The sequence below is a fragment of the Carica papaya genome, chromosome 8 (genome assembly GCF_054855325.1).
Source record: "Carica papaya isolate Zhongbai chromosome 8, ASM5485532v1, whole genome shotgun sequence".
Taxonomy (NCBI): domain Eukaryota; kingdom Viridiplantae; phylum Streptophyta; class Magnoliopsida; order Brassicales; family Caricaceae; genus Carica; species Carica papaya.
The window spans coordinates 33,833,073-33,952,488 of record NC_142316.1 but is presented as its reverse complement, the minus strand read 5'-3'; the positions used below and the strand labels follow the sequence as shown (position 1 = coordinate 33,952,488).

Genomic DNA, 119,416 nt, shown 5'->3' with positions numbered 1-119,416 from the left:
ATTATATAAACTGAATTTATCAGGTATTGAAAGTTTTGGGAAGGACGAGACACTGATAGTTGGACACACGTATATGCAGAGATATATATAGATGTGTGTGTGTGCACGTACATATATATATATATATAAATATGTATATATATTACTGGGTCAATTATCTTACCGGATAAGATCAACAAAAATATATATATATATGTAAAAATTACACACAAAATATATAATAAAATATATTTAGTTAAGTAATTAATTGAAAAAATGGTTGAAATTCGCACGTGCACAAATTAATACCAATATTCTAACATATGTTGTCCTTTTAAATCACAGTATATATTACCGTCATATTATAGAAATTTCTCAAGCATATCTGTCTTATTACACAAGGGTATAATTGTAATTATAACCTTAATTTAAACTCAATTTTTTTTTAATTTAATCCCCCCCAAAAATCCCTGTTTCCAATTTTGGGCTTTTCAAAAAATGGGCTTTTCAAAAATGGGCTTTTCTACAATTTTGGGCTTACCCAAGTTATAACGCTGGTCAACAAAACTTTTTAAAATATATATATATATATATACACATAAATATGTCATTTTATATTTAATTATATTTAAGAGATTTTCTAATCTTATGTTTAATTAAAATTTTAATTTAATCCCCCCAAAAATCCCTGTTTCCAATTTTGGGCTTTTCAAAAAAGGGGCTTTTCTACAATTTTGGGCTTACCCGGTCAACAAAACTTTTTTAAAATATATATATGTATATATGTATACATAAATATGTCATTTTATATTTAATTATATTTAAGAGATCTTCTAAAGATTATAATCAAATCTTATGTTTAATTTCTAATTATAAAATTTATTCGAATATTCATCAGTTTAGTGTACGAAAAGATTTTTAATTTCCTGTAAAAAAAAATTTAATTGTGGTTCAAAATTTATTTTAAAAAATCAATTTAAATATATTAACAAGTTGTTATTTGTAAATATTTTTTTAATTAATCCCATAATTTTTTGTCTAATAATTAAGACGTCGGGACATTAATTGCATTAACTATATTTGGATAGTGTACAGGTAAGCTCAGAGTAAGCAACATGTTAAACTGTCTTTATCTCTGGCCTTGACTTAATAGCCTGATTAGTTTCCTAATCTTTTCTTATATACGATAATCTAACAATTAGTTGAGTTGTAATTTCCGGTAATTTTCAATTAACCAACTAATCATCAACTTCCGATTAATCATCAGCCGTCCGTTTCTTGTGCTTCATCTAAAATTTCCCTGTGACACGTAACACACACAAGTTTTTCCCTGTCTGCTAAAAATAACTCGTTTATTTGATTTGATTTTTTCTCTCTCTGGGGCACGAAAATCGAGAAAACCATGGAGCAATGAATGAGAAACAGACCCGAATAAACAAACAAACTAAACTACTAAAAAAGAAAAAATTAGGGTTTCGAAAATCCCTCTCCCCGAGTCCCCTCTCTCTATCTCCTCTGCCTGGTGGATTTTCCTTCCCTCCAAACGCCATTTCTTGTTTTTTTTCTTTTCCTTTTTCTTTTTTTTTTCCTTCTTATTTCCGGTTTTCCGGGAAAGTGAGGGAAAATCTTAATCTTATATTTTTCCCGGAGGTTGGTGATATTAGAGAAAAGAAAGGAGAAAAAGGAATTGTTTGATGAGAAGTGAATTTTCTCGGGAAAATTCAGGTCGGTTTGTAGCTCTCGTTTTGGTTTCTCTACTCTACTTCTGGTTCATCCGAAGGTAAGAAGTTAATCAATTTTCGGCGACTTTGTTTTGTTTAGACTGGAATTTTTATTTCTTTCTTCCTATGAAATTTTAAGGGAGGTGTTTTAGTAGTTTAATTTTTATTGACAATTACAATATCTTGCAGCTCGCGGGAGAGTTACTGTCTCTCTTGTGAGTTGTCTGTGCAATTTTTTCCCGGGAAAAAATTTCCAAAATTTTGTTGAAGCAAACAAAGAATCCTTGTTTTCGGATCCGTTAGGCTGCTTATCTTTTTTTTTTTTTCTCTTTTATTCTTCCTACAGATGTTTTTGTATGGTTGATCTTTGAGGAATAGAAGCAGGCTGTTGGTGTTAAATGGAGGAGGGAATTGTCATTCTTAATATCTAATTTTCCGGAGGGAGGATTAAGGGGATAAAATATAAGAATTTTTCTTGTAAGATTCTTTTTGGATTGATCTGGAATTATTTGAGATTGGATGAAACCTGGTTTATGGAGTCCGAAACATTTGCTCCAGCCAGAGATTTGGTGAAGTGTTGTAATTGTGGGTGTGATTGTTCTTTAGTTACTGGTTCCTCTGGTTCTTGGATTCGATCTGTAAAACGAAAATATGAGGAATTTGAGGAGGGCAATAAATTCTTCATACCGGGTTTTGACTTGTTCTCAAACGCCAGAGTCCAGGTTGAGAATGAGTGTCTTGCATTGCGGGAGACTGTTAGTAGCCAACAGCAAGCTATACAGGATTTGCATGCTGAACTGGAGGAAGAGAGAAATGCCTCATCATCAGCAGCAAATGAAGCCATGTCTATGATATTGAGGTTACAGAGGGAGAAGGCTGAAATCCAAATGGAGGCTCGACAATTTAAGCGGTTTGCAGAAGAGAAAATGGCACATGACCAGCAGGAGCTTGGTGCTTTGGAAGATTTGCTGTATAAAAGAGAGCAGGCCATCCAGTCTCTTACCTGTGAGGTGCAGGCTTACAAGCACAGGATGCTGAGTTATGGACTCACAGAGGCAGAGGCTGATGGTGAGAAAGGTTGCTTTAGCAGGAACACGAGCATGGTTGACATTGATGCACAATTTGATCTACCTGCATTTGATTACCCCCCCTTAAGATGCAATTTGAATGAGAATCCAGGTACTTTAGAAGGTGATATTGTTGTGGCTGACATCGAGAAGTATGAAGCCGGTGAGCCCCCTCATTGCCGGGAGTTGAAGAACTTGGAGCACAGGATCAGCCAGATGGAAAGGAATCCCAGTTACAATCAATTGGATGGGGATTTTTCTGGGGGGAAGAATGTTTTGGAAAAGGTAATAGTTGGTCATTCTCCTAGATGGCCTAGACACTATAGGAAGCTTTCGACTGATAGTTCAGGTTCATTCATGGGAATGGCCAAAGAATCAAATCCAGAGTTTACTGTTGAGTCCCCCAAGTTTAATGGTAGCTCCAGGAGGATGGAACATGTATCACAAACAGAAGACACTTCCCATTTGAAGAGGATGGATAATGCATCTGAAATTGGAGATGACACAAGTGATAGGGTTTATACCATCGATTCCGTATATAATGGAGTATCATATAATGGGGTTACAGAAGGTAAATCTGGAGTTGGTGTTGGTGATGATTATGTGGTCACTCCTAGAGATTCTTTAACTCGGCCTGATTTTGATGATCCTGCTATTAAGAAGTTGTATATGAGGCTTCAAGCACTTGAGGCTGATCGGGAATCAATGAGGCAGGCTATTATTTCAATGCGGACTGACAAAGCACAGTTGGTTTTACTAAAAGAAATAGCTCAGCATTTGTCTAAGGAAATGACGCCAGAGAGGCGGATGCCAATGCAAAAAACATCTCTTCTTGGAGGCTTTTCCTTTCTTTCAATAGTCAAGGTATGTTTCAATGCAGAAAATCTTTTCTTACTGTTGCATGTGCGGGCACCTCCTTCCTCTTTGCAACCAAAATTTTTCAAAAAGATGTTCTCATTTCTTTCCATCATTGGGCTAATATTGCTGTGTCGCTTATATATTATTCTGTGTATAAAATTTTTCCTTCCATACATACATTAATGAATCTTATTTGGTGCAAAATCATTCCTATAATTTTTAACATCATATTATATATGTATATCTTTTACATATACGATATTATGTATGTACATATATGTTTGCTGAATTGGACAATGAAAGAATGTTGGCACATGTTGAGAGTCTCTACTATTTTAATGGAACTAGAGTAGTTGAAATCTTGAAAGCTTTTTGACAGGCTTAAAATCTCGTGAAATGTTTTCGGCTTCTTGCCAAACTTAATTATTCTGAAATAAACAGAAAATATGAGCTTGTTGAATTTATGTCCATGGAGTCTTAGAGAACAAGAGAACTGATAATCAAAACCATTTCTTTCATGTGACTTCAAGACTATATATTTTATTTTCTGGTTCGAATTTCAGATTTGAACTCATAAAACAATTGCTTTAACACTGTTGGAAGCATCATAGATAAACATGCACGCTCAGTGTTATCTTACCATTTTTCTCCGTCCCGTGATCCTGCTACATGTTATTGTTTCTTAGAACTTAAAAGTTGAGTATATTACCTCCTCAAGAAATATTTATTATATTTGATTTTTCTTGTGTTCAGTGGGTTGTCTCCTTTGTTTTCTGGAGGAAGAAAGCTCATCGAAGCAAGTAAGTAGACTATCCTCTGTGTGTTTTTCATAGTTGATGAGCTTATTTTCACTGTTGACAGAGATTTGTGGATTCATTAGTGTGCGCGTGCTGTATTCACATTGCTTTTACAAATGAACTGTGTAAAAATAGTTAAATCCCAGCTATTTGACGTTGTGTCCCACCCCCAATTGATGCGAATAAATGTCATACACAACTAGTGTTTGTGTAGACGTGCAAACTTTATGTCATGACCTGCAGAACTTTAGCAGTTTGTTTTGAAATGTAGTCTTGAAATTAATGGACACCTTAATACAGAGACCTTCGATCACTGTGATATGCGGTATTTGATGTTTGGATTAACTGCTGATGTCTAGTCTCTTTGCTTCCCATATCTTTGGTAAAAGCAGGTACACGTACGGGCTGTCAATGAACAATATGGGCTTGTTGATGCTTTTAGACAAGGGCCCTCGCAGGCAGTGGAGATGTCTCACAAGTACACAAGTGTGAAGCCATTTATAGAAAATATCCACGCTCATAGATCCGAATGCCTGGAAGATTGTGCTTGTGCAATTTCCTTTTAGGGTTTGCCTTCTTTTCCTGGATTCCTTGTTGCTGCAAGATTGGGTGTTTTATACGGTGCTTTTGATTTTTCTTTTGGATTGAATAGAAATGCCGATGGATCACTTAAAACCCGGATGTGATACTGATACGCTGTGCACAACTCGTGTTAGCTTGTTGAAATTCACAGGCGTGTACCTACTACCTATTGTGGCAGCCCTCTCTTGTATATTTCAGATTCTTTGTATCATTTCCCTATAAATACCTAGTGCCTATTCTTTGAATTGCATACGTTCTACCCTGTTGGTTAGTGGCTTAAGAACATGGTTGCTTCGTGAGCATGCCTTGCTCATCTTAGGTTGTCGGAATTCAGCTCAATCAAATGATATTTCATATCTCTTGTATGGGTTTGCCTCCAAATACAAATTCTTATCTCATTCAATTTTGACCCAATTGCCAGTTGGAGATTTTGTGTTCTGATTTGTTGATGCAACTTAATTTATTAGATAAGAATCAAAGTATATCAAGGTGCTGCTGCTTCTAGTCTTTATTGAGCCTTTGACACAGACTTGGTACTTTTTAGTCGAGTTGTTTTGAACAGGACATTTTCAACGGTGAAAGAATGCAACAGGCAAGGCTTTAACAGGATAGCACGTAGCTTCTTCTTGTTGGTTATTTTTAATAAAAAGCTCAGCTTTGCCTTCGCTACAGTATCTAAACTTTGCAACTTTTATGCTTGGATCCAATTAATCTCAGTACCTTTGTATTATATAGATATAGTCCATCAACTATTTTCATGGGTAAGCTTGGATTATAACATGTGGCTAATGGGATTTTTTTCAGTATTGCATAGATATATGTGTATATATATATATATATATATATATTTTAGCACTAACATGATTCTGTACATTGGTTTTATAGAACTATAATTGAAAAGTAGTATTACTTTTCTTGAATGAGAATCAGATTCTACGTTTTTAATGTCTTTTTTCTGGGTAAGAGAGGCAGGAAGCTTCTTCTTCTGGGCCATCTTCCTGTACGAATAGCCATATCCCAATCATGGTGAGCTTCAGGCTGAGCAACCTAGATGTACTCATCAAAACTTGATACACAAGGCTCATGATGGTAGAGTGACTTGCTAATTTTCCACTGCATCAACGATCATGATTAAAGAATCAAGAAAAACGTGATTTAAAAGAAAATAAAAATAAAAATAAAATATATTATACTCTGAATGAATAGATTTATTTTTTAAAATTTATTTAAAAATTTACAAATGGATGACCCGGCCCATTATTATCTTTAGGCCCAATTTTAAAATTTAGACCCGACCCGTTATCATTATGGGCTGTCCGTTTTGGTATCCAATATTAATGTTGACCCAACATTGTTCAGGTTTCATGAACAGACTTTACGACGTCGTTTTCTTTTTTCTTTTCTTTTTTTTTTTTTTTTTTTGGTTTGAAATCCCTCCTACGACTTCTCTCCATTGTCAGCATTGCAACGGCGCCACAAAACCTCTGCCATGTTGAGTTGCAGAAGCTTGCTGTTGCAGAACATGAAAGGAAGAAAAAAGCTAAAAGCTAAAAGAAACAGCAAATGCAAAAGCGTAAAATCTTCTTCCAAAAAGCGGAAACATGTTAATACCAAGGAAGAGTCGCTTCTCGCAGAAGAAGATGACAGGGGAAATGAAGAAGGGTTCAAACTCAAGGATTCAGCTCCATCACTCATGCATAGTGTTCAGCCGCTAGGAAATCTGTACCTCAATCCTGGAACAATCAACTCGAGGAACACAGGTCTAGGTACTCTCCAGACCTTAACCGATGAGTTGGTTATTGATATTCTAGGGCTTTTGGATGGAACTCATTTGGGGATTTTGGCTACCGTTAGCAAGTCCTTCTATGTTTTCATTAACCACGAACCTCTTTGGAGGAATTTTGTATTGGATAAGTTAAATGGTGGATTTTCGTTTAGAGGTTCATGGAAAACGACTTACGTTGCTTCTTGTTTTCCATCATTTGATGTTTCCGTTATCGATGCTTCGGGTCTGAGGGTTAGAGACTTTTACTCGGACTATCTGTTTCAGAGTTGGTTATGTGCTAGTCTCGAAATGAGACCGGAATGGCTTGAGAGAGATAATATAATTCGAAAGAAAGGGATTTCTGTTGAAGAATTTATGTTGAATTTTGAGGAACCAAATAAGCCAGTATTATTGGAAGGCTGTATGGATAATTGGGCTGCACTGGAAAAATGGAACAAAGATTATTTGGTAGAGGTGTGTGGTGATGTAAGGTTTTCAGTTGGGCCAGTAGAAATGAAGCTTGAGGATTACTTTGACTACTCCGATCGAGTTAGGGAAGAGAGACCATTGTATTTATTTGATCCAAAATTTGCAGAGAAAGTTCCAATTTTGGGTTTGGAGTATGATGTTCCAGTTTACTTCAGGGAAGATTTGTTTAATGTTTTGGGGGATGAAAGACCTGATTATAGGTGGATAATAATTGGTCCAGCCGGGTCTGGATCATCTTTCCACATTGATCCTAATTCAACATCAGCTTGGAATGCAGTTATCAGAGGGTCTAAGAAATGGATTTTGTTCCCACCAGATGTAGTTCCTCCAGGTGTGCACCCTAGCCCGGATGGGGCTGAGGTGGCATGTCCTGTTTCAATAATAGAGTGGTTCATGAACTTCTATGGTGCTACAAAGAACTGGAAAAAGAGACCTATTGAGTGTATTTGTAGGGCTGGAGAGGTGATATTTGTTCCAAATGGATGGTGGCATCTTGTCATCAACTTGGAGGACTCAATTGCCATCACACAGAATTATGTCAGCAGGTATGCTCCTTCTGAAGATATCCTTAGCTCAGTTAAGTTAAAATGTTACAGTAGTCACCTTACTTGAGAAGAAAAGGGACACCTAAAATGTTCAATTATTTTTGCATCATTGGTTGAATGGAATAGGTGACTAATGTCTCCTGGCCTTTGCATCTAATTGAATTTTGTCTCTTCAACAGAGCAGTAATTACATCATTCTCTTGTGAATAAAAGTTAAGAGTAACTCTGTGCATGAATTTTTTTTCCCTTGTAAAAAATATGAACCCTCTTTGAACCCATAGAGTCAAGCAAATTTTACGCAGTTCTCTCCCTTTGGCCCTTTCCGGCCCCTCCTCCAAATGATTTGTACTAATTGTGGAATTGAATGATGGAAAGAGGTATCAAGTACCTTGCCTAGTGCCCCTCCAAAATCATAAGTACGTTACCTATTGGCTGACATGGATGACTAGCATAGTGTAGCAGATTAGAATTTTCCATTAAGCAAACAGTATTTTTATAGTTTGTTCCTATGGAAGTTCCTAAATCATGTAACTGGTAAGAACTGAAACTATTATTGATTTGAACCTCTGTGCTTTTGGTTAGAGACTAAGAGGTTTTGGAGCATTCTGAAGTGTTAGTTTTTTTTTTTAACTTTAAAAGGAGAAAGGAGGGGATCGGTTGTCAGAGGGTGGAGTGTGAAGTGATAGGCTGCATTTGGCTACCTTCATAAAGATAACTTATAAAATGGAATTGAAGTGAGTGCAGCAAATGTCGGAGGAGAGGTCTTTATAAAAAATACACACTGGTGCTTTTACACTGTGTTTACTGCTATGCCTCTTGTCTCTATTTAATGTTGTCTTCTTTTTAAGTAGAGAAATGGTTCCAACTACATTTCATATTTAACACATTGATGTGATACTCATACCATCATGAATAAGATACTGAAACAACATGTACATGGTCAAAACCTACGTTACCGAAACAATATGTACAGCTTACACATTATCGAAAAATTTTGTAATATCTCTAGCTCATAAGCTCACACATTAACTATGTGAAACAACCTCTCGAAATGATGGTATAGCCTCTCCATGTCAAATACAAGCTTGTATCCTTCTGTAACATCCTTGTTTTGGTCTTAAAGGCTCTAATAGATTGTTTTTCTCTCTGTAACTCAGGAGAAATTTGGTGAATGTGTTGAATTTTCTGAAGAGGCCAAATGCCAGCACCCTTGTATCTGGAACAAGAGATAGAGTGAATTTGCACGATAAGTTTAAGAATGCCTTCGAGGCAGCTTTCCCCGGGACCATCAACCAATTGTTGCAGGTAGCGGAGGAGAAGAAGGCTCAACAACAGAAAGTTTCCTTCTGGGATTCAGCACAAGATTCCAAGGCTGGTGCTTTCAAGTTCTCCTTCTAAATGAATACCCAAGAACACACCACTTCTAGATTTGAAACAGTTTTGACATTGATTACTTCCTCATTCTCTTACCTTTTGTTATCCTCTTTTGAGAAAGAAGGAAATTGCCAAGAGTTGAATTTTCGAATGTTAAGTGACATATATAGAAGGACATTGTCTAGTTTTTTTGTTTCACGGTATAAATTTACACATTTCATTAATTAGACGATATATATCTACGAATTATAGCACAATCTTTCAATATTAATATAAAAAAATATATAATCTAACTTAGATTTATAATTTCTTATAGAAATGAAGTATCAATAGTTCAACCGTTAAATAATTAGTAAGATATTATAAAGTTTAAATTAAGTTTGATATTTAATTTTATTTTTTATTTTAATTTTTACACATGTTTATAGAATTTATTTTCAAAGATAAAAAATTTGTAAAATTAATAGGAAAATGAATTTTGGGAGTTTAAATAGGTTTAATTTTTATTTCTAAAATTGCAAGATAAATTTTTAGAAAAATGTTTTTAATTAAATAAATAAAAAGATGAAATTATTAACTGTAATTTAATTTTTATTCTTAATTAGATTTATTTAATCTTAAATATTCATATGTTTGTATTTTAAAATTCAGATAACTGTATTTGATGGTTCATTAATGTTGGATATGGTATGGTATGTGCAACTTTTATTAATGTTTAAATTTGATCATATTTAAATAATGATCTATTAATATTTAATAGTGATTTTTTTTGTTTGCATTAATAGTATGGTATGCTTGTATATTTAAGTAAATTGAGTATTTTATTCATATTTTATTATATATAATAATAAAATATATATATATATATACAATAAAATTAATATAATGAAATATATTATATAAATGTATATATAATTAAAAATATAAATATATAAATTTAATTGAATATATATATATTTATATAATAAAAAATATACAATTAAATATATATATATACAATAAAATAAGAAGAAGAAGAGATGTGCGGTTGGCTCTTTTTGAATGATTTAAAATGATTTTAAATAAAAATAATTTTATAAATAAAAATAATAATAAAAATAAAAAAAAATTATTAAATCATCTTAAATTTAGTGGTAGTCTAAAAAAATAAAAAATAAATTATAATTTTAAAAATCATGATACAACCAGCAAAAAAAACATATTATATATTTAAAAATTCAAACAAATAAAAAAAAATCATTAAAAAAACATACTCATCGCTGAATCAACGTACAAACAAGCTCTAAAGGTAAGCATTCACTTGCAGACAACATCGGAAACCACTTCAAGATTCCTTAAAAATCATGTTGGTTTCAGACAATGAACGGAACTGGGAACTCAATAATCAAGACACTTTCGCTAAAGAATCCGAAACTCGTACTTCTCGAATCATGTCCCCCTTTCTCCCACGTCAAGATCATCCATGGTTTCATGATAAGAACTCACATAATCTTCGACATCTTCTCATCCAGCCGGCTAATCGCTTCCTGCGTAGACAACCCTGCATTAAACACCACCCTTCTCGATTACGCTTTTCGGGTTTTTACCCAGATCCGAAACCCGAATCTATTCATATTCAACGCTATGATCCGTGGATTCTCAGGAAGCGAAAACCCACACCAGGCCTTCCATTTCTACACCCAGTTACTTCGCTTTGACTTGCTTCCCGATAACCTAACGCTTCCTTTCTTGATCAGAGCGTCTGCTCAACTGGGCGCTGCGGATATGGGAGTTCAAGGCCATGGTCAGATCATCAGGCGAGGATTCGAACAAGATGTGTATGTGCAGAACTCGCTTGTTCATATGTACTCTACTTGTGGAGATATAAACGCTGCGAGCAGGATTTTTGAGACGATGAATTGTTTAAACGTGGTTTCTTGGACTTCGATGATTGCAGGCTATAGCAAATGCGGGGACGTAGAGTCTGCGCGTAAGGTGTTCGATGAAATGCCGGAGAGAAACTTGGTTACTTGGAGTATAATGATTAGTGGGTATGCTCGAAATGGCCACTTTGATAAAGCTATGGAGCTCTTTCATCTTCTTGAGGAAGAAGGAGTGATGGCTAATGAAACAGTAATGGTGAGTGTGATATCTTCTTGTGCCCATTTAGGCGCATTGGAGCTCGGAGAAAGAGCTCATGATTATGTGTTGAAGAATGATTTAGCCATGAATGTGATCCTTGGAACTGCCATTGTTGATATGTATGCAAAATGTGGGAGCATTGAGAAAGCTATTCGGGTTTTTGAGGAACTGAGAGAGAGGGATAGTTTAAGCTGGACGGCTTTAATTGCTGGACTAGCCATGCATGGGTTTGCAGAGAAGGCGGTGTTCTACTTTTTGGAAATGATCAAGTCAGGATTAACTCCAAGAGATATTACCTTTACAGCTGTGTTATCAGCTTGCAGCCATGGCGGTCTAGTGGAAAGAGGTTTGGAGATATTTGAGAGCATGAAAAGGGATTATGGCGTTGAGCCAAGGCTGGAGCATTATGGTTGTATGGTTGATCTGTTAGGCCGTGCAGGGAAGTTGGCAGAAGCTGAAAAATTTGCCCTTGAAATGCCCACGAAGCCAAATGCCCCAATTTGGGGAGCATTGCTTGGCGCTTGCCGGATTCATAAGAATGCAGAAATTGCTGAGAGAGTAGGAAAGTTACTGATTGAATTGCTGCCAGAACATAGTGGCTATTATGTTCTGCTCTCGAATATTTATGCTCGAGCAAACAAGTGGGAAAATGTTGAGAATATGAGACAGTTGATGAAGGATAAACGAGTCAAGAAGCCGCCTGGTTTCAGCTTGATTGAGATAGACAAAAAGATTCATAAATTTACCATGGGAGATTTTACACACCCTGAAATGAAGAAGATTGAGAGAATGTGGGAAGAGATTCTCAGGAAGATAAGATTGGCAGGGTACACCGGGAATACAGCTGATGCATTTTTTGACATAGACGAGGAGGAGAAAGAGAGTGCTCTTCACAGGCATAGCGAGAAGCTTGCCATCGCATTTGGGATTATGAAAACAAATGCTGGGACAACGATTAGGATAGTGAAGAATTTGAGGGTGTGTGAGGATTGTCACACGGCTACAAAACTGATTTCGAAAGTTTATGGGCGGGAGCTTATAGTGAGAGACAGAAATAGGTTCCATCATTTTAGGGAGGGTGCCTGTTCTTGTACGGATTACTGGTAATTGATTTTTTCCTGGGTGCTTCACAAATTTTAAATCAAACAGTATCAAATACATTTTGCAAATTGTTTTGCTTTATATTTTTTGTCATAATCAAATATGAGACAAACTCAAGTCAAACTGTTTGAATGTGATCATAGTAAGTTTGGGAAAAACTCGAGCCAGAAACTGTTAAACTAAATAAGTAGAACCTAAAGGCAGAAATATTTGATTTGGAACCCAAATCTGGAATTCGAATTCTAAATTTCTTAAATGAGTCAAGCTCAAACTTAAACTGAAATTCAAAATAAACTGAAAACCAATTTCAAAAATCTTACAGCGATGGAAAAATACAATTGTGATGTCCAAGAATTCAACTCCTTTGATGCGTTGCTAGCCTACTGGCAATGTGTACTACTGTATGCTGCCATGCTTTTCAATCTGGTGAGGGGTTGATTTCCCGGATTAGAACCGAAGCCTGGTAGAAATTACATGGTTTATGGAATATAAGTCATCTGAATTGGGAAAATCTTTTCTTAAACACATTATTTCACATGAAATTAAGTTCTGAATTCAAATCTTGAATACAGAAGTTACAGTATATCTGTTCTCAGAAATGGTAGCAGTCTTTCATATACCATAAGCGGTATTCAATTACATTCACCAAAGTGGCATTATACAAAATCCAAAATATATAAGATTGAAAGCAGAGGGATGAAGCACTATATAAATCAAAACACATCTCCCTCTGAAACTTCACTGCTGAATTTATCATGCAGCAGAAAGAGAAACCGTATAAGAATCCTGACAGTACTTCAAGCCTTTCAATTGACCTGAACACAAATAAGGTGTAACTATGGATTCTGGAATACCAAAAGTTTCTGTTATTTCTCGCAATCCTTCATCAACCAAAGCTTCAGTTTCAGGCTTCTCACAAACTGCACGAAGAGCAACGTTCAAGCCGATTGATGTCCGCTCTGTTGTAAAGCTGGAATACCCAAATAGACAAAACAGCAGGTGAATTTCGAAACCAAAATTATAACTGTGTACAAATTAGCTCTAAACTTTTTTTCCTACAACTTACAAGCAGCTCTCAGATCATCAGTCATTGTTTAGTTCTAAACAAGGGAATAACTAATTACAAGAGTTGAAACGAATATTAGCTTATGCTATGTTTGGACCATACAATTCATTTGAAAATTATACCTTTTTAACTAACAAATAATAGAGATACTTTACAAAATGATAAATTTTTAGTGGAATTGATGTAATACATTTCAAATGTGAAAAATTCTTGTGGAATTTTGAAATGTATTGTCACAATTCCACTATAACTAATATGTGGAGATTTTTATCATTTTATCAGGGATTTTTACCCTTTTCTAAATAAAAAAGCATGAATCTCTAAATGAATTCCAAATATGAAGGTTACTTGTTGCAGTACAGCCTTCAGGATTTAACTGTGGCAAAAACAGAATCACTTGGAACTAAGTTGTACTAAGGGTTATAGTTTTAGGACTGAAGTAATAATTAGACAAGACTTCATAAAGAATTAAGGGGATAATATATCTAGTTACTAATTATTTAACTACCTCGTTACATTATGCTACGTCAGTAGCATAGTCAAGTGCATCAAAACTTACTAGAGACCAGCATAAAATTAAAATAAATATAATGACTAAATTACCTGACTTCAAAGCTTCTCTCTTCAGCCCCCATGATAGCACATACTCTGTTGATGATCCAAGGTGGAAGATATGCATCCTTAATTTCAATAATATGGCAAAGACCAGAGGAATCTTGCACCATTTCATCCTTACTTGGAAATCCTATAGATGGAGCAGGAACATTTTCTGTCCCTTTCATCTGAATACATTTGACCTGGAAATCAATATTGACAAAGGAATACAATGACTCCAGTTCGAATATGAAGAAATACTCATTAAATACTATGACAATAACAAACATCACTTTTATTGGATGAAACAAAGGAAAAAAAAACTAGGTGATAATTGTAGCCTCCTTTTGTAAAGTACCAATAGACTTACACATCCGTTTAAGCAAAACAAAAGCATCTTTTCAGGGCATTCTCTTTCGTAATTTTAACAAGATCAAGTGAGATCTGCTAGTCTAACAAATTGAACCACACATCATATATTTCTAACACCAACCTTTGGAGAAGAAACAGCTGCATTCTGGAATGGCACTGGCGAATATAATACAGGAACATCCCCGGTAGTCATAAAGCTCAAGGATGACCTGACAAAAACCATGAGAAAATAAGAACTGGGGAAAAAGATATTAAGGAATTATTAAAATTGAACGACAACCTGTGCAATTAGAGTTCCAATGAAAATAAAACCCTAGTTACTGAAAGAATCATCTCCAACCTTCGCAACAAAAAGGGACATCCTCTTACCTATAATTTAATAAAAAATCAAACAAACTGTGTACATTTGCATTTCCACTGAGCGCAAGCAAAGATTCTGGAGTATTATCTATGTCAGAAAAGGAACTCAGGCGACGAGTCTGCATTAATTTAAAAAAGAAAACAATCAGTATTTACAAGCAACAGGGATTCTCAATATTTGCAAGCAGAAGGAAACTTTATTGACTTAAAAGACGTATAGAAAACATTTCCGGTGCACTGAAACATGTCAAGCAAAACTCAGTGACACATCTGATCTAGGGTGGTGAAAATCCACGATTACCATGTCACCCAAAAATATACTTGCTAGAAGTTGAAGTCATAGGCACCTAATGGTGTTAGATGTCAATGCTACGTGAAAGCATTTTTTTAATTTTTATCTTCTAAATTTATATGTTTAAGGACAAAAAGAAAATTCAGGTTTAATCCTTAAGAATAAAAGAACATTTTGAAAAAGGATAGCAAAGATATGATACAAGTTTGAAAACTTGTTATACTTCCAACTGGTGACATACTTCCACTATCATTTTCCAAATTTACTTTCATTTTCAACAACTACACATGTCATTTACAAAATTATAAGTGATATAAATTTAGAAAATGAAAAAAGAAAAAGAAAAACACATTAGGCATAAGCATTTTAAGTTGAACATTTTATTAGATAAAAGAGACCTCTAAAGATCCCTGGAGAATGCCTCAGATTTTTCATATAGGAATGTTTAACAAGCCAACAGTTCAACCCCTCAACAAAGATGTCTTTGCCCACAGAAATAGCACCAATTATTTCAACCTGAATATCTAACAGCAAGCAAAATATGCAGTCCTGCTCAGGGCAGAATTCAGAAAAGACACGAAAAGACTGCTAAAGACAAAACACAGGCTCAAACCTGGCCCAAATTATGCTTTTCAATCTCTGAGAGCTCCACCAGATCTTCGGTAGTGGCTTGCTCCACTTTAGCATTGCAAAGTGGCATGGAGAAACAAACATCCTATACACCATCATTCGCGAAAAGCAAATATTACAAAATGGTAAATGGAACTTTCTTTAGAGTAACATATTAATGATGCTGTATGTTTGAATATAAAACAGGAATCATATTTTTCATTTAGCAGATCATACTTGATTCTCTACTCCTGAAAAGAATAAATGAAGGCCAAAACAGTCATAATTAATCACATAACTGTTGCCTGCTTGTTTGAACTGCTAAAATCTACAACTAAATCAGATTTAATATAAAAATCTCTGAAGCAATAATTTGAAGTAAATGATTATCTAGTGATAGAATTGAATTCCTCGTAGAGATTTCACCAGTGTGGCTTGCCTCATTTTTCAATTCAAATTTTAGCAGTTTAAGTTAGGTTAATCTAACCAGAATCACAACATTTACCAAGTTAGGATTATAGATCAGCATGTATGTTCCAAAATCATCACCCTGGAATTACGAATCGCCACTAAGGAGCTCTTAAAGAAAGCATATAATTTACGACCATTGCAAGGAAAAAAAAGCCTTGAATCAAAATTATAAATGGCTGTAACAACTTTCCAGAGAGTACAAACACTATATAAAAGCTTACTGTACGTCTGTATCATACATGCTCTTTCAGTAATGATCTCAGACTTCTAGTTGACTGGGAGATGTAGGCATTGCATGTGCGTTTGATTCTCCCTGAGCCACAGCCAGCAGTGAACATCACCACAAAGTGTGAAGTGCACACTGCACAATTTTGAATAAAATATGTATCAATTTACAGATTGCAATTAAAAGAAACAACACAATTTTGAGATGGGAGAGAGCAAAAGACTTATGAGATGAAGCCTTTGTAGATAGTTCATATTGATTGCAAAGAACACAATCAGTGGAACTGATCCACATTAATACAAGTTTCATGAAGAGAAAAGTGATCTTATTAACACTCTTTTGCAAATGAAAGAAAGAAATATCTTCTAAATTTAAAACGAGCATAAAATTGGAATGGAACCAGAGAGAGATGCTATGGCGACAAAGTAATGCAGAAAACCTAAAGTGCCATATAGTTCTCAAGTTCTCACGCACCCCAGAGAATTAGGGAAGCAACAGTATTCTGCATATCATGTGCTTAAAAATTACAGCTCACAATTTCACATAGCAAGTATGTATTTATCATTATTGTTTGGGCAAACTGAAAAGGGCATTGGAGAAAAGGGAAAGGATATACTATCTTCTCTTTTGTCAGGGGATTGATTCTTTGCACACCTTGTGCACGAGCACCTGCAGGTGGGGCAACACATGTGTCAGCAGGGGAGCATAAGTGGAACTTCCATCATATGTCCCCAGTCCATCCCACTACTGCCATTGTTAAGCTTGCTTTTCCGTTTTAAAAGCTACTTAAGGTCTCATTCAAAAACATATGGCCCTAGAACCACTGCCTGTAAGTTAAACTTAAGTACCTTTATGTATTGAAGATATAAATTAATAGGAACAAAACCTCATGCAAAACAAAAGCTGATAAGGCAAGCCGCATCAACTGGCATGAGACAAATTTATTGCTTTAGTATAATTTATGGTGAATGAAAAACTAGTTTTTTCCAAAGCAAATAAAAAAAAGAGCACAGCTGTCCCTTGAGCACAAAACATCAATTATATTTGAAGAGTTCGAAAGATCAATTTTATTTGGAAATAAATGCTAAAAACTTACTTCTAGAATGAAGGAAACAAACAAAAATTTCATAGATAAAGGTTACCATAGAAGATATTGCAAAAATTCTTCCGAAGCATGTAGTAAAGATTCCGAAATGAGTCCTCCCAGGCAAGTTGCCGTTCTCTCAAGAAATCCATTTCAACTGAATGAAGATAAAAAATGCCCGTAACAGAACTTTGGACAGGATGTTAAAAGAACAGAAGAAAAGGTTAATGAGCAGGTCAGAAATTCATTGAACAAACCTCCTGCTGTTGATGATGTCAAAAATGAAATAAGAGAAGGTGGTAATACAGACTGGGGATAGACCCACGAATTCAGTGCCTTGGAATTTAACACTTGGGAAGTCGATAATTGCTGGGAGTTGTTTCTAACATCTTGATCCTCTGAACAACCAGATTTGGATGTAAACTCTAGCATACCATTATAGGTACTGGACATGATTGACTTATGAAACCTAAAAGTTGAAAGCAATATAGTCAATCAAATAATAATATCAGCCTAAAGAAACGAAGTAATGACCTAGCAAAATGAAAAATGTACTATGCGCAGACCATACAATATAATCAAATAAAATAACACTTTTGTGAGAGAAATGCACGAATGCCATTAAATATTTAGCTTCCTTACAGGTTTACCCTACATATAAGCATACATGGATATGGTTTAACAAAAAATGGTTGTCTAGTCCATCTAATAATAAATAAACCATGCATCCTGAAGTGTAAACATTCCCAAACTTCAAAGAACTCAGCATATACAATTGCGACTATCAAATTAACCAAGAAATATGCATAATGAGATATCAAACCCCAAGTCACTGAACTAACAGAACAGATTATCTTAACTCCTAGCAGTGCATAGATGTAAAGGAGACATCAATAGAAGTACCAGGAAACTCACCAGTTCACTGAAGAAGAGAACACCAAGCGCATGTAAGTTTTCAAAGTGAAATCCAGAGGAGCCTTTTTGCCAGGCAGATGGAATTCAGAGCAGAAATTTCCACTTGATGAAGGATCACCAGATTTTTCAGATAAATCAGCAGGAATACCAGATGTCATTTCAAGAGCAACTAGTCCTTTTAATGCTTTATCCTGTCAAAGTAGATGATGATCCAACTAAAACAGATATACAATTAAGTAACCAAAAAGGAGAAATATCAATAAAGCAGACCATATCAACAGTTGCCAAGCAAGATCCTTCACCACCTAAAGAAAGCTCAGCAACACTACGAAATTTATTTTGACTGCATTTCTCATTTGTTGGACGAGCCGGCAACACACCATCTTGAGAAATATCAGCAGAAGCAACAGAATTTTCCAGACTGCAAAGAGATAATGACAAGTTTTACCAAGTTGTAGTTTGCCATGGTAAGTGGTACAAGTGTAAGAACATGATGTCATTTATTTGGTCCATGATGCTGAGGTTACACTTCTATGATTAATTATTCTAGGTAGAGGCTTTAGCCATTTTTTAGGGACCATTTATAGGGTGTCCATTTTTTAGAAGCATTTACAGGGTTCTTATATCATACATGTTACATGTGTTTACTTATGCAAACATATATATTTTTTAAATAAGTTTACATATGCAAATATATATTTAAAAAAACAAGGATAGCACGAAATCACACAATAATTACAAATCTGAAATTAGTAGTTAGAACATAAAATCCAAATATCCAAGATATCTAGATTCTATATACGCACAAAAGTTAAATTATGAGACAAAAATCTCCATCATTGTAGGATCTAAGCATTCTATTTCTCGACACACTTCATTTCTCCTCACTAACTTCTAGTGCAGAGCTGGAAAACAAAGAGAGAAATCTTAATCATTCATTTTTTTGTTTTTATTCGGTTCACCACTTTTATGTGATTATGGATGACTGAAGAACCAGAAGTTGGATCAGATATCCAGATCATGTTTCTGAAAGGTGTTCTGATCCATTATTGACAGTGAGAAAGATTCAATAACTATCAGAAGACATATGGACTAACCTCATCGCAGGATAAAGATTCTCTCTTTAAATGCATACCTTGAGATTTGTTTTCTTTTCTTGGCAGCCAAATCTGAAAGCGCGGAGAGATGCTGCAGGCTGTCTGGTTTTTCTGTCAAACTACTATCCTGCAAGTACACAAAATAATATTGACTAAATTTGATAAACCAATAATGAACAATATAAACTCCAATCAGACAATTCAGGTAAATGTATAAGGCATAAAAGAAAAACTGGAAGACAACTTATATGGAAAACCAATAACCTTAGAACTTTCTTTTCCATATTCCATCCTAAACCTGGATTTTCTGACGGGATAAACTTCATTCATCCTTTTGTCAGTGTATCTTGGATTCCTTGGCAGTTCTTGCTTCTTGGACCCATTATCTGCATCGCTAGTAGTGCTGATAGAAACCAAGGAAGCATCAGTTATCATTTATGAACTACGCAAACTTTAGATTTGTCACGGGCATTACCTTTTACAACCAACCAATATGGATGAAGATTCATCAACCATTTCTACAAGATTCTTCCGCTTTAATTGCTCTCCCTGTCAAGTAAATACAGATTATTAATCTACAAAAATTCTTTTAACATCATAGTTTGCCCGTATATGTCGGAAATCTTCAAGATAGTTAGTATGAAGTAAATAAAGAAACATACTCTAAGCTCTGACGGTGTCTTCCTCTTAACCATTGGGCCAACTTTGAAAACGCCCCCACCAATTTGAAGAGAATTTGAAGGTAAAGTACTAGGTGCAGCAACTTTAGCCATACTGTGGTTTCAAAGACTATATCTGCAGCTTGTTTACCAATCAATTTGCCACCTATAATGAATTAAATGAATCACACAAGAAGCAGCAGCAGCCCTAGTTTTCATGATTAACAGAAACAATTTTCCATTGAGAAAATGAACATAATCCATTGACATTCATAGACATAATTGGTGGAATTTTAGTGGGACCTCTTTTAAGAGACTGCAAGTTACTTGACTTGGAACGCATAAGAGAAATAGACAGAAACATAAGATTTGCGGTACCCATCTGAGTATTTATGCTCTATCCATCTATCTACAATATATTTGAAAACATCAAACAGAATATTTACTTTGATATTCAAGTTCTGCAAACTGCAACCCATACAACGAAACCCCCATGCACCCAGAACAAAAGAAAAAACCCTATCTTCAATCACTAACAAGATAAACATCATAAAAAATTTACGAAAACAAACCCCAATAAATGTAACCCATAACTAACTGACTTTGCTACATTGCTACACGATATAGACTGAAAATTGAAAATGAAAAAAACTAGGGATTCATTTCCACATGTCAAATCCAAATCATACGACCGCTATGACCAGAACTTTTAGCAGATCTCCTACCTCCGCATGAACCTTTTTCCGAAGAGAAGCATCGATGGATAAGCCGAGAAAATCCTCAGTCTGCCATAATCGAATAACCAGAATCGTATGGTTTCGAATCGATATGCGGCTTTTTGGCGGGTGGGCGGGGCGGGCGAGAGAAAGAGGAAAGGAAGGGGAAGAGAGGGGAGTGAGGAAGTGGGAAATAAAGTGGGAATGTGGAACTTTCGAGTTTCATTTGAACATTTTGGTTTCCCTCCTGCCACTGACGGCGTTAGTCTGGGCCGTGTACCAATATTAAATATTTGCTTTATTAAAAAAAAAAAAAAAATTTGCTTTTTAATTGTGCAAATATAGTTGTCGAATGGGCTGTGTAGTGAGCGAGCCGACACGTGTCTCGGACTTTTAGATTTAAATAAAATTACAATTTAAAATTTAGTAATTAATTATCATATAATAAATTACGATTAATTTATAATTTATAATTTAATATTATTAATAATTTAATTTATTGATATATTAATAGAATAATACTGATTAATTTGAATTAAGTCTTAATAAATTTATTATATTTTTAAATAAAATAAAAAATTTATAATAATTAATTTTATTAATTATATTAAATATAACAAATTAAAAATCTTAACTTCTTTTTTGCACTAAAAAAATAGCATGTGGTCCAAATTGTGAATTCTCATACTCAAGCAAGTAAGTTGAGGCATTAACCATCCCAACAATTTTGTAGGTCCATTTTGATTAATTCCAAATTAATACACGACCCATATACATGTACATATATTCTTTATATAATATAGAGTTATTTTTTAATTTTTTATAAATTTATAAATATCGAATTAGATATCAGTGAAATTATATTGAGTATTTTAAATATTTAATTTGGATAAGTTCATTTATAAAATTTACTTTTATTCGTTTATAGTTTGATCAAATATGATATCAAATATAAATAATTATATTGAATTTAATTGATTAAAACCCGACTATTTTAGTCATTTATTGTCAAAACTTACTTAGATGGTATTCGATAAAATAGATAGAATGTGTTTGTATGTGTTGTAATAACCAGACCCAAGAGAGAAGAGAGAGCCCAGGGCCAAGGTTGAAAAAAAAAAAAAAAAAATCCTTAATAGAAAAAGGGGACATGGGCGGTGAAGGAGGAGAAGAAAGAGAAAAAACAGAGCATGGTGTGCGGCACACGCAGCTAGTAAAAAGGGCGCGCGGAGCGCACTGCCGAATAAGAATAAGGAGGAAGGAAGCATCACACGCTGCCGAAAAAGCAAAGTGCGCGCGATGCTGAGCACGCTGTGCGCGGGGCCAGATATGCAATGCGCGGCGCGCGTTGTTGAAGAAGAAGAACAAAACACGTGTTGGGTGGACCTGATCCGCGTGAGGCAGATCGCGACTTGGTGTTCCGAATACGTTCAAAGATCTATGCGAGGCTAAAAATCAAGGAACCGGAGAGAGAGAGAGACTGAAATCGCACTCTTTTGAGTAGAAAGCCCGAATTCAACACTGATTTTGGTAAATTTTCTTCCACGTTATATTTGGTTATTACCTTAAATTAAATCTTTAATCATGTGTATGAAATTTTTAGAAAAATTGGGAACAGAAATCTGAAAAATGAGCCTGACTGTATAGAACTAAAGTTGTCCGAAAGCTTTCTGATTTTTTCTTTTGTTGGAGATTCTGGTAAGAATTAAGTTAATTTTCATTTGAATATTTCATATTTTCATAAAATAATTTATTAACTTCAAAATAATTAATTTAAAAGTTTGATGGATGATTTAAGTTTTGTTCGAGAATGTGTTTTGCAAAGTTTCATATATATTTGAGTGAATAATGTAATGAGCTCCGATGTTGTATAGGGTATATGCATAATAACATATATACATATATGTTGTGCGTGAATTAATAGGTAAATATGTAGTTATACATAGGCTGCTGTTTGTTTAATGTATAAGATTTCATATATAAAAATTAGATGGATTATAAGGTGTTCCTATATATGTAGCTATATATATATATATGATTATGTAATATGTGTTTACATGTATATATACTAATAGAAACGAAGTTGTACGAAAATGTAAATAAATATATATATATATGTATGTATGTTAGTATAAGCGTAAATAGTCATACGCATTGAATCTGTATGTGTGCAAGTGTAAAATAATGTTGGTAGTTATGTAGGTGTAGAAACTGCTTATATGCAGATTTAAAGTAGGAATATAGACGTATGTATTTTGTATAGGTATAAGTGATTTATGTATGTTAAATCATAATTAGATAAAATATGTATATTGTAAGAAAATATATATAGATATATATATATATATTTAGAATAGGTTTATGGTTAAATATAATGGTACCAAGATAAATTTAAGTAAGTAATGTGTGCAGATATGGATTGCGATGGCTTGTTGCTTACGTAGTATGTTGGGTATATGTTTAATATGATTTAAACTATATATGTTAGACATACATGTATGCATGTGATTGTTTACTCAAATGGTTTTGTGTGTGTTTGATATACACATAAATTTATTGTTATGTATACTCGTTATGGGTGTAATGAGTGCACATCTCAGTTGTATAAATAGATATGTGTAAGTAATGAAATTGGTTGTTGGCAGTGTGTGTGAGAATATAAATTAATACTATTGTTGAATGTGAATTTTTCTTCAAAAATATAAATATAATATTTAGTTAGAAAAAGAATAAAGTATAAAACATGTTTGAGTTTATGAAATTGGGATATGAATTATAATAATCTTTGAATAAAAAAAAGGTTATCGGGTATCATGAGAGAAAGTGTACAGACTTGATACATAGGGTGAACCCTACCGCAGATATGTCATTGGTCATACAGGACTAGAAAGTCTCATATCGGACGGGATTGAGAATTGGTTTGATCATGCTCATACCAGACGGGGTATTGAGACGGTCTATAATTGTGACACCGATTACCAAATAAGGTATTGGGACAGGCGATGAATTATAAAAGAAATATTATACACCCGTGTGTAATGGGAATCCCTATAGGGCCCCAGTGATACCGGTAAGAGAAATGATAGTATGCGATGGAAATGGAAATGATAAGCAACCCTGGTTTCGGTGAAATAGTAGGGAACCCAAAGGTTGTATTTATTGAGATGTATGTTGATTGTACTTTTCACGGTGTTTCTAATGATTTCTTAATATTATATATATGAATGATTGCTTGTAAGAGAAAGGAATAGATATCTTTTTCAGTAAAAGGAAATGGAACAATGATATGAATGTTGTTTACTTTTGATTTTACTCAATAAAATTTACATTGATTTTATTAAACCTGTATGAATGTGTGTTTGCATACCTCTACTTTGAACACTACTTTATTCTTACTAAATTCGTGAAGCTCACACCAATTCAAACCCCCCAGTGCAAATTAGTTCAGTTTAGGAGGGAGTTCAATATCAAAAGAAGACTTTGAAGAATATTTTAGCTACTTTAGACATTTATTATAAAGTAAATATGAATGTATTTTTGTGATGTGATTCCGATCGTTGTAATCTAATAAATTGTGACTCTATACAAGGGATGTATTTTTAATTTATAAAGATTAGTATGATGTTGCGTAAAAATTTATCAAGTTTATATGTGAGTTGAGGCCCTTTCCGCTTTAGAGAAAGCGGGTGGTTATAATTGGTATTAGAGCCACATTCCTCGGAACCATTTCTTATATCATGAGATGTAGGGTTATTATGAGGTTTAAAGTCAAAAAAAATTAGGTGACATACACCTTAAAAAAAAAAATTGAAACTTCCTCCGAAAACATGGGAAAGTAGAATTATAAGTTTAAAATTTTGGGGAGATGGGAGTTGCATGAGTTGGAATGTGATAAATCTAGCAAATAAGAGGTTTGGGTTCCACTCCAAAGCCAATTGGGAGAGGTGAATATGTAAAACTGTTGGAGCTTACACTTCCATCGAAAAGTTGATCCAATAAAAGCAAATAATAAAATAAAATTTTGGGAGGGAATTAAATTTCCCTTCGAGTTTGGAAAAGGGATCTTTAAAGGGGGGAGACACCCCTAAAGCAAGAGAAAATTTTATAAGAAGAAATAAATTCCCCAAACAAAAAAAAAAAGGGCAAAAGAGTTTATTATTGTTGATTGTGTCATGACCTACATTAAGAACATTAAATAATAAAGAACTTTGAAGTTTGGACCATTCTTTTGTCTTAGAAAGCCCCAATATAATCTCAATTACTTAATTACTTGTCTTGTGGATATTATTGGGTTTTCATAATAGATGGTATTTTAACAAAGCGAGACAACCTTTAGCCTCCTATTTCCTTTATAATATATGGTATTTTAACAAGGCGAGACAACCTTTAGCCTCCTATTTCCTTTATCAGTACTTTTGCAAACACTTAGGTTATTGATGCTCTAATACCACTATCTCTAGCAATAGATATTATTATTTGGTTAATAGATAATTTACATTCAATCCATTCCTTACAAGTAGACTCATAAGCAATATTTTGAAAGACCAAATAAGTGTTCGATATTTGAATGCCTTTTATAACTCCCCATGAAATTTCCTTTAGGAATAATGAATATCTTGCTTGTTCCGAATTCCCATCGAAGTTCTCAATGCAACCCATATACCTCATGGATGAAAGCATATTGGGAGATGAAATAAATCATGTGCTTAGTAAAAATATATATATAAATGAGACAAAGTACACCTTATTAGTATTCTTATTCTTGAAAGTCCATATTCTTCCTAAATTAAGTTTTAAGGAAGAAGATGATGTCATAGGGACACGATGACCCTAAATCATTGATAATATAAGAATAAATCTAGAATATAATTCTTTTATGCTAGTAGGGAACACAAAAATAGATGCAACATACCAAGATAAACCCTTAAAGCCAACACTATCAGAGTGGGCATAGTGGAAGTGTGTTGTAGACCCATGAACCATAACGCATGAAAGCTTTCTTTTGAATGGACAAAGAGAAATTATTGATGGGATAAACATAAGATTTATGCCCTAAGACTATACTTATGAATGATCACACAAAAACTGTGAAAACCAAAAGGGTATAATACCTTACCTCGAAAGAATAAAAAAATAAACTTTTCTCATTAGTAGCAAGACTATTAAATGACCTCTCGTATAAGAAACTCATAATGACTGTCAATAATGACTATAGATTCTATAAATCACCAAGTACACTCAAAAAGGCTTTAGGAAAAATTAATCGAGTTTTGAAGCAAAAAAAGGGGGTGACAATCGTAGATTCAATACCCTATAAGATTGACATCTGATTAGGACATACAATAAAAAGAGAACCCTACCGAAAGTAAAATTTTTAAACATAGTACGATTATTAGTAAAACCCATATGACTTGAATTAAGAATTAACTCAACCAAACCTTTGTTTGCTAGTAGCCATAACAACTTGTTCTCAATACATAATTAAACATTTTAACAAAAAGGTACATTTGACTGGAAACTCTTACTAAATAACATTGTCCCTCCTAAATTAAATTCTGAAAGAGAGAGTATCTCTGGCAATATGTTCTAACAATAAAATTCTTAGTGCGAATAGATCGTATATTGTCTCCTCATTCTGAAATTGGAACGTGAAATTTGTACATTATACAAATACATCAAATAGACCCTTAAGATAGGCACTCCTAAATTAAAATTTAAACACATGAAATAATGTTTTTTTTTTAAATCAACAAATAACAAATGAGAATATGACAAACCCATGAATCATACCTCAGGGTCATGCCTAAGAGTAATCACTTACAACTTTTGGAAGCAAGGGTGTAGTACATAACCCTAGGAAGATTGGAATAGGTAGATAATGTAATCAATCTTAGCTAACCCATTATGTGATCCTTCTATCAAATACTCCTAATGATTTTATATAAGAAATATAAATTCTATAATTGCTTACATAAAAAAAAAAAAGGAAGCTTCGATACTATAATATTTTCAAAATCTCCAAGGGTAATTTTCGAATGTCATAAAACAAATGATTTTCACTTAAGGATAAAAACCTTGAGAGAATGTAAACATACTATAGTGTTGGGATTATTTAGATAATTAAGAACTCATTCTTGTGAGGAATAAAGAATGCATGATTTATTAAGAGACTCTTTAGAATAATGACCAAACATGTCACGATACTCCCAATGCTAAATAGTAATGACAATCACTCGAGTTGTTATTGGGAGACATTAGACAATTATGAAATTGAGAAACCCAACATAAACTAGAATGATATTCCTTCATACATATAAAATATGATCACACTCCCATTCTATTGAATAAGCTATTGGGAAGTTAGAACGCTTAATAATTCACAAACCTTTGGTAAGATCAAATTTGGAGGACCAAATTTTTCTAATGAGGAGAGATTGTAATAACTAGGCCCAAGGGAGATAAGGGAGCCTAGCTAGATCGGAAAAAAAAAACCCTAGCAAAACGGGGGACAGGGGCGATGAAGAAGAAAAAGAAGAAGAAGAAGGAGAATAATGCGAAAGAAAGAAGCATGGCACGTAGCACATGCAGTCGAAAAAGAGGACGTCAGGCACGCGGTGTTGGGCACGCAGTGCGCACTGCTAAAGAATAATAATAATAATAATAATAATAATAATAATAATGAGGAGGAAGAGGATGAGGAAGGAAGCATCGCATGCGGTTGGAAAGGCAGAGTGCGTGCGGTGTCGGACGTGTGGCGCGCAGTGCTGGGTGCATGGCGTACGGCATGCTGGGTCGAGTGTGCAATGCGCTGTGCTGGGCACACATTGTGTGGTCCATGTTGCTGAAGTAGAAAAAGAAAAACACGTGTTGGGTGGACCTGATCCATGTGAGGCAAACCACGACGCAGCATTCTGGATTTGTTCAAAGATCCATGCGAGGCCAAAAATTAAGGAACTAGAGAGAGAGACCGAAACTGCACTCTTTTCGGTAGAAAGCTCGAACTCGACACCGATTTTGGTAAATTCTCTTCTACCTTACATTCGGTTATTACCTTAAATTAAATTCTTAACCATGTGTATGAAATTTTTAGGAAAATTGAGAATAAAAAACTGAAAAGGGAGTCGACTGTATGGAACCAAATTTGTCCGAAAGCTTTCTAATTTTTTATTTCGTTGAAGATTCTGGTAAGAATTAAGTTAGTTTTCATTCAAAAATTTTATGTTTCCATAAAATGATTTATTGATTTTTAAATGATTAATTTAAAAGTTTGATGGATGATTTAAGTTTTATTTGGGAATGTGTTTTGCAAAGTTTCATATACATGTGAGTGAATGCATATTGAGTTCCAATGTTGTATAGGGTATATGTACAATAACATGGATACAGACATATTGTGCCGGAATGAATAGGTAAAGATGTAGTTATACATAGGCTGCTATTGTTTAACGTATAGAATTCTATGTATAAAAATTAGATGGATTATAGGGTGTGCCTACATATGTAGCTATATATATATGGTTATGTAATATGTGTTTACATGTATATATACTGATCTATACGAAGTTGTACGAAAATGTAAATAATATATAGATGTACATTGGTATGAGCGTAAATAGTCCTACACATAGAATTCGTATGTGTACAGGTGTAAAATAATGTAGGTAGTTATGTAGGTGTAAAACTACTTATATGTCGATTTAAAATAGAAATATAGATGCATGTATTTTATATGGGTATAAGTGGTTTATGTATGTTAAATCATAATTAGAAGAAATATGTATATTGTAAGAAAGTATATATATATATACACAATTAGAATAGGTTTATAGTTAAATATAATAGTAAAAAGATAAATTTAAGTAAGCAATGTGTGCAGATATGGATTGCGGTGGCTTGTTGCTTATGCAGTATGTTGAGTATATGTTTAATACGATATAAACTGTATATGTTGGACATACATATATGCATGTGACTATTTGCTCAAATAATTTTGTGCGTGTGTGTTTGATATACACATAAATTCGTTGTTATATACACTCGTTATGGGTAGAATGAGTGTGCATCTCAATTATGTAGATAGGTGTATGAAAGTGATGAAATTGGTTGTTGACAGTGCGTGTGAGAATATAAATTAATACCATTGTTGAATATGAATTTTTTTTCAAATATATAAATCTAATATTTGGGTAGAAAAAGAATAAAATATAAAAAAAATTGAGTTTCTGAAATTGAGATATGAAATAGAAATAATCTTTAAAGAAAAAAAAAAGCTTATTGAGTATCATGAGAGAGAATGTACGGACTTGATACATTGAGTAAATCATATTGCGGATGTGTCCTCAGTTGTACAGGACTAGAAAGTCCCATACTGGACGGGGTTGGAAATTAGTTTGATTACGCTCATATCGGATGGGGTATTGATACAGTCTGTAATTGTAGCGCCCATTATCAGATGGGGTATAGGGACAGTCAATGAACTGTAAGAGAAATATTGTACATCCGCGTATAGTGGGAATTCCTATGGGCTCTCAATGATATTGGTAAGGAAAATGATAATATGTGATAGAAATGGAAATGATAAGCAACCTTGGTTTCGGTGAAATGACAATATATGATGAAAATGGAAATGATAAGCAACCTTGATTTTGGTGAAATGGTAAGAAACCCAAAAGTTGCATTTATTGATATGCATGTTGACTGTACTTTTCACGGTGTTTCTAACGATTTATTAATGTTATGCATGTAGATGATTGCTAGTAAAAGAAATGAATAGAGATATTTTTCAGTAAAAGGAAAATGGACGATGGTATGAGTGTTGTTCAACTTTGGATTTTACTTGATAAAATTTGTATTGGTTTTATTAAACCTATATAAATGTATGTTTGCATATCTTTATTGTGAACACAACTTTATTCTTACTGTGTCCGTGAAGCTCACCCCAATTTACACCCCCCGATGAAAATTAGTTCAGATCAGGAGGGATTTCAATATTAAAGAAAAATTTCGAAGAATCTTTTAGCTACTTTGAACATTTATTGTAAAATATATCTAAATGTATTCTTGTGATGTGATTTCGAAAAATTCTTGTGAGCCTCATGAATTGTGACTCCGTACAAGAGATCTATTGTTGATTTATATAAATTAACATGATATTGCGCAAAAATTTATCAGGTTTGTGTGTGAAGTAACGCACCTTTTTCTCTAGAGAAAGCGGGTCATTACATATGTCTATATATATATGTGTATGTATAAGTATCCATACATTTATTTATTATTTTATATTGCATATGTAGTAGTTGTTTGTCTCTTTTAATTGAATTTCTCATTCTGAAAATTTTGTAAAAATTAATACTTCGATATGTCTCTTCAAGAAGTATAAAATAAGTTTGGTTGGATATATCTTTTAATAAAAATAATAAATACGATCAATGTGATATATATTTTAAAATGTAACTACATATTAATACAAATAAAAAATAAAATAATATACTTGTAATATAAAAAAAAAAATCGATCATTTTATATCAAATATAATTATCACTAAATAACTTCAAATTTATTATATTCTAAGTACAAGTTTATTTCAAACAATAATAATAAAGAAAATAAACACTCTTCTAAAACTTGTGCCACGTGCGAGCATAAATGTCTTCGCATAAGCCATGATATTGATTAGGCAACGAACTAGTTAGATTTGGATCGCCATGGTTGACTCTAACATCATTACCATCATCATTTGATTCCATATCAAGTGCTCCACTTAATTTCGATAGAGAAGAAGAAGATTCATCTGATATTTTTTTACCTGTTAGTTGTTGCACAAGTTCTCTAAATTTTGTTGGCGAGACGTGAATAATCTTTGGTGATCTCAGGTGTATGATCACTGGAGAACGATTTTGTTTAGGAAGAAAACTCTTCAATTTTGAGGATCGATCGATCTCCAAAGAGGTAGGTCTTGGACCTTTTAGTGCTTGCCTTTTTACGGAAACCTCCATCTTATTTTGTAAAGTATAATAACTAAACAAAATAGAAATAAAAATAAACAACTAAATTAATAACACTAATGTTCGACAACAATCGAACATAAACTTATTCAAAAATATCGAGAGTAAATACACATAAAAACTTTTTTTTTTTTTTATAGATTTTCCAAATCGAAAAAATCACTTAGTTTCAGTATAGAATGCTGATACAAAAATGAATTTGATTGAGAGATTCTTTGAATTTCAAAGCTGGGAAGCTCCTGCAATCATATATATTTGTGGGTGTATGTATAGTGTAAGGAGAGACAGTCTATAGCATATTTATCAATTGGAGTTGGTAGGAAATGTCCATAAAAAAAAAAACTTGGTCTGCTTTTGAATTAGTCTTTCTATTTTGTTGATGTGTTTGGTTCAAAAATGGCATGAATTGCCGGCTGCTTGTGTAAATTAATGGGTTTTTTTTTTTTGTTTTTTAATAATTAAGTGAATTAATCAAACAAAAGTATTAGGACGAATTTCTCCGTCAAGGTCAAAGTCAACTGTAATCGTCGTGAATTTTATGAGAATATCCAATAATGCCTTGAAAAAATTTTCTGATCATGTCAACTTATGTCTGTTCTCTTGTATAGAAGATTTAGTATGTTTATATTATTTAATTTGATTAATCTTGCCGAATCAACATTAAATTTAATTATGAAAACAACGTTATATGAAAGTTTGATATAATTTAATTGACTCATATGTTATCATCATTTTTGTACTAACATTTTATATTAAGAGTTACGCGTGACACAATTTTTTTTTATTATATTTTAAAAATATATTTATAATAAAAAATAAAATGTGAAATATTATTTGAAACAATAAAAAAAAAATAAATATGATTTTTATAGGTTTGAAATAAAAAAAAATAACTTTTACAAACTAATTTTTAAAAATTTATAAATTCAAAAAATTTATATTTTTTTAACGATAATATTCTATATAAATATTTTTATTAAAATAGTAAATAATTTTAGAGTAAATGCATTTTTAATCAGTAATTATTTTAATGATATTTTTAAAATTTATAATACAAGTTATAACTAGTTTAAATACTAATTAAATACGAGTGAACCTCATTTTAATGTAATGCCCCTAGGTGCTTCATATGCACACATTATACTCGAACTCCCTACTCATGAATTCGTCAAAAACTAACCATTCTCTACGCAGTATAATCATCAAGTCTATATAACGAAATCTTTACAACTCGTTTTACAATTCAACCATATCAATGTAGCAAATGAAAAAGAACCAAAAAAAATTTATATTTACTACAAAGACATAAAATGAATGAATATTTCGTATAATTTAACATACATCCAGCTTCCTGTTAATTCACTTCTCCTAAGTATGGTTCCACTGGCTGGGGTTTTGATTATGTCTTATGTCCTACTGCATATATAAATGACATACAATGAGCATACTCTAACCCAGTAAAATAAATTCAAGACTCAAATAAAGTATGGAAATACATTTAAACTTCTAGCCCAGTGCTAAGTCTACACCTACATCCTAATGTCTCTCTCGTCATTTTCTCTTTTTGTAACCCTATTTTATCACTCATTGGTTTACTCTACAACCAACCCGAGCCCTTGTCAATATTACTACCACTTGCCAACCCACTCATCCATACACTTACTGGACACCTATTGCACTTACCACCAACTCCTTCATCATTCCACACACTAAGAAAACCCTTAATATCTCATTTTACCTAAAAATCTCACACCACAAAGAGCATTCCTATAATGGCATAGTCAAAATAGAAACATAATATCTTTGTTGCACACATAAGGACCTTTATTTGGCCATATATACACCTACTCTAGTCCTAGCCATTTTCAACCCTATGCCACCCACCCATATATACCTCAAATAACAATACTGCCCCCAACTATCACACGCTCCTTTAGCACTACGGGCCTTAACTTTGTCACACACTCACCAACCTTAATCCAGCCACACACATAACCCGACCTTAACCAACCACACACACACACTCATCGGCCTTAATCAGCCACATACACACCCTCGTCAGCCTTAATTTCTACCACACACACTCACCGACTTCAATCAGCCACACACACACCAGCAGTATACATACACTACCCAACTCCAACAAAACATCACCATAAAATACACAATACACACACATCTACCATCCTCAGCTCGGCCACATACACAATCAGCCAATAACATTAGTATCGGCGCCACAACCTCCTATCTGTCATCACCAATATCAGCACACCAACATTCACCTCCACCGGTACCAATATCGGCACCTCAGAGTGTCCAACCAGTAAAATTGCCCAAATTCCGCTATACAACTCAACCTAAATCCATTTCGGTCGATTCCCTTCCTTCTCTCTCACTTCCACTCGGTTCACTCACCATTCCTCATATCTCTACTTCCTAACAACTTGAAATCCTCCATTAAGCAACCTGAACAGAAATTCAAACCATGTCACCATAACAATGTTGGAGCATTCGAATTTATTTACCTCTAGCCTCCATCTTCTCCTAGTTCGATAAGATCTATTCCACTCGTACACTTCTTTAACCTCTGCTCTCAATCTCTCCTTCAATTTTTTCACTCTCCCTCCTTCCCTGTCGATCAACCTCTCTATCTTTTCCCCCCTTTTCTGTTTTTTTTTTCTTTTTTCTTTTATTTTTCTTTCCTCAGCCCACCCCTATTTATATATCTCATTTCCCATCCAATTTTAGCCCTTCATCCTACCATTCCAATCCTCACCGTTCACCTAATTGACTCCTAAACCTACCAAGACCTTATAACACCCCCCCCCCCCCCCCACCCCTGCTATGTTACATGTGAAAAAAGTGAGGTTGGCCTATAGGCTTGGGTCTTTTGGATTGGGTTGAAGAAAACATTGGGCTAACTAGGTGTTACATTTGATGTGTTTGATTATGATTAAATCAAGTTCAATTTAATTATTTGGGTATATTTCTTAAAATCAAATTCATATTAAAAATAATATTTTTAAGTTTAAAAATGTAATACTCGGCCTGAAATTTGGTCTGGGATTAATTTAAACATTCTAAAATGTATAAAAAATCTATTTTTAAAATTAATAAATTTTAATTTAATATGGAATTATAAAAAAAAAATAGGTTATGGATGAAATTAAAAATAATTTTGAAAAAAAAAAGTAAAAATTTGGGTTCGGAGAGTGTTTTCGAAAGAAAAATTAGAAATTGAGAGTCAGAATGTAAATAAAAAAAATTTGACCACGTAGGACCGTCCAGTCAGCAGTCTCGACAAATCGAAGCGCGCCGCATGACAAGGCACACTGACTCAGTGCCACGCGGGAGGCCACAATGGCGATCCGCGTGCCCCGCGATTAGACGACCTAGAAGCAATCCCACGAGCATGGACGGTTCAGATCTGTTCTCCCCTTAGACGCGATCGGACGTCAAGATCAAATGCGATGAACGGTTCAGATTCATTTCCTTCTTAAGCGTGATTGAATAGTCGAGATCAAACAAGATGACCAGAGTAACGCGAGATGAGTATAAATATTTTACATCACACTGAACCCCAACCCTAGCCACCAGCCTCCCGTCGAAGAAAAAGAACCAGTCATCGGAGAAGGGAGTCGACCACCGCAACACTAGAGCCACCTCAGACTGCCAAAAAAGGTAAAAATTCTCTTACCCGTTCGGAATTCGATTTTGAGCACCCATGTGACCATGTCAGAGCAAAACAAACTGTGGGTGAGCTGAAAACTGCGGGCAAAGATTGATGGTGCCGCAGGCAAAACCCGCAACCTCCTCCGATGAACCCTTTTTCATTTTTCGTTTCGTGCGATTTTTTCACTATTGTGTTTACCGTTCTATTTTATATAGGTTGACCGAAGAAAAAACTTCCAACCGCGAAGGTGAGCTGGCAGAGCCACCGTACCCGAAAAACTCCACCACTAGTAGGTTTTCAGTTTTTGATTTTTTCAACTAATCGAATTCTCCTAATGTATTTTTTCGCAGGGACATGTATAAAGGCACCCAAAAATGGCTAGGCTGATGTAAACCACCACCGCGGGTGATGGTGTCATTGCTGGAGCACAACGATGTCGCCGTGCTGGAACCCCAAAATTGGCCGGAAATAATTTTTAACATCGATTTTGGGTTTTTGGGGTATTTTTATGTACGTGAATCATGTTTTAATATCCACAAAAAAATTCAAGAAATCTAGGGACCGCCAGTAGGCGCAGTAGAAAGTTCAATATTTTGGATACCGATTCGGGTAAGAATTCCTCACCATTTTTTTTGTTATGACAAATTAAGGCTTAATAATTAATAATTGTGTGTTTTTATGAAAAATTTGAGAATCTTAAAAATAATTATAGGTCACTAGTGGAGACAGAACTGGTTAGTTTACAATCGTTTTAATTTTTTATTTATTTTTCTATATTGCTTATATTTGTTTACTATTATACTGTGCGTAACTCAATTGATAGTTTTAGGGTTTTTTTCGTTATTTTGTTATTTATTTTTCTTGTATTACGTGTCGGTATTCTGGTCATTAGTTATTTGGCTGTGTTAAACTATATTGTTGTTTAAGTGAACAGTGAGTATAAAATAAGATATAGTTATTGCATGGTTGATTGTTATATTGATAGAAATCTGTACGTGAAATACTTACTAGGTATCCGAAAAAGGGCGGATGAGCCCAATATATAGGGAACCTTACCGTGAATGTTAGCTCAGTCATATGGAGCTGTAAAGTCCCGTACCAGTAAGGTTTAAGAGATATGCTTCACCTTCACACCGAACGAAGTATCAAAGTAATGGCATGTTTGGCGCCCATACCGGACGAGGTATGAGGACGGTCGGTTAACTGTTTAATTGGATAATGAGTTCACGAGTATGAAGATATCCCTATGGACCTCCAGAAGTACCGGTAAGCGGGTAAAAATGTAAAATTATAATTTCTTGTTATCTTCTATGTGATAAGTAATAGTGCATGAAAATGAATTTTCATAAGTTATTGTTGGAAAATACTTGTTACACAAATATGGAATAAATGACTTTTTTATAGTAAATGAATTTACATTAAATTAAGGGTTCTGTTGGTTGTTTTTCTGATTTTTACCAATTTTTAATTTTTAATATATGTGATTAGTGTAATATTCTTACTGGGCTAATGTACCTCACCCCTCCATTAACTATTTCAGATAAAGAGGCACAAGATCCAGATCCCGATCAATAAGGGAGTTGTGAATAGTTGACCACTCAAACTCTCTTCAAAAACTAGTGAAGATTATTATATGATTGTCTAGTTATTTACTTTTCATTTATTTCTTTGATTTTCATTTGTTCTTTTAGAAGGGACATTCCCGTAACCCTATTGGGTATTCTAAAGTATTGTGTAAAGAATGCAAATCTTAACTCTATTATTTTGCTTTCACATTTAATTTATGACTTTATTTCTATTTAAGTTCCGGACCTTTACAATTGATATCAGAGCCATATTCATCGGAACCATTCCTTACACAAAAACCTAAGAAAAAGCCAAAAAAATAAATTATTGCTCAACCATTCCTTGTGAAATGTCGGTATAGATAGATGAGGAGAGGAAGATCTCCATTAAACCGACCAGCTCGAGAGGGTTCGCTTCGAGAGGATGTTGACCGACTATTAGAAATACTGGAGAAACTCATTGCTGCCTAGCAGTCCCGGGAGGAAATGAGGGAGCTACCTGACCCTCTTATGCTGCCACAATCTGAGCCACCCCTATAGTAGGAGGATCCTGAGCCACCCCGGTATAACCCTACTCCTCTACAGTACCATCCGGCAGCACCACAATATAGTTTGGTGCCTTCAGCACATCACTTGTCACCACCACAATACAATTTGGTACCTTCACCGTATCATCTAGTACCACCACATGGTCATCTGGTCCATCCCCAGCATAATCTAGTCCCTCTTCCAGGGGACCCAGTTCTATCTATGATAGACCTATGCTACATTGAGAGGTAGAAAAAACTAAATCCATCTACTTTTACAAGGCATCCTTCTTTAAAGAGGCTGAGTACTTATTAGCTAAGATAGAGAAGGCTTTTACGACTCTTGAGGTGGTTCCCAAATAAAGAGTTATACTTGCCACCTATATGCTGGTGGGAGATGCAGGTCGCTGGTGGCAGCTAAAAGCAGGCCACCCTGCCCGTTCCAGTATGCCTGAAAGTTTATAGAGTTGGGCCGGTATTCCCTTGAGAGCATGATGGATGAAGGCAGAAAGGCAATGAAGTTCGAGTGAGGCCTCTATCTTGAGATTAGATAACAGTTGTATGTATTTGAGTTCAGTACTTACTCAACTATTCTGGATAAGGCACAGCTAGTGGAAAAGAACTTTTGCATTTTTCCTCCGGCAGTAGGGAACCTCAGGCCCCCAATTTCACACGACAAACCAGCACCCACTACACCTGTTCAACAGAACAAAGGACCTAGGGCAGTGACTTAAGCTCCTCCTTAGATTCCGGTAACAGGATATAGTATGACTTGCCTGCATTATGGTAAGGATCATGGGGATCGACTCTGTTATCGCCTCAACAATACTTGTCGTATATGTGGGAGTGCCCAGCACTACGCGCGAGAGTGCCTGAGGAATCAGAACCAGGCCAGATCTCTTATTCAAAGCAGAGCTTACAACCTCACTTAACAAGATGCAGAAGCCAACCCATATGTGATACATGGTACGTACACTATCTGTAATCATTTTGTACATGTTTTGATTGATACTAGTATCTCACATTCATTTGTCTCATATATTTTTACACCAAACTTGAATGTATTACCTGAAAGATTTGATTCTATATTTTTTGTGTCTACTATTGGGAGTATGACACTACTAAGGGAGGTTATATATAGAACTTGTATCATAGATATAACAGATAGAAAATTGAGTGTGGACCTAATAGAGATTAACACGGAGAACTTTGATATAATCCTATAAATGAACTGGCTAGCGGCGTATCATACCACCGTAGATTATTTTCATAAGAAACTTGTATTTAACTCTCCTAATGAAGAGTTATTTATAAATTAATAAAATTTTTAAACATTATTTCCTCATGATAATTTTTCTATTATAAAATGTTTTAACTCGGCTGTTTTCTCTAACTAGGCAAACCTAAGAAAGAAATTTATATTCGAGAGATTTTGGTAGTCTAATACTTCCTCGATGTATTTTTTCATGAACTACCCGAACTGCCAGTGAACAGATAAGTTAAATTCACCATAGATCTTCAGTAAAACACCTAGTCTATCTTGGTTGCCCCTTACTGCATGAGTCGTATTGAGATGGAATAGCTGAAGAAATAGATCAATGAATTGTAGGATAGTGGGTTCATCCGACATAGTATGTCCTTTTAGGGTGCTGGAGTCACATTTATAAGGAAGAAGGATGAGATGTTAAGGTTATGTATTGACTACAGGTGACTGAATAGGGTCACAATCAATAACAAGTACCCCATCCCCCATAATCGATGACCTTTTTGATCAGTTGTAAAGTGTTAAAGTTTTCTCTAAAATAGATATGCGTTGAGGTTAACTAGGTAAAGATTAAGGTAGAAGACATTCCCAAAACAGTTTTTCGAACTAGGTACAGACACTATGAGTTCCTAGTCATACTATTTTGACCAAGCAATGCACTAGTCATCTTTATAGTTTTGATGAATAAGATTTTCAGACAATTTCTGGATCAGTTCATCGTTGTATTTATCGATGATATCCTGTTATATTCAAAAAGTAAAGAGGAACATGTTCACCATTTGACTTAGATTTTGCAGGTATTTAGAGAAAAAAAGTTGTATGCAAAGTTGAGTAAGTGTGAGTTCTACCTTGAGCAGACTACCTTCTTAAGGCACATCTTATTAAGGGATGAAGTGTCAGTGAAACCTGAAAAAGTTGAGACAGTGCTTAGTTGAGAGAAATTGACCTCGGTTAAGGAGATTCGTAACTTTCTAGGAATGACAGATTATTACCGCAAATTTGTAGAAGGATTTTCACCTAGCTGCTCATTTGACTCAACTCATAAAGAAGAACGTTAAGTTTAAGTGGAACAAGAACTGTGAAATGAGATTTTCAGAACTAAAGAAGTAATTGAATACTGCATCTGTGTTGGCCTTACCGAGTAGGACAAGTGGATATACAGTTTATAGTAATGTCTCATACCGGAGGTTGGATTGTGTTCTGGTGCAATATGAGAATATCATAGTCTATGGGTCCAGGCAGTTGAAGAATCATGAGAAAAACTACCCTACCCACGACTTAGAACTTGTTGCGATTATCCACGCCTTGAAGACTTGGCGTCATTACTTGTATGGGGAGACTTTTCATATTTATATCGACTATAAAAGCTTGAAACACATATTCACTCAAAATGATCTCAACATGCATCAGAGATGATGGATAAAACTCCTTAATAACTATAATTACAACATTTTGTATCACCCGGGTAAGGGTAATGTAGTAGTCGACGCACTCAATAAAAAAAATACAGGTATATTAGCTCACATAATGGTTTCAGAATGCAGGATAATAGGAGCTGCACAACATATACGACTTCAGGACTTGAAGAGAGTTACACGTTTGATCCACCTAACTGTTCAATCTGAGTTGGTATAGAGAATAAAAGAAGACCAATCCGTCGATTCCACCTTATGAGCTCTCAGAAAAGATGCAGAATATGAAGTAAATTTAGAATTTTGAGTCTCTACCAATGGGTTGCTCAGATTTCATGATAGAGTGTGTATTCCATGTAACAGTGAACTGAAAATGGATATCATAATAGACATTCATATCTCAAAGTTTGTCATGCATCTTAGAAGTACTAAAATGTATCAAAGTATGCGACCCCAATTTTGTAAAACGGGATGAAAAGAGAGGTAATCGACTTAATTTCTAAGTGTCTAGTGCGTCAGCAGGTCAAGTTAGAGCATCAGCACCCAGACAACCTACTTATTCAACCATTACCGATTTTGGAGTGGAAGTGAAAATACATCATAATGAATTTCGTGATAGGATTGCTTAAGGCATACTCGGGACATGATGCTATTTAGGTAATTATTGACCGGCTCACAAAGTTTTCTCACTTATTGCCATCAAGATGACCGACCCATTGAACAAGCTAGTAAGAATGTATATCAAGGAGATAATCAAATTATTTGGAGTGCCGATGATAATAATATCCGATAGGGACCCCAGGTTCACTTCTCAGTTCTGGTCTAATTTTCAACAAGTCATGCGAACAAAACTCTCTTAGTACCGCATTCCACCCTCAAATCGATGGATTATTAGAAAGGGCGATCTGTACACTGGGGAATATGTTTTGAGATTGTGTTCTTAACTTCGGGGGCTATTGGGATAATCATTTACCCTTAATAGAGTTCGGCTATAATAACAGCTACTAAACAAGTATCAGCACGGTTTCGTATGAGGCGTTATATGGTCGCCAATGCAAGTTGTTGATCTGTTAGAAAGATGTGGGTGATAGAAAATTATTCGACCTAGATCTTTTGGAGGAGACTACAGTCAAAATAGTTAAAATCAAGAAGAACATCTAGATGACTCATAGCAGATAGAAGAGTTATGCAGACACCCGGATGAGGGATTTGGAATTTGAGAAAGGTAATCGAGTGTTCCTCAAGGTCACTCATTTTAAAAAAATCAGTAGGTTTGACAAGATGGAGAAACTAAATCCCCAGTTTATTGGGCCATTTGAGATCTTAGACATAATTGGTACCGCCATCTACATACTAGCACTAACTCCAGAACTAATCAGAGTCCATAATATGTTTTATATGTTTATGCTACACAAGTGTAACTCATACCCCTCTTACATCTTAGCCCATGAGTCCCTTTCACTCCAGGAGGATCTCTCCTATGAGAAGGTACCAGTGGGCATTGTAGACCGAAAGAGCATAGTACTCCGCAATCGAAAAATTCTCTTCGTTAAGGTCCTATGACAGAATCACACACAGAGAGATGCCACATGGGAGCTAGAATTAGATTTCAGAGCCCAATATCCTCAATTGTTTGATTGAGTGAGAGGGAGATAAATTTAAGGGATCAAATTTATTTTAAGACGAGAAGAGTTGTAATACCTAGGCTTGAAATTTGGCTCATGATTAGTTTTAACATTCTAAAATATATAAAAACTCTAATTTTGAAATTAATAAATTTTAATTTAATGTAGAATTATGAAAAAAAATATGTTATGGATGAAATTGAAAATAATTTTTGGAAAAAGAAGTGAAAATTTGGGGTCGAATGATGTTTTTGAAAGAAAAATTAGAAATTGGAGGTCAAAATATAAATAAGAATGGCCACGTAGGACCAACCAGTTAGCAGTTCGACGAATTGGAGCCCGCCGCATGGCAGGGCATGTTGACTCGGTGTCACGCCGGAGGCCATGCTGGTGATCCGCGTACTCTGCGATCGAACGACCCAGAAGCGATCCCGCATGTGTGGACAGTCTGGATCCGTTCTCGCCTTAAGCGTGATTGGACGATCGAGATCAAACGTGATGAATGATCCATATTTGTTTCCTCTTTAAATGCAATTTAACGATCGAGATCAAACACGATGAACAGAGCAGATTAACGCGAAATGTGTATAAATATTTCACATCACACTGAACCTGAACCCTAGTCGCCAGCCTCCCGCCGAAGAAGAAGAACCAATCGCCAGAAAAGGGAGCCGACTGCTGACCGCCGCCACACTAGAGCCATCTCCGACCACCAAAAAAGATAAAAATTATCCTACCTATTTGAAATTCGATTTCAAGCACCCATGTGGCCATATCGGAGCAAAACGAATGACATATAAACTGAAAACCGCAAGCAAAGCCAGCGGCGCCACTGCAGGCAAAATCCGCAACCTCCTCCGATGAGCCCCTAATCTCCGCAAGAAAATTCAGGATACTCGGAGACCGCCAATAGGCGCAGTAGAAAGTTTGGTATTTCGGACACCGATTTGGATAATGATTCCTCACCATTTTCTCCGTTATGATAAATTGAGGCTTAATAATTAATAATTGTGTATTTTTATGAAAAATTAGATAATCTTACAAATAATTACAGGTCATTAGTGGAGACGGAACCGATTAGTTCATAGTCATTTCAATTTTCTGTTTATTTTCCTGTATTACCTATATTTATTTACTATTATATTTTACGTAACTCAATTGATAGTTTTAAAGATCTTTTGGGTTATTTTGTTATTTGTTTTCCCTGCATTGCGTGCCGGTATTCCAATAATTAGTTATTTGGTTGTGTTAAACTATATTATTATTTAAGTAAACGGTGAGTAAAAAATGAGATATGATTATTGTATTGTTGATTGTTATGCTGATGAAAATTTGTATGTGAAAGACTTACTACGTACCTAGGAAATGGCGGACAGACCTGGTATATAGGGAACCCCACTATAAACGTTAACTCAGTAGGATGGGGCTGTGAAGTCCCTTACTAATAAGGTTTGGGAGATATGATTCACTCTCATACCAGATGGGATATCGAGGTGGTGGCATATTTGACGCCCATACCGGACAGGGTATGAGGACGACCAGTTAACTATTTAATTGGATATTAGGTTCATGAGTATGAGGACATCCCTATAGACCCTCAAGGATACCAGTAAACGGGTGAAATGTAAAATGATCGTTTCTTGTTATATTCTATATGATAAATAATAGTGCATGAATATGAATTTTTATAAGTTATTATTAGAAAAGACTTGTTACACAAATATTGAATAAATTACTTTTTTTTATAATAAATGAATTTACATTAAATTAAAGGTTCTATTAGTCGTTTTTCTTATTTTTACCAATTTTTAACTTTCTGTATATGTAATTAGTATGATATTCTTATTGGGTTATAGTAGCTCACTCATTAATTAATTATTTCAGATTAAAAGGACCAAAATGCAGATCCCGATTAATAAGAGGGTTATGAATAGTTTACCACCCGAATTCCATTTAAAAACTAGTGAAAGTCGTTATAGGATTGCTTAGTTATTTGTTTTTCTTTTATCTATTTGATTTTTATTTGTTATTTTAGAATTAACATTCTCATAACCCTATTGAACATTCTAAAGTTTGTGTAAAAAATGTAAATTTTAACTCTATTATTTTATTTTCGCATTTAATTTATAATTTTATTTTCAAATAAGTTAAGGGTCTTTACAAAAAAAAATGTATATATCCAACAAATCAATTATGTATTAAAAATAATATATTTGGTAGTAAATAATATAATTAAATAATAAAAACGATATTTTTTAAAGCAAAAAAAAAAAAAAATATATGGTCGTAAAAACAAGTATGTTAAAATAAATAGTTTTTAATGATATTCTTTTAACAAAAAGGAAAACAAAAGTTCATGCGAAAGAAAATGCATCTAATTATCGGAAGATAATCAGGTAGGAGTTTTGTAAACCTTTGTATGATTGATCAACGAGCGGGTTGAAGAAGATTTGGTAATTAGGGCAGCGAGATTAGGTTTTTTAAATTCATGGCATTTTGGAGCAAGAGAGCAAGACGTAGGATTATTTTCAAATGTGATTTGATTACAGAGCTGAAAACCTAAAACAATCAATTCGATTGGCTTCATGTAAAATGCTTTAACGGTAAATGGGATTCAAAAGGATCAGTTTGGATGTTAGGGATTCAAGAGAAAGAGGGCTGCTAATAATAAGGACGTGAGCGATCTTTGGATGGGGAATTCATGTGTTGGGCCAAATCTGAATGCTAATGGATTCTTACAATCTGTTAGTGCCGCCGTGTGGCGAACCCGTCCGCCGGAGGACCGGCTGCCTCCGTCGAAGGACGAAAACAGCGGAAAGAGCACGAAGACGGAGGAATCCAAACAGTCTGATCGGTCTAAAGGCGACGTTTCTGCAATGCCAGTACAGAGGACCCCTCCCGAGCCGGTGAAAATCGGGACAGAGTTGCCGAAACCAAGCGAGGAAGAGAAACCTAGTAGGCCGGAGGAGGGGCAGAAGGGAACAGACGGTGGAAAGCCTAAGAAACCGAGTCACATGAAGAGGATGTCGAGTGCGGGGCTGCAAACAGAATCGGTATTGGGGAGGAAGACTGAGAACTTGAAGGAGATTTACACTCTTGGAAGGAAGCTCGGGCAAGGGCAATTCGGGACGACGTTTCTCTGCCTGGAGAAAGGGACGCAGACGGAGTTCGCTTGCAAATCGATTGCGAAGAGGAAGCTGACGACTCAGGAGGATGTGGAGGATGTGAGGAGGGAGATTCAGATAATGCACCACTTGGCGGGTCATCCGAACGTGATTCAAATTGTGGGTGCTTATGAGGATGCTGTTTCTGTTCATGTTGTCATGGAGCTCTGTGCCGGCGGGGAGCTGTTTGATAGGATTATCCAAAGGGGGCATTATACAGAGAGGAAGGCTGCTGAGCTTGCCAGATTAATAGTTGGTGTTGTGGAGGCTTGCCATTCTCTGGGTGTCATGCACCGGGACCTAAAGCCTGAGAATTTTCTTTTCATCAATCAAGAAGAGGAGTCCCCCCTCAAAACCATAGATTTTGGGCTCTCTGTATTCTTTAGACCAGGTACCCATCCTAAGGGATTGCTCTTGTTCTTGATGATAGCCTTAATCTTAAAGCCGTTGCATTTACTGAACATATGGTCATCTTACTGAAACTCTTGAAGGGCTGTGGATTGACACACAAATTGCTTGCCCAAAAACATGCATTGAGTTTTATCTGTTGGTTTTATAGTGTATTTATCTATTGCATCTTTAATGTGAAAAATAGCTAGTTGAACGAAAGACAGAAAAATGAACTTTGCAGTTTCATATTGCTTAGTGAAAAAAATTATGGTTAGACAAGACACCTACAGAAGCCCAAGAGGAGATTTAATTGTATAAAATGAAAAGATGGAATATATTGGAAAGGCCTGATGGTCAAAGTCACTTAGTTCATTATTGTTGATTTCCTTTTCTTTCTAAAAGGAAACTAGCAGAATGTCTAACACCAATTAGCTCTTATCCTTTTGCTTTCTATTTTTTATTGGGTTATTTAACCAAACTACCATCAAATTTTACTCCCACAATAGTGAGCTTGATATTGTGGGGTATATTAAATATCTAAATTGCTGCCAGAGTAGATTGAAAGGGAGAACACTGGGGATAATGATCCATTCTTGATCTTAGAGAAATGCGCTATATTAGAATATAGCTTTTTTTCCTGATAACCCTTGAAGGGTTGTAGTAAAGCTCAAACTTAGCATTTCAAAACATCATAAAAGGTACAGGTACCACTCGGCCAACAGGCCTTTGTTTATAGTTAATGCATCAACTGCCATATGGATTTTTACCCAAAAAGAAAGGGGGAATTCAAACAAGGCAGTTACAGAACGAAATGATTTATTAGGATCTATTTTTAAAGACTTAAAGACAAGAATCTACAAAATATTCCGATATTATTTGAAAACACAACTATGTTCATGCATCCTACCGTAGAACTCTAGAAAATAAATCACATTCTGGCAGCAATTCAGGCTTGATTCCACTTATCAGATATTTAGGTAACATCAATTATATTGTTCATGGTACCTCCGTAGAATTGTGCATTTTCCCTGATATAATCGCTAATTGTGGGAATCAACAATAATGAAATGATTGCAACCATCCAAGGAGAGCATGAAAAGTCAAGACTAGATAATAAAAAGATTCTGGTCTCTTCGACCTTAAAATTTATTTGGGAGCAACGAGAGCGGATACACTAACTCAAGCAAAGGAGAGAGCGAGAGCATTAAGTTCGCAATTGAGGGGAGATAAAAAGAATATACCTGGAGATTGGGGGAGATAGAAAGATATCCTCGGAAGCTGCACCACAGACTTATAAAACTATTGTTTTTATACATTTTAGTAAAGCTGTGTAAACTATAATAACATTGACTAGGGCATTTAGTCGCCACTTAGCCAAAACTCTTCGCTTTTTAATGGAGGATATTACAATATTCTCATAAACTCCAAATATTTTGATTGATTTAAAAAATAAGGAAAATAAGTGAGAGCAATGATTTTTATAAAAGAAATTTCCTTTCACATGGCTCAAAGGGGCTAATCTTTGTGTATAAAAAACTTGACATAAAAAAAAGAGCGCATGAAAACAGCTATAGTGTTTCCTAAATCCTCCTCACAAGGGAGATGCTCCCCCAAGATTGCCCTACCTTCTTGGTTTTATTGACCTTGAATGGTGTCTTTGTTAGCACATTTTTTTCCTCACAAGAGCAAGAAATCAAGAGATTTCCAACAAAAATTTTCAGACATCTGTCAATTGAGTCTCTTCATTCTTCAACACTTGAAAACTCGAGGATAAAGTTTCTTTAAGTGGGGGAGAATGTTGTAGAAAAGAATCACAGAAATGCTATTACTATTATCATTTATAGTATTGATATTTATCTTAGATTTATGTTCCTAAACCAGTCAGAAATTTGATATTGTTCTCATTATCTTCCTAATTAGTTGCTATGTATTCTATATTAGTTATGATTTTTTTTCCTATTTAATTAAGAATTGTGCTAATCACTATAGCATAGATTCTGGTTTTTTTGGTGATGATCATTTTTCAGGATTAGTTTAAGGACACTATCAAATATGTAAGCTCTATGGATTATAAAATAGAAACTCAATTCTTCGTAAATTCTATAATTCTTCAACAGATCTTTTCTTCGTGGTAGATTCCGTTACATAGTTGTCCATTACTTGCCAAATGTTTAATAAATCATTTTCTGTTTTCTGAGGGACACTTTTTCCCTGACCTAAAGTTATGTGTTGCATATGCTTACCTCATATTAGGCGACATGATGTTTTCTCCCCTCTCTATATTACACAAGTGATTTCAACATCTGATTTTAATAATATCCCACTGTTTCAGGTGAAACATTCACTGATGTTGTTGGGAGTCCATATTATGTGGCCCCAGAAGTGTTGAGGAAGCATTATGGTCCAGAATGTGATGTTTGGAGTGCCGGGGTGATCATCTATATTCTGCTCAGCGGGGTCCCTCCCTTCTGGGATGGTAAAGATATTATAAATAATTGCTAATATATATCATCATTTTATTTGATGAGGCTATATATGTATTAATTTTACCTAATATTTTGGTTCTGTGTTTTATGGTTTGGATCAGAAACAGAACAAGGGATATTTGAACAGGTCTTGAAAGGCGAACTCGACTTCTTATCCGAACCATGGCCAAGTATATCAGAAAGTGCAAAAGATTTGGTCCGAAGAATGCTTGTCAGGGATCCAAAAAAACGGATGACGGCTCATGAAGTCCTCTGTATGTATGCTCAGCTTTTTTCTAAAAAAATATTGGAACATAAAATGGTACTAATTTTGATAGAGATGCCTCCAAGCCGAATATTGTTGACTAAAATTGCAGTTATTCTGGGGTATGTTGGGTATTCTTTCCAAAACTAACTTGGACAGGTTATGATCTTATTTTCTGTTGCCATAGGCATGTTTTGTAATTAATTTGACCATTTTTTAAATAATAGTTGTTTTTCTTTCTTCTTGAAGACTACATTCTTTTTCTTTTAAAAAATTACTAAATCTCTTTGTGTAAAAATTAACTAGAAGATGAAATGGGAAAAAACAGGAAGCAAAGAAAAAACATAAATCATTCACCACTCGCACAGGTTTATTTCCCTGAATTTCTTTTTGAGGCTAAGTTCTCTGGTTTTTTCCTTCTTCAGGTCATCCTTGGGTTCAAGTAGATGGCGTTGCTCCAGATAAACCTCTTGATTCTGCTGTCCTGAGCCGTTTGAAGCAGTTTTCAGCAATGAATAAACTCAAGAAAATAGCCATCAGAGTGAGTATTTCGAATTTTTGAACTGCAAAAATTTTCAGGCAATTACTTGCTGGTCAAGCCAATTTTGGATATGTTTCATTTGAAATGCTTTTTTCATCTCAATGTGTGATAGTGTGCATCTTGCATGAACTCTGTGTTATGGACATTAGATGGCTCTGCTCAAGGTTTTCTTTCATTTCTTTTTACTTTTTTAATTCTTGGAGCATCTGACTGAATTGATTTTACTGTTATTGAATACTATAAAAATAAAAAGTAACAAGATTCGTCAAATTAGTTACTAATTCGAAGCTTTCTTACTAATTCGAATCTTCAGAAAAAGCTTCTATGTTATGGTTGATCTACATTATAATTTCAATTCTTAATGGAAATATGTATTATGTTCCTTATTCTCTCAAATTTATTTTCATTTGTCAGGTTATTGCTGAGAGCCTGTCTGAGGATGAAATTGCAGGAATGAAAGAAATGTTCAAGATGATAGACACTGATAATAGTGGACAGATCACTCTTGAGGAACTGAAGAATGGTTTGGAAAGAGTAGGTGCTAATCTCAAGGATTCCGAAATTACTAGGCTAATGCAAGCGGTGAGTTTATATTGGAAACACACTTTGGGACTTTTGCGGGTCTACTAAGTGATAAATGATTTAGTGTTTGACAAGACATGCAAAAGTGTTCTTAAGAATGCAGAAATCAATAAATATAAATCATATAATAAATGTTATAAAATTTTCAAAATCCAATTAATTACTAGAGAGAGAGTTTTAAATTGTGAACTTTATTTGAAGATCACCTACTCCTGATACCATTCAGAGGACAAGAGAGGCAGAGGGAGGAAGGAAAATCCCTTAATTTCTGGCAAGATTCAATTAGTGGCTACTAATTTCTCTAGTACAACCCCAATATTTATCTTTTTCTTTTTTTGCTAATCATAGTCTTTATTGGTTTTGAAAAAAGAAATAATCATAACCAATGAGCAAACTCATCTTCTAAACTTTCATTTCATTGTTTTTCCTTTTGTTTTTTTGTTTTTCTTTTCTGATGAAAAAAGAAGTATCCTGAAAGAGATAAGAGAAAAAGTACAAGTGAAGAAGATAAACATCCTCTAAGATCTGCAAGAAGAAGAGAGGAGAAAATAAACAAAACTGAATACAAAATAAAACAGTACATTGTCCTTCCTTTCGTCTCATTTGGTTTTAGCATAAATATTTTTTCCTTCGTTACCATTCAACATTTCGCTTATCTGCAAAACTAAAGGTTCATTACTTTCATTTAAGCAAGATATGATCCTTCTTGAGAAATTTTTCATACAACTTCTGATTCACTCACTGGAGGTTGTGTTGGTCCCCGGTAGAAACCTTAGATTTATCCCAGTAGAATAGGTGCATATGGAAGCCCATGCAAGTGCCATTCTTGAACTGATTAAATTGATAGTTGATGTAATAAAGTATCGTCCTTACCTGATTATCTCTCTGGCATTTTGAAAAATTCAGGCAGATGTTGACAACAGTGGTACCATAGACTATGGTGAATTTATTGCAGCCATGCTTCATCTTAATAAGATCCAGAAGGAGGACCACTTGTTTGCAGCCTTCTCATACTTTGACAAAGATGGGAGTGGGTACATCACAAGGGATGAGCTCCAACAGGCCTGCGAACAGTTTGGCTTAGCTGATGCTCATTTAGATGATATGATACGGGAAGCCGACCAGGATAATGTAAATGACTTCTAAGCGGTCATCAGTTTTCATTACCCTGCGATTCTTATGGATGAAGAAATAGCCATCAATAATTCTTACCGAAATTTCTTGTGTTATTTTCAGGATGGGCACATTGATTACAGTGAGTTTGTGGCTATGATGCAAGACACTGATTTTGGAAAAATTGGCTTGAAAGTAAATTAGGTGTCAGACTCAGATGTTTTTCAAGCTTTAATACCTATTTCTGGTACGTGGAAAAACAACAGAATCAAATAGTTTATATGTATCTTGTAACTAACAACTGTTCATTAAGAACTGAATAGGGGTGCATATTGTTGTAAAGATCAACCAGGCTTCAGAGAGGGAAAGGGTCTTTTTCAATTTAGTGTTTCTTGTGTTGGCCTTTTGGTTTTCTGTTGGGTATATTCAGTTTGAATAGATCTCAATTTTTCTTTTGGGAAGGGGAAATACTGTTAATAGTACCACTTAGTTTTATTTTTTGGGTAGCTGTTATGTTTTATTGATTTCTCCACTTTCGGAGTATTTATATTTGAACTTTTTGAAAGAGCAATGAATATGCTGCTTAATGCTTTAAGGAGGTTAATTAGAGATACAAGGAACCTATTACTTCATAAAAGAAAGCTCAGAGTACAGAATTGTTATTTCCTTAAGAAGTCAACTTTTTCCCAGTAGCACGGCGAACAGATTTTTTGGAGATCTCATTCTCTTGGAATCATGTTTCCTTTCGTTCATCTGTAACTGCTTATACTTTTTCTTTGTCTGGATGTGTTACTTACCTGCATGATTTATTTTCATGAACATGGTATTTGATAGCCTCAGTTCTAGGTTGCATAATTCCTAGTAAATCAACTCCAACTGAACAAAGAAGCAAAAGAATTTAGAGACATCTATGGTAATTAAAATGGATTGCTTAGAGTTTCTGCTTGTCTTGGTGGATGTTATTTTGTCATCATATATGTTTGTTTGCATTGGAAACCATATGAGTATATTTCTGCAGGAATACTATTCCATACTTTTCTCAGAGACAACGAGTAAGGCACAGTTAGTCCACAATGCCAGTTTGACAAATTGTTGTTGTGTGTTGGATTTGAGACTTCTTGTCTTCATTTATTTCATTGACGGACCTACCAATTGATAATTGTCTTTTCTTTGTAATTCTCTTTATCAGGCACATTCATGATCAGAATTAATTGGTAATTTCCTTATCTGTAAAAGTTGTCTCTTAATCTATGAACTGTTTGTTCCGCAACCTGTAGCTTGATCCACAAATAGGTAAAAATTTATGACCACATAAACTTCTTTGTCAATCATGTCTAACAACTACGTGATTCCAGATGTATTTTACATCACTACAGTTATGGATTTGTTTTTGTTTTTTCAGTATTCTGTGTATTATTATTGAACTTCTCTGCTATTCTACATCATAAAAGGACCACCATAATTGAAATGTCTGAATATATTTTTGAAAATGCATGCATCTGGTTCGTTATAAAATTCTTTGATGTTAACAGTACTTGGGTTTTCCTGGTTGGTTCATTGCCTTTAGATTATAAATGCAGTACTAGGTTAAAGCTCTACAACAGCTCATATAATATTGGATGTGCAAATTCTAAATGTGGACTGCCGTGACCAACACGAGTTCTTTGATGTCTTATATCGTGTACTAGCATGTATGTGTAATATTGTATTAGCTCAAGTTGATGCTCCATTTTTATGGTCTTTGTACAAGTTGGCTCTGTAAACATTTACTCGGGGCTTTTTGTGTTGTATCAGGAAAACTGTACCTGCAAAGGGTTTTGTTTTCTTCTGTAAAATGGTTTCATGAATTGCATGTGCTTTTGCTGGTGGGTTGCTTTTTTCAGGGATGGCAGCTCCGGAAAAGCCACCCTACTTGTCCTGGTTAGAGACTCTCTCCCTGGTGAGATACTCCATCAGAATACCCCAAAAAAGAAAGTAAATTTTCAGTTCATACAATTTGATCTTATTGCCATTTCAACTAGTATAATTTATACTGATGGTTGAATACCATCAGAAAGTTTAACAGTGAAATGACAAAATTTCAAAGTGAAATAAAATCAAAGCAAAAAAAAAAAAAGTGAAATTATAGTTCTCCAAGCTTGTACCTTTCTTGTCATCTTGAGCTTAATTTAATGGTAAGCAAAAATGGAGTTATAGAAATATATGTGTATATATATGTATGTATGTATACAATATTTAATTAACCCAAAGACCAAGAAAACACATGAAAGCAGCAGCTTAGGAAACCCATCTTTTTCATTACCATATATACCTTAAAACCCTTCCTTTATTCACGCCTTTTTGGAAGGGTTAAGTGAAGAAGGAAAGCTCCTGTCTCAGTCCCCACCACCTAAACTCTCTTTCATGTCTCTTTCTACCTCCCTCTATTTAATTGCGGAATATGACACCATACATTTTATTTATTTATTTATTTTTTTTTTTTACTTTCAGTGAAAACTAATTAATCTTTTAAAAATTAAGATAATAAATTACATTTTAAATCTATTTTATTCAGACAAAAGGGTAATTAAAATTAAATTATATTTTGAATTATTAATATATATATTTATTATTACTTTCTTCTGTGCCCTCCTTGTCTGAATATCAAATCAAGAGACACACAGTGTTGTCGCCCACATTTGATTTTTCCTATTTTATTGTCGTCAGCCCAAGTCAATGAGTACCCCCTTGGGGACTGGAGTCCTCACTTTGACAAATATACCCCCGTATTATTACCCTCCTTTTAATTTCAAAATTAATAATTCAATTTAATTATTAAAAATATATAAAAATTATTACTAAAATTAAAATTAAAACAAAAAAAATAACAAGGAAACGCCAATTAATTAGTGTCCAATCACGTACGCCACCTCGAACTCCACGTGGCGGCCTCCGCCTACTCGCACCACAAACTGACGATCACGTGTCAGGTCAACTGCCTTCCGTTACCAACCGTCGCTGACTTGTATGCCGAGGTGTCCCTTCCTTAATTCTGACCCTACACGTGGCACATCCTCTTTTTTTTTTTTGTAAATTATATTAATAATGTGTAAGATAATTACGAAAAGAAATTCTTTATAAAACTAAAAATTTAAAGTGTCAAGGGGACCTTTACGTGAATGAGTGCGCGTGTGTGTCACCCCACCACGGTCACGTCCTTGTCACGTGGCTTACCCTCCGTGTGGCGGCACCGCCCTCCTACGAATATTATAATGTTTTTCTTATTTATAATTCATTTTATTTCATTAAAATATTCGAAAATATCATATTACATTAAATTTATGGCGAGGAAATATACTATAATTTCAATTTTATGTTATTTTTGCATTATATTATACCATACATATATATTAAATTATATATAGAGAGAGAGATATATATATATAATATTCTTGTTTTGTGAAATTTATGCTTTCAAATCAAACATGATTTAACATCTAAGTGGAATTTTATTAGTGAGATTATGATGAATAATTATAATTGGAAATACACGAGGATCCCATTATTTTGTTGAGTCCACTAAAGAATTCGTGTAGGGATTAATTGAATTTTTATTATTTTTATATAAATAAGAAGCAAATGTAAATGGGTAAGTGTTTAATTTAAATTTGTTGAAATTAAAATAATAATAAATTTAAAGGATATAAATTAATTAATTTTTTTTAAATAAATTTTTAGTCAATTACTAATTTTAAATAAATTAACTCAAGAATCATATAAATTAGATTATATTTATCCTCGTATTATATAATAGGTAAAAATTTAATAATTATTGTCTTCTTATTATTTTAATATTTATCAATTATTTATATAATAAATAATTTAAATTAACTAAAAAAGTTTATAAAAAATTAGACCCGTTAAAAATATGCAAATTTATTTAACAAAATATACAAAACCTAATTTGAAAATACCACATAATATTTGAATACTACTTTGATTTAAAATATAAAATTATTAAATATTTATTTAACAACATACCACATTATTGTCTTGTAGATCAAATAAGATATATATTTTTTTAATAAAAAACATTTTTTAAACTAAATAAATAAAGTAAGAAATATGAGAAGATGACACGTGGCAAGTAGAAGTGAGAGATGGGAAAAAGCAACAGTAGGAAACAGACAGAACCTTATCGGCAACTACCAAAACTGTCCTTTTGGGGGTGGGGGGGGGCCACTTATTGACCACACCCTTTCCTCTCCGCCTCTCGGCCACTCACCCTCCTATTGATTTTACCATTCTACCCTTCCCCCATCCCACAAATTACCATCCCCGTTTTATTTATAAAAGAAGAGACAAAAGTCAAATAAATTAAGAAGTCGTGATGCATTTTATTTTATATTTAATAAATACTAATTTTTAAGTATCTCAATTTAATAGTTAAAATTTTTTTTAAACTTTTAACCCTACCAATTAATGGGTATGTAGCTAGGCGATATAAATATAAATATATATATATATATGTGTGTGTTTGTGTGTATATATCTATCATAAATCACTTCGATAGCCCACAATAATTAAGAAAATTCCTATTTAATACTCAAAATAGGAAAGTAAAGTACTTTTATGATGATATAGAGTACCCCAATTGAGATTTCTCATTAATTATTAAAAACATATGCGACATGTTTTATGTGTTTTCCTTTTCCAATCTTTTTGGTGTCTATATGTGTGTATATATATATATATATCTTCAAATATATGTACTTGTATTCAAATTTATATCATTATTTATGCACAAATGCATGCAAGTTGCATAAATGATATATATATATATATATATACACACGCACATATATATACTCGCACGTAATATTAATTGTTATGTATGTATATGAATGTGTGATCAACATTTACTTGATAATTTGATTTCCAAATTTATTTTTATTCTATCTACAAAAATTACCAAATGTTATACTTCAAGCATGTAAAATTTAATATATATATATATATATATGTTAAAATTGCACGATAATGGATATAATATAATTTAATTTTGTAGGAAAATTCATTAATTGTTCGTATACATACATATATATATATATATATATATATATATAGAAAAAGGTGATGTATGTCTTTGAGGTTGGAGACAAGTAATTAAGCATGCATGACAAATGCATAATGACAATATAATGGTCGGTTTCTGGCTGAGTTTGCCACGTTACCTTCTTCATTAATTTTACCTCCCAATGACATTTTGGACACACATATATAATACCATATATGTTCACATATATATTTCATAAATATAATATATTTATTGAAATTCAACACCAATTTGATTATTATAATGTTCAAAATATTTATTTTATAAAAAAATATAATAAATTTATTAAGATTAAATAAAATATTTGTGTGTTGTAATTTTAGTTAAATTTTCCATTCTATTTAATTTTATATTTTGAATTAAATTTAAATTTATTATTTTTAATTAAAATATAAAAAATTTAATCACTAATTATTATATTATTAATTATATGAAATTATATTTGTATTTATATAAGTACGTACGTACATTTTATGGCACTTAGTGTAGCATTAATTAGTTGTGTGTACATTTATTTCTTAACTTAAAAATAAATTTAAATTAATGTTTTGGATTCCCTCGCCCGTACGATTTTCTAAAAAAGGAAAATTAAGAAGAATACAAAATGAAATATGTATTATTACGTGAACTATAAGATTTAAATTTCTTGATATATATATATCTAGTGAATGCGTGTATGTATATATCTCTAAGACATACACATTGCTAAATAATAAGTCTTTTAAAGGGTCTAATTTATTATTTATATTGGTTCCAACTAATTTAATTAAGATTTAATTTGTTATTTATGTTAATAATATTTCACAGATATCTACACTCTACACCTATATATTTACAACTATATATATATATATATATATATATATATATACACACACATATATACAGCTGGGTTTTTAATTTTACATAAATACGTGAAATTTAAAGATATATAAAATCAAAATTAGACTAAATACCCAATAAATAATTTTATGTAAATGATAAAAAAAATAAACCATGTTATCAAACTTTCATAAAATATTATGAAACTTTGGTTATGGAAGTATAGCTTACACGCCCACATTTACATATATGTGTGTGTGTATATATATATATATATATGTATACACAACGTACACAATGCAAAAACGAGTGCACATATATTTGATGTACTGAATAATTTCCAGACGAAATAAAAATAAAAATTGGATACGATTCCTACAAAACTCCAAAAGGAAAAGAAGAACACATAATTAATGCACCATGCCCTGCTCATGAGGTAACATGAAATTGAACCTACACCGCCTCTTCATACACTCTCTGATAATCACTGCTCGCCACCCCCGCATAAGGTTAAAACTCCACATTTAATGCCAAAAGGTTTCCTAAACTAGCCAATACATACGTACATACATACATATATATATATATATACACGTATACGTACACCCGCACAAATATGTATACATATGTTCATCCTAATTTAATCACACCCATAATTTAATTTATTAAAAGAAAAAAAAAACTGTTTAATTTAATTATTTCTGACAGGAGGAAAAAAGGAAAGGAAACGTCCGGAAGAAAATCTATCGCTGTCCGGACACGTGTACGACAAGGATGATAGAGTGCAGAGATCGTGATTAGTACGATGGGCGTACCAGATTCACTGTAACGTACTCATCATACGGCTTTGATTTTTTATGCACTGTTAAGTAATTATCATAACAATTATGGGGTCCCGGGGTATTTATGGAAATTCATCAATTTGTGGAGGGTATTAGTGTAATTTCATGGTTTTCCCCCCTTCTTAATTGCTCCTTGTATAAATAGTGCGAAGCTGGTGCGTTATACAGTTGAGACTCATTACACCTCCTCCATAAACAATTACAGTCATCTCTCTCTCTATCTCTGGTACTCTCTCTTCTCTCTACTTGAAGCGTTTTTCTTCTCCAGCCACACAAGATAATAACTATATATAGAGATAATGTAAACTATATATAATACATACACGTATATATACATGTATACTCGATAGTTTTTATATGAACCTTCCGGTTTCATATCCTTAATTAACTGTATAGATATATATATGTATATTCGTTAGTTTTTATATGAATGTTCTGGTTTCATATCCTTAATTAACTATATGTATAGATGTATGTATGTATATGAATCTTTCTCTCTTATATCTCATTTAAATTTTCTTCTTCCTTCTAATTTTGTGTGTGTGTATATATGTAATATATATATATATATATGTAGATACATGTATACTTAGAGATGAAAACGGTTATTGGCAGGCAAGATGCATCAAGTATATGTTATGCGTATATGCGATGTAATGATTGTATAATTTTATATTATTTTTAATTTTTTTATTGATTTATTTAAAAAATATTTAATTTGAAAAATGTGTAAGTAATTTCAGGTATTAATCCAGAGCTCGCAGACTAGTCATGGAGAAGCCGAATTCATCGACGACCAGCTTGGTTAGGACAAAGTCGGACCAGCTACTGGAGATTGCAACGGCTGCGTTGAAGTCACCCCCGAATGCGACCGACGGCGACGGGATAAAATCAGAAGGCGGCGGGACTCTCTCGAGGAAGTCGAGCCGGAGGCTTATGATTCCGGCTTCGCCGGGACGCGGCGGCGGCAATAGCAAAAACACGCACATTAGGAAGTCGAGGAGCGCTCAGCTGAATAAGTTGGAGTTGGACGAAGTTAGCAGCGGCGCGGCTCTCAGCCGAGCGTCCAGCGCTTCTCTTGGCCTGTCGTTCTCTTTCACCGGCTTCACCATGCCTCCCGACGAGATCGCCGACTCCAAGCCGTTTAGCGATGATGATACACGTAAGTATAGCTCTATATTATTACAATGTGGCCGCTAATTTTGATGCAATATTAATTACTCTTTTTATTTTCTTTTAATTATTTATTGTCGGCACAACTCCAAATGAAAAATACACATGAGTTTATGCATTAATGGGTTGGTTTCAAATTCGCACGGTGCATATCTCTTGGCAAATAATATATGGGGTGTGATTTGGCATTTCATTTTAATTACTCTTTAAAATAAATCTCTACTTTTTTTTAATAACATTATTTCTTTTTTATTTTAACCTATTAGTAATATAATATATATATACATATATAACAGCCATTAGAATTAAAAAATAAAGATAAATGGGTATTAGCTTTTTCTTTTTTGGTAAGAAATATATATTATTTTCTTGTGAGAAAAAAAAAAAAGTGGGAAAATGGGTATTGTTTGATAGATATGGATATGATTTTGGCCTATCATAAAAGACAATAAGGCGCATTGCCCATTAAAAATAAAATAAAAAATTTCAGAAAAAGGGACATAAATTTATACATTATAATATTAATTTTGTGGTTGTTAATAAAGAAGAAAAAAAAAAAATTCATAACTTAAAATTATATTGTGCGATTGGATTTAGTTGTTCTGGTCTGGTCTTGATTTCAATTTTTTTTTTAAATAAAATAAATTATGTTGTGTGAAATTGCGTTATTAAATGACAAGAAACCAAAACTGTCAGCTTTTTAGGAAGAAAGATTTTAGACTTCTCAGTACTCTCTTAGGCTGTGTGTTTGGTACTCTTTTGTCACCTACCGTGTAGATCAGATCATATTTGATATTTAACAAGAGCCGATTATGTATTAATTTTTTCTTATTAGATTAATTTTATTTTCAAGTATTGTATACGTTAAATTATTTTAAATCACCCAGGTTTGATTATGTTTAAACTACGGTAAATTATCATAGAATTCATATAATTTTAAAGTGAATTTACGAAAATAGTTCATTTTATTTCAAACAATACCCTTAAATCACAAGAATTAATTGATGTTTTGACATAAAACTCACACACACACACATATATATATATATAGATACATATAGATATATCGTTATCCATACAACTGCATTGCCTGACAAACTGTGTTGCTGAAGAGAAAATTAGTCTACCAGGTGTCCCAATTTGTCAGAAATTCCAAAAGATAGGGTTTGGCAATTTTCGGAATATGATTCAGTCTGGACATACATTTAGTAAAATTTTAATTTATGCAGATGCATATGATTTGACACAATAAATATTTTTAATTAAATAAAAAAATATTCACAAATTCTCTTGCAAATAGTACAAATTAAAGTGTAAAAAGGGTTTAAGCAATTAGGGAATTGTAAGTAGAACTAGACAAAATTTAATTAATTAAAATTAGTAAGAATTTTATTCAATTTTTTAAAGATACAAATACTTTATTTTTAATAAATTATATAATATGCAGAATAACTAATTAAATTATTAATTTTTGTAAAAAACTTAAAAGTTATTATTAAAAAGATATATGATAAGACATCAATAATAAATGGTATTATTTTATGGACCATAGATTGTGATGTGTTTACACATACAAGCACAACTCACAATCATTTATTTGCATGACTGTGCAAAATGGGTGCTAGCTGGGTCAAGGTACCCTAAAAAGAAGGTGCTGTCAAATTCATGTTGGAAAAAAAAAAAAGAAAGAGGAAATGTATTTCAGATTAATAATTGATCCTTCCTAGCACCCATAAACGTCTCAATCTTAACATAGAACTACCTTAAGTCGATGGTGTTATATATATATACACACACACACACACGCATTGTAACTTATATGAAAATAAAATTGAAAACCCATCTTTGTTAACTAGTATACTTTCTGTCAAAATCATCTGGAAAATTATGAGCAGAATCGTCAGCAAGAATGGTGAGGTTGAGTTTTTCATCTTCTTCTTCTTCTTCTTTGTAATTGAATGCATACACACACACACACACACACACACACACAAAAGATACAAGTTTTTATTAATTGAATGCACAAAAGAAAAATGAAGAGCTTCTCCTCCTTTTACAAGAAAAACATCAAAATAGAATTCCAAAAGAGAAAAGCTTCACCACCCTTAATTAGAAGAGATCAAGCTCAGGTAGAACAAGGCACTGCATTTTCAAACATATTTCAACTTCAAATGCACAAAAAGTCTTGAAAATTTCTGTTGTTGCAGCTGATGATCTTGAAGCGGGCACCAAGAAGCCGAAGTTTCAAACAGAACCAACCTTGCCAATTTATCTGAAGGTAAGTCACTACTAGTCTTTCCCATGGCAGAGCTTTCCACATTTTTCCATCGCTTATTAACTGCATCTTCAAGCACTGCGACATGATCTGGCACTTGTTTGGTTGACAATGGAGCCTGGATTGATTTCTATTTTCGACACTTATGTATTTGGACAGGAAAGGATGGAGAGTTATCTAAAGATCAACTGCGTTTCATAGAACATGGCTTGCAGGGTCAGGTTCAGTCTTGTACAGAAGTCTCACCTTATATGACATTTATGTACAAGACAAGACAGTCAAAACTGTGAAACATTCGGTTAATTTTAACCTCCAAAGAAACACACTTAACCAATCCAACTGTCCCTTAAAGAGAAACATGTCTGAAGATTAAAAAAAAAAAAACAGCATTTGATACTAAAAAGTTTCATTTTATATCACTTTGATACTGGGTCTAGAGAATGCTCTGAGTCCTGCATTTGGTGTTCTAACATCTTTCTTGCTACGCTAGGCTATATCTATATCGATATGTTAACTGCAAGAAAATTCTGTCAGTTTATTTAAATGAAGGCTTGTTTCCAACTGTAATTTGCAGTTCAAAGATGTGTCATACAAAGTGATTATAAAAGGGATGACATCGACTGAAGAGAAGGATATCTTGAATGGGATTACTGGCTCAGTAAATCCTGGGGAGGTTTTGGCACTTATGGGACCTTCTGGTAGTGGGAAAACAACACTGCTCAATCTGCTTGGTGGCAGGATAAATCAGCCAAATATTGGTGGTCTGATTACTTACAACGACAGACCTTACTCCAAGTTTTTAAAGAGCAGGTAAGAATCTTAAACTTTTTTCAAGCCAACTATTTGCCAACTGTTTGAATTCAGCTTGTCTAGCTAATCAAGTATTTTTTTCAGTTAGCAAGTTTAATTTTGACTAAAACTGAGCCGACATTAAACAGTTTGCAAATGTATTGGCTTGTTCTCAGCACTGATAAGCACAAACTAACGGTACATTAACATGGTAATAAATGACAGGATAGGATTCGTGACTCAAGACGATGTTCTGTTTCCTCACCTTACAGTGAAAGAAACACTGACCTATGCAGCACTACTAAGACTGCCAAAGACTTTGACAAAACAGCAAAAGGAAAAACGAGCAATGGATGTGATATATGAACTAGGTTTGGAGAGGTAGAAACTCTATTACTTGATTTGGATTATAGCAATTATTAGTTACCTTCAGTCTGCAGATAGCAAGGAGTGTAATAATAAGCATCTAGTACTAACTTTGCTTCTCAGTTTGAGGCTGATGAATAGGAGAACCATACATGTGCAGGTGCCAAGACACAATGATTGGTGGCTCCTTTGTCCGGGGAGTGTCAGGTGGAGAGAGGAAAAGAGTTTGTATAGGCAATGAGATCATAATCAACCCTTCCCTCCTGTTTCTCGATGAGCCGACCTCTGGCTTGGACTCTACAACTGCTTTAAGAATTGTTCAGATGTTACAAGACATAGCAGAGGTTTCACATTTCTAATAAAAACCTTCTTGTCTTCTTAAATAAAGACTTTTCCTACCTGTCTTATCCAGTTTCTCAAGCCGCTTTCCATAATGCACAATGAGTTGAAACCAAAGTATGCTTTATGTGCCAAGCAGGCTGCAAGATATCTACATATATATATATATATAAATAACCTGGAGTTAGTACGCGACTAACCCACCCTGACTCTTGTTATACAGGCTGGGAAAACTGTAGTTACAACAATTCACCAGCCGTCAGGTAGACTCTTCCACAGATTTGACAAGCTGATTCTTCTAGGGAAAGGAAGCTTGCTTTATTTTGGAAAAGCGTCAGAAGCTATGGTTTACTTCTCGTCTATAGGATGCTCACCTCTAATTGCTATGAACCCAGCAGAGTTCTTGCTAGACCTTGCGAATGGCAACATAAATGATGTATCAGTACCATCAGAACTAGAGGACAAAGTGCAGATTGGAAACTCAGGGAGAGAGATGAGGAATGGGAAGCCAACCCCAGCAGTTGTCCATGAGGTAACTTTTCACTAATATTACTTGAAAGAAAAACGATATTCTCTGCAAATTATGAATTGGATAAAATGATGCACTGACATTCATAATAGGAAAACTGAAAATTGGACCGGAGATCCAGATATGAAGACAATGATTATTTTCCATTAGACATCTCTAATTTCAAGTTTGTATCCTCAGCATGCAGCCAATAGCTGCTCCACTCCTCAAAATTCCTCCAAGAAACATATTATTGCTGGTATATAGATCAGATGACTGAACAGTTTATATGGATCATTTTCCCTTTTTTTTGAAATAATCTGTGGATCATTTTCTTGAGAGAAAATATCCTCAAGTTGGAACATTAAAATATGGTAGGTGTCTCATTTAGGTTGCACATTCCTTTCCTTGATTAGATATTACCACATGTGAACTTTTAGGCTGCTTAGATTCGCTCATTAACAAGTAGACAGCAGAATAGCTTACAGTTAATAGTTCTTGACTTATAGAATTTTCATTACTGCTCCAATATCAAAAACTACTATGCTCTCCTTCTCAAAAAAAAATAATAATAATAAAGAAAAGAAAAAGAACTACCACTTTCCTAACAGTCTTCTCCCATTAAAAGCAGTACCTCGTGGAGGCATATGAGACACGAGTAGCAGAAAAAGAGAAAAAGAAACTTACAGTTCCTATTCCACTTGATGATGAAGTTAAATCAAAAGTTGCGTCCCAAAAGCGACAATGGGGGACAAGCTGGTGGGAGCAATATTGCATACTATTCTGGAGAGGAATTAAAGAACGACGACATGATTATTTCAGCTGGTTGAGAATCACTCAAGTTTTGTCTACTGCAGTCATTCTAGGACTACTATGGTGGCAGTCAGATGGTAATAGCCCCAACAGCTTGCAAGATCAGGTAAATTATCATCTTTATCCAGCTTAGAAGTTTTACTAAATCGCTAATTTTCCAAGATATTTTCAAGTTCCCCCCAAAAGAATCTGTTATGGTCACTTTGAAAAAGATGAAGGGTTTACTGACTCAGAAAAAGAATTAGAAGAGCACATAACTAAAACCATAGACCGCTACAAAAATGAGCCTCTCATAAAATGCTACAGATTACTCAGTTTATACCCGTTTGGACACCTAAATTCCCTTAGGTTTTTTATTCTTCATCTAATTTCTTAATTTATCTGATCAGCTACCATCACCTTAAAAATGGTCAGTCAGTAACAAGGTTTCAGACACAGAGCGAGATAAAAATTATAAAGTAAGAACAGAGTTTAATAGCCGATGAATTATAAGGAAAGGGAAATATATAATGCAGAGGCATTTCTTTCTAATTTAATTTTTAGGTAGACAGAACTTACCTCTTTAAAGTTGAAGCTGAAATTTGATTCATAAGGTATTAGTTAAAATTGAATTTTTCCTTGCAGACAGAATTTATGAAACCTAGAAACTTAAGCTTCCTGTATTGCAGGCAGGGCTTCTTTTCTTCATTGCTGTTTTCTGGGGATTCTTTCCGGTCTTCACTGCAATCTTCACATTTCCTCAAGAACGAGCCGTGCTGAGCAAGGAAAGAGCAGCTGACATGTATAGACTAAGTGCATACTTTGTGGCTAGGACTACAAGTGACCTCCCACTTGACCTATTACTACCAGTACTCTTCCTTCTTGTTGTGTACTTCATGGCAGGCTTGAGACTAAGTGCCGGTCCCTTTTTCCTAAGCATGCTTACAGTCTTTCTCTGCATTGTTGCAGCCCAGGTAAACCTGTTTGAAATTACTCATCAAGAGAAAACTGAAAAAACTCATACCTGATATCATTTGCTAAAGACTGGTTTCTGCATCAGGGACTTGGACTAGCTATTGGGGCTACATTGATGGACTTAAAGCGGGCCACAACTTTAGCATCAGTAACTGTCATGACCTTCATGCTGGCTGGAGGGTACTTTGTCAAGGTAAGAAAGAAATTTCTTGAAGAATAAAATCAATTTTCTGAACATTTTTATTTACAAGAAGAGGAAAATGCTTCGGCCTTACAAGTTTCAACAACAGAAATTCCAAAGATAATTGCAATAAAAACCGCTTCTGTACTTATCAAAGAAGTCCATTTTTGCATTCAGTTATCTAGAACACATTGGGTTGAAATGACAAGGGATTTTTCTTCATCACTGCAGAAAGTTCCAGTATTCATATCTTGGATCCGCTACATGTCTTTCAACTACCACACTTACAAGCTTCTTCTCAAGGTTCAATATGAATGCATCATGCCGACAGTTAATGGCATGAGAATAGACAGTGGTCTAATGGAAGTAAGTGCCCTGGTAGCAATGGTTTTTGGCTACCGTCTCTTGGCATACCTTTCATTGCGGAGGATGAAGCTCCATTCTGGCGCTTAGATGATCCACAAATTTGGAAGAATGTATACCTCGACAACTTAACAAGATGACTATCACTATCCAGTATCCACATGTCCAAGAGCTATCTTTCAAAGGCTTGGGTTTGAGGGATCGTGAAAAGAAAATCCACAAAGGATATTCAATCCTGATTTTTTTGGATTTTCAACCTCTAAGAATTTTGTCAATGCATCCCATGTAGCAACCAATGAAGGTTGCATCGTAGGCAAATGTGTGGAATTTATGAAGATAATTTAAAAAGATTTTGGTTAATTACAAACTCGGATTTACAGGCTAGCTATTACAGGCTAGCTATTATATCAAAGACAATCCATCTACTGTAACTAACCTAGACTATGCCTTTCCGACTGAAACTGGGAATAAATTCTGAAAGTAGTTCCAAATGGAAATTTTGTCTAGCCAAGCCAAGTTAATAATTTGATTGTATTTTCGTGAACTGTTATTGCAAAGCTAAGCCCAGTGACAACAATATTACACATCAAATAAGAACATTATTTAAAGCAAATCTTTGTAGTGCTAGAAGCAGCACATTAGTGAATTCAGTTACCAAACTTATTCGGAACCAGGGATGATATGATATATCTCTGAAGTGACTGATTGCCAGTGATATGAACCTCACTTGAGGTCGATGGAGGATTAAAACCGCAAAGCTAATGAGAGAAACTTTCTATACTTCAACCTGCTGGATCATAGCTTTGCAGTAGTAGTTTCCATCATCCAACCTGCTGTAGATCACACCTTTACAGTAGCTCCTCCAACCAAGGTATCATGATATGTCATCTTTCCATATGATGTCTTATGCCAATGTCCTTAACCAACCAAGTAATGGGAGAAGGGCGGCATCTAATACAGAGGACTTCTTCTCTAGCCCTGTAGAGAAAACAAAATATAAGGCAATAAAATTTGCAGCGATCGTGGGCTCTGTTTGGAGCTTTCATTTTACAGACATAAGCTAATGCTGCTGATCAATTTGAATGACTAGAGACTCATACCCAATGAACATCATTATTCCCTCTCGACTACTTTGCTTCGGAAAAGATTATGCAAAATTATTCAGTCATATTGGCCATTTAACCAACTATTTGATGTTTCTACTTCTGTTATGGTATCACTAGGGCTTCAACCATACAGAATTAATTTTAATCTAGTCCTGATCAAATTGCAAACAAGGGGTTAAAAAGAAAGAATTAGAAAAAAAAAAAGAAAATGCTCAGGTCCAGGCACTGCACTGCCTCAAGGAAGAGTATACTGATGCCATATAAGGTGCACAAGTTATATCTCGATTTAAGTACACTTTTCGGGTGGCTTGCAGCTAATGAGCATTATATACTCCTCATATCCTCTTAACTAACTTAATTAGGAAAATGAGAAAGAAGTTCAGCCATCTGAGTCACTGAACCAACCAATTAAGATGATCATTTAAAACACTGAAACAGATGGATCAGAAAACAACTGCAGAAGTTAACATAGGGGCCAAAATCTCCTACAGCAGGTGCAAGTTTGAATGAATCTTTTCACCACTGGTATTTACCTAATCAAGCTTTCAAAAATGATGATAAGACCATTCCATGGGGAGAGAGGAATTCTTACCAATGTCAGCAGCTACTCGATGAGCACACATAACTCCTGAGAAAGCAACAGCTATTACACCTTGTCCAGGAAAACAGGAATCTCCAACACAATAAAGGCCTTTTATAGACTGCAGATTTTAGTTATTGGATTAACCTGTCTATTTAGAAAGCAGAAATTTACTAAAAGCTACTTATTAAAAAGCATCCACCAGGTGGTGCCTGTCCTGACCTAGTGGTCAGTGCCTTTCTTCCACAAGGTAGACAGGTACAGCTTAAGTCATGCCAATTATTCATCACTCAAAAAAAGAAAAATTAAAGCACCCACTTATTATGACTTACTGTGGTATTAAATGGCATTCCCAGTAAGCCCTTAGGATTTCCACGTGGCATTGGTCCATAAGTTCCCTCGTCACGGGCCAGGAATCGTCTATGCGTCTTTGGTGTCCCCACCTGCCATAATTGCAGACACTTTTATGCTAAACAGAGAGCCATAGACAACAAGAAGAGCTTGTACAAGGAAAACCTTGTTACAAAATGCACCAGTAAGCCATAATTTTAATGTACTTCAAGAGAATGGAACTCAATTTCCCCTTTACCCCTATTCAGCTAACCACATGAACCCATTTCAACCATCCCATTAACCATGTTCACGAGGACTGATCACAACTATCTATAAGCCTCTTTACACTTTAATAGCATGATGGCATGGCCCATACCTCCTTAAGAACAATAGACGATTTGAGCCCTGGAAACAATTTTTTCTCCAGCCTGTTAATGATTTCATCTGCCACAATCTCCTTTTTTGCTTCATAATGTTTTCGAGGGAGACCCTAAAAAAGGTTAAAAAAAGCCTCTCAATTCTTAAAATTCAACATATTCAACATTTATTAACATCACTGCTAACATTTTACGAAGGGTCAGGAAGGAACACAAAGATACTAAGAGGAGACGAGTTTTTTACGTTCACATAACATCAATATCAACAGCAATTTATAATTAATGATTGCTTTGATTGTACCTCCCAGTCTTCTATTGAAGAAGTTGTAAATATGTGAAGAATATGGTGACCACTGGGAGCCAACGATGAATCAAGAACCGTAGGAATGCTTAAAAAGATACTTCCGTAAGGCTCCTCCAGTCTAGTCCAGTTATCCTGAATAATCCATGCAATCTGTATCAGGTGCCACAGAAGCCACAGGAGCTGTGGGAAAAATGAAATACCTCAAGCACAAAATGGTGGCAATCTGTGTCAGGTGGCAGAACCCCAGCTTTAACACCCATGTGAATGGAAAGAAAGGATGGAGCCTTAACATAAGCTTTCTGGAAATTTTCTTCCTCAACTGGAAGCGTTTCTGCTTTTAGTAGCTTCCCTACACCAAAGCAAGTATGAGTTTGCTATTTTATGAAGAAACCAGTAAAAGAGTGGGGACAAAACATGGCCAGATCAATTAATAAAGTGCATATAACTCCTTTGCAGAACATACCAAATGTATCCCATCTAGTAGCATTTGATATTATGGTTTTGGCAAAAAATTCCCTTCCATCTGACAGCCTTACGCCAACCTAAAATAACATCAAACTAAAATCAAGAACAAAAACAATAATTTCACAATACAACCATGAAGTTTAATGATTCTGGAAGCAGTTATGCATATATTATGGTTGCTGGGAAGTGTATTATATGAGAAGTAGGGTATGGGTATAATGATAATATATCCCTTGTAATCTTTGTAATTAATTCGGGTTCCTTGTATGATTGCTAGGGACTTGTATATATAGGTCTCTAGTATTTAATAAAATACACAACAATTTATTCTTCTACAAGGGTGAAACTTACCGCCTTCCCATGCTCAAGTATAATGCCAGTGACATTTGCCTTGTAAAGTATTTCACTTCCATGATCAACCAGTCCTTTTGCTAAGGACTTTGCAATTCCACCAACACCACCAACGGGGTAGTTAATTCCTCCAAAATGTCTGTCACATAGAACCTGGTGCAAACTGGATCAGAGGAACAAGATTAAGAATAGAAAGAAGGGAGATCCAGAGGTGATTAAAAAGCTTACCATGCTTGCATTGATCATTGGTGTTTGCAAAGCCTTAACTGTGCTTACTATGAAACACTGCAGAAAAGCAACAAGGCATTTTCAGCCTTCACTGGATAACGGAAGCTCTAAAACAAAAAAACATCCAGCATGGTGATCAAAGGAATGATTCTGTCACACCTCTGCATCTATAAAAGACAATAATTGTGGATCCTTGATATACTTTCGAGCTATGTCTCCAGCATTTTGAGGCAGATAATAGGCTGAACAAAATAAAAACAGGTCATCCCCATTAAAGAAAAGGAATTTTTAATGGACTCTGTCTTCAAAAGCCTCCATTGTGCACAAGGGTTTTTCAGAAAATATAGAAATATGAAGTCTTCAATAATCAAGATGTTCTAGCAGAAAAACCTTAACAAAAATGAATCACATGAAGGAGACTGGAGAAAAGTACGAAAAGCAAATCCCCACTGAGAGTCCAACCTAGACAAAAGGGAACCATATAAGGACTGCAGGGTCTACCACTACACACAAATCAGGGTCCATCATTACGTGCAAGTTACTGTGTCTTATCAGCCACTATTATGATGTGATATCATGTAAATGCAGCAGAACTTTTTCTTCAGTGAAATTTGGAGTGACCCAAATCAACATGACAATCTTTGTGAAAGGAAAACTGCAGCAAAATGTGTGGCCATAATGACTTCTTTACTTTCCAATTCCCATTTTGAAGCATAACAGCCCTAGCAATATCCTTTTAATCAATAGACATCAAAATAACAACATTCATGTACTTTAGTGCTTGCAGTTTAAGAAAAATACCAACAATGAGTTCACACTTGGAAAGTATATATATACCAACCATGGATGGATCAACAAGATATGTACAGATACACATACCAAAGTAGATTTTTGCCATAAAATCAATGCCTTGAGATAGGCACCAAACCAGAAAACATATGCTCATCTATTAACTCTACCATTATGACTACCATTTCACATTTGACAAAGTAGTTCAGACAGAAGGGGAAAAGGAGTAAAAGATTATTACCAAGGGTCAAGCATTCGAGAGGTTTCTGAAAGAACTGTCCAAATAGGTAGATCGGCTCTTCAAGTGACTTTAGTTCCAAGGAGTTCAACGAATTGAAGATCTAACCATTATATACAACTTTTAAAGGTAAGTCATGGGTCACAAGAAAAGATCAAACTGCTACATGAAGTTGCAGTCCTGTGATTCAGAGCAGACCTTCCAACAGTCACCATAGAATTGCTGGGTTCCTTCCTTTTCATGTGGAAATTTACTGGTAAGTTCTGCAATGAAATCACTGTATTCTCTATGTACTCGGACAGAAAGGTCATTTGGTAGATGGAAATGAACAGTAGTAGGATCAGGTATGACCTGCATCTCACAACCAACTGCTGCCAATGCTTGAGTTATCAAATTTAAATTGCCCTGTCCAGATTTGAGGCAAGCACTGATTTTGAAGGCAAAAGCAGATATAAAGAAAAGCATTGACAATGAAAAGAAAAGATGTTGTTAACCTGAAATTTCAACATTCCAAATACGTAACAAACGAAAGCAATTCAACAGTAAGAAACATACATCTCCTTACAATCGAAGTGAAATATGATATAGAAAAGCAGCCACAATATGCAGGCTTTAGGTGTCTTTCCATGAGCTTTACTCACATAACATAAGTTTCCACATACAATATATTTTAACTCCTCTCCATTTCTTGTTTCTTTTTGCTTCAAAATATCCAATTGATACCCCACAGTTGAAAGGTATTTGACTCCAAAAAAAAAGAACAAAAAGGAAAAGCATCTGACATCAAAATTCTTTTTCCCTAAGCTAGGCTTCAGCTATTAGGTGGTGGGCTTATATTCCTGTCTTCTTTGTATAGAAAGTTAATCAAGATATAAGATCCATTCACCTGTAACTATATATATATACTAATGTGCATGATTTGATTCACTGATTAGAAAAATGAGCAGATTAGGAACTTTAGCTATAAAAAGTTGGAATGCACAAGTAAATGATATGGAAAAAAATTGACGAGTAGTATCTATATATACCATACAGAAATACTGATTCACAGTCCTGTCTAATCACTGGATGGCACCTTCAACAGCCACTTTGTAATATCAGACCATTCTTCTGTATTGTCGTGTTCACTGAGAATTGGAAAAACACCCCTGACAACCTTTATGACAATGAGAAATAGGAGTCCTAGTTCAAAATTTTGATGTGCTTTCTTTTACAAACATGATCCGGCCTTGACAACCACTGCACTGAAGTGATGAGGTGAAAGGTCTAAAACCTTTGTATGACGGTACTAAAGATCTAGTTTTAAATGCTTAGACTCCCAAAAAAAGGCAGATTAAGCTACTAAAAGTAGTCTAACCTCTTAGAGTTTTAGAGAGTTATTTCAGAGCACTTTCTTCTCGAGGTGTGTAAGACTTGCATATCATAAAAGGCAACTAACATCAACGTAATTATACTTCATACTTTTCTATATCTTATCTGATTAAATTTTTGGAATTATCGATCCAAATCAACTATTCATTCAACTTATCATACTCCCATTTCAAAATTGGTCAAACCATCATAATCTTTCTAATACCAAAAGCAAACGGCAATCAACACCTTTAACAAATATGAAAAAATTAATAGTTAATGAACAACAAGAACTGACCTTATCACTGAACCCAAACATGACAGAAGACCCTACATCAAAAGTGTACCCATCTCTCTCATAATACCCAGAGCTCCCACCTGGAATCACATATTTCTCCAATACCAAAACCCTAGCTCCCTTAACTGCAAGTTGTGTAGCTGCAACCAACCCTCCAATCCCTGACCCAATAACAATTGCATCATAGTAATCTTCCCTACCAGACCCTTCACTTTTCTCTGTCTCTGCACTCAAGACGGAACCTGACCTCATAACATATTCCGAATACCCTAATTTGACATTCACACCACCGAGCTTATAACCATCCGAAACTGAGGTTTTCAGTGGATCACAAAAACGAAAACTCCTTTCCACATTTCTGGGTACGAAATTTCTCGGCTGTTTCTGACTGTAGCCCCCCAAATTCAACCGGTGATCATCGAAAACAAAAGGTTTAACATGTTCAATAGAGTGAGTTCTGAGTTTTTGACTTCCACGTATTGAATTGCCCAACTGACTACCACCGCAACCAAATAACTGAGAACTGTCAAACCCTACTGCCATTCCACTGAGCTGAGCAGACAGAAATCTTCCTTTTTCATTCCAGGGTATTCGATAACTGAGCTGGGTGGTTATTGGGGTATTCCCGACTTTTGCCGGGAGAAAAGATAAACCCAATTCCACCATGGAAAGTGAGAACCACCACTGTCAATTTTTGCTATCGAGGATAGAAACAAGGTTGCTAATTTGGTTTTGAACGCGGAATTGCTATTGTCTAAGTGAGTGTATAATGATTCCAAGCCATGATTCTAGCTTCAGAAGGTGAAACAAGACAAAATGTGGCAATATGTTATTTTACTATTTCCTTCCAAAGCCATTTTTCATTTGGGATAAATTTCAACCAGTTGGCCGTTGGTTTTGGTGGAGGGAGTTCGAGAGAGAAAGTATTGCGTTACCTTGCGGTGATGGATAGATCTCACGGCCGAATCTTATTAGTGGGCCTTGTAAGACACGGTCCATTCATTAGGGTTTCTGGACTTTTAATAAGAATATTATCCTTGTTTTTGGTTAATTTATTTACTAATTTTTCTTTGGGTAAACATGAGACAAATTAACTATTTATTAATCAAAAAAATTTCCCTTGTAACAAAAACATTCAAATTTTCCCTACCATTAAATATAATAATAATATATTTGAAATTTTTTTATATTTAATTTTTTATAAATTAAATAACCAAAATACGTATTTATTTTATTGGGTACTATAAATAAAATATTCAGAATAAATAAAATTATTAAAAACAATCTAAACCCTCTATACTTATTCCTACCAAACTATAAAATAAAGTATGACTCGTATGATTAAATTTTATTAAATTAATCTATTTATTGAAATTATATCATACAAACATTAAAAATTAATTGAAAATTTTATTTGAAAATTTAAATTATTGAAGCTCTAGCTTAAGTGTCTCCCATTCAATGATTATATTACAACTATTCTACATGGTCATTTGTAATTCATAATTTTTTATTTAAAAAAAAATATTGTTACCATAATTTAGTAATGATTCCATTGGGAATATTAATGGAGTAGGGAATATCCTATCGTAATAAAGTTTTATTTCATATTTATTTATTGATTTTGTCTATAATTTTATAAAAAAAATAGAATAATTTTTTTAAAATAATTTTTATTTTCTAAATATAAATTAAATTAAGCTATAAACAAAACTAATTTTCTCAATATAACTCAATAAGATTATTTTTAAAAAATAAATATACGAAATGTTTAATATAATACAGATAATAATATATAAAAATATTTTTTAAAAAACTATTTTATTTATATAAACAAAATAATTAGACAGAAGATAAGATGACGACCATTTTTTCATATTTATTGTATGTTTAATCAAATCGTAAAATTATTGACCTTATAATTTAAAGTTAAATTAAATATTGATTTTATTATTACAAAAAATTTTGTTGGATCTATGTGCAATTATAGATGAAATTATCATTCCATATATGATTAATTTCTATAATCAAGATTTATTTGAAGAATACACATTACTATGCGAAAATTTCAAATAGAACTTTATGGTTTACTCACAACAATATTTTTTCAAAGTGTAATTAATAATAAATTAATCATTAAATTATGGATTTCATTATTAAAATCATAATTATCGTTGAATAATTCAATTCTAGATATGCCAAAATTAACCAATAGAAATTCTTAGATTGCATTTTAACAAACTTAAAATTTGTATAAATTTTATTTACAAATCAATATTTAGTTTAATGTAAATTTCTATATGAAATAATAAAATGCAATGATATAAAAAATCATAATTTTATCAATTTAAAATTCTTTTTTTTTTTAAATTAAGAGATAATTTATTACATCATTGTTGTACTAATAAACAAATTTTACTATATTTTCAAATTTATTTAAGTATATTATTGATAAATTACTCCATATTTAGGTTTAATTCAAATTCAAATTTAAATTCAATAAAATTAGAATGAGAAACAAAATAATTTGAATGTCAATAAATTTATTCCCCGAATAATTTTATTTTGGCGACGAACATCCAAAAGAATATGCCGGATTTCTTTTTTCCGTCACTAAAAATTATTCCGTCCGTCTCCACTACTTTTGTTCCTCCCGTCAATCAAACGGACCGGACTATCTCAACATTCTCAGATGCCGGGCTCCACGTCTCCGCTTAAGTGGGTCCCACTTAAATACGTGGACCAATAATATTTCGACAACTCAGGAGTGTGCACTACTCCAGTTTCAGTCTTTTTGTGCTCCAATGGCTATTATACGCCTTCTCCTTCTCTCTCCCGCTGATGCCCTTTTCATTTCACAAAAGAAGCGCCAACGAATTTGGATCCAATTGCTTTATGAATTTACTAAATTTTAAATAAGTATTTTTGTTTTTCTATTTAATTTTTAAATATTATCGGATCGAATATCTTCATCTTCTTCATAAATTCTGAAGCACAAAAAATATTGAACGGCCACGAGTTGCCTTTTCCATTATCCTGTCGCTGTTTAGTTCGGTATTTCCACTTTTCTTTTTGTTATAATCTTGCGTTGGTTTCACTTTAATCGTAATCACTGTAATTCATTTTGGTTGCTCTACTTCCCCAACTTGATTAAGGTTTTCTCACATTTGGTGATTCTTCTTCTTCTTATTCCTTTTTTTCTTCGGAATTTCAGGTCTGATTTCATAGAGGCCAAGTATTTTGAGTTATTCAGGTAATATATTAAACTTTCTTTTTCTTTCAAATCGACTTTGGTTGTTATTATTTTCATACTCGTTTTACCTGTTTAGTTGTCGAGAAAATGTCGGAAATGGAAGCCAGGATTGACACTATTTTAGGGGTGCGGGGTCGGGGTGGTGAAATTGACTCTTGTTTGTTTGAATTTTGGAAAATTTTCTGTTTGATCGTCTGTCAAGCTATCGAACTTCTTCCCTCAACTGGGCTTTTTTGTTTATTTTGTAATTTTGAGATTCCGGGATGATTGATCAATTAACCTTTGCATTGTTGTTTTGTTGGACGTTAGAGAATTTGGTTTTGTCTTGGAATACCAGAATAACTTAGTTATGTGCTTAGCTTGGAAAAGTTAGTGTGAAGTCTGAACCATCTGATCTCAAGGGTGATTAAAACAAACCCACAACCAAGTCTTTCTCATACATCTTTTACTAATTAATACTGGGGATCTTTTCCATTTACTAATCACCTATCTTACTTTGTTTAAGATAATATCATCTGAAATAGGTATCCCTATTCTTTGTGTTAATCATTCCTATAATTATTCATATTTGCAATATAAAGGATTCGCGTGGTGATAGAGTGATCATGGATCGACTCGGTGCCTCTCCACGTCTCATGATAGTTTCTGATCTTGATCATACAATGGTAGGTTACTGAATATTTCTTTTCATTTTCTTTTCCATTTTTGCTCATGTTTGTGTTTCAAAGTGGACGTGTACTCTCCTTGCAGGTTGATCATCATGATCATGAGAACCTCTCTTTGCTTAGGTTCAATGCCTTGTGGGAGGATGCTTATCGTCATGATTCTCTTCTCGTCTTCTCCACTGGAAGGTCGCCTACACTTTACAAGCAATTGAGGAAAGAGAAACCCATGTTAACCCCTGATATTACCATAATGTCCGTGGGAACTGAGATAACGTATGGTAACTCCATGGTTCCAGATGATGGTTGGGTTGAGGTTTTGAATCAGAAATGGGACAGGAACATAGTCAAAGAAGAAACTAACAAGTTTCCTGAACTTACTCTTCAGGTATAATTTAAGACAAGTTGCATTAGAAAATGGATATTTAGTTTAACAGACTGAATGTTATCTTTGAGCCCAGCTTAACAGTAACTGACACATAATGAAAGTTAAATCTTCTAATAATTGAAACCTATGGGCTATGGCAGTCAGAAACAGAACAAAGGCCGCACAAGGTTAGCTTTTTCGTTGATAAGAATAAAGCGCAGATAGTGACCAAAGAACTTTCAGAGCGTTTAGAAAAACGTGGGGTAAGTTTCAAAATTTTTATAGCATTATATCTTATTATCTTCAAAAGATGCATAAATGTGCTATTGATGAACTGTTTAGTCTTTCCTGTTCTCCCGCTTGTTATGCTAATCATGCTTTGCTGTTGGCCAGCTGGATGTTAAAATCATATATAGTGGAGGCATGGATCTTGATATCTTACCACAAGGTGCTGGCAAAGGACAAGCTCTTGCATATCTACTCAAGAAGCTTAAGAACACAGGAAAACTACCTATAAATACTCTTGCTTGTGGTGACTCTGGAAATGATGCCGAACTATTCACCATTCCTGAAGTATATGGAGTCATGGTAGTCATCTAACTTTCCTATACTTAATTAGAAAAGTCGAGTCTTCCTTTGTTATAGTTCTTATTAATCCATTAAGCATAGTATACTGCCTTCCCCTTATTTTCCTGTGACAATGTTTTCCAGGTTAGCAATGCACAAGAAGAACTGCTGCAGTGGCATGCTGCTAATGCTAAAGGTAACCCAAAAATATTCCATGCAACAGAGAGGTGTGCCTCCGGAATCATACAAGCTATTGGCCATTTCAAGCTAGGTCCTAACCTTTCTCCAAGAGATGTTCCTAACTTTATGAAGTCCAAGCTAGAGAATGTTAATCCGGGTCATGAGGTGGTGAAATTTTACTTATTTTATGAGAGGTGGAGGCGAGGAGAAGTTGAGAATTGTGAGACATTTTTGGCAAGTCTGAAGGCTTCTTGTGTATGTCAAATATCCTCTTCTCCTTTTTATATTGTGGTTTTAGCAACTTTTTCCATACTACTCTTCTGGGGGAACATCTCCATTCATTCCACCTGCTTAGTTAGCAAATAGGTAGATCTATGACTTGATCTATCGGCCAATTTTGTAGTCACTTGATGAGGATTCTTTTTTTACTCAAGCTTTTCGTAGTATTGGAAAGAAAAATTTTCAGATACAGAGCTGATGTTATTTGAATTTGCGATGACTCGATGCTCACTTATCTACATCAGTAAATAGCTTTCAAAAGCAAGTGGATTAAGAGTTGCATCTCTTTTGTCCCAGTTTACCCTATATCTTCTGATTTTTTGCTAATAATCCAAAAATCAACCTTTGGTATCTCTCCCCAACCCTTTCTTAGAGCCAATGCCCTTGGCAAATTTATTTGATAGCTGAAGCACTATTTGATCAACTTGTAACAGTAATTTCTCTGATTTTTTTCTTAAATTCCGAATTTAGTGCTTCAAGTGAGAGGATTATGTTTGTAACACCCCGTTTTTTTTTTCTTAACGGTGTACGATAAAGCACCCATACAACACAATACCGAAATCCATATTATTCCAACCATGCACAAGAGAAATTTATCCACCTTCCATGTTCCAAATCAATTGTACATACATCTCCACCTCTACAACACATAGTAATACAATATCAAACATTTCTAGATATTCAATATCCAGACTAAACCATCCTTTCAAACTACTTTAAATCACAAACAAAACTTGTGCCCTATAGCACTACCGACGGGGCTCCGTTACCAGCCGCTCGGATCCCAATTCCGTCCTTACTCCACCTGTGAATGATGAGAAGTGAGTTCACATAACTCAATACGATAAAAAAATCAAGTTGTAAGTGTAATATGCAGTGACAAGAATTTCCAGAAATGTCTATATGCATTTACCCTACCCAACCCCAAACAACTCATAACCCTCTCCCTACACTAATTATCAAGGTCCCATTCCAAGGCAATAGCACGGCCAAACAACCCCACCCACCCAACAATCATCCATTAACTCCCGTCACCAACATCGGCGACTCATACACTCTTCCCCCATCTCCCGACCTCACGAGGCCACACACACACACACCCAACCACCTTCATTCCACGTCACCAATATCGGCGACTCACACCTATATCTCCACCTCTCGACCTAATAGGCCACGCACACACCCACACACCATTTTTCCGCGTCACCAACATCGGCGACTCACACTCACTCCTCCACCTCTCGACCTAAAGAGGCCACACACACACACAAATACCATCGTCTCGCGTCACCAACATCGGCGACTCATACTCACTCCACCTCTCGACCTAAAGAGGCCACACACACACACAAATACCATCCTCTCGCGTCACCAACATCGGCGACTCATACTCACTCCTCCATCTCTCGACCTCGTTGGGCCACGCACACACACAAACATTTCCACCTCCCGTCACCACCATCCGTGACTCATGCACCCTTCTACCCCTCTCGGCCTTGCTAGGCCACACTCACATACATATCCCCTCCCTGCTCCACCAACATCGGCAACTCAACCCGCCCCTACCAACGGCCTCCAAATCTCCCCTCCCAAACCGCATGCTCCCATCTCCCCTTATACCATGCTAGTCCCAAACATTCTAACTTGCTAACTCCTACTGACCACATTACTCCTCTTCTCCCATCCAATCCCCCTCAAATCCTGCTTCCTAGTCCCCTCTGCCGTACCTTCCAGCTCCCTTCCCTCTCCCACTGCCCCCTACCCGCTACCTCCCCCATCCTCCTGCCTCCTCCCGGTTCCTATACACTTTTGCCTACCTAGGGCGATTAACCTCTCAGCTTGCACCGTTTCACGCCACATACACGCCCTCACCACCGTGCATTTCGGGGAAACACATCACCGCCTATTAGCGGCTCCCTCCACATCCCCACCCACGCACACACCACACACACACCTCTTCTGTCCTCTTCGAGTTTTTATCCCACCCGCGCCCCCTAGATTGTTCTCTCACATCCTCCTCACTCTGTTCTACCCGTACCACCCCCATCCTTCCCCACGGCTCCCCACACGCCTCCAACACCGCCATACTTTCCCTTCCTTCCCCGATCACCTCCGTGAGCGCACGGGACAACCCCACGCTTACGGCCTGCCTTCACTGCTCCACTCCGCCGCGCCATTGCCGACGCCGCAACCTGCAACCAAATTTCTCTACACACACACACCACACCAAACAACTCAAATTTTCACCGTACCTCCCGTTTCCATCTTCCTTCTTCCTGCCGGTCGCGTCGTCCGTCCACGGCCTCCTTCCCTCTCCCTTCTCGCTCCCCTCCGCCCCGACTCTCTCCTCTCTCCTTCTGGAACTTTCCTCTTCTTCTTCGTCTCCGCTGTCCTCCTTCCCTCCTTTTCTCTTTTTCTCTTTTTCCTTTTCTTTCTTTTTTTTTTTTTCTTTTCTCCTTTTTTCCTTCTCCCTTTCCCGACCTCCTTTTATACTCTGCCAGCCTACCCCAAAACGACGTCGTTTTTCTTTCTTTCAAAACGACGTCGTTTTTCCCCTCTCTAAAACGACGTCGTTTTTATTATTATTACTTTTTTTTTTTTTTTTCCTTCTATTCTTTCTACTTTCTAGTCCTTACAATGTTATTTCTTTTTTCCTTTCCATCTTACTAAAAATCTGCGGTATTAAATCAATTCATGTTCTCCTGGCTAATTAGATTGTTTCTTTGTGCTTATGATTTTTAGGATCCTTCTGGTGTTCTCATCCATCCTTCTGGTGTTGAGAAATCCCTTCATGACTGCATAAATGAAATAAGAAAATGCTACGGAGATAAACAGGGTAAACAATTTCGGGTTTGGGTAGATCAGGTGCTGCCAACAGAGATCAGTCCTGGCACATTGGTTGTAAAGTTTGATAAATGGGAGTTATGCGGTGAGTCTTTTACTCTCATACTTATCCTTCGCAAAGGGACTGCATTTTCTTCATCTATATATATATATATATATATATATGAAATTTACTACATTTTGTCTAGTCAATTTTATAAAATCCGGATGGATTCAATCTCATCAAGAATTTGAATTACATGGCACAAGAAAGCAGCAAATACAATCATATTATATTAGTAGCTTCCTCATTTCTTCTAACACTTTTTACCATGATGGCTACAATGAGCAAGTTATCTATGTAATATTTTCTAATGCTCACATCTCGCTTTCTCTGTAGGGGAGGAGCGGAAATGCTGCAAAAACACTTCTAAATTCAGCTCAATGGTATATGATTAGACACTGATGTCGTATATTATTTTCTAATTTTCTATCTCTGAAGATGTGATAATCAATATTCGGGTTTCAGGAATCTGGAGCTCCAGACGAGTTTACATGGCAGCATGTGCACCAGACTTGGTCAGAAGAATCAAGGGTAAAAGATAATTCAACTTGGATCCTCTAAATTGTGTCCTAAAATTCTCAACTCCAAACTCCATAATTTTTGTAAAACAATAAAGGATATCTCTGATAACATCCGCTATAAATAGGAAGAGGAGGGAGTCCCCTTGCTCTGTCATGTTTGGTAGAGCATAATAAGTTTGAAACTGTCATTAATCCGATCAGTTTTTCCCGCAGATAGGTTAGCAGCATCTTACTTTCGAAAGTTATGTCGATTGAATCCTCTTGCATTAGGTACGCTGTTCACTGTTATGGTATGCAGGTTTCGAGACTTCGAATTTCTTTTATTCAATTACCAATGGTATGGGAGATAGGGAGTTGGTAAATATGATAAAATCTAATCGAAATTTTATATTTTTGTTTTAACTCGATATTGTGCATTTGGTACTAGTAGTATAAAGTTTTTTTTTTTTTTCGGATAATACAATCTCGTAACAAATATATACATATGCATAAGGCATAGGTCGGGATTTGAGAAACAGAGCAATTGATGTTTTCAAGCATGATGGCACAGCAGCATTTTTTATCTTTTCAAACATTTATGTCATGGAAAGTTTGGGCTGCTGGACTAAAATTATTAAAGCACAAAAGCATATGATAGTATGAACATTTAAATCTTTTCAAACATTTATGTTATGGAAAAGCATGTTTATTTCATAAGCAATTTGACCCATGCAATTTACTTTGAAACTCATTTTCAAGACTAAGAAGGAAGTATATATATATATATATATATATTTGTCAAATAAGATAAACCCTTATCTCAACTTTCTCAATAGATACAGTTCATACTCACATGTACACTATTATATATATATATATATATTTATTTATTGATAACATCATGTGCATTATATTTTTTTTATGTAAGACCATGTGCCTTCTTCACATGCATTATATTAATGGTTTAAATTTGTACTGGTTTTATTATTATTATTATTTATGGAATGAATTAATCTCGAATTAATAAATTTTTAATTTATAATGAAATGTTTTATTACTGGGCTATGAACGATTTTTCGACGATAAATTTATTATTATCAATTTATTTATGTAAGATCGATAAAAAATATTAAATTTAATTGTGTATTGTAAATATTTAAATTAAATGTAAAATATTTAAAAAATATGGTATGAATTTAGAAATTAAAACTCTTTTCGGCATTTTTTTGAAATTTTTATTTACACATAAATACAATATTTACGTATATCTCAAATGTAAGTGCAATTTTTTATTTACATTTCAAGTACAATATATTTTAAATTTTAATTTTGGATGTAACCAAACATGGTCTTAGCATTCCCAAATCTCCGTTCTAGTTATACCTATGGCCGCCCTTAGCCCACAAAAACAATAATAACGGAAAACGTTGCTTGCACGCTCAAATCGTACCCTACCCCGTTCGCTCTTCCCACGTGGCAAACTCTTCTATCATAAACTCGACACGTGTGGATAATCCATAAATTAACACTCATGAAAGTTTGGAGTCTTATTTATTTATTTATCATTTAAAAATTCAAAATTCCAAATCCAAATCTCACGCACTCTCCGCTCGCTATTTCTGTCTCTCTCTCTCTCTCGAACAAGATCTCCATTGCCGGAGAATTGAAGAAGAAAAGGAAATAGATCTGATCTGAAATGGGTCTAAGGATCGTCTACGGCGTCGTATTTCTTTCCTTCTCGTGCTGCTGCTTCAAGCTCCTCCATCTTGCTCTTCATCCCATCTTCTACTTCACCTCCTGAAAATGAAGAAGCCAAAATGGTTCATCTCTTCTCTTCTCTCTCTTTCTGTAATTCCTTTTTTTTTTTTTTTTAACTTCTATAGATCTTCGATTATGATGGCATAGTGTATCGAATCTGTTATATAGATATATATATGTACTGTTTGGTTGTAATTTGAAACCTCAGTACTTCGTTCTATAAAATATTATACTACTATTTTATTAAGTCCGATTTCTTGCTCTGAAGTTGCGTGATTAGATCGTGCGAATTTCAACTATATATTATATTATTATATTGCTGATGATTAGACCTAGTGAGATCAGGATTCAGGACTGTTTTCGTATTGTTGCTGTAATTACAGAATGAACCCTAGACTACGTGAAGTATCCCTAAAATTAGTTTGTCTTATTTTATTCTCATTTGTGCATTAATTATTTACAATTCTATAGAAAACAAAAATGACTATTTCAGATTTTAATACAAAAATAGTTCCTGTACTTGCTTGCGGATTACAAATTCACGCTTCATCAATAGAAAACCAATTACTTTCATTTATTATGCACTAACTATAATATTTTATTTAATTGGGATCAAAGCATAATTCATTAATGTAATAGTAAAATTTTGATAACGAATTTGAATTTTTTTCAAACGAGTCATGAGGTTCTTTTTTAAAATACACACACACACACACACACACACTACATAGTCATGTAATATTCCATTTCTTCCAGTTTCGTTTTTAGACTAAGCTTATTTATGATCTATATATATAAACACAATTCAATTCTCAACATCACTCAATTAATCAAATCCTAAATATTTGATTATGAAATCTTCACTATTCTTTTTGCTAAATGTTTCTAGTTACCCTGGAGAAATTTCCCAGATTTGTTTTATGCTCGAATGCTCTTTGATTTTCTTTTGAGACCTTGTCTCAGTTTTCTTTTCCCACTAATTTCTTGAAAATATTCTTGTAATAACTTATAAATTACCAACACTATTAAGCTCTACATCAATTCACAAATATACTAATTTGAATGTTTTTAATTCTTTAGCACCACATACAATAATCTTGTGAATTTATTATTTTTTTAAAATAATATATATATATTTATTAATTAAATTATATATTTTTTTTTAATTAAATGATAAATTCTTGTTAGTTGGTACATACAACATCAATTCAACTATAAAATTAGTTGTTCACAATAACTAATTCAATTAACCAACAACACAATTTTTTGCGGTTAAAACTTTTTTATTCCATAAATTTGAGTTTTAATAAAAATGTAGAGTTCGTCATTTTATAATACTCTGATTCATTAAAACTGATGGTTTAATTTATTAATTTTTTAATAAAATTATGTCAGGATGTACGAATTTATTATATTTTTAAATAAAAAAATATTTTATAATTATTAAATTTTTTTAATTAAAATATATATTTTTCGTAACTTAGTTTTGTTTCTCTGTGTCAAAATCATTCTCAGTCACTCTTCTCTTTGGGGAATTCCAAAGGACCTTAAATCTCTCCCACAAAATAATAAAATACTTTCCACGTTTTATGTAGTGATAGTGAATGGATATACAAATAATATATGTTTCCCGTTAATTTAATAATTTAAATTTGTGAAAATAAAAGGCATGATAAATAATTGTAGAAATAATAATTATTAAAAAAAAATAAAAACTTAAATTTTTAATTAAAAAATAAAATTATTTCTAAAATATATTTACATGGTAATTTTTAAGATTAAATATATTAAAATTTTCATTGATTTTTAAATTTTTTATTTTTATTTTTTTAAACCGACGACGTAGGGAAACCGTTGTGGAAGTTACGAGGAAAGGGAGAGAGAGGCTAAAATCGTCAAATTAACGAAACTTAACTACCGCTTGGTTCTCTTCAGTTGTTCTTAAAAGCGCCGTAGCAGTTCATCTCACGTCCGTTTAACGGAACGTTTCGTTACATCTTCGAATTGACCGTTTTATCCTCTCCGTTTTCCAACCATCATTAAAACTTCAACTTACCTCGAAAGTCGACTTTTTTTTTTTGTAATAAAAAATATATTTGATTATTTAAATTTGGTATATGTATATTTTAAAAATACGAATTGTTTATAAATAAAAATATAAATTATTTTATTGTGCTATTAGTCTTATTTTTTAATTAAAAATTTTCAAGATCCAATAATATCGAGGTCAAATTATACAGTCTCGTCTTATTATTATTATTATTGTTAAAAACGATCCTCCTTAATTAATTAATGTTAACATATCAAATTAAAAAAATTATATTATCTATAAATGACAAATTTATGTCAAACCCATGAGTTTTGAATGGGTTTTTTTAATATATGTAAATTATTAATGGGTTTTTTTTTAATTATAAATAATTAATTTTTCATAAAATCCATAATAAAATATTTTTTAATATTTTTAAATTATAAAAAAATGAAATCATTTTAAAATTAAACAAACTCACTGGCCATACATGAATTATTAGTGATGACATATAAGATTTTGTCATATTATTTTTTTTAATTTATTTTCTGTTCCATAAAAACAGAAAAAGTCCAATTAATTAATAATTAATGTCATTTTTCATAGTCTTTAATAAGAACACGAAATCCCTTATTTATCAATATATACAATGTATGTTAATTAGACCAATTAAGTTGTCTAAGAAAGTTTAATCAATCATTTATTAAAAAAAACATAAAATTCAATTAATTACTAAAAGAAAATTAAATTAAACAAAAAAAGATTTCTTATAATTTTATGAATCCTCCCATTACAATGTATACTTTACTTAATTATATTTTTAAAACATTTAAAATTAAAAATTAAGTAAAAAAATATTTAAATTTATAAAATTATCAATTCGAGTTTGAATCACTTTAATGAATCTACAAAGATTGATTAATTATAAATTTTTTGAAAATGTATATATATTAAAATTTAATTTTTTTTAAAAAAAAAAATAGGAAAACAACAAAACAATGCTATCACTAATATTTCCTAAATTGACATAATCATTAAGAAATTAAAAAATAATTAATTAAAGTAAAACTTGGGTAATTAGTAATGATTATAAAATAATTTATTGGGTAATCAAAAAAGGTGATGATGATGATGACGACGACCATAAAATAGAATCTGCAATGAAATCCAACCATTTAATTTTCAGGATACATGCATGCATGTAATGAAAAACTAAATTTGTTAAACTGAAAAACTATTATAGTAAATTACAAAACTTCCCATTTTAAGATATATTTTTAAATTATCTATTTTTGAATTTTTATTTTCTGGGTCTCTCTAAAAATTACAATTTCTCAAATAAAATATGTATATATATACATATAGGTATATACTTGGGGGATCGTGATGTGTCGTTTGATAATCCAAGTAAGTCAAAGAAGTGGCTATATAAAAATCAATGGTGATAGTATAAATAAGGTGGAAGGTCCTAATTTTAATTCAATGTTTGTAGAAACCGTCCATTTCTAATTGCCTTCTTTCCCATATTACCTAATCTTCTCTTTCAGTTGTTATTCTCTTCTTCCTCTTCTCCATATATCCATCCATATATACGTATACTCTCTCCTTATATATAAACCCTAATTAAACCATGTTCAATCTCTTCTCTCCTCCTCCTCTTCTTCTTCTTCTTCTTCTTCTTCACTTATCCGATTCCCCCACGTTCTTGTCCATACATATATTTTTCTAGCCTCAGTTGATGATCATCCCAATCACTATCTACATAGATATATTTGCAGAAAGGATCAGAAAGATTTTTGTAGAGATAATCATGGAGAACTCAATGGGATTCATGGCGGTTTTTGCAGTTTCAGGAGGTGTAGTTTTGCTTGCAAGACAAGCCCACAGACGTCTTCTCTCTGAGTTCATGAAGAAGATTGAATTCGAATTGGGTGGTAATTGTTATTATTTTTTTTCTCTTTTCCTTTACATTTCTTCTAATTATTAATCAATCAAAAAAGAAAAATCTCCCTTTAATTTTTTATACCAAATGCAATTTTATTTATTATATTTTTTTTCTTACAACTTTTTAGGATCTAACAAGTCTTGTCACCAAAATCAAGTCAAGAAAAAGGTTAGGTTTGCGGACGACGTGATCGATCCGTCGTCCAACAATAAAAAGTATCGTAAAAAATATTTGACAAAGTCCGTAAACGATAACAACAACAACAACAACAACATGAACAACGGTGACAAATGGAAATGTATGGATTCAATGCCAGTCAACAGGCAAATTTTGTACAAAGGGATCATGGAGTACAAGATTCTCAAAGGTCTCGCTTGAGAAAACTATTATTCTGATTGTAAAATATTTTAAATTTTTGGGTTAAATTGGAATTTTGGAGAGTGTTTGTATAATAATTAGCTCTCAGTCAATACTGTATTTGCTTTTTGGGATTTTAGTTTCATTTCTTCTGTGTAAGTAAATAAATAAATGAAGAAATCTGATCTTGTTTATGGGTTTGGTGTAAATTTTGATTATTTTTATTTTTAGTGTTAAGTTTGACTTTTATTATGATTATTATTAAGACTTCATTAGTAATTAATTGTTATCATTATATGATTATTAATGTATAATACTAATCTATTGGCCATTCACACTGTAATTAATGACCGCATGAACTGTCTACGAATCAAGACAAGATAATTAAGGTGGTCAATCTTCAAATAAGCCAAACAAGAATCTGATTTTCCATTTTAAAACAAGTTGTGGTGTTGGTAGAACCGCAGAATACAGCTGGTATATAGCATATATACATATATATATATATATATGTATGTGTATGTGTACATACGTATACATTATGAGCTGACAATTTTGGGAGGAAAAATAAATAGATATGCCAAAGTGGGAGAAGAAAATAAAAATTAGTAGTAAATAAAGAAAGTGGGTAAAGATAATCTTCAAATTGTTTAGACCGCATGGAATTATTCTCAAACAAATCATTAATAATACTTGATAATTAAGAAAATAATAATAATAAAGTTTAAAATTTTAAAATGTGATATTCTAATTTATATAAAAATTTTAATTTTTTTTTTTTAAAAAAAAAAATTTATGGTTGGAATATAATTTATAAATAAACAAAAAGATTTTGAATTTGTTCTAAATTTAGAATCGGAATTGTTAGCAGCTGGAAGAAAATACCTACCGATCAAATAGTAGCTGGCATGTCGTGGAGGACTAATTGGTTGAACAGATATAAATTATTTTTTTCAGAGATGTTGATTTACTTGTTCGTAATTTTTTTTTAAAGAGATTCTTTAGAAATAAAACCAATTTTTTCTTTTTTTTTTGGAGATTAATCAACATCGCAAGTTGAAGTTTTAAAAGGATTTAATTGTTTTTATTTTGTAAATATATATTATCTTGATTGTTTCTAATCTCTCGCAATTTATTTTCTCAAGAACTCACATCTGCGGAAAGATTTTGCCTTTTAAAATGATAGTATGTTACTTATTTACTTATTAAAATAAGACAATAGCTAAATTCAGAATATCGTGAAACAATTCGATTCGGGCATTAGAATGTTTAGAAAACCCTTTTCTGATACAGACAGGACTGGAAGAGACGCACCTCTGGCGTACCAATTGTCGATTATACTAAAAGAACTGAAATATTTCATAGGACTGCTTGAAAAGTGGCAAAAAAATATTAAATTAAAATTAGGCTGTTCTTATTGGGTTGTCAATGTTTTAGGCCCATAATCTGGCTACATGCCCTGCTTTTGTTAGTTTTTCACTCGTAGAATTAAACAACACTCACCAGGGCCAAATTAAGAATTGAAATTATAAAGTAATTAGAAATGAAAAGGGAAACCAACCCAAACAGAACATTAATTAAGATATAAACATATAATAAGAAACTCCAAATCTGTCATCAGGTTTTAGTTACAATTACTCGAGCTCAAATTTCAAAACTATAGCGAGTTTGATACACCAAGTCAAAATTTTGGCTAAGATCAAAAGCAAATTTATTTCAGAACCACATGCAAACACTTACGTTATAAACTGCGAAACTCAAATTCTCATCGTAATACTACAAAATATGAAAGACTCTACTGGACTGACCCTACTTCACTCACTGTTGTATAAACTCTTCTTTTTTCCTTTCATAATAATACAACCCTATCATTTAATTATATAATGAACATTTTGAACAAAGTACAAAGAAATCAAATCAACAATAAATTGTAAGAGCAAAAAAGAACGGGTTCTAGTCGCTTCAAGAAAAAGCTTCATTCATCTGCAGGCTTTTCTTCAGTCTGCAACGGCAAACTGTTCCGCTCCTCTTCAACCTCCTTTTCTTCAGATGTGGGTGTAACCCCATTTTCAACTGCAGATAGGTCACCATTTTCTGATATGGCACTTCCATCTGCATTACTATCTGGTTTTGGCACCTCTTTCGAAAGCGAAACTGTCAACAAGCGGCCAAGCCCGTCATATATACTCTTTGCGTCCGTGATAAGAGCAACACCACCGGGGTAACAACGACCAAAGCATGTGGCACAATGCGGGAAAGCAATCTACAACAAAGGGAAGTTTCCGGTGCACAGGCAAACTTTAAGTGACTTACTAAGAGAAACTCTATGAATAACAATATGCCCAGAACGATAAGAACCTCACCTCTATGAATGCTCGGCAAAGAGAGAAGAATAGCCCAGACTCGTTTTGTCTGAGCATACGTGTTGCATTGTACCTTAATAGTGAGTCACTAACAGCCCGCAATCCCTCTATTAATTCTTGCGCAAGTATATGCTTCAAACTTAAAGGGGCACAAGGACGCAGCTCGTTCATTGCAGCAGATACACCTACAATCACCTTGAGTGAGATTGAATGTTGTGAACTTAATAGCAAAGATACTTTTCTGATTCAAGAATCTCGTGATTCTTCTCTGCTAGTCTTCATGTAACTTCTTGAGGCAATACTAGTTAGAAAAGGTGCCACATGAAATTGTATGCTTGGTTTCCAATTGTCAGTCCCATCCATCCTTGGGGCCATGTAGATGATCTTTGATTCCAAAATGTCACATTGCTCCAAAAAAATTAGATTTATGGAATGCTATTTTAGCTTCTAAGTTTCTTATCGATAAAAAATTAAGGTGTTTGGCTTCCAAAAAAAAAAAAAAAAAAAAATTCATACAACACTCTTATCAACCTTAATGGGATGGAACTTCAAATAACCCAACTATTATTTGGTTTACCATTATGCAAATTACAAGAAGCAAAGTACATGCCATGAAAAGTATTGGTGACCAGAAAATTGTAGACCACACTCACCATTAATGAACACAGCGAGAGGTGGATGCTCCATTAGATAGGATGGGGGAGTCACGTCCTCCTTACTTTCTTCACCAACACTAGTTGCTGGAAAGCCAACAGCTGGTAGTGGAACCCATCGATGTGAATCCAACACTAGCTGGGGGCAAAGACATCAAGTAGAAATCATAACTTATCAAGCAGTAGGCTGCTTGCCAGAAACTAAAACCTACAATGTGTTATTTATAGTGTAATCAATTCAAGTTAACAGTATATCCGAAGGCAATATCAAGTTAGCAACCGTAAGTCACCAATCAGTAGGCTGCCTGATGGAATAGAAAAACTTAAAGCAGAACGTGAAACAGCAGCATAGATATTCCAAACTAACACTGCAGATTTTCAAGCATCAGAAGGAAACTGTCAGGAACTCTAGACATCAACTCTGACTAGTCAATGGTATTCTGGGTTTATGACTGAGATAGGTGAGTAAAGAAGTTGACGAGATGATGAGAGAGAGAACAGAACTAGATCGAGAGAGAGAAAAAGGGAGAGAAAGTGTACTGTGTTACTAAGCTGCCAGAAATTATCCTGAAACGTCTCCTACAACTTATTTTTAGTTGACTTGGTACACTTAACAACTTGCTAACAGTTCCAACAGATTTTATTCAGCTACTAACTGACGCCATTCAACCACCATAACTGTAATAGTTTCAACAGATTCTGTTCAACTACTAACTGATATTGTTCTTCTTCCCACGTTGATGATAAACTTTAAGGATTTAGTGACAAAAACTAACTTCAAAATGTCAACTATCAACCACTCACCTGAAAATTTTCAACAGCTGTACTCATGTTCTTTGAGAATAAATTGAGAACTGCCCTGTACAGTGAGAAAATCAGTTTCTAAGATCAATTAAAAATTGTACTACAAAAGATATTTTGTATCAGAAGAGAAACAAATAAAAGACATTTGCTTACTCCTCAAAAAGTGGTGGAAGCAATCCCCGGAAATCAAGTCCAACCCAACCAAGCCCCATAGCACAATACTGCCAGAAAGAGATACGAGGAACATCATCATAAACTTCAAAATTTTATTACGATCCATCTTTCTCTCTGCAGTTTAAATGACAAAAAGGACAGAGGCAAAAGTGTCTCAAACAAGAGGAAACACAAGATTTGGATTATAGCGAGCAAGGATATCCCAAAAGTAAGAAGCAAATAATTATTATTGTCAAAAAATTATGAATCACCACTGGATATGCTGAATCATGGACGTGCTAGTGTTTGGAGCTGCTTACAGAAAACACTTAATCACTAGATTCTTAAAAACAATTTAAAGCACTCGTGCTGGTTTAAAAAATAGGAATTATACATTGGATAAAAATACTTGCAGTTAAAAATATGCAATTACATGTTTGGTAAACAAAATAAATGAGTATAACTAGTTATCTAAATATGTAAAAAAGAATAAACACCTTACACTCATTTAAAAAAAAATCACATGGGGGTTTCTTTTATTTATTTTCGCTAAGAGTGTGCTTATAACTTGTAATCAATTCTTTAATTTACCAAAAAGATAAATTATGTGGGGTGCTTATAATATAAATAGCCTATAAGCAATCCTCAACATTTCTAAAATGAAAGAAATGTGCCAGAACTGAATGCATTTAAAACTGTAGTTGTTACCATGCACTGATCCAGGATATTTGACAGAGATCCTCCTTCAGTTATCTTTGGGAGCATGACTTTAAGAGTTTTCAGGTGTGAGGTAATTTGATGCATAGCCCAACTGAAAAGAAGCCCACCATCGTAATTTTCTTCATTTCCTGATGAATCATCAGAAAATATTGCTCGGTACTGGTTAACAACATCAAACAGATGCATCCTATGACAGTTTATCATCCCCTTTAAGTACTCATAAGCATTTTTCTGATCCAGATCCTCAAGAATTCCAGTAAGCCATGCCTCTCGACATCTCAGAAACTAAAACACAAACGAGATCTATTAGACAAGAAGACATGAAGATCCATAGAAAAGCAACTAAATGCACATTTATAAAACAAATCCTCTTCTAAAAGAAGAAAAAAAAAAGCAGCAGAGATTGAAAAGGCATAAAAGGCACTTGAATTCCACAAAACGTACCTGCAAACGCATTTCGTACTCGCTAAAGACTCCTATACGGCGTAAATATCCAATAATACGCAGACATTCTGGTAACTGCACTACAAATACACGTTCATAAAATGGAACTGAGGCTCCAATTCATACAACGAAATAAGTTGGGTTGCACTTATTGCATTTGTAGTTAACATAACTATCATAATTGTTTAATGATAAAAGAACAAACATATTAGATAACTATGATAAGATACCTGTATATTGGATCGAAGCTTCTGGAGAAGCTGAAAAAGAAGTGATTGGGTTGTCTGTCTAACTTCGGCAGCAAGTGCTTGAATAACAGGCAATCTAGAATAGCATGAAGAAAGTGGATTCAAATAAGACTTGTGAATTCAGTAGCCAGAACAAGATGACAAAGAATATAACACAGAATAACTCACTTGGGGTGCATGGTTGAAAGCTTGCACACAAATGCTTCCAAATCAAGAGCCTCATCATAATTTCCATTCCTCACACATCTGCAGGAATATGGAAATTAATAATAATCCTCATGGCAGTCACTAGAAAAGTGAAATCTCCAGTCATCCCGCCCATCCCATTAAAAAAAAAACCCATAAAGCGACTGTATTTAAAGTATCCATCCCATCCAGCTAACAAAATTTTCACTTTACAGTCAGTTGCATGCTCAATCTTTTTCACATTATTCCTTTTCCCCAAGTTTACAAAGAGGTGTAACTAAAATAAGCACAATAAAATAGAATTTCTAAATTCATTTGATGATGTACTTCATACAAACAAAGTAGGAAGCCTGGCTGGCAGCTTTTAGAAATTGATTAGAGGCACTAATGTTTATCCTAATGAATCAATAACTTTAATAATATCAAGATTTATTATACCACTAAGATGCATTCAACACTAAACCAGTTTAAGCTTAGAGTTATCGTCCCAAATGTGATGGTATGAAAAAGGTAATATGCGTATACGGCAAACTCAAGTGAATCCATTGGCTTGCTGGCCATTAGTTGAATTTTAACAAGTAACTTTTACAGTTTTGTCAACCACATACGTGTCCATAAGCTGAGGAATTTCAAGCAAGTCAAGTAAAGTACTGTGATTTGCTAGCAATGTTTGGTTCATCTTCCTCTTCTCCAAAATCTGTTCAGCAGACTCAATGAATTCAGTGCAACCAGATGTCAGTTTTGGGATCTCAATTATCTGCAAAACAAGGAAAACCATATCAGAAGAGCTTCAGTTATAATCTCTCCTTGCCAGTACCAAGCTATTAGAAAATCCAACATGACCATCAGTTTTCTATATTTTCATAGTTTGAATCTAGAGAGATGAGAGTATGCAAATGTTAATAATATGCCTCGCAAGCCAATCATTATATTTATTATGCTTTATGATTATGTGATGCAACCAAACGTCACTCTGTCAGATTATTGAAAATTGTGCTATGTCACATTGTCTAGTTTCAGATCCTAACTGGAACTTTGTCTTGCCAATTTGCACTTCCACTCTGAGATAACTTCCTCCCAAAACAATGCATGTACTACTTGAAAGTCCACAATGTTTGATAAACACACATATTGGACATTTCATCTCATAAGAAATGCACTTTCCTATTCTGAATGGAAATTTTTTTAAAAAGATCTTGTAATTACCAGGGATTCAAGATGTTTATCAATAGAAGTCACTTCCTCTCTTATTGCAAGCAATGCATCAGCTGCTGCAATGAAGGCACGGTAGTTTCCAACTGCCACCTCCTGCATTTGCCTCTGAATTCGCTCTGCATCTACTCGTAGAAGCTCCGGTTCCTTTAAACCACGATAAAATTAATGAACAAAACTTACAGAATTAAGTATTCAATTTACAAGTAATTCAAACAGTGCCAAAAGATATGCACGCATATGTACCTTGTGTAGCCTATCCAGAGTGAAGGAGAGAAGCTCAGAGACGTAAGGTTGTTGAGAGACAGAGGCGAGAGGAAGGAGACCTTCCACAGTCTGTAACGACAACATCGTGTCTTTACCACTCTCTGATTCCATTTTTGTCTTCTCTTCTTCAGTTTAACAAGGGCTTCTGGATCTTCAAGCAGATAATCAAATCAGAACTTGTATTTAATAATCAATAACTTTAACTTTAAGCATCTAACACTTTATCTTGTAATGCGGAGCTCCTTAGCTTGGCTAGTATAGTGTTTCCTTGGTTAGATCTAGGAGTTTACGTTAAGGACTAATCGTGTTTCTTTTCCCGTTTGTTTCTCGTGAAATTTACACACAGCACGAGACTTTGTTTTTAATATGTAACTTTGTTACATTTCATTGGATTTACATTTAGCCGGTTAATGAAAAGTTCAAGAGACCGAAGATAGATATCAGCAATTTCGAGTTTATAACCTCCAATTTTACATAAAAATCTACATGAAATCACAACCAAGGTGATTAACAGATCCAGCCACGGAAATGTCCAAAATTCTCAATTCAAATTTATCAAATTCGATCTCGAAAATGAAACACAAAACCAGTCTATGAATGTATAGATAACCGACCGATAACAAAATCGAGACCCGCACGTTTAGACTTCAAGCGAATAACGAGCTCTGGTTTTATGAAATTACCTGAAGAAGGAAGAGGATAGGAGAGCCAAGGCTGCACCGTGAGTTCGACAAAAGGCGTGTGTCAGCTCCGTAACCGGAAACTAAGTACCCGCGAAAGAAATTTGATCTGACGAAGAAGATTAGAAGAAAATTGTGGGGAGAAAGAGTTGCAGAGAGACGAGGTGTGAGGGAAGAGTTGGATGGGCTTGGGCGTAACCAAACAAAATGGATTTGAAAACAAAAAGACAATGAGCTCTCTGCCTTATGAGTTGGGCTGGCCTTTTATGGGCTTGTGAGGTGTGGACTTCTGACAGTTTGTAAGTTTGAGTTTATTGACAGTTTTACCCTTGTTTAAAGTTTAATTTTATAAATTTTTTGAAAATTTTAATTTCAGAAAATAGAATATATAAAATAAAAATTTAAATAATAACCCAAATACGTAAAACATAATTAATTTTAAAATGTTAAACAATTAATATATATAAATTAAATTAAAAAAATTAGTAAAATATATTTACAAACTCGTAAAATTTAAATTTCTAGAGATATTCAAATGAAATTGTGAGAATATATTTAAATTATTTCGCTTGATCATATTTTAAAAGAAAAGGCAAATTTTGAATTAAAAAAAAAAAAGGTTGGTCCAACTCGTAATTAAATAAATTTAAATCCTAAAAGTATACCCAAAAAAAAAAATATATATATATAATGTAAAGTTATGGTGGTCACGACCGAAAGTTAAAGTCGTGTTTGGCAAATAAATAGCGACGGTCTCCCAACTTTCTTCTCTATGACCTAAAACGACGACGTGCAGCCGATTTATGACGGTTTAGAATCTCCTCCAAACAAGTGGCATCAATATAACCATCGTGTAAATAAACCTTGACATTAACACCAATACATCTCCCAATTTGATACTTCCACTGATTTTAAATCCCACGAAATGATAGAGACATTGCTGTAGTAGTTTTTTTTTTAAAATAAATAATTCGTTTTTAACTGCAACAATCAAAACATTAATTAATTAATTGAAATTCGTGATGACTTTTAAATAAAATATAATTATTTTAATTATTATATTATTAATGATAATATTAAAATAAATTTATTATATAAAAAATAAAAACTTAAAAAATTTGTATATAAATATACACTAATAAATTAAATTATCAATTTTATTTAATTAAATATCACATATAATAATAATATTTTATATTTTTAATAAATTTATATTTATGACCATCGAATATTATGATTTTACTAATTTATTGGGTACACAAAATTAAAGTTATGGGGTCACTATCAACCTCAAAATATATGACTCATCTTGCTTGTCATATCATATCATATCATATATATATATATATATATATATATTTATATAGATATCGTGAACCATCATAATTCAATGTATTATTTATGTTTCGGTTGGTAACATTTTTTTCAGGACTATTCTAGATGTTTCCTGAATTTCTTAGTCTAATCTTATCATTCATTAAATTTCGATTTTTAAGTTTAATATTATTTTTACTGCTAAATCAATAAAATATAATTAAATAAACTATGATATAATACTTTAGATAATGACGATTTTGGCAGTAAAATTAAGTAACTACGATTAATTTTTACTGGTTTACCGTAAGAAAATGACCCAAGTGACGCAGACCCATCGGTGTTAAAACTGGTCAGGCCAGACCCAGATGGCGCAGTTGTGGCGGGACTCATGGCCCGTGGCTCGGGACAACTGGGGTGCAGCCACTCAAGCCATGAAGGTCATGTGGGGTACTTGAACAGTCTCTGTAGTGTCCTTCACAGCTTAGCTTGCTCCAAGTCTCCAACACATTAGGTCCCATTTTACTAATCCTGGTCCATTCTGCTCTACGTACACATATATACGTATCTACCCATATATATATATATATATATCTCTCTGAGTTAAGTGGTCTCCGAGTTAAATGTTTAGATGGGTTTTCTGGATTTTGCTTATTATGATGTACTCGTTTTACATCTAATAAATATTAACTATTAAAAATTCATACAAGATTTTAGAAACTATATATTTTTACATTTTGTAATTTTCAATCTATAGTCAAAATGTACACAATTTTCGTATTTATAAATTATAAGCCATGTAATCATATCATAAACAGTGTATAAATTCCAATAATTTATAAAGTAACTTATCAATATTTTATATAATGCACATGCTGAAATGACACGTCGGATATGGCCCGCTTAATGCCTATCTAGAATAATGTGGAGTAGACTTATGTTCTCATTGTTTGGAATTTTAATATCCTTAAAACTTAATTCATAATTAAAGTCAGGATTCTTATTTTTATTTATATTATTAATTAAAATTTATTTACATTATAATATAATAATTAATATGTATGTATTATTTAATTACTAAATATATAAATCTGTATAAATAATAATAATAATAATAATAATAAATTAATGTTAATTTTTAATATATTACATAATGTATGCAGTATTCTTTTCTGAGTTTGAACTAATAGCCAATTTTTTTTTTTAATTAAAAACTCATTTGGTAAAACATCGTTGTTTATTATTTATAAAGTTCAAAAACATAATCTAAACAATAACTAATACCCATTACAATTCAGACTAAATATTTTAAATTTATAGAATTTTTAATAATTAAAATTATAAATAGAGAACAAATTATGTGTAAATATAATGTAAATATTTGTTGTGAATTTAATTATAATATTTTGCGAACATTTATTTATAAAATTTACCATTTTATTCTTAGTTTGGGAATTTAATTTTAGAAAATAAAGTATTATTTTTATTTTTTTATTAAATTATTTACCATCTAAAAATAAATAAATATTACTATAAATTGGCACGAGACAAGAGTAATTATAAAACTCATTATTGTCATATTGTCTTCGCCCAAGAACCGGGTCAAGATTTTTTTGGCCCGACTCCGATATTATTCCAACCCGTGATTAAGTGATTGACAATTGACATGTACATTACAATTTTATGTTATTTTTACAATAAATCTGGGTATTTTATTTATTATTAAATACAATTTGTGTATTTATTTAATTTATTAAAATTAAAATATCATTTATTTTTGCTAGGCTAAAAAGAATAATATTTATACTCCCTCGTGTTTTCTTGTCCCGAAGCGTTACAACTTGATTACACACATTAAGTACACACTCGTCCTGCATTCCATTTATGCACACCACTCAATCCATCCAATCAGATAATTTATCTGTACCTCACATCTCCCTTGCACACACAAATTACACAACACCTCAGAGCCTCTCCGAATCTCCCTCTTCCTTGTTCTGTTTTTATCTGTTTAGTTTAATCAAAATCCATATTTTCCGTTCTCTACGGACCCAAAAGAAGACTGAGAATCCGTCAAAGGTGGACGTAAGCCAGGAGATTGTATACATAAAACTCGACCCAAAAAGAGGGGGAGAAGAGGAAATTCAACCAGTGGCGCCTGGTACCTGACCGGTTTTCTTGGTGGGTATTTCAGGTTCAAGGGCTACCGTTGCAAGCTTTGCCGTCTCCTGGTCTGTTCATCACTGCCATATTCATGGACCTTAAACCTCCTCTGGTTTGATTTCTCTTCTGGGTCTTCTTCTTCTTCTATTCACTCTGTTCTTCAAAGAAGACCCTCGAGTTCGAGCTTGCAATTCGACGGCTGCCCTGTCTTTACCTCTCGTCAATCGGCATTTCTGGCTTCGTTTTTAAGGTTCAGGATCCAGGTCCCCTGTAATTTTTTTTTTCCGATTTCCGAGATTCAGATTCTTTCGGGTTCCGCACAGTTTTCATTTTCTCGAGAATCTTTCTGGTTTCTCAAGAATCGAGGAAGGGCATAGTCATATTTGTGCGTTTTGTTTCTTGTCATAAGCTGGGCGGATTTAGAGAAACGAATACGATGAGCGCAGCGGTCCATTTCAGCCCGCAGATACCAGTCCTCCAGACGGCGACCTCGTCGCCATCGCTGAACCGGAGGCAGCCGCTTTTGGGACGACGCAGCGGCCGATTCATGTCGGAGGGGGCAGGGGAGGTGCCGTCACCCAGAGGCTGTAACGGTGCCAGGTTCGGGGAGGTTTGCGGAGGGACAACCGCGGAATGCGCTGCTGTATGTTGCTGTTGCCCGTGCGGGCTGATGAACCTTCTGGTTCTGGCCGTGTACAAACTCCCGGCGGGCCTCTGCCGGCGCGCACTCCGTCGACGGCGAAGGCGGAGACTAATCAAGCACGGCCTCTTCCCGTCGAGCCGGCGCAGCAGCCGGTGCCACTGTGGGTGCGACGAGGGCGAGCTTCAGGTTCACCCGATCGGCGGCGTCGAGGGTTTTGATTACGGCACCATGACGGACGATAAGGCAGATGAGTCGGAGGCGAACGAAGCTGTTTTGGCTCTGGAGAGGGAAATGTGGAACACGTTTTACTCAACTGGGTTTTGGAGAAGTCCCTCTCAAAGAGAAACGACGCCTTCTCCCAAAGCCAAAACGGCTTATACAAAAAGTCCTTCCCCCTGGGAAACGCCAGTGTCTCCTGTTTCCAGAAGCAGCTTACTGAAAAGTGCATCTCAGAGAGAGTCACCCTTAGCCAGGGCTGTCGTGCACCTGTAACCAAACAGGAACTCTTCTTCTGGTGTGAATGTAAAATGGCACAATCAACTTATGTGCCAACCGGGTAAAAATACATAAATATATATCGATTGACCCCATATAAATTCTGGCTTTCTTTTTCTTTTCTCAATTGCTTCTTCTCTTTTGTTGATTTAACACGACGGTTGGATTATTGGGTTCTGTTTGAAGATTAAGGCCGTGTTTGGTCGAGATTTTTTTACTTACTGTTTCTTATCTAGATTTGTCTCAAATTTGGTGTCTGACCAAACGAGGTGTTGCGGACTCTTACTACATGTACATCCAATCGTGGTAGTCTTTTGAATGATTCGAAAAAGAAAAAAAAAAAAGGCCTCCCATTCATGATCCTGTAAATGGGTTTCTTTCCTCTTTGCATATAAATATATATATATATATATATATAATGTGTGAGTTTAGAGATCGGAGTGGATAGAAGAATGTATGATATTTGGACTTGGGTATGTTTAGTCTTTCTGGTTTTTCACTGTTGCGAACGTGTATGAAACTGACACTGTCCGAGTTCCTCAAGGAAAAGAAGAAACTGACACTGTGGATATGGGAAAATCATTTGCTTCCTGGAACTCGTTCTTCCCTTTCCCAGTAGGGAAAATTCTGTGCTCTATTTCTAGTAATCTTTTAAAAATATTTTACAGTAATTTATTAAATTCATATCATAATCACTTACCATAACAAAATATAACCACAAAAGTGAAAGTTCAAAACACAAAAGACTTGTAATAAATACACTGAAAGTAACTTCTAATTCAAAAATTTACCATGCCCGTTATGGATACACGTGTGTATATATATGGGTAGTTATTATTACAGTGAGATGAGCTGCCGAATTCGTGTAAAGACTGTAAATAAATACATGTGTAAGTACGTAATAGTGGAAAATAAAGTTGTGTTGGATTTAAAGATGTCACTGTTGAAGTCAGAACTTGGTTAGGTCCAGGTGATCTGAAGGAAGGGCGTGTAAACTGTCCTTTTTGTTGGTTTAGTCTCGTGGGCCCTTCCTGCCCCTAAAACTAAGGGAAGGTACCCTACGCCCTCAAATGCACTTTTGTCTCTTCCCTAAAAAGTAAATTTGCTAAGAGCGAACTTTTACTTTTTTCCTTTCTTTTGTTTTTGTTTTTTTTACCGTCTCTTCAGTACGTCAAAATTATGTTTGTAATAAATTTAAACAAAAAATTAATGAATTTATCTCTAAAATTTAATCTTTTTTAATTTCATCTATGATGTCTTTTAATTTAATTTTTTTATTTTTTATTCATTTTATAAAATTAAGTTAAAATTATTATAATATATATCAAAAAAATTAATTAAAAAATAATTTTGACTAATTAATTATATCAATAAATTAATAGTAATGAAATATAATCATAATGTTTTTTTTAATTAAATTAATAATAAATTTGATATAAAATTTTACGCGAGGACAGCTTTATGTTATTTTTTTAAAAAAATATATAATTATCATTATATTATAATTAAATGATGTAATTTATACGTTTTTATAATGTTTGTTAAACCCATTAAGAAAAATAAAACATTATTAAACAAAATTTTTTAAAGGAAATAATCGTTTTAATGTTATTAAAATATTTATTTTGAATATCATATGAAACTTGGAAAAAGCAAATCCAATAACGTTGCGGTATTAACTTTTCATCACTCACCAAGAAGTGCATCGTGGCAAATGATTCAACAAATGCAAATATCATATACATATATATATATATCTATATATATATATACATATATATATACACACACACACACATATGTATATAAGAGGTGGAAAAGTTATTTATATTTTTAATAGACGCCGAAATCAGATTCCATAATCATTTAATTTGGCTAATGGATCATTAAATTTAATACCCCCTCCTAATCATATTGTCTTAAAGCTATTATCCCTCCTTTAATTAATTATATATTTTAATAAATATGTTATTGATGTATGATTATATAGTTTGGTAAAATTAAACCATAAAATATAAAATAAAAATTAATTTAATTTATTAATTAAAGTTTTTTATATTTTACTTAAAGTATATCAATAAAATTTTATAACTTAATTTATTAGAATATGATAAGACTATATATATTAAATTTAGTTTATTTTCAATAAGTTATTACACGTTTGATGAAATTAGAATTTTATTAAAGTTAAATTATTAAAAAATAATAATTTAATAAAATTTTCAAATAAACCCATGTTGAAGTTTTTATATATTAAATATGAAATTTCTTACTTATTTATAATAATAATGATGAAATTGACTTCACTTTATTATGTTTGATTTGACTAAATTTCTTACAAAAGCAAAATGTAAGCACTTCCACTAATGCAATGACTCGTGCTAACATTATATATACATATACATATACATATATATATATATATAATATTATGGTGGAAAAATAGAAACCCAACTTTTTTTTTTTGGCATTTTTAAATTCCAATTCAATGCTACATATTCATATAAATACAAATATTTTAGATTTTTTTATTTAACCATTGTAGATGTGTCATGTTATTGTTATTGAGCAATGGGATTTAAAAATTATTAAAATTTTTAAAAATATTTGGGTTATTATTTTTTTAGTAAAAGCCCAATATTTTATTTTATATTATGGTCGATAAATATTATTATATGATTATAAAATATTTTAAGAATTACTATTTTATTTTTTATTTTTTTGCTATAAAGTTTTTGGAGAGAAAAAACTTTGACTTTTTTTGTCAAATTAAATAAGAAAAAAGAAGTTCGATTTTTTTTTTTTAAAAAAGAGGAAGACTCATTCTCATGGGTTATGGGCCAGGCCCATTAACCGGCTTCATTGGGCTTTTAATGGGCTCTTGGGTTTTTCGTTTTCATTAGCATTTTTTTTAATTATTTATAAATATTAGTTTAATGAAAGTATTTTTGTTTACAATATAGGTTTAAATTTAATTATAATACCATAATTTACTTTTTTAAGTTTTACTAATTTTACAATATTTAAATACATTATTCAAATTTTATTTTTATTTCTTTGGAGTAAATTTTTAATATAAAACCTATTACGTGTATATTTATTTTTATGTTCCCTCATCGTCTATAGTTATCAACATTGATATTATAAAAAATGGTTGATAATTATAAATAATTAAAAATGATATTAAATTACGATGAATAATCATAATTATAATTGTTGAATTTAATCGAGTGGTTCGTCAATGATAGAACTCCATCCAATTTGAATTAATAATTAATAGTTGTCATTACTCGACAATTATCACTTGAATTCAATAAGTAGTCAGTTTTCACGATCTAACAGAGTTTGAAAATAAAGTACATAAAAAAATTACTCTCTCTCTCTCTTTAAAGTTATTCTTATGTGATTCATGTAAAAAATAAAATATTTATGTTAATTTTTTTAATAAAAAATATAAATTTTTACAAAAAAATATTTACTTTAAATATTTTCATACAATTGGTTGTTTGATAATATAATTATATGTATTGTTATGCATATTAATATTAAAAAATTATGTTTTTTTTTTGTAAATTACGTATTAATTTAATAAATTTTTAATAAAAATAATTAAATATTATATGACAAAATGTCATTGAAGATAATATTAAATAATAATAAAAATTAAAAGTATTAAATAATTTTTGTTTACACATCACCAAGAAGATATATTAAATTGTTATTTGTAATAAATAATATAATTAAATTTGAAATAAAATTTAAAATAAATTAGATATTTTTCTAATTAGTCCGCGATTACTAAAAGAAATTACATATTTAAAAGAAAAAGGACTAAAATGTAAAAACAAATTAAGGTGGGGGTATTTAAGTTATAACAGAATATACTCTTCTTCATCACGAGGTTCGAGAATAGATAATCATAAGATCCGATTGTGAAACAGAGAGAGGTTTCTCCTTTTTTGGGGTTATGGTGGTGGTGGTGGGGGATTTGTCGTTCTTAATTTGCCAACGCAGGAAACAGACAAACAAAAACACATCCCTTAAATTTTAAAGGTAAAGGTGGTTGGGTTGGGTTTTCATTTTTTTCTTTCTTTATCTCTCTACCTATCTCCATCATTGCACTAATCATTATCATCATAATCGTCGTCTTCTTCTTCTTCTTCCTCTTCTCTGAATTCTAGGACTTGTCATTTCTTGTTATGGATCCCTAATATTCTCTACGCAACAAGGGGATCTTCCTCATTTCATGGGGGTGCGCTGAGTTTCTCGATCCATTTTTTTTTGGAACCATTTCTGGTTCTGTTCGCGGAGGTAAACCCCTGTTGTTTTTCTTCTTTCATTCCTTTTATCCGCCTTTAGAAACGTCTGTTAATGTTTTATGATCTTTATTTTGAAAATATGAGAAATTGATTCGTGGATTTTGTGTATGTTAACCGATTTTACCGTCGATGTTCATGAGTAGATATTCTTGGCAATTTCATATATTTTTTTTCTTTATTTTTGCCTCTCGGGTCTGTTTCTATGTAAAACATTATAGCTCCTTGAAGAGATTTTTGTTTGTCTTTTTTTTTTTTTCTGATGCATGAACATGATGATTGCTTTCCTTCTTTATCATATCTATTTTCACTGCTATATGTATATATGCATGAATATATCATTTTGAGTTGCCGACCGAAATCATGTATTTGGTTCTTTGGTGTTTTTCATTTCCCAAAAGTAGCTCTCGTGGGAAATTCATAAAACTTTGCATACTCAAAATTTGTTATCTGAGTTAAATCTTATAAATGATATCTGGATTTGGTAAGGGCCTGCTTCCTAAATTCTTAAGAGCCTATTGGAAAATGTCAATCATGTTATAATTGCTATAGTCATCTTCTAGCTCTGCTTTCAATATGCGCTTTTTTATGCATCAGCAATAGAAGATCATAAAATTCAATACGAATTTTAGTTAGCTATGCCCTTATTCCTTTCGCTTGTGTTTTGAAAGGTTATGGAGATGGAGGAGGGCAATAAGTCTGAAACTAGTCTTACATCAGCTGCTGCCTTTGTGGAAGGAGGTATACAAGATGCCTGCGATGATACTTGCAGCATATGCCTCGAGGAGTTCACTGATAGTGATCCTTCAACGGTAATTCATATCTTGTAGCTTCCCGTTCTTACTGCTTCTTTCATTATGGTGTGTTTCTAAATGTTCTTTCTGTGCATAGGTGATTTAAATTTAGTTATTGTTCTGTTTATTGCATTGCAGGTGACCTCTTGCAAGCACGAGTATCATCTTCAATGCATCCTCGAATGGTAGCTTAATATATTTTTGAAGTTATCATCTTTTCTTTCTAATTTAACAGATGTTGGTTTTCTTTATGGCTTTTGACTTTCTTGAAACAATTTTTTGTATGAGCTTTCATGTGGCAGGCGTTCTAGAATATTTATCTTTGCCAATCATTAAACACAAACACACACAAAAACACATATTGAAGATAGTTCTGGAGACGTGGGTTGAAATCTCTAATGGAACCAAATGGTTAGTGGGTTTGGGGAGATGAGAGGGCAAGGGAGAGGAGGATAATCGTGTAATTTGGAGTTGGGGTTTGAGAGGGGTCAGGAGTCAAAAGATCTTTGAAAAAACAGATAAGTAACGATATAATTTTACGATATAATTCTAACACACACAAGCACACACACACATTTGTATTCTTAATAATATTTTTTTCTAAACTGGGTCAATTTATTGCAGGGTCTTCTTTCTCCATGTTTTAAACATTGTTTTCTCACATTCAATTAAATATGCACCAAAAAAACACTCTGTTGTAGGTCAAGGAAATGTGTATCATTAGCTTGCATCTGGGGTAACAATATAGATTTTTCCTGGAATATTCTAAATCCTAGCCAAATCTCTAATTCAAACACCTTAGAACTATGCCTATCTTTTTCTTCTAATTTCACCAAATACTTCGTAGAATAAGAGAAGAATATCTTACATCACTTCCATATTGGAGTGTAGTTGAAGTCTAAATTTTTACTTTAAAGAAACTGTTGAAGAAAACTTTCAATTTTAAAATTGAGTAACGGATGTTAGCATTTCATTTACAGGTGCCAGAGGAGCTCTCAGTGTCCCATGTGTTGGCAAGATGTTAGCCTGAAAGATCCTGCCAGGTTGATTTTGGTTCTAATATTTGCTTCTAACCTTTTTGAGACTGTACCTCCTTTGCAAGATCTGATGAGTGTGTGTTGGCAGTCAAGAATTGCTTGAAGCAGTGGAACGGGAGAGGAGATTTAGGGTTACTTCATCAAGAAATTCAGCCGTATTTCATCATACCACACTTGGTGAATTCGAATTGCAGCATGTCCGTTCATACTATGACATCTACTCTTTTGTGTGTGTGTGCGTGCGTGTGTGTGTGTGTATTGTGTGAATATTTGATTGGTTTATTACATATACGGTGTTCCCTTCTAATAATACTGAATATAAGTTTATATAATTATGCAGTTACCAGTTGGTGCAAGTGATTCTGAACTTGAAGAGCGGATAATTCAGCACTTGGCAGCAGCAGCTGCCATGGGAAGAGCCCACCAAATTGGTAGGAGGGAAGGCCAGAGAATTCGATCATCTGCTCACGGCCGCCCGCAATTCTTGGTATTCTCTTCTCATCCAAATGCACCAGAATCTGGTTCTGTTCCATCCTCTCTAGTTCAAGTAGAAGGTCAAACTGAACCAGCTGCAATCAATGTTGTCACTCCATCCATTCCCCTGTCTTCCGGTCGGGATGAGTCAGTCCAGCATATTTCTCGAACTCGATCTAGTCGAACTTTTCATTCTGCATCTGGGTCTAGCTCAATGCCAACAAATAGACGGGGATTGTCCCTTAATAATCATCGGTAATCATGAGCTCCATTTTCTTCCCCTTGCATCCTCAAGCACTGTTTCTGATGCCAGATCTTTATCTTTGGAAAATATTTTATACATCTATTTTTATCTTATTTCATTGGCTTTTTTATTCCAGAAACATCTCTGGTCCTTCCTCACCATCAAATCAAGATGGAGCAGGATCATCAGACTTCCATTCTTTCTCTGAGTCCCTGAAATCTAGATTTAATGCTGTGTCAATGAGGTACGAATTACTTAGGAGATTAGTTAGTCAACATGTATTACTAATTCGCTATTAATGCCATCCTAAAATCCAGGTACAGAGATTCAATTTCAAAGAGTGCGAGAGGGTGGAAAGAAAGGTTCTTCTCCCGTACTTCGATGTCTGATATTAGCTCTGAAGTTCGAAGGGAAGTGAATGCTGGAATTGCTAGTGTATCTTGCATGATGGAGCGTCTTGGAAGTAGAGAAAACAATAGACCCGGCCAAGCTTCTTTATCATCCGATCACTCCACTAATTGTCCAGTGACAGAGGAAAACCAGCAGAACAATGCAGTGGGTCGCAGAGTAGACTCTTTAGATGAGAGTAATATCCGGCCTCCTCCTTACGTTCCAAGTGCTGGCTCCATTCCATCTTAATTCATTATATGTCGGTTCAGCGATGACATCAATCCTCAGTGTTTCGTTTTTTTGAAGGTGAGGCACGTTGCTCCATACGAATATCAACTCAGTCACTGCAAACTTTATATTAAGCACATAAGTATTATAATCTGAAACTCACCGAGTCTGAAATTTTCAGGTTGTCAAGTGGTTTCTCTGAAATGAAATGATGAGAGGAGGAGATGCAGCCGGATCGGGTTACGGCAATGTGAGAAATAAAGGAGAGATGAAGACTTGTATAACCAACCAGGTTTTACTGAATTTGTTTATAACACCAATTTTAGAACAGACGACAGAGTATATATATATATATGTCATTTATGTATTTAACAATGCCTTGCCTGGCCATTTTCTAACCAGAATGAAAATGGTTATCAGAACTCGATGGAACTTGAAAAGCTTGTATGTTCTTACTTGGGAGTTTGGGAATAATATATCTATATATATATATATATATATGTATATGGATATGTGTATACTGGTGTGGTATACAATATAAGCTGTACTTCTAGAATGGCCATTTTTTTGGATGATCTGGTTTTTCTTGGCATGAAACTAGGGTTCCATTTGTACAATATATTTATAAATATATTCCAATATTAAATTTTTTAATATAATTTATCTAAAAACTAAAAAACTATTGTCCTAAATTCGATTTATTTTGTCAAAATTATTATTCTTTATTTTTGCTCCGCGATTATTTGATTAATAATCATTATGATGATAATAATAATAATAATAATAATTTGGAATTATTCAGTGGGTACCAATAAGATGACCCGGGGGTCACTTGTCACCGACCAGGGGGGAATCCAATGATAATGGGCCCCTACGCTGGTTATTCCATTTTCTAAGTATTATTATTGTGCACGTTATTCTTTTTAACTCAAAACGTATAATAAATTAAAATATAAATTATTAAATTTCACGGATTAATATAATATTTTCCTATAAATTAAATAAATATTTGAATCAGTGTCTACTCTTGCTAATTTCTCTATTTTATTTTAAGAAAACTATTACTTGAGCCTCTCTCTCTCTCTCTCTATATATATATATATATGCATATGTTATATTATAAAGTAAACAATTAAAAGTCACAAATTAATACACATAGTTGTTGAAGAACCCATTAGTTAGAAAGTTGTTGTCACGACCAATTTTTTCTTATATGTATATGTACATGCATATAATCAAATTTAACATTCTACCGACTATACTTGCATATTCCAAACATGGCATTTTATTTTCCAATTTTAGACTAACTTAACATATATAAAAATTTTGTCCCTTTATTGGTGGTTAGAATATAATTGTTCGATGCAATACAATACAATATATACCCACATCAATAAAAGATATATAAAGAATAAATTAATTAAAAATTATATTGATGTATTTTCCAATTATATAATTAATTTTAAAGTTATAAACAAATAAATACAACATTATTTATAAAAGTCTAAAACCGCAAGCCCAGGCCTCCTCACCAAACCCAAGGACGAGAGTGGGAATTTGTTTACCGGTGGGTGTCAACACAAAAGGACAAGTGAAGGAGACAAACAACCCACCGGCTGTCTAAACGTCGCCGTTTACTTCTCCTTTTTTTTTTTTTTTTTAAAACCAAAAAAATCCGAGAGGTACATAACTTGGCGCATTCCACGCGCCGTGCCTGTTGGAGAGAGGCGCGTCTTGGTATAAAGCTTAGCGTAGAAACGAGGCCGCTACTATTCACACACCGACAACTTCTCTCGAAGTCCCCACGCATGTGATATTCCCTCATCTCAAGCCGCGCCTTTGTCCTTCCTTGCCACGCGCTTCACATGGCTTCTCCGCTTTTATTTATTACAAAAATTATATTTAGTATTAACATTAATTAACAATAGTATGATAACTAGAGTTAAATTAAATTTATAATCAAGATTAAGAATTAATTAGATTAAAAAAAAAGGATTAAGCAAAAAGTAGGCTTAGCCGAGAGAGGCCAGCTGGGGGAAGAAGCTGACAGTAAGGGAGCAGTCTGCTTCCGTGTGGACCCCACATCCAGCCTGTCTCATCACTTCCTTCATTAAACTCTTCCTTTACTCTCCACTTTCCTTACGACAACACTCTTCCTCTCTCTCTCTCTCTCTCTCTCTCAACTTTCTTCTTATGTCCTTTCCCTGACCCGACCCGACAACCACCTCTCTCCAATACCCACAAACCGACGCCATTAACGCACTTCTACTTTTCCCTTCATTTCTGCTTTTCGCAAATTCCAAACCACACACCATCCTCCAGAGGTTAGTCCAAGTAAAGAGACTATCACATTCACATTAATCGCAACACTGGTTTTTTTCTCTTCTCTATCTTTGAGCACCATGGATTCACACATCTATGGTGTCTCCAAGCTCTTACTCTTCGTTTTCTTGGTCTCGTTTTCGTTTACCGATGCTGCATTGCAGCAAAACCGATCGTCGTCTTCTAAGTCGCAGCTCTCAGCTTCTTCTGCTTCGGGTCAAATCAACTCCAACTCTGTCCTCGTCGCTCTCCTTGACTCTCATTATACTGAGCTCGCTGAGCTTGTGGAGAAGGCTCTCCTTCTCCAGACTCTCGAAGAAGCTGTCGGCAAGCATAATATTACCATCTTTGCGCCCAGAAATGAGGCCTTGGAACGCGGGCTTGACCCCGAGTTCAAGCGGTTCTTGCTTGAACCCGGCAACCTGAAATCTCTTCAGACTCTCCTGATGTTTCACATTCTTCCGAAGAGAATCGGCGCCGATGAATGGCCCGGTGATAAGTCCGGTTCCATGAAGCATCAGACTCTCTGGAGCGACCACCTTCACTTGACCAGCAAGGCATCCGGGAAGAGAACTGTTGATTCGGCGGAGATTGTCCGACCCGATGACGTCATCCGTCCCGACGGCGTCATCCATGGGATCGAGAAGCTGCTTGTTCCCCGGTCTGTGCAGGAAGATTTTAACAAGAGGCGGAACTTGCGGTCCATATCTGCCGTCCTTCCTGAGGGTGCCCCTGAGGTGGATCCACGGACTCATCGGTTGAAGAAACCGGCTGCACCAGTTCCTGTTGGAGCTCCACCGGTGCTTCCGATCTACGAAGCCATGGCACCGGGTCCTTCACTAGCTCCGGCGCCGGCTCCCGGACCTGGCGGACACCATCATCACTTCGACGGTGAGAGCCAGGTGAAGGACTTTATTCAGACCCTGTTGCATTATGGAGGCTACAACGAAATGGCAGACATATTGGTCAATCTCACCTCCCTGGCGACAGAGATGGGCCGATTAGTGTCAGAAGGGTACGTGCTAACAGTGCTGGCACCTAATGATGAAGCCATGGCAAAGCTCACCACCGATCAACTGAGCGAGCCCGGTGCACCGGAGCAGATTATCTACTACCACATCATACCCGAGTACCAGACTGAGGAGAGCATGTACAATGCGGTGAGGAGATTTGGAAAAGTGAGGTATGATACTCTGCGGTTGCCCCATAAGTTGGTGGCTCAAGAGGCAGATGGGTCGGTCAAGTTCGGGCACGGCGACGGGTCAGCATATCTGTTCGACCCGGATATTTATAGGGATGGAAGGATTTCGGTGCAGGGAATTGATGGTGTTTTGTTCCCGGAGGAGGAGACTGAAACTGTGAAAAAACCGGCGGCTGTTAAAATTGCTACCAAGCCAAGAAGAGGTACGTTCTTTGGTTCTTCTTTTGCTATATTTTCTCTTAATTTTAATTGGTTGTTAATCTTTTGATTGTTTGTTTCTTCAGCCGTTAATCTTGGATTATTTGGTAATTTATGGGGCCTCTGTGATTTAACTTAGGCATCATCTTTTCCAAAACTAGTTCTTAATTAGGTAGGACCGTATGAATATAACTCTAGCTCTATATATGATACATTTGAGATGGGGAAACTTTCTCTGCTGGAGCTTCCTTTGTTGGCGTTGGAATAGAATGGAATACCCATATGCAACCAGGGTTTGATCCCTTTCTCCATAATTCTATGTTCATTGTCGATTTTCAGGTTTATTTTTTGGAAATTTCTTTTGTGGTTTGATTATTAAGGTGGAGAATGGATATTCTTTTATCAGAGATTTGATGTTCGTGGTAGGGAAAGTGGAACGATAAATAGGCATGTTTGATTGAAGTATTGAATGCAATATAGCAATTTTGGTTTTGTTATGGTTGTATGTATGGACTTGTGGGTATGTCTTAAAGGATGTCTGATTTCAACAATCCCTTTCTTCTTGTGAAAGGGATTGCTCTTGCCATTGGCATGGGATGTAGGAGCACCACTGAGTCTAAAATGGTAATGAATTATCCATTGAGAAGTAAAGATGAAGAATAATGGCACTATTTTCTGAGTCGATGAATACCCTATAACAGTAATCTAGATTGAATTCTTGTATTTCGAGGCTGATAGAAGTTTTCTCATGAATGACACAATTATCTCAAGAAAGCTATGACCCTGTCCACGGAATGACGAATCCATGTGATCAAAACAGCTTAATAGAAAGACAGAAACTCAAGAATTGCCGATCTGTGAGGCATATTCTTACTACCCCATCACCGCTCATTGTCAATCAACAGCATGTTTACTAATAATTTCCACACCTCAATTTGCGTATAATTTTTTTATTTGGCATGATTCGTTTTGTTCTCTTATTCTTTTTTAATAAGCTGACTATAAATTTACACATGGTGTATGGCTGGACATGGTTTAGGGATTTAATTAATTCTCTTCTTGAATTAACAACCTGCATCTGATGTAAACATACCTCATGAGTTGACTTCAAATTTTTTTTTGTTGGTGATTCTTGAAAATGTCAGGGAAATTGCTGGAAGTAGCTTGTAGAATGCTTCAAACTATTGGACGGGATTCGCAGTTTACTACATGTCAATGAAGATACACAAATAAAGTCTCAAGATGAACATGAAACCCTGTAAACAGTCAAAGGTAGTTCAGTAGCCGAATTCTTATTGTTCCATTTACAGTTTGGTAAATATTGAAATTGTGGACGGAATCTATATAACGACTTGCATCTGTATCCCAATCCTTGGTAACTTGTATAGATTTTTACAATGGTAAAAAGATTAATGGAACTTCGTAAATGACTTTGAGTCCTTGTAATTTGCATTCTTGCAAACTCTCTTTGCAACTCTCTCCCTTTTTTTCTAATGGTAGAAATATAATAACTTCGTATTGAAGAAAGTTTGGATGAGGGCTAATGATGGGTACTTGTTGAATTTGCAGAGTTGTAGGAAGAAGAATCTTTTGGTGTAATAGAAGAAAGAAAGGGATCGCTTGTAATGGCTTGATTTCCTGAAAATCCCAGAAAGCAGATAAGGGAGAGCTTGTGGGTTTATTTTGTTATAAATACTGTAATTACATATCATTTTTTAATTATTTCATTATGTAAGATTCACTGTCACTGTATGCATGAACAACCATGTAAGTCTTTCTTCCTGTTATTCTTCATATCACGGGTTATGTCCTTTTTTTTTTTGCCAGTTTGTGCATCGGATGCTTGTGAATCAAATTTGGACCTTGTCTATTTCTCTCTTTTTTCTTCCTCCACTTATTTGATTTCTGCTGAAAATGTTCCGATGTGGGTTCGATCATCGCAGCCGACATACTACAGCCTTTGCATATGTTGACATATAGCACCGAACGATGCGATCAGGGCCGTCTGATGGTAGTCAATAATTTGATGGTGGAATGGGAATAATTAGTATTGACACAGTTGGTGCTGTCTGTGTTGATGTTATAATAAAAAGAATGAGATAAACATGATTGACCTTCCATTTGTAATCTTCTTTGAGCAGGTTTGATGTTGAAGAAAAGTGGAAACCAGACAAATAATTCTTCGTTTTCCTGGTGGGTAAATGCCAAAAAAAGGAATTGATAAATGCCAAACAATGAACAACTTGTTATTTATCTCCTTCCCCATGTGCTTATATATACTTTATAAATACAACTAATTCCCATTACCAATATATATATATATATATATACATACATACACACACAAAATAAATATTATGTTGTGAGTAGATCTTATTAGTTTGTGCAAAAGATGTAATGCAAGTGCAAATTAGTAAAAAAAAAAAAAAAAAAAAAAAAAAAGGAAGAAAGAAAGATAATAAACCATTGACCTTTAAAAAAAAAAAAACGTTTCGCTAAAATCTTGTTTGGTTGTGGATTATTCAACGAGAGATGGCTGGATAAGTCTTAATCCATCCCATCCGACATAAGAATAGTGCACTCTTTTTTTCTCAGGTAGGACAGTCCTGGTTTGGAGACAAATTACCTTGTGGATCCAAAACGACGTCAGATTGACTGTTTATTATTTGCCGAGGGCAAACATGCGGTGTGGTGCGTACAAAAATGTTCACCATGACGTGCATCTTTTCCAACACAAAATATTAATATTGCAACAGAAAAATTAAATACACAATTTTAATTAATTAACAAAAATAAATAACATCAACGTCTATTAAAATAAATATAAACTACATTAAAAGAAACTTATAATATGAAAAGAAATATACAAATATGAATGAGTAATTGAATTTTTTCACCCATTGAAAAATGATTATTTTTTTTTAAAAATTAAATTAAATTATACATATATATATGTGTGGAGATGCCATGAAAGTAAAAAAAAAAAAAAAAAATTGGGTATTAAATTTTATTTTGATTATATAAATATATATATATGTTTGATACACTTTATGATATTTTCGAGATAAATTATAAGAAGTAAAATTTTTTAACAATGAAAAAAGATTAGAAGACTCACGAGAGTCAAGGCTTTTAAGAGAAATAATTGAGAGGCAAAAAATCAGAAGTGGGGTGGGGGGACACTTGGGTTGCTTTGCTTTCGTGAAATGATTGTAACAAAGAAAGAGAAAAAAAAAAAAAAAAAAAAAAAGAGAGAGTACAAATTGTGTGGTGGCATGAGTTGACAAGCTACATCTCCCTTTTAACTAAAAAAAATAAAAGTGCTTCTTACCTACTTATTTTAATATCTAGCTTTTTATAGAAGATCAATAATTGATATATAATCATAAATGGCACAACTTTCTTGCGATTCTTCTTAAGAGACAAGATATAAAATAATGGTAACTTGGGTGAATTGTTTTCAACGAGTTAAGCTTTGAAAAAATTACGAAATTGTCATTTAATAAGTTACGAGAGTCTCATAAATGAAGTTTATACATCCAATATATATACATACATATATATATATATATATAATTTAATAGATAAAAGTTAAAGTTACTTATGAGTTGGAGATTGACTAGGTGATTTAAGTTATACCCAACTCTTAATTAAGTTGGAAGAGAGCAAAAAAAAAAAAAAGCCCTTACATTATATTGAAAGATAAAATATGTTACTAATTTATGATAGTAATTTTTATAATATCAATGTATGCGACAATAATTATAATGTCGATAATAAGTAATTTAATAGCGTACCCTTAACGCCAATTACAATAACTATTACGAGAGACTAAATAAATAGTTTAAATTTAACACCAAAAGCTATAACACAAGTGCATTGCCAAGAGCTTACCAAAGGGGAAAGTACAATTCAAAGAAATTGGTAGTCAATTATAATTATTTTATATAGACACGTGCAAATTCTATATAATTCATGCCAATGGATTGGACTATATGATTGGAGGGAATGACCCGAAACCCAGTTTGGATTGAAAGCGTCAAGTAGACATGCCGAACGGGTTGGCCCAATAAGGTATTGCGGGTCGGATGATTGTCTGGGATTTGGTCTGTTTATAATAAAAATCTCTCAATTTTAATCCCATTTTCTTTAATAAATGTTATATAATAAATATATATATATATATAATATGATTGTTAAAAAAAAAAAATTAAAAGAAAATATATGTACCCAGAATTTCAATCTATATAGTAAAGAAGGAAAACAATAGAAATAGAGAAAAATAACCTAAGTACATAAATATATTTGTGATTCCTGTATTATTAACTTTTTGTTTATATATATATATATATATATAGTTTGATCTGCAAAGACTATAATTTACAAAAAATGCAGTTTACATTAAGAAACAGTTAAAATTAGGACAAAACAAATATGAATAAAGAATTTTGCCAAAACAATCTGGACAGAAATTTTGGGAAGGAAACATGATTACATTACTCTGTAGAGACATATATATATATATATATATTATATACCTTTAAATAATAATTCCCCAAAAAGAATGTCACAACTCATAAGCAACATATAATAATAATATGCTATTCACAACAGAATAGATTCAAGAATAAAGAACATCTATAACGCCTGACTTGTATATAATCTTCATTCTTCACCCGACTGTGACTCCAAGAGGCATGATCTCAGCATTGGCCAAACTTGAAATGGGTCCATCAGTCTGAGTAGGATTCATTTCAGCCATTGGAGCAGCTATGGCATCTTCAAGTTTGGGAATACTCGAAGAAAATGTCAGGTCGTCTATGGGTTTTGCAGTGCTTGCTGCTTCCTGGTTTTGGCTACATGCAGCGCTGGACTTTGGTTTTGGCTTGACTGGTTTTGCTTCGGTTTTTGTGTTGACTGGGCTATCCCGGGGATGAAGCTTGGATTGGGATTTCTTAAAAGGTCTTTTCAAAGCACCGGAATTGTCATTATCACCATTTGGTTGGATTCCCTTGGTAGAGTTGCTCTGTTCGCGGTTCAGATGTGGGCTAGCAGAAGGAACTCCAGCAACTTCTGGGGAGGTGTTTGTTGCAGCAGTGGAGCTTTTCTGTCTTCCAAGCTTCGGAGATTTAGCACGTGTAGTTGGTATCTATGAAGAAAAAAAGTGTAAGCAAAATTGATAAACTAGGACCACGAAAGCTAGTGTCTTTAAGCATTCAACATATAGAAATTGCATTTGTTTTTAACTAACTTTGTGGAGAAGCTATAAATAATAAAAAAATTTATTTTCTTCAGCAGTAGGTTATAGTTATTCTCTGTAGCTACCTCTCTCTATATTTTTCATGAAGATATAGGAGAGATTGAAAAAAGAAACATGAATATTTACTAAATCAAATACCATAACCAACCACAAAAAAGGCCTCATATAGCCTACTTGGGACACAAAAACTCCAAATATAGCCTATACCCGGGCGCAACTGTGATGCCTTAGAAACATCATATTTCGCAGGGTAATTTTTCTAATATTTTAGTTTAATTTAGTAACTTTGTACAGTAATCACCGAAAGTTCTATAGCAAGCAACATGGAAGAATGATGTCTCCGAAGCATTTAGAATATCCTGTCTCAATCAGTTATAGTTACCAGATTTGGGCACTCAGTACTTCTCACTTGTCAGGTTATCTCAGTTTGTACGTTTTGGTAAATTAGCAAGGTCCAAAATTTATACTCATATTGGAATACTGGCCTCATGGGTACAGTATAACAAAATGAAAAATGAAATTTATATCTGAACGGTAACTGCAGCTTCTGGGATCTCACAACGCAGAAAGAAGCAAAAGAAGATGTGTACATATATATATATATATATGGTTTACCTTCTTCAGTTCAACTTTTGGTGGAGGTTCTTTATAGAAGCTTGGCATTGGTGTAGCCTTAAATGTCAAGCTCTTTCTTAATTGTTTGATCTCCGCCTCCTGGTTCTCCTGCAAAGAGGCACCAGTGGAAGATAAGGGAAAATCTAAAGTCAATCAGAATAGCAAATTAGGACATCAAGTTTCCGAATCTAATTAATAGAGTTGATATTGGAAAAAGGGGTTTCTCTGGAATAGTTGGTTCCACAACCTTTGATTTTGCCTGCAAGTTATTTTTTTCAATTTCCTTAGCATGGATTTTCTCTTCCATCTTCAGGAAGAACTGAAAGATCAAGCACATAAATAAGTATACTTGCATATAAAATGAAGTTAGCAACAAAATGAAACCATCTCTATAGTCTAGGTAAGAAAAGGATGAGTAGTTTATTCAATACTAACCTCCTTTCTTTTTTCAGCACGTTCATCCAACCTGAATGAAAATCCAGACCCGCTGTTTCTTCTTCCATGTGTGGAAGTCCTGTTTTAATAAAGAGAATTACGAATATGCAATTAGATTTTGATAATTAGGTAAGAGAATGAATGCAATATCATGTAACACAGCGATTTAAGAATAGAAAAGTACGAAGTAGTGGAATGGGCGTCTTCATCGTCTTTGCTTGGCAAAGTTGTCATCTCAGGTTTTGCATTTTGATCAGTTTCTCTGCAGTTACATACAAATATACCATGAGTTGGTCTTACTAAATAAATCTTAACAGTTACTTCACATAATTCCTTTGTGTACTTTCAGCATTGTTAATAAAGCTATTGATATATCTATGAAGTGGATGGATCGTTTCACTTACTCGGAGACTTCAGATGGTAGGCAGTCAGTCGCTGCAGTAACAGAATTGGACTTTGTAGGCTGCCAAATACAGACAAAGAAAATCACTATGCGAGAAGGTGAAAGGGAAAGCATAGAAAAATTGAGAATGGAAGAGCATGATTCTTCTAGTATTTGGTAAAATGAAATAAAAATGCAGTGATCTTTACCCCAGCTCGTCGAATACTAGAAACAGATGCTAAAGTTGCCCGCCTAGAAGGAATTCCAGCAGAATTGCTCTCTGCTTCCTTTGAATTTGTTGCAGTGGGTGCACGTTTGTTAGGATAATTCGAGCGGGATACTGAAGTAACTAATCCATTAGAAGACAATGCATGATGAGCTTTTGCTCCATTTTCTTGGCCATGTTTGACACCATTTTTCAATGGGTGTCCATCGATACTTTTCTTCAAAGCATCAGCATGGTTACCTCTAGCTGGAAATGAAAGGCTCTGGGAGAGGACTTTTGGCTTCTGGTTACGTAAAAATGGAGCCGAGCCTTTTAAATTAGGCTTATCTTTAGCTAGTTTACCATTCTTTGAGAGACCAACATTTGACTTACTCTGCTCCTACATAGATAAAGACAAAACCCACCTTGTAAAGAAGAAATCATATTCTGCTCAATCATGCCATCAAATTAATGGCTAACAACTCAAGCGAGAACCTGAGTTCATGGTACATGATACCTTAAAGGGTTTTGAGATTTTACTTTCTGTGACATCTATAGCAGCTTCAGCTTTGACCCCAGATGAATTAAGACCTTCAGCTTTGGCCACAGTTTCTGAAGGTTCACTTTCATTCAAAACCTTTTCACCACTATCAGAGTTATGTTCCTCTTTCTTTGATTCCATGTCAGACTGTTCCACATCAACTTTCTTAATGACAATACTCTCATCCTCCACTGTAATCCCGTTCTCAGATGCCATGGCGCAACGAAATTCTTATGCAGAGTGAGATGAATATTCTGCAAACAGCAATTTTATACTTGTAAATATCACTAGAAAGCGAAAGGAAATAACAGGTTTATCCTTCAATTCTCATTCTTCCTACACTGACATCTTTTTTCTATCATGTCGCTGTAGCTTTTTTGTTGGTATTTTTATTGATTTTTTACTGGGGCCAGAGGGTGTTGTTTCATTGCTAAATTTAGTTCTGATTTTCTTTGGGTTGTTGTGAATTGTTTCTCACATATATTATCTTCTCAGCTTTACGTATCAAACAAATCAACAATTAAGGTCGTGTTGGCCAAATCGACCGATGTACTTACACTTCTCATAGACTCTCATATTTTCTCATTAGATCCACGGCAATTGAGCACTAAAACAAACAGAACAAGGCCAAAACCAAGACAAGGAAAGGTTATAAAATTCTTTATACAGAAATTTCCATGTCAAAATGAAGAACCACTAAAATTCCATTTTCAAAGAATCAAAACAAATGAATCCCACCAAAAAAGTTCAGTTTATTCGCAACTCCACGGTTTGTCAACATTCTAAATATAAAAATGCAGATTTTCAAATGAATTTCATCCACACTTTTTCTCTGCAAATTTCATTTGTTCCAGACATAATTATAGGTAACCTTTCAATTTCCTCAACTCCTTACCTCTGTTTTGTTTTTCTCAAACAGTTTCTGAGCAATCAAAAACGAAACCATTCTAGAAATCAATTGAATGAAAAGGCGAAACTCGTGCTACAATTCTTCCATAAACAAAACAGACACCATAACTCAAAAGAATTCCTAATAGATCTCAGACTATACGACCATAAAACAAGAACATCCTTCGACGAAAACTCAATTCAACTCGAAGATCTAACACATTACACCAATTAAACCGTCCAGTAGAAGCAAACGAGCAACAAGTACTTCAAAGAACACAGCGGACGCAAAAAGTTAAAAAAAAGGAAAAGAAAACAGAGAGAAAGAACGCATAAAAATGGAGCCAGGAATCTGCAGAAAACCATACCTGGGTAATCCAGAAAACAGTGAAAGCTCAACAGGAAAACTAAGAACAGAAACCCAAATAAGACGCCGCTGATTCAGAAATGACAAAATCTGAGCCTAAAGCTGTAAATACCGAAACGAGTACATTTGAGATAAGCTCTAGTGGGCGTAGTGACACTGCTTTCTGTTGAAGAAAGAGAAAGAGAGAGAGAAAGGAAGGTTACGCAGGGAATGAAAAGAATATGAGCTTTTCAACGAAGCGGATAGATTTCAGAAGTCGATGAAATTACGAAAATGCCGCTGCCCTTATCAGTAGCTTTTTCGAACTCCTCTTGAATTCTGAATTGTACCGGAGGGAATAGAGAGTGAGGAATTAAATATATTTATTAAAAAAAAAAAACTAATATTTTATTATTATTATTATTTTTTAAAAAACGACAAACCCATAAATAGGAAAATAAATTTTAATTTATTAAAAAATAAAAAAAAAACATCTTTATGTGCTAAATAAAGCTTAAAAATTTGAATACCCATATAAATTTAATAGTTTAAAAATGGGAATACAATCAAATCCCATCTTGAAAATTGAAGATTATGAATTTAATTAGGTGAGCTCTCAAAATCAATTGTCACTAATTAAGAATTAAAGGAGTAAAAGATGTTTTATCTATCTACTTTAAAAATCAACCTACCCATATGATAATCATGCAATCAAATCAAACCCAACCACTAATTACCCATTAGCAAAAAATTGCACTAGGCCCTCGAGAATAATCATTAAATTGTATATGTATGTATATATATATATATATATATATATATATATATGTGTGTGTCTATGTTTGCAAGTGGAGCAAGGAAGGGCAAAATGGTCATACCAAAAAAAACAAATGAGGAAAATAAAATAATTAATGATTTGCGGAGAATCGAAGGGCAAAATAGTAAATTCGTGACAGCCTAATGATTGAAAGACAACAGACGGCCTACTGTAACAGAACGTGGGAGAAGAGAGAGAGCGTAGTCGATGTGTGGGGCCACAAACGTACAGGTCACAGGTGGGTATGTCCCCCCCTCTCTCTCATGCCCGAGCGCTTGATGACGTGTCAGAACGAAGCAACATGATTGGTTTCCACGTGCCGTCGCTCGGGCCCCACACCACCACCTTCACCAACCGCGCGTGAGCTGTCACAACGTGGAAAAGATTTATTTATTTTTAACCGAGCGGAAGAGGGGATTTGGAGATCAAAATCCTACGTACTCCGACCCGAATCTCGAGGGGAGGTGGGGCCTTTGGGATGAGAGATGGAGAAATCGTGGCCGTTGGATTAGTTTCCACGTTTTTTGACACTCCTGATTTGTTTTCCGTCGGAATTTTGTGGGTGGTACGTTGCATTCGCTAGCAAGCCTGGCCTTCAAGTGTCGCCTTTCGGAAACAGATTTCGACGAGCTTCTCCACGCGCTGGTTTCGAGCACGTGGTTTCACACTCCCCTGATTTGTTTTCTAATCTACTGCAAATTTATTAAATTAATTTTTAAAATTTAATACTTATTGTTTAATATTTTTAATTTACTAAATAATGTAAAATATATTTAAATATTTTTAAAAAAATAAATTTAAATAAATATAATAATTGATTTCTTTAATTAGTAAATGAACTTTCTATTTTCTGTATAAAAACATACAGCATGTATAAATATATATATTATATATATATATATGTATATGTATATGTATATGGTGTGGATGGGGAGGTGGTACTTGGGGTCTGAATGTTTGTCTCAATTATTGGAGAAATGAAAAATAAATTCAAGTGTTTTGCATTTTGCTAAAATGTGCACATGGCACCGTTTTGTCTGACATCATTATATGCAACAACTTATTAACAATATCATTTTTATTTTTGTATAAAATAAAGTTTGTAAACCTATATATACATACATTATATATATATATGTATAATTGGTTCATGGCTGATGAAATAGGATCTTAAGTTTTTTATGTGTGAATGATATTTTGTTGTC

The 119,416-nt window shown here is 34.0% G+C and overlaps 14 protein-coding genes and 1 long non-coding RNA gene across 27 annotated transcripts; 11 read left to right on the top strand and 4 right to left on the bottom strand.

Annotated features, from left to right (window-relative positions):
- The first annotated feature begins 1,362 nt into the window (after window positions 1–1,362).
- Window positions 1,363–5,418, top strand: LOC110806389 (myosin-binding protein (Protein of unknown function, DUF593)). Its single transcript, XM_088209183.1, has 4 exons — window positions 1,363–1,759; window positions 2,047–3,631; window positions 4,379–4,425; window positions 4,815–5,418. The coding sequence occupies exons 2-4, from the start codon at window positions 2,234–2,236 to the stop codon at window positions 4,912–4,914; spliced, it is 1,545 nt and encodes a 514-aa protein (XP_088065309.1). The 5' UTR covers window positions 1,363–1,759; window positions 2,047–2,233; the 3' UTR covers window positions 4,915–5,418.
- A 1,013-nt stretch (window positions 5,419–6,431) lies between these two features.
- On the top strand, window positions 6,432–9,409 carry LOC110806376 (transferring glycosyl group transferase). The gene is made up of 2 exons (XM_022031205.2): window positions 6,432–7,803; window positions 8,961–9,409. The coding sequence occupies exons 1-2, from the start codon at window positions 6,494–6,496 to the stop codon at window positions 9,199–9,201; spliced, it is 1,551 nt and encodes a 516-aa protein (XP_021886897.1). The 5' UTR covers window positions 6,432–6,493; the 3' UTR covers window positions 9,202–9,409.
- Window positions 9,410–10,411: 1,002 nt separating this feature from the next.
- On the top strand, window positions 10,412–12,467 carry LOC110806375 (Pentatricopeptide repeat (PPR) superfamily protein). The gene has a single exon (XM_022031204.2). The coding sequence runs from the start codon at window positions 10,537–10,539 to the stop codon at window positions 12,403–12,405; it is 1,869 nt and encodes a 622-aa protein (XP_021886896.1). The 5' UTR covers window positions 10,412–10,536; the 3' UTR covers window positions 12,406–12,467.
- Window positions 12,468–12,986: 519 nt separating this feature from the next.
- On the bottom strand, window positions 12,987–21,054 carry LOC110806390 (downstream neighbor of Son). Its single transcript, XM_088209677.1, has 15 exons — window positions 20,870–21,054; window positions 20,148–20,310; window positions 19,961–20,034; window positions 19,750–19,888; window positions 19,524–19,612; window positions 18,659–18,809; window positions 18,389–18,579; window positions 17,731–17,942; window positions 17,532–17,630; window positions 16,403–16,524; window positions 15,697–15,798; window positions 14,801–14,910; window positions 14,553–14,640; window positions 14,069–14,262; window positions 12,987–13,369 (listed from the first exon to the last, which is right to left on the bottom strand). Exons 2-15 carry the CDS (start codon window positions 20,256–20,258, stop codon window positions 13,153–13,155), a joined length of 1,899 nt encoding a protein of 632 aa, XP_088065803.1. The 5' UTR covers window positions 20,259–20,310; window positions 20,870–21,054; the 3' UTR covers window positions 12,987–13,152.
- Window positions 21,055–33,696: 12,642 nt separating this feature from the next.
- LOC148252818 (uncharacterized) lies at window positions 33,697–36,270 on the top strand. 2 transcript variants are annotated; one of them, XR_015814134.1, is made up of 4 exons: window positions 33,697–34,545; window positions 34,753–34,784; window positions 34,888–35,803; window positions 36,078–36,270. It is a non-coding gene; the product is annotated as an uncharacterized LOC148252818 (long non-coding RNA). The 2 variants fall into 2 exon arrangements; XR_015814133.1 differs by having other exon boundaries at window positions 33,697–34,784.
- A 6,990-nt stretch (window positions 36,271–43,260) lies between these two features.
- Window positions 43,261–50,054, top strand: CPK20 (calcium-dependent protein kinase 20). Its single transcript, XM_088210244.1, has 7 exons — window positions 43,261–44,485; window positions 46,817–46,960; window positions 47,072–47,224; window positions 47,640–47,755; window positions 48,170–48,337; window positions 49,244–49,468; window positions 49,574–50,054. Exons 1-7 carry the CDS (start codon window positions 43,621–43,623, stop codon window positions 49,652–49,654), a joined length of 1,752 nt encoding a protein of 583 aa, XP_088066370.1. The 5' UTR covers window positions 43,261–43,620; the 3' UTR covers window positions 49,655–50,054.
- Window positions 50,055–56,309: 6,255 nt separating this feature from the next.
- ABCG22 (ABC-2 type transporter family protein) lies at window positions 56,310–64,337 on the top strand. Of its 8 annotated transcripts, none has more exons than XM_022031230.2 (11): window positions 56,310–56,435; window positions 56,953–57,371; window positions 59,590–59,660; window positions 60,232–60,467; window positions 60,672–60,827; window positions 60,973–61,156; window positions 61,375–61,683; window positions 62,291–62,578; window positions 63,141–63,425; window positions 63,512–63,619; window positions 63,839–64,337. In XM_022031230.2, the coding sequence occupies exons 2-11, from the start codon at window positions 56,981–56,983 to the stop codon at window positions 64,058–64,060; spliced, it is 2,250 nt and encodes a 749-aa protein (XP_021886922.1). In that variant the 5' UTR covers window positions 56,310–56,435; window positions 56,953–56,980; the 3' UTR covers window positions 64,061–64,337. The 8 variants fall into 8 exon arrangements, with proteins under 8 accessions (XP_021886922.1, XP_088066410.1, XP_088066412.1 ...); XM_088210284.1 differs by lacking the exon at window positions 56,310–56,435 and adding an exon at window positions 56,844–56,862; XM_088210286.1 differs by lacking the exons at window positions 56,310–56,435; window positions 56,953–57,371 and adding exons at window positions 59,150–59,299; window positions 59,817–59,873.
- Window positions 64,338–64,467: 130 nt separating this feature from the next.
- CRTISO (carotenoid isomerase) lies at window positions 64,468–71,266 on the bottom strand. Its single transcript, XM_022031232.2, has 13 exons — window positions 70,390–71,266; window positions 68,940–69,146; window positions 68,745–68,844; window positions 67,874–67,956; window positions 67,715–67,771; window positions 67,487–67,639; window positions 67,134–67,212; window positions 66,871–67,019; window positions 66,668–66,802; window positions 66,366–66,479; window positions 65,989–66,099; window positions 65,669–65,777; window positions 64,468–64,948 (listed from the first exon to the last, which is right to left on the bottom strand). Exons 1-13 carry the CDS (start codon window positions 71,053–71,055, stop codon window positions 64,875–64,877), a joined length of 2,037 nt encoding a protein of 678 aa, XP_021886924.2. The 5' UTR covers window positions 71,056–71,266; the 3' UTR covers window positions 64,468–64,874.
- Window positions 71,267–73,252: 1,986 nt separating this feature from the next.
- Window positions 73,253–79,317, top strand: LOC110806392 (Sucrose-6F-phosphate phosphohydrolase family protein). Of its 2 annotated transcripts, none has more exons than XM_088209486.1 (10): window positions 73,253–73,443; window positions 73,604–73,642; window positions 74,224–74,307; window positions 74,393–74,692; window positions 74,833–74,934; window positions 75,065–75,259; window positions 75,383–75,673; window positions 78,440–78,626; window positions 78,921–78,967; window positions 79,050–79,317. In XM_088209486.1, exons 3-10 carry the CDS (start codon window positions 74,248–74,250, stop codon window positions 79,143–79,145), a joined length of 1,278 nt encoding a protein of 425 aa, XP_088065612.1. In that variant the 5' UTR covers window positions 73,253–73,443; window positions 73,604–73,642; window positions 74,224–74,247; the 3' UTR covers window positions 79,146–79,317. The 2 variants fall into 2 exon arrangements, with proteins under 2 accessions (XP_088065612.1, XP_088065613.1); XM_088209487.1 differs by lacking the exon at window positions 73,253–73,443 and adding an exon at window positions 73,486–73,503.
- Window positions 79,318–84,456: 5,139 nt separating this feature from the next.
- LOC110806385 (uncharacterized) lies at window positions 84,457–85,219 on the top strand. Its single transcript, XM_022031220.2, has 2 exons — window positions 84,457–84,805; window positions 84,944–85,219. Exons 1-2 carry the CDS (start codon window positions 84,610–84,612, stop codon window positions 85,192–85,194), a joined length of 447 nt encoding a protein of 148 aa, XP_021886912.2. The 5' UTR covers window positions 84,457–84,609; the 3' UTR covers window positions 85,195–85,219.
- A 1,641-nt stretch (window positions 85,220–86,860) lies between these two features.
- Window positions 86,861–93,120, bottom strand: LOC110806383 (conserved oligomeric Golgi complex component-related / COG complex component-like protein). Of its 2 annotated transcripts, none has more exons than XM_022031216.2 (13): window positions 92,907–93,120; window positions 92,203–92,374; window positions 91,951–92,103; window positions 91,353–91,501; window positions 90,727–90,804; window positions 90,541–90,634; window positions 90,311–90,385; window positions 89,855–90,151; window positions 89,147–89,214; window positions 88,994–89,048; window positions 88,190–88,328; window positions 87,537–87,721; window positions 86,861–87,436 (listed from the first exon to the last, which is right to left on the bottom strand). In XM_022031216.2, exons 2-13 carry the CDS (start codon window positions 92,332–92,334, stop codon window positions 87,149–87,151), a joined length of 1,713 nt encoding a protein of 570 aa, XP_021886908.2. In that variant the 5' UTR covers window positions 92,335–92,374; window positions 92,907–93,120; the 3' UTR covers window positions 86,861–87,148. The 2 variants fall into 2 exon arrangements, with proteins under 2 accessions (XP_021886908.2, XP_088065727.1); XM_088209601.1 differs by having other exon boundaries at window positions 92,203–92,368.
- Window positions 93,121–96,119: 2,999 nt separating this feature from the next.
- LOC148252817 (uncharacterized) lies at window positions 96,120–97,887 on the top strand. Its single transcript, XM_088209845.1, has one exon. It carries the CDS (start codon window positions 96,817–96,819, stop codon window positions 97,513–97,515), a length of 699 nt encoding a protein of 232 aa, XP_088065971.1. The 5' UTR covers window positions 96,120–96,816; the 3' UTR covers window positions 97,516–97,887.
- Window positions 97,888–101,425: 3,538 nt separating this feature from the next.
- LOC110806396 (E3 ubiquitin-protein ligase RHF2A-like) lies at window positions 101,426–105,557 on the top strand. The gene is made up of 10 exons (XM_022031234.2): window positions 101,426–101,571; window positions 101,700–101,829; window positions 102,506–102,646; window positions 102,767–102,813; window positions 103,609–103,671; window positions 103,754–103,862; window positions 104,006–104,394; window positions 104,520–104,627; window positions 104,701–105,079; window positions 105,183–105,557. Exons 3-9 carry the CDS (start codon window positions 102,509–102,511, stop codon window positions 105,020–105,022), a joined length of 1,176 nt encoding a protein of 391 aa, XP_021886926.1. The 5' UTR covers window positions 101,426–101,571; window positions 101,700–101,829; window positions 102,506–102,508; the 3' UTR covers window positions 105,023–105,079; window positions 105,183–105,557.
- Window positions 105,558–107,149: 1,592 nt separating this feature from the next.
- Window positions 107,150–110,592, top strand: LOC110806382 (fasciclin-like arabinogalactan protein 17). Its single transcript, XM_022031214.2, has 3 exons — window positions 107,150–108,727; window positions 109,868–109,994; window positions 110,292–110,592. The coding sequence occupies exons 1-2, from the start codon at window positions 107,404–107,406 to the stop codon at window positions 109,939–109,941; spliced, it is 1,398 nt and encodes a 465-aa protein (XP_021886906.1). The 5' UTR covers window positions 107,150–107,403; the 3' UTR covers window positions 109,942–109,994; window positions 110,292–110,592.
- Window positions 110,593–113,194: 2,602 nt separating this feature from the next.
- LOC110806384 (TPX2 (targeting protein for Xklp2) protein family) lies at window positions 113,195–117,724 on the bottom strand. 3 transcript variants are annotated; one of them, XM_022031217.2, is made up of 9 exons: window positions 117,417–117,722; window positions 116,137–116,414; window positions 115,624–116,019; window positions 115,437–115,495; window positions 115,217–115,294; window positions 115,033–115,111; window positions 114,845–114,916; window positions 114,598–114,705; window positions 113,195–113,871 (listed from the first exon to the last, which is right to left on the bottom strand). In XM_022031217.2, the coding sequence occupies exons 2-9, from the start codon at window positions 116,374–116,376 to the stop codon at window positions 113,395–113,397; spliced, it is 1,509 nt and encodes a 502-aa protein (XP_021886909.2). In that variant the 5' UTR covers window positions 116,377–116,414; window positions 117,417–117,722; the 3' UTR covers window positions 113,195–113,394. The 3 variants fall into 3 exon arrangements, with proteins under 3 accessions (XP_021886909.2, XP_021886910.2, XP_021886911.2); XM_022031218.2 differs by lacking the exon at window positions 114,845–114,916 and having other exon boundaries at window positions 117,417–117,724; XM_022031219.2 differs by lacking the exon at window positions 117,417–117,722 and having other exon boundaries at window positions 116,160–116,303.
- Between the last annotated feature and the right edge of the window lie 1,692 nt (window positions 117,725–119,416).

Bases quoted from the DNA above. Each gene is read 5' to 3' on its own strand.
- LOC110806389 (XM_088209183.1), top strand. From the start codon at position 2,234: ATGGAGTCCGAAACATTTGCTCCAGCCAGAGATTTGGTGAAGTGTTGT. The intron at 3,632-4,378 runs GTATGTTTCAAT...TCTTGTGTTCAG, and splicing joins CCTTTCTTTCAATAGTCAAG to TGGGTTGTCTCCTTTGTTTT. The intron at 4,426-4,814 runs GTAAGTAGACTA...TGGTAAAAGCAG, and splicing joins AAGAAAGCTCATCGAAGCAA to GTACACGTACGGGCTGTCAA.
- LOC110806376 (XM_022031205.2), top strand. From the start codon at position 6,494: ATGTTGAGTTGCAGAAGCTTGCTGTTGCAGAACATGAAAGGAAGAAAA. The intron at 7,804-8,960 runs GTATGCTCCTTC...TCTGTAACTCAG, and splicing joins ACACAGAATTATGTCAGCAG to GAGAAATTTGGTGAATGTGT.
- LOC110806375 (XM_022031204.2), top strand. From the start codon at position 10,537: ATGAACGGAACTGGGAACTCAATAATCAAGACACTTTCGCTAAAGAAT.
- LOC110806390 (XM_088209677.1), bottom strand. From the start codon at position 20,258: ATGGCTAAAGTTGCTGCACCTAGTACTTTACCTTCAAATTCTCTTCAA. The intron at 18,580-18,658 runs GTCTGCTTTATT...CTACTTTGACAG, and splicing joins GCTTGGCAACTGTTGATATG to GATAAAGCATTAAAAGGACT. The intron at 14,263-14,552 runs GTTGGTGTTAGA...ATTGATTTCCAG, and splicing joins CAGCTGTTTCTTCTCCAAAG to GTCAAATGTATTCAGATGAA.
- CPK20 (XM_088210244.1), top strand. From the start codon at position 43,621: ATGGGGAATTCATGTGTTGGGCCAAATCTGAATGCTAATGGATTCTTA. The intron at 44,486-46,816 runs GTACCCATCCTA...CCACTGTTTCAG, and splicing joins CTCTGTATTCTTTAGACCAG to GTGAAACATTCACTGATGTT. The intron at 46,961-47,071 runs GTAAAGATATTA...GGTTTGGATCAG, and splicing joins GGTCCCTCCCTTCTGGGATG to AAACAGAACAAGGGATATTT.
- ABCG22 (XM_022031230.2), top strand. From the start codon at position 56,981: ATGGAGAAGCCGAATTCATCGACGACCAGCTTGGTTAGGACAAAGTCG. The intron at 60,468-60,671 runs GTAAGAATCTTA...AATAAATGACAG, and splicing joins TCCAAGTTTTTAAAGAGCAG to GATAGGATTCGTGACTCAAG. The intron at 60,828-60,972 runs GTAGAAACTCTA...ATACATGTGCAG, and splicing joins TATGAACTAGGTTTGGAGAG to GTGCCAAGACACAATGATTG.
- CRTISO (XM_022031232.2), bottom strand. From the start codon at position 71,055: ATGGTGGAATTGGGTTTATCTTTTCTCCCGGCAAAAGTCGGGAATACC. The intron at 67,772-67,873 runs GTGTGACAGAAT...GCTTTTCTGCAG, and splicing joins TGTCTTTTATAGATGCAGAG to TGTTTCATAGTAAGCACAGT. The intron at 66,100-66,365 runs GTATGGGCCATG...CAATTATGGCAG, and splicing joins CGTCTATTGTTCTTAAGGAG to GTGGGGACACCAAAGACGCA.
- LOC110806392 (XM_088209486.1), top strand. From the start codon at position 74,248: ATGGATCGACTCGGTGCCTCTCCACGTCTCATGATAGTTTCTGATCTT. The intron at 75,260-75,382 runs GTAGTCATCTAA...AATGTTTTCCAG, and splicing joins CTGAAGTATATGGAGTCATG to GTTAGCAATGCACAAGAAGA. The intron at 75,674-78,439 runs GTATGTCAAATA...TATGATTTTTAG, and splicing joins CAAGTCTGAAGGCTTCTTGT to GATCCTTCTGGTGTTCTCAT.
- LOC110806385 (XM_022031220.2), top strand. From the start codon at position 84,610: ATGATCATCCCAATCACTATCTACATAGATATATTTGCAGAAAGGATC. The intron at 84,806-84,943 runs GTAATTGTTATT...ACAACTTTTTAG, and splicing joins GATTGAATTCGAATTGGGTG to GATCTAACAAGTCTTGTCAC.
- LOC110806383 (XM_022031216.2), bottom strand. From the start codon at position 92,334: ATGGAATCAGAGAGTGGTAAAGACACGATGTTGTCGTTACAGACTGTG. The intron at 90,805-91,352 runs GTATGTGGTTGA...ATATTCCTGCAG, and splicing joins ATTCCTCAGCTTATGGACAC to ATGTGTGAGGAATGGAAATT. The intron at 90,386-90,540 runs GTATCTTATCAT...TTTGTAGTGCAG, and splicing joins AGCTTCGATCCAATATACAG to TTACCAGAATGTCTGCGTAT.
- LOC148252817 (XM_088209845.1), top strand. From the start codon at position 96,817: ATGAGCGCAGCGGTCCATTTCAGCCCGCAGATACCAGTCCTCCAGACG.
- LOC110806396 (XM_022031234.2), top strand. From the start codon at position 102,509: ATGGAGATGGAGGAGGGCAATAAGTCTGAAACTAGTCTTACATCAGCT. The intron at 102,647-102,766 runs GTAATTCATATC...ATTGCATTGCAG, and splicing joins CTGATAGTGATCCTTCAACG to GTGACCTCTTGCAAGCACGA. The intron at 104,628-104,700 runs GTACGAATTACT...CCTAAAATCCAG, and splicing joins TTTAATGCTGTGTCAATGAG to GTACAGAGATTCAATTTCAA.
- LOC110806382 (XM_022031214.2), top strand. From the start codon at position 107,404: ATGGATTCACACATCTATGGTGTCTCCAAGCTCTTACTCTTCGTTTTC. The intron at 108,728-109,867 runs GTACGTTCTTTG...TGAAAATGTCAG, and splicing joins TGCTACCAAGCCAAGAAGAG to GGAAATTGCTGGAAGTAGCT.
- LOC110806384 (XM_022031217.2), bottom strand. From the start codon at position 116,376: ATGGCATCTGAGAACGGGATTACAGTGGAGGATGAGAGTATTGTCATT. The intron at 115,295-115,436 runs GTAAGTGAAACG...ATGTAACTGCAG, and splicing joins CTACCATCTGAAGTCTCCGA to AGAAACTGATCAAAATGCAA. The intron at 115,112-115,216 runs GTACTTTTCTAT...TTATTAAAACAG, and splicing joins GACGCCCATTCCACTACTTC to GACTTCCACACATGGAAGAA.